Source organism: Pleurodeles waltl, chromosome 8 (assembly GCF_031143425.1).
Source record: "Pleurodeles waltl isolate 20211129_DDA chromosome 8, aPleWal1.hap1.20221129, whole genome shotgun sequence".
In the NCBI taxonomy this organism is placed as follows: Eukaryota; Metazoa; Chordata; class Amphibia; order Caudata; family Salamandridae; genus Pleurodeles; species Pleurodeles waltl.
The window spans coordinates 1,038,614,543-1,038,758,721 of NC_090447.1; positions in this window are offsets into that span (position 1 = coordinate 1,038,614,543).

The following is a 144,179-nucleotide window of genomic DNA, read 5'->3' on the forward strand; positions in this document are numbered from 1 at the left end:
ACGATCTTAGTAACTGGTAGTGCATGGCCTAGTGAATAGGGCTGCTTCCTGTGTGTTGTGTACGCCAACTGTAGTGGTGTTGCTGGCATTGTCCAAGTGTATCCTCTGTCTCTCCCCCCTTTCTGTTTCGTCACCCTGTCCTTGTGTGCATTAGCATTATCTGGCAGAGGAGCAGAGGCACCGGTGAGAGAGGGAGCTGCATCCGACATGGGCCGGGAGGCCAAATCCACCGATGGTGAGGGCACCAGTGGGATGGAGGGCAAGGGGAGCACCACAACAGGGACAGGAGGGGAGACCACAGACTGCGACTCCTCCTCCGATGGAAGCTCCCTGACGGTGGCGGACACCTCTGTGCCCACCCCAACAACAGGTACAGCCACCAACCCCCTACCAGCACTGCCCTCCTAGCAGCCCCTCAGCCTGTTTCCCGTGCCCCATCACCCAGGAGGGTGGACATCTCCTTCATCCAACGCACCTCAGGCCCTGCCCCAGTAAGCCCTGCTGCCCTCAGTGAGGAGGCTAGTGACCTCCTGAGATCCCTCACTGTTGGGCAGTCAACCATTCTGAATGCCATCCAGGGTGTTGAGAGGCATTTGCAACAAACAAATGCATACCTGGAAGGCATTCACTCTGGTGTGGCGGCCCAACAGAGAGCATTTCAGGCTCTGGCCTCCGCACTGATGGCGGCCCTTGTCCCTGTCTACAGCCTCCCCCCTCCAACTTCCTCTACCCAGTCCCAATTCCCTCAACCCCAGCATATCCCAAGCACACCTTCAGACCAGCATTCACCCAAATCAACACATAGAAGTGTCTCAGGCAAACACAAGTACCACACTTCATCTCACAGGCACTCACACAAGCACCATCTCCATGCAGACACACCAACACCAACTGCCTCCACTGTGTCCCTCTTCTCCTCGTCACCCACCTCCCTCCCAATGGCATCTCCACTCACACCTGCATACACTACATCTTCATCCACTACCTCCATCACCAGCACGCCCATTACAAAACACCCCTCACTGGCCCCACATCTATGCACACGTCTCCTATATCATGTCCCACTGTGTCTGTGACCCCTCCTCCCAAGTAAACAAATGCAAGCACCCACCTACCCAACAGCCATCCACCTCACAACAGCATCCAGCCCATGCACCTGCACCTAAACTCAGCAGACAGACACCTCCTACAACCACTCCCTCTTCCTCCGCTCCCAAACCCTCTCCCTCTTCCCACCGCAGTGTCTCTAAGAAGCTTTTCCTGGGAAACATTCACCTCTTCTCTACCCCACTGCCCCCGTCCTTCCCTCGGGCCAGAGTGGCCAGAACCCAGGCCAGCACCTCAGCCACCATGTCGACCTCTCCTGTGGGTCCTGCAGCTATCAGGGGCTCAAAAGGGGCACCCGTCAGCCCAACCAGTGTACCACCAACCCATGCCAAGGACAAAACCATTGCACCACCTGCCAAGGTGAAGAGGGGGACAGCATCCAGCAAGGGGAAGGAACCATAACCACCCAGCAAGGTCACCTCAAAGACTCCAGCTGCCAGACCCAAGGTTACACCACCATCTGCCAAGGTGAGGAAGGGGCAGAAAACACCAGGCAAGGTGCTTCAGCTGTCTGAGGCTGCAGGTGAAGGCCTGGTGGCTACCAGCACAACTGCCAGTACCGCCACCTGCACCGCAGCCAGCACTTCCAGCAGCTCCGCCACTTGCACCGCCGCAAGCACCGCCACCTGCACCGCCACCTGCACCGCCGCATGCACCACCACTGTCAGCAGCAGCAGCCCCAGTGGGCAGCAGTCCAAAGCTGCAGGAGAAGTGATGGAGCCTCCTACCACCACCTGCAGCACCGCCACCTGTACCACGGCCAGCACAGCCATCTGCACCACCGCTAGCACCGCCGCAAGCACCACCACCTACACCGGTGCCAGTAGCACCACTACCAGCAGCAGCAGCCCCAGTGGGCAGCCGTCCAAGGCTACAGGAGAAGGGCTGGAGCCTCCCACCACCACTGGCAGCACCCCCACCAGGGTTGTAATGAGGGCAATGGTAATTATGCTGCATTGAAAGCAAATGGCGTAACATTTTGGGCTTGTTTACAGTTTGATGCTATTAAGTAAAAAAGCATCAGCCAATAATAGATCTATCAATTTAAAATTTAGGGTTGTGCAATGCCACTGAGGTGACAAGCTACCTAAAACAATATTGATTAAGGAAAAATGGATGCTTACTTTAAAAATCTTTCATTTTGAGTCCAGACTACTTTCTAAAATTGCTTTTTAGGAGTGCATTCAAATAATGTGTTTTAAATCAGCATTTGGGCACGAACCAGACCAACAAGAAGAGGTTGTATTTGGAGAACAAAAGTTTAGAGTCACAGGGGTAAATAATAGATGATAGGAGACAAAGTATAGGGTATGGGTAGTATTTTTGGCTCATCCAGTTTTGTGACTTTTAAGCCATATCTTGCACCATACGGTAATAGACCGACATTGCATTAAATCTTTTTCCCAGGCTAGCTCAGTCTTTGTTCTGATGATGTCCATAGACATTTGTAGAGATTTGTAAATAACAGTTGCAGATGGAGGTTTGTCTAATATTGGAAAAACTAAACTTGAATTGGGAGGTGGGCAGGAAATATTTGGCAGTGTGAGACTATATTGATTGAGAGAGGTTTGTATGGTGTTCTAAAAATGAATGGCAGACAGAATTTAGTTTGAAGATTAGGAAAGGATGACAGTCGGTCATCAAAATGAAGTTGTGATATCCAGCACAAACCTTTGGCTCACCAAGTCTTCCAATATTTTGGACGATTGTTAATTTGTAGTAACTTATTATGCCAAATGGATTGTTGTTGATAGGTAGTAACTGAAGGATAGGTCGATGGTAGAAGGGGAGTCAAAAGGTTACAGGAGTGGCAAGTATTTTGAGTTCTTCTTTAAGTAATATTTGCTATGAAAGCAAGAATTTCCAAAAAAAGGGGAAATAAGAGATCTCTCTAATTGTAGCCATACAAGAATGGTGTGAGGGAAGTTCAGAGGAGACCCCTTGGGCAGCATACTTCAAAATTAATGCATAGTGAATTTTTTTTTAATCTGAAAACTTAAGACCTCAATTAGATGTGTCCATTTTAAATCTTTCTGGTGTGGGGTTGCCCACTTGCTGATGCCCAGATGGTCACAACCAGTGGCCGACACTAGGGAGGATGTTAAAAAATCTGCGCCAGAGTATTTTATTTTATTTAAAAAACTCCTGGGAGACACAGAAGAGCTTCCGTGTCTCCCCCCACTCTCCCACCGCCCCTTTGTGACACACTTGTTTTCCCCACCAGAGTAGGAAGCAGCAGGTAAGGCCGCTTCCTGCTCCGGTGGGAAAAACAGGCCCAAACAGGCCTCCCCACCATTTGGGAAGGCCTTGTTTGAAAGGGGAGATTATCCACTTTCAAACAAGGCTTTCTTGAAATTATTTCCTGCACAGCTGCAATTGTGGGCCAGGAAACCCCACTAGACACCAGGGAATTCACTTGGGAGGGGGTGGGGGTCCTTTATGGCCTCCAGAGAAACCATACAGCTATTAAAACAAATATAGATCTATGTATTTATATAGGTCTATATATATATATATATATATATATATATATAGATAGATAGGTATGTATATTGATCACTTTTGTCAATGCATGTGTGGTTTCTGTGGGGGCTGTGATCGGCCACAAGGAAAACCACACCCAGATATAAAAGTGATCTATTTAGGGAATCCGAGGAGGAGGTCATGGGAGTGGGAGCAGCAATAATGATTGTTGGTCTGGGCACCAGAAGCGCTAAAGACTGTGATGATTGGTATGTGACAAGGTGAAGTACTAGTGTGTCTTTTATGCTTTTCAGAGTGTCTTGAGAGAATGTGCTGACTGAGTAAAAAACCAAAGGTAAGGTGATTGACCTTTACTGTTGCACGCATCTCACATATACCCAACAGCAATTTTGTGACTATCTACGAAGGCTAGTGTTTTAGAGCAACAGTTAAGCCAGTAGCAGAGATGGTGTCTTGTTGGATAAATGCTGCTCAAGCCCTAACTTTGGGTTATAGAGTCCAGCTCTGATGTAGGATGAGAGGCTAAGACAGCAGATGCTGAGAGAGCATCTGAGGGATAGGACAATGGCGCACACTCTAGGAGTGAATTTTGTCTACTTTTCAGAAATGTTTAGCTGTCCGGGATCCAGCATTGGTTTCACACCCATTTCTGTCACTAACTTGATGGAGGCTAAAAGTACAAAAAATAGTAAAATATGGGTTTCTCCCAGTAAAATGCCAAAATTGTGTTGAAAAATGTGATTTTCTGATTCATGTCTGCCTGTTCCTCCAAGCTGGGAAGTTCCGCAAAACCGCAAAGCCTCTGTTGATGCCAAAAAAAACACATGCATTCTTCTGCAGCCCTTTTCCCATTGTTTTGAAAAGGAAACTACATTTTATCTTTATTTTGGTTCATTTCTTGGTCTCCTCCAATAGAACCCACAAACTCTGGGTACTTTTAGAATCCCAGGGATGTTGGAGAAAAGGATGCAAATTTGATGAGGATAGCTTATGTGGACAAAAATTTAAGAAGTCCTAAGCGTGAACTACCCCAAACAGCCCAAAAAGGGCTCAGCACGGGGTGGAGGAAGGCCCAGCAGCTAAGGGGTTAAAGAGGACAAAGGCATATGAGGAGAACTTAGACTTAGACCCCTAAGAACTTAGATGAGAGAGAGACTATTTTGTTTAAAAAAAGTACTCAGGGACATGAACAGGAATAATGGCAAGAGCATGTAAAATCAAGGGAGTGAGCATCATCTTAAAGGAATCAACTCTGCCCCACCAATAGAAAAAATAGTTGATGCCAGCATGCAATATTATTGTTTAATGTTTTGGTAATATAATCACAATTCAATTTTAGAGTTTCTTTAATTGTCTGTGAAAACCAAAATCCAAAGTATGTAACTTCAGAGGGTTGCATTGCTGAACCTGTGTGTTGGAATAATTGTTTGTTACACAAAACATTTAAAGGCACTACTTCACATTTCTCATGATTAAGTCAAAAACTTGATAAGTGAGAACACTTGTTGAAGAAAAGAAGGAAGGGAAGTTGTAGGGTTGACGCAATACAGAAGAATGTTATCAGCATAAACTGACATTTTAATTTGGTGAGATCCAATTTAGAAACCTGAAATACTGGCATCTTGTTGGATTTTGGTTAGAAAGTATTCAGTAAAATAATAAACAAAATAGGTTATAGAGGACAACCTTGGCGTCCCCCCCTGAACAAAGGAAAATAGTCTGAAAGCATGTCATTAACATAAGTTGCAGCATTAGGACCTGTATATAGTAAGGAAATAAGGAGATCATTTTGGGGAGGGGGACGCCAATCCATTGTAATGCTTGGCCATAAAATCCCAGTCAGTCCTATCAAAAGCCTTTTCTGCATCCAAAGCAATAGCAGCAATAGGATGACTTAATGTGGAGAGCCTTGCTTATGACATTGAAAAAGGCTCAAGAATTATCAGATGCTAATCAACCCTTAACAAAGCCGGATTGTTCAGTGTCTATTTTGTCAGGTAGAATTGGGTCAACGTGTAATGCCAAAATATTTGCAACGGAGATAGGACTATAGTTCTTGCACAAGCAAAGATCTTTATTGTCTTTTGGAATTAGGGAGATATTGGCCTCTTGGAATGAGTCTTGAGAGGCAATCTTAGCAATAAATGAATGAAATAAAAGTTAAAGATTAGGAAGGGGGAGTTTCGCAAAATGGCTATAGAATTCAATAGTAAAACCATCTGTCCAGGAATTTCCCGTCTATGCAATGTAGAGATTGCATGAGTAATTTCTGAAAATGAGATATCTGCTTCCAAAGCATCAGAATCAATATGATGGGAGGGAGGAGAAGCAATAGTTTGAAAATATTTGAGCAGGTCTGACTGCAATGGTTGTGCTTGAATAGACTATAAATTGTGTAAAAGGGAACAGATTCATTTAAAATGTATTTGTCCTTAAAGAGAGTAGTCCCTGTACTACTTCACAATAATTCTATTTTAGTTCAATCCCTTCTGATTTTTAAATGGTTAGCCAGCACTTTTCCCATTTTATTATGACACCCATGTTAATGATCATTGCTCATCAGCAGCATTTGTATAGGTATAACCTAACTTTTTGATTTTGTCAAGTAATTGGTTGGATTGGCTTTCCATTGATTTTTTCTTTTGCGAGAAAACATTTATTATAAAAAAATAATCTTGCCATTGCTTTAAAAGAATCTCAAACATTGCAAAAAAAGAGTCAGGTGTAGTGTTAATGACAACAAATTGTGAAGACTTAGGGCCTGATTACAACTTTGGCGGAGGGGGTTGATCCGTCCCAAATGTGACGGATGTCCCGCCCGCCATATTACGAGTCCATTATATCCAATGGAACTCGTAATACGGTGGGCGGGATATCCGTCAAATTTTGGCCAGATTAACCTCCTCCGCCAAAGTTGTAATCTGGCCCTTAGTAAGAAAAAGATAGTCTATACAGTATTGTTTATGCTGTGGATGATGTGGAGCTAATTAAAAAGTGTATTCACTAAGATCCGGATGGCATAACCTCTAAATATCAGCTAATGATTTACACTGTATGGTGGAATTGGGAGTACATTTTAATAAGAACAAATTTGATTGCACAATGTCTATCTAGAATGGCGGCATGAATTTGACTGTAATCACCACCAAATATAGCGTAGTCATCATCACATAAAAGCAGTTTAGCAGTAATTTTGGTCCAAACATTATTGTCAACAGAGACTGGACTGTATACATTAAAAATAGTTAAAGGTATGTTATCAACAAGATGTTTAACAGCGACCAATCATCCTTCGTATCTGTATCATAAGGAAAAAGGCAATACAGAATTAAAATACGGATAAAACAAGACAAAAAGTAACAGAAAAGGATGAAAGAAAAGCTATTACTTCATGAATATTGGAAAGAAAACAGGCATGGAAAATAAGGTCATATTTTAAGTGATCTTTGAAGTGTCCATATCCTCTGCTTCATGTTGCTGCTGGTTCTTTGTAAGTGGTCATTTTTCCTTTGTATATCACTTTAAATAGACAAGGATGGACTAGGCCAAATCTAGCATTCATAGCTCTTAGTTGAGGATGCATATCTAGCAATTGATTCTGATGAATTAGTGGTGGCTTCAACTACATGCCAAGAGTAAAAACACTCTGTGACCTTTCCAGTAAATTTGTTTTTTGGTTTTGACTGCTTTCATAATGTATAGCAAATAAGTGTAGTACAAAAAGAATACATTTACTCCTCATGGCTCTGTTGATACTCTAGGACAAAGTCAGTGCACCCTTTGTATGTTGAGTGGGGTAGTAGGAGGTATATCAAGAAGTTTTGGCAGAAGAGTTTGAAAGTAGTCAGTCGGATTGGAGTCTTCAATGTTTTCAGGATGTCCATATAGGTGGAGGTTATTTATGCAATTTTGATTTTCAAGATCTTCAGCGTGTCTTTTAAGAAGAGTTATTTCTTATTCCAAATGAGAAATACATGAATTGCAATCTGAAGAATTTCTGTTTTTGGATCCATCTCTAAAACTTGGGACTCAAAAAGGGACCATCTATCATCCAGATGTTATAGTGTAGTACCTGTTTCTTCCATGAAGGCTTTTAATCAGCAGATTTCATCAGGAATCACATCAATATGAGTTGGTATGGATTTTACTAGAGATGGGAGATCCTTTTTTGGTATTTTTATTGGATCCCAGAGGTGTTTTACCTTATAATGGAGTTTTTGGAATGGTACCTGAATGTGTCACGGTTTCGGGCGGATCTGATCAGGACTTTGGTTGGGATACCCCTTGAGGTCACCGAATATCCTAAAGAGGTAGTGTGCTGGGGCAGAAGAGCAGCTAAAGGCATAAACGGAAAGGACAACTATAGACAGGCACAGGAAACAGGAAAGTAAAAGCAGTGCAACCCTTATGTGAACAAATAGGAAATGCATTACTAACTGACAAACATGCTGCAGATGTACACAGAGTAGGGCGCAGAACCTCCCACAGTGACAGGGAATGTCAATGCCTCTGTGCAGTTTGCTCTTACAGATAGTCCCCATATAAAGGAGGCAGCAGAGGTGATTCTGTCTCTGGACCCTAGAGCACAAACAAGGATAGTACTTACATACACAAGACAAGCTCTTGTGGGTCCAGCTGGAAACACAGTGGCGATTCCTGGAACAACAGCAATAGCACACTGTCACGGTTAGGCACGAAAGACAATGTATAACACTAGACAAGGAGGGGGGCTGGAATTGCCTCCTGGAGACCAGGAGCCAAACCCAGTACAAAGGATGACACTTATACACTGGTGAAGACTGATAGAACACTTACCAGACACAAATACCCAAGAAGAAATGGAAACAGAAGGGGACAAAATAAGAGGCAGAGGCAGGAACTGGGAACAGGCTCAGGCTGAAGCAAAGGCAGGACGAGGACTGGAAAACAGGGCACAAACTTCTGGCTGGAAAAACAGAGACAGGACTGGGAAACAGAGAGCAGGCTCTACCGGGAACAAGCGAGGACAGGGCTGGAATACAGGGAGTAGGAATAAGCAGTAAACAAGACTGAGAAACAGAGAGCAGGTTCAGGCTGAAACAAGGCAGGACCAGGGCAGAGAAACAGGGAGCAGCTCTGGAAGAAACAAACAGGTACAAGGCTAAGAGATAGGGAACAGAATCTGGCTGGAACAATCAGGAGCAGGGCAGAGAAACAGGACACAGGTTCAAGCTGGAACAGGACAGGAATAAGACTGGAACACCATCCAATAAAGGGTCTGTAACACAAAGGAATTGAACTGCAATGTACGACCAAGGATCTTGAGGAAATGGGTCCTTATAAGCAGTTCCAATCTGCAGAAAACCTCATGTGGAATCACATGACTGGGCTGCACAGGAGAGGTCTCAGTTTCAGACACTCGAAATTCCTGGAGGAGACGATCCGGTGAAAAGGAGAAACTGGTCTTCTCCCATGGAAAACAATGGGAAACAAAATCCAGGCTTTTCGGACTACCAGGCTGTGAATTATGGGATTTGCAGTCCCAGGAAGCAAATGTAATACTACAAAAGTATACCATGGCAAAAAGAGAAACAAACGGGAGTCAGCAAGGGACTCTAGATTAGTGTTCAAGGTGATTTCCAGGCTTCTGACAGTCCCCTTACAGTGCCCCATAGAAATGGGACGACAGAGTCGTAACAGAATGAGATTCAGGCTTGTGGGAAATTGCGCCATCCATTTCGTTATAATTAGAGACTGATTCGGATAACGTATTAATGTTTGAGGTATCAGATAGTTTAAGATTTTTTCTTTTCCCCATAATTTGAAAAAGGATGGGAGAAATGCAGGAGATTGCAAGTTCTCAATGAGCATAAGAGGTCCTCTTACTCAGTTGCTTCCCAGTGTGCCTTTTCAAGATCAAACAGGATTTTCTGAAAGTCCCACTTGCAAATTTCCTCACTCACAGTTAGGCCCCGTCCCTGCAGATCAACCTTTAACTCTCTTGAACTGTGAGACAACAGGAGGCCCTTATTAAAGATTGAACCCATTTTGGAAAGGTAACAACACTGGAATAAACAACAAGAGCCCGAAGTGCAAGAAAATGAGGCAGGATTAACAATATACATGACCAATGAGAGAACAGGAGCAAATCAACAACACATAATGGTCTAAGGGCCAGATGTACAAACCATTTTACCAGTCGCAAACTGCCCATTAGGCCATTGGCGACAGGTAAAATGTATTTTGCCATGTACAAAAGGCAAAATATGATTCAATAACTTGTTACCAAATCGCATTTTGCTTTTGTGATTTGGTATTAGGAAGGGCGTGTTTATGGGGTCTCTTCCATAAACATAATAGCAAAGGCATGTATGAATGTTTTGCAACCATGAATGTGGTTGCAAACATTCACAATTACCACCAACTTCAGGTTGATGGTAATCATTTGCAAACAGTAAGAGGTCCACAAGAATGTGAATGTGAATGCAAAATGTTTCCACTGCCTACTCTGAAAAAAATGAAATGAAAAGGTTTCTTTTTTTTTGTAATGCATCCTGCTTTCTTTTAAGGAAAATGGGCTGCATTAGAAGAAAAGACCTACATCATGAATATTATTTGAGGTGGGTCTTTATGACCCCATCAGGAATCACAAACAGTGTTCTTTACACTGTTGTACATATTGTTTTGTGACTCGCAATTTGTGATTTCCAAACGGATCGCAAATTGCAAGTCCCAAAACAAAATGTCAAATATCTGGACCCAAATGCTGAATTTGAAGTGTAAAATGAGTCATAGTGGTATTACGAAAATGCAAGTCCTACACTCACTGCTGATCACCAATGTTGGGGTTTCTGGTTGACTAGTGTTTGCACCTAAGCCAGGAAGGACCCACCACTCTAGTCAGGGCAAGTAGATTACAAACCAAAGATAACCTGTGCTCACCCTCTGATGACATGGCACAGAGCACTTAGGCTTATCCTCAGAGGTCATGTGCAAAGCATGACACTCCCACCAGTGACACAATAAAATACACCACAAAAGAGATTCCACACAATATTATATGTAAACATATAAACAAAGTATAATGTGCTCATCGACCAACATGACAATTCAGTGATACCTTGTCACTAGGCAATTGTCATAAACATAAATATCATGCCTATCATGCATGGACTAACAGAATACTCATATGAGAAGGTAAGAGCCAAGCTAGTATGCATTGTGTATCAACTCAACAGGAATCATAAATATGGCACAGAATAAGCTATTACTGAAGTAGGATTTGAGATTTTGGTCACTAAATGTCCCAGTATGACATAAATCAGAGTTATTGTGCATTGTCCAACATTAGAACCTTGCTCAACTTCCTGTATCAGGCAAGCCACAAAGCAACAGGCATCACATAATGCAAACAAGCAGCAAGGGCGAAAATCCATATGTCCAAGGTCCATGCAAGTAGTGCAAATAGGTCCTTTCAGACACACAATCTCCCCTGTACATTTGCAGGACACCGGGAACCTGATCTTCCTCCTTGAACAGCAAAGATAGGTTCCTGGCACCCTCGTACACACAGTTACCTTCAGGAAGTTCTGTGGAATGTGGGAATGCCTCCCCACCTATTAGGAAAATTAAGAAAATCCATTGATATGGCTGAAAACATATGCATATGTGCAGGAACCTCTGCTCCTTCATTAAACATTTCTAGGTATTCCTGGTAAGCTTCTAGATGCAGGCCAATCCCTATTGGTGGTTGGGATCTGCCGACAAGGCTTCCAACTGTCCAGCGACCAAGTGCGGTACGATTTCAATGGAAGTGGGGGCACACACATGAGAAATATTGCGGGGAGACCCTCCGTGGGCCTCTCCTGCATGCAGACTCGTGGCCAGAGCAGCTGCCCGTGGGCACATGGTACAGCTGCTTGTAGAGATAAGCGGATAGGGACTGGTCCCCGTGGAGGAGTTGCCTCCTGGTGATGGATGACTGGAGGCACTGCACCACCCTTGGTGATGGCTGGATCCCATACACTGTCCCAATCATCAAGTGATGCGCGGGGACACCAAGCCGGCCATCAGGATTCCTGCCAAAATAAAGATACAGCCTCCCACTTCAGCCCTATATTTGTTCTGAGATGCGTCACACTTCCCTAGGATACTGCAGGAAGATCAGTGTCGAGGATGGGGCGCTGACACCCTCTCAATTAAACCAGACCACTTGGGTGGGACCTTCAGGGGTAGCAAACAGCCAGGCAATCAGGGTTTTCTTTTTTTTGGCCTCCAGTACTTACCAAGCACTCAGGCATTCAGAGGTTGGGATAGCATAAAAGAAGTGGAAAGCACTCACCATGCGCTGTTGTACAACAGATTGGTTTGTCACCCTCAGTGCCTCAGCACCCTGTGGGTTCCACTGGTGTGGAGGCTCTGAGGAAGTAGGGTCCATCCTGCAGGCTCCTGGAGAACACTAGGACTGTGGGCCTAAAGGGAAATAGCAATCAATAGGCCAGCACATGAGGTGGGAAGACCATGCAGTGATTTCTCCTGATGAAACAGCAGCCTTTGTCAACCCAGAGACAGGGACCAAGCTGACAACAAAAAGAAAAGCAATACAGGGAATCCCTTATGCCACCAGCGATTGTAGGTAACAGGGAAACCAGAAAAGAGCAGTCCATATGAGTCCTATATGCAGTCCCCCAAAATCTCTAAAAATCATGGGAGTATGAGCCCCAGTACTTATACTCCTGGTGCCCAGCTTCTAGAAAGTAGGATAAATTGCCAGACAGATCTAACCAGTTCCAAGAATTCCCATACTCTGGCTCCAGACCTCAGAAGAGGGTAAACAAGCCCTTTGTGTGAGGGCAGGACACAGCCTATTCAAGTGTAAAGTGTGAACGACGCTCTCACTCTCTCCCAGCCCAGGAAGCCAATCAGTGCATAGATGAATGCAGATGTAACCCTGTCACGCCTAACCCTCCTAGATGGATAGCTGCCTGTGGAGTATGCACAAAAGTGGAGCTTTTACTCTGCCTAAGATGTGGATTGGAGTCAGGCTGCAAAAAACAGAGATATAAGCACAGTGAAATGTCAACTTTCTAAAAGTGGCATTTCTAAAATAGTAATGTAAAATCCACCCACACCAGTAAGCAGGATTTCCCACTACCACTCCAAACATGGGGGCCAGCTGCTTGACCCTTGGTAAACATGTTCTGTCCCTGGGTGTTAGTAGCAATCATTTGTCTTATATCTTCTTTTGTGTGGTTTTCAGGTAGAGTCTCTTTCCAAGTGCTGTCTTCCTAGACCCTGAAGATCTGAGGGCATGGTGGTAAGGTGACAGTCGTATGTGCATCAACCACAGTTCAAAGAATTTCCAAACCTGTCAGCTTTCTTGGAAAATCATAGGGCCATATTTATACTTTTTGAGGCAAAACTGCGCTAACTCAGTTTTGCGTAAAAAAAATTAGCGCCGGCTAATGCCATTCTGAAGCGCCATGCGGGCGCCGTATTTATTCAATGACGTTAGCCGGCGTTAGCCGCCGGCGCTGCCTGGTGTGCGTAAAAAAAATGACGTACACCAGGCAGCGCCGGCGTAGGGGAATATGGAGCTTGGGCGCCAAAAAATGGGGCAAGTCAGGCTGAGGCAAATTTTTCGCCTCAACCCGATTTGCGCCATTTTTTTCGACTCCCAACCCCCATTGAAATGACTCCTGTCTTAGCAAAGACAGGAGTCATGCCCCCTTGCCCAATGGCCATGCCCAGGGGACTTCTGTCCCCTGGGCATTGTCATTGGGCATAGTGGCATGTAGGGGGGCACAAATCAGGCCCCCCTATGCCACAAAAAAAAAAATATTACTACCCTGAACTTACCTTATGTTCCCTGGGATGGGTCCCTCCATCCTTAGGCGTCCTCCTGGGGTGGGCAAGGGTGACAGGGGGAGTCCCTGGGGGCATGTGAGGGCACCTCTGGGCTCCTTCCGAGCCCACAGAACCCTTAACGCCTGCCCTGACCAGGCGCTAAAAAACGACGCAAAAACGGCTGGATGTCATTTTTTTTGACCAGCCCACTCCCGCGCGTGAGTTTTGCCCAGGAGTGTAAATACGGCGCACATGCCTCGGAGTCAATTTTTTAGACGGGAACACCTACCTTGCATATCATTAACGCAAAGTAGGTGTCCACGCTAAAAAATGACGCAAACTCCATGGACTTTGGCGCTAGACGCGTCTAACGCCAAAGTATAAATATGGAGTTAGTTTTGCGTCGGAATTACGTAAAAAAAAACAACGCAATTCCACCGCAAACAGAGTATAAATATGCCCCATAGCCTCCATATGTAGCATTTCTCATCATGTTTTACTTCAGTCATGCCTGAAGTCTTATTACAGCTACAGATTCTTGCCACTCTCCTTTGGAAATGAGGATTCCTCCCCTCTGCCAGTGGTAGAGTTAGTGTTCCCTCCTACTGAGAACTCTGTTTAAATTATTTCAGCTCCTTGCGGCTCTATTGAGATATCTACTTCATCAGAGCTGTGAAGATGTCTTTGAGATGCCAAGTGTTCCTCTCCAAATGGCTAAACCCATCTGATTTGTCACTCTTAAAATTACTTATGTCCTCCTACTGCAGGAGGCCATGCTATTTACTCCCAGGAGGAGCAGTATTACCAGCCAGTTGAAGAAGTCTATTTAGTGTTCTGAGCGGAAGCATATAGCAAACGTGTTCTAAGCAGTGTACTTTTCAAGCAACACAAAACACACTTTTAAAAGATGGTTTTCCATGAAAGGAATTAAAATACTACTTTCACAATTGAAGTAGATTTTTAATATGAGGGGGATAATAACTTTGACTGCTACATCAGCTACCAGGCCAGGATGTAATAAAAAGATTTTTATTCATATCTAGATCGGTACATAGGATATGTAGCTTTACTGAAGTAGTGAGAACAGTTATTTAAAATTATTCACTATAATGTTGCATTTTGCATGCCACAATTTTACATATTAAGCCCTAGCCCTGGTGGCTTACAAGGCAATCTTTGGGACACTTAGCTAATATAGAAAAATATTTTTCCTACATGGCAAAGGCAATTTTTATTGCATTGTGTCACTGCAGGCTTTTATGCTGGAGCACAATGATGCTCTTTGGAGCCATATACTTTGTTTGCATATGTAGGTGGTGTAAATGTATGATGCAGCCCGTATATGTCAATTACCTTTCTTGGCACTAGCACACTTTCTGTCCCATCTACAATAGCTTTACTTGAAATATAAATGAGCCAATTAGGTGAAAGTAATGCACAGTATGTGTTTTTATGGGGTGTATATGTTCTGTGGCATTATTTAATAGTGTCATAGTGCAATGGTCCTAAATGCCAGCAAACTAAACAGGACAAAGTGAAGGGTCATGACAAAAAATGATGTTTTTTCTTATAACATTCATCAGTCTGTTTTGAGGAATTGTTTATCCCTTCAGTCATCATCATCTTTGGATAATTTTCCTGCACATATTTGTTGTACTCTTACCTTGAGCTTCGATATAAAGAACCATTCTAGTTGATCATTTACACTGTGATTCCTTTGAGATGGCATAGGCTGCAACATCTGTGCTTGCATAGACATCCTCACTGTGACAGATAACTAGGAGTTGAGTATTTAAATTGGTATTTATTTTGGTTTCTCATTGAAGGACAAAGGTGAACATTCTGTGAAATGTAAGGGCTCTCTAAATCTTGCATATTTTTCAAGTTCTCTTCACCAACATGTAATAACCATTATAGAGATGACCAGATCATGCATGACATCTCTCTCTCTCTCTCTCTCTCTCTTTCTCTTTCTCTCTGCAAGAATGAATAAGGGACTTATCTCACAGAATCTGTGCACCAAAATACATCTTCCTGTAAAGTATGAGAATGGATAGCAGCTAGACATGAATGTTAATTTCCCATAGAATCATACAAGATATTCTAACAAACCATAGTAATTGTATAGTTGTACTTGGGAGGCATATGGGACTGAAATGCTTCATGATATTGTGAATTCAAATTCAACAACTGATTTGTCTGTACTCTTATTTAATAGTGGAAAGACACAAATTCAATGTTTTTAAATCTATTTAATAAAACATAGTGTTATTGTTAAGAAAAGTAGGCCCATTCGTGTTTTTTTAATTGCACTCAAAAATACCTTATGTGTAACGTCAAACACTGCTGTATTTCTCCTTTTCTGGTATGCTCTGAGGAGCTTCAAATGTGATTTTCATGTATGTATTAATTACACAACATTCAGTTAGCTCAACAGCCCTGCATTGACTGTAACCTTTTAAATTGTGTTGTCTGTTGATGTTGTTCTGGAAGAGGTTGGATTTTCAATTGTATACAATTGTAGGCCACTTCCTCTGGCCAAATAGAGGTTTTGATTGTATTTTTTAATGTGCTTTTGTTTTCTGTTGCAGGTCATATTGTACGATTATTCAATAGATGTAGAATAAATGCCATTGACCATGTGTTTTCTTTTTTATTATTCAATAGCTCAATGTACCCTATATATCGAATCACAGTGGCTGTATGGTATAAAGCTAACTGTTTGGGAGATGAGCCAGAGATTTCCCATTGCTCCTGTAGAGGCAGACTTCAAGTCAAGCCTTTCATTGACAAGAACTTAAAACATTTTCTCATGTTCCTTCTCTCCTGCTCATTGCTCTTTGACTCTCATTTGCTTTGTGCTACACTGTATTTGGTTCTTTCCATATAGCGGATTAGGGCTCAGCTTCCACTGTAAACATCAATTTACAGTTCTTTGGCATGCATTTATGAATGTTTTGAATGAAGTGATTTAATATTGACTTTTACCTTTTGCATGGATTTTTAGATTTTAAATAAACTTTTATAGTTCGTGTTTTGAAATCTGTCTGGCCTGAGCTTATCTATGTGGATTTTCCTATGTGTATTAGCTTGGCTTTAAATACATTTGTTTTAAGGGCTCTCATCCTTTGAGACTCACATGTAGCCCTGCAATATCAACAAGCCTCTTTCATGTAAAAATCACCAACAGTTTTGGTAGCAAAGGATGGTTTTGGCAATCCAGGATGATTTCATGAAATTAGATGGCTTAACAAAGTCAATGATTTTAGTGGAATTGTGTAGTTTGAATTTGCATAGCTTCAAGTCCCAGAATTGCTTGGATATATCAGTTCAGTTGAAGCAATTGCTGGAGTTATGTTATACGAGTTGAAATAGTGCTTAGTGTGGGGTGATTTGAAATATAGATTGTTATGTGTTCCGAGTTGAATGATTTTTTGTGGGAAATGTTTTGCAGTGTGGCAATTATATGTGTTGTTAGTAGTTTTGTGTTTAATGTGGCACTTTCTCATCAATTGGGGTGAAGTTGAAATTGGTAATGCATTGTAATATGTTTACTTGATTTTTGAAAAAAATGTCAACTGAAATATTGTGTTTTGATGTTGTTTTTGGTATTTGGATTGAGAGTAATCCAAGATCTTGAGACAGAAATATTTCAGTCGGTTGCCTGCTGAAGGCATGCATCAACACGTCAAAGGATTTCTTTTTCCTAATGATCTAGATGTGTCTGAACTAATAAGGGTTATGTAATTTATTTCTTGGTGCATGGGAAATAGACACACACACTTAGATAGATTGCCACTAGTCAAAGATTTATCTTAGTATAGTTGAAAGCTATGATTGAGTATTTTCTTCCCTGGTTTGTGGTGTGTTTATTTCCATCCCTATACCCTAGGCAGACAAAGAGGGTGATTATGAATTTGGCTGGTGTAAAAGGCTGTGCTCAGGTTGCCGCCAGTGCGACTGCTTTCCCGTGGGCCCCATTACGGGTTTACCACTGGGTCAGCGGGGGACAGCCCACAACATTGACCCCTGTTCATAATTGAACTGGTGGCAATGTTGTGGTGCATAGGGAATGCAGTCAGTAAACAGCATGATGGGGCTGTCCATAGGGGCCCCTGCACTGCCCAGTCCAAGTGCAGGGGCCCGCATGTGCTCCCCTCCATCCCATCTCTGCCAGCATTTAAATGGTGGGCAGAGAGAGGGGTCATACTCCCCAGGGCTGTGCTGCATGCAGTGCTGCCCTGGTGGATTAGGATCGTCAGCACCGCCAGTCCCGCCAGTGGAGGGGAACAGGCCGTGATGGTGGTTCAACCATGGCACAACTGTCATGGTCATAATGTGGCAGTCAGTCTGCCACCATGTTCCTGGTGGTCTAAAGACTGCTAGGGTCAGAATGAGGCCCAAAAGTTGCTTTATTTGGAATTGTAGGGTTGACTTTCAAGTCTCATTTTGAAATTGAATTGACATTGGTTAGTTGCTTGTGTTGCTAAGCCTAACTTAAAAATTCATTCCAATTTGAAAATGTCTACAACTGCTACTTGTAAGGGAGATAAAGTATCACCTGAAAGATCAGTCCCCTATGAAATGCTGCTAAATATGGTTCTCAAACTTGCCACTGCATGGAACTCAAGTACATTTCTTGTTAGAAACATTGATAATCAGAGACATGCTAAGAGTGACGTGAAACCACAGCTTGAACCTGCACAGTTTGAGATGTTTAATGTATGGAATCGTGTGACCAATGCGAAGGAGTGTAAGAAAATGTAAAAAGATCAGATTAGAAAATCAGCAAGTAATTGGACAAACTATAAAGGGTGAATGGAAAGCATTCATTGTAGATGGAGAGGGAACGGTTCCTGTGATTGTTGATAAGACAGACAAAAAGAAGATGAAGAATCCATTTATAGTCTTAAGACTGCCAGACTTGTGATGGCTGTTGGACCACTGCACTCCTGGAGGTCCGACCGCCATATTATGACACTGGTGGTTGGACCGGCAGGGTACAGCCGCCACTGCGTGAATATGGGGTGGAGGCAGAGCTGATCATGAGTACTCTTTACAACAACCTTTTCGTGGCAGGGTCCTCCCATGAAACGTCTGGCAGAAAGCCATTTCTGGATGACACAGGTGGGCCCTGCACTGCCCAATCATGGGCATGGGCATGAGCAGTGCAGCCCCCCCTGCTAGTACCCTTGAAATACACACTGTTTGCACTGTGAAAAGTGTGCATTCCGAGGGAGCTGGTATGCCATGGCATCAGCCTTGGCTTCCTTATTTAAACTATTTAAATGTTATTATAATATACTCTAGCAATGGATTGTTGGCTTTATGGAGAAAGGGAGTGGCAATGTAATTAATTACGGATAATTTTAAATTAATGTTGATTGATTTCACGTGTTATTTAATTAAGCACTTGATGATTAATTAGGACACTTTAGTAATTTTCCTAACTGTTGGATTACTTATTTTCTAATTTTATGGTATATTTAAATGTTTATATTTCTGTCATCAATTTATATTTTAGTTGTGGGTTGGTGGTTTTGATGGGAATTAGTTTTGGAAGTTAATTAAAAGGCACATATTTTATATTCATTATTTAAATTATTTTATTTTGTAAGCGTTTTCATTTTTTAAATGTTACAACATATGCATTTTTTATTTTGTTAATAATATTAGCATGTTGTTGCTTTTGTTGAGGGATATGTTAGGAAGTTATTGAAATTATAGTGTTTTCAAAGTTCATTGAGAACCATTTATTTATGTATTTTTTAAACAGTGGGAATACTACATACAATTTTATTTATTATTTAATTATTTAGTGTTTTAATAGTTTCCTTGTCAAATATATCTTTATTTATTGATGTTAAAAGGTTGGTATTTTTTCGTTTCTAAATAATATTTTAAAGAATTGCTGTATTTCTGAGTATCATCTTGGGAATTCCAGACACTGTCAAATAATTTGAGATGTTGTATATTGTCCTGAATAAATATGCATGAAAAGTTTAAGTATAGCAAAACACATGTCTATACATGATATAGTTACTGTTCTTAATGTATGTGCAATAGTCATTGGCTGGAGTTGTGTATGAAGACATATTAGTAGGTAGAATTAGTGATGAAAGAACCTTAGAAGGGTGGATCATTAGTTGTAATTAGTTGGTACACAATCTATCAATTACATAATATGTCATATTTTACTTTGTTATGTAAGTCTTTAATTTCTGAATTCACTCTTCCTCTCAAGTAATAGGATATTTGTTTACTTTTTCACTCCACTCAAAAATACCAGTTATGAGAACTGCTTCTTTGTAAGTCCTCTTTCTTTGTGTGCTTCACTGTAATTACTGACCACTGTCCGAATAGCCATTATCATAAATAAGACCTATTTTGGTTGAAAAACATGATCATGTCAGCATTGGAACCTTGCACTGCTTTGAATTTCTTTGTTCTAAGGGATGTACCTTTGATAGTATGGCCAACCATTTTTTTTTTTTTTTACATTTTTACATTTTCTTACATTTGTTTACACAAAATCAGATCTAGTGAAAAACTAAACAGGGTTTTGCATAAAAACATAATGCTTTTTTCACAGTGGGTTATTGAGGAAAATGTCTTTATTTCCCTGTTCATTTCTGAGTTTGCCTGTATGCTGTATTTTGTACTGGAAGAATATCCTTGCAGTACAAAACCCATGATAGATGAGACACAACTACGTTTGCACCACTGTGAGGCAAAGGCCTGTGTGTGGTACTGGTAGCCTGATTGTCTGCCAAGGATGGGGAGAGAAGACAGTTCCTTATTTCTGTAGATGTGACACATTCCTGCTCTCTCCATGTCACATAATGCAACACAGCAACTTTTGTTGCTGTGCTGAATGCAAAACAGCAATTTTGTTGCTGTGCTGCTTTGCAAGACATTTCAGTAAATGCATTCCTAAAACCTCTCCCTCCAATTCCTAGCTCTCAACATGCTAACTCTCCTCACTAAACACAGTTCTTCATATTTAGGCCCAATGAAATATCTCTAGATCCAGCACTTGATGTGTTAATCTGAACAGATACACCCTGCTCTTCCTTGCTCTAAGAGCATCTGTATTACTTATGGTTCAATGCAAAATGTACACATAGCCCAAATGGCCCATCCTTGTGTTTTACTCTTTCTTATAGTGAACATTAGCTGCTGTTCATTCCCACTGCTCATGATAAAATGTATACAACAGACAGCACTATTTAATAAAACAAGGTACACCATAACATAAACCAAGGTAGGCACTTGTAATTAAATATCGGATATCTCAGTAGGACTCGTATAGCAAGCTCCATACACAATTTTCTTTCTACAATTCCTAACAAGCATTGACAGTCCCAACAGGACCCATTGTGGAACTGCCAATGCCACGGGGGATGCACTACCATCATGCCAGTTGCGTCCCCCCCATGACAATGTTCCCACTGAGATGACTGGTGGGAACATTATATTACGATGCTCCTGCTGGGCTAACGGGCAGGAACAGTGCTATCGTATTGATATTGGCTCCCTTAAGGGAGCTGAGGCCAATGCCTTAGCACAACAGCACCCTTCAAATGAGCACTGTCTGCATAGCAGACAGTGTGCCCTCTGAGGGTGCTGGGCAGGGGTGCCCATCAGTGGCCTCCAGCACTGTTTCTGCCTGCCTTTCTATGGTGGAAAAAGGAGTTGTAATTAGTACAGCGACACTGAGTTCAGCACAGCCTAGGCTGATCACGAGTCTGACTGCTATCAGCCCATCGGGAACCATGGGCCAGATGTAGGAAAGCATTTGCGAGTAGCAAATGGCAAAAATTGCCGTTTGCGACTCGCAAATCGCATTTTCCTATTCAGAAATGCATATTGCGAGTCGGGACCGACTCGCAAAATGCATTTCAGAATCGCAAATAGGAAGGGGTGTTCCCTTCCTATTTGCGAGTCGGAGTGGTATGCAATACCATTTGCGACCGCATATGTGGTCGCAAATGGTGTCGCAGTTACCATCCACTTCAAGTGGATGGTAACCCACTCGCAAATTGGAAGGGGTCCCCAGGGGACCCCTTCCTCTTTGTGAATGGACCCCAAATAATTTTTTCAGGGCAGGTAGTGGTCCAACGGACCACTACCTACCCTTAAAAAATACCGAAACTAAAGGTTTCGGATTTTTTTTTAAGTGCAGCTCGTTTTCCTTTAAGGAAAATGGGCTACACTTAAAAAAAAAAAAAAACTGCTTTATTTAAAAGCAGTCACGAACATGGAGGTCTGCTGACTACAGCAGGCCTCCATGTTTGCGAGTGCCTATAGTCGGTATGGGGCCGCAGTTTGCGACCCACCTCATTAATATTAATGAGGTGGGTCTCTGCGACCCCATACCGACTCGCAGACGGTGTCTGAGACACCGTTCTGCATTGCAAATTGCGACTTGCAATTTGCGAGTCGGAAGGACTCGCAAATTGCAAGTCGCAATTTGCAATTTTCCTACATCTGGCCCCTTGTTCTTTTTGGTGCAGTTGGTCCCCAGGTGGTCAGATTGCCAGGGTTGTAATGTGGTGGTCAGACCGTATGGAGTGTAGTGGTCCGACTGCCAACGCGAGTCTGGAGGTCCTCAGACAGCGCATGAGGCGCTTTGTATGATAATAGAAAGCATTCCAGGTAAATAGCATAGGAATAGATACATATTTGTGTGGAAGCAAGGAAGTGGCATAGGAGAAAAGGTCTGACAACAGTTGCACTGTCAAGCCAGGCTTAAAAATCCATGTAGGTTAATGACTGCCCTCTTCCCATCTGTGCTGCTATCAATAGAAAATGACATACATTATCTATTTATCTAAAACACTTTAGAAGCATTCCAATGTTATACGTCTTCCCCTGAAAGTTCAAACACAGGCAGCTGTATAAATAAGCACAATGATCACAGCTGATTGGAGGGCAAGCACTTTTTTCAGGAAGTACACAACTTCTGCCTAATCACAAGATGTACTCATGGCTCACATAATTGTCTGGGCTGCACTGTCAAGACACACCATAATTAGAGTCATTTAATGCCTCTTTAGGGAACTTCACCACAAGTCTTCAGTGTACCAATTAACTATTTAAAAATTGTACATATTAAAACCTTCACACATCCATCTACATCAGGCATTGATGTCTATCTGGTATCCATACTGAAAGAACAAACCAGTCCAGTGCAACACAATTGTAGTACTCAAAATATAAAACAATGAAAACAAGAGAAGAATGCACACTTCCAATCCTAAGCAGAGGTGTGGAATTTCTATAGTCTGATTCCCAGGACGTATTATTTGGGGTCAAGTACAACATGTTTTCAGGTTTATTTTGTCCTTGGAACAGGTAGACTCAACCCCCTGCAGCACACACCCTTGGCTGCCAGTTTATAGTACCACATTATGGATTAGGGAAAGGCATTGTCTGCAGATAAGGAAGTATTTGTGTACGTATGTTAATACTATCTGAACTTATATTTACAATTCATTAATGAAAAGCCTTATTTATTAGGGTGAGTGCTGTAGGGAAATAGAGTAAGCTCAGACTGCCCTGCTCACAGTGGTCCTAGTTTAAAAATGAGTACAAACATTTGCAAAGTTTAAGAATATGAAGCTACATATAATGCTCCCAGAATACTCTCTGATTAGAGTCAAATATTTACAGAAGCTTGAGAGCAAGATTGAGGAATCTTTGCTTTCAAGTTAAATGTTCACAAAAAATGCAACTAGGAAAAAGGTTTCTTCTAAGGTACCTTAAAATTTTAGGTAAATATTAGGTAGCATCGCCTACTAAGATGTGTTGACGCATTCTAGTATTCCCAAAACTATATTCATAATGGAAATATAGTGCAACCAGTATGAACAAGATTATGAGAAACATGGGATTAAACAATCATTGTCAAAGCCAATTGGTCTAACAATGATTGTCAGCCTTTTGGTTTTGTCAATACATGTCTTGTTTTGACACATTTTCTGTAAAACTTTATTGATGTGGGAGCTGCCAGGCCATCATCATGAGAATAAACATTGATGAAAAACAATAATAATTTCTGGTCTTGAAGAGCACACATTGCCACAATAGTCTTTAGCACTGAAAAAAACTGCTTAATGTACTGATTTGCTCTTGAGAGAGAGCAGAATGCTGTCACTTACATTGAAGCTAGTCTATAAATTGAGAGTATGAGGGAGAGAGAATTTTGATTTAAAACATCTTGGTTGACTTAAGACCTGATTAGGGGATCAGTTTTTAAAGTCACAAAAGTGCACCCCTGGTATATGCCCTTGCATTGGTGCAGATGTACTGCTTTAATGAATTCACAATAATTTACAGAAAATATGAACTGCTTTTTAGCACAAGCAAATATGCATGCATGGATTTGCTCATGCAAAAAGTTCACTCTCCTACAACCTATTATTTTCACAAAATATGGTCAAAATTTCAGTTCTGCCCTTTGCAGAAGTACATTTGCAACCATTCTCAGTATGGGGAAAGATTAGACAGGAGCTTGTGAAACCCCCTAATACAGGCAGGGTAGTAGGTTTGTACAGACTCCGTACTACATTCCAACCCTCAAACTACTGCCTAAAGTAACCTTTAGCCCCAGTATGTAGATCTGGGGGAAGGTGGCAAAATGTAAGAATTGCTAGAATTCAAACTCTGTCAGATTTTTTTTACAGGACAAGTAGATTCATGAAGCAACGTGTCCCATGGACAAGTAGATATTTTATTAAATTCCACACCCTTCCTAAGTAATGATTGTAGCTACACAACAATGACATGCTTTAAAATGGATCCATAACAACCATTTCTTAGACTATTACACTATACGATTGTTGTATTATGCAGGCTGGCCTTTAAAAAGTCAGGTGTATGTTTTTAACAGACTGCCTTCTTATCAATGTGTATGACACAACATCCAGGCACTCAGTGTGCCAACATGCAGTGTCATACTCCTTGCCTTAGGTGTCACTTACTCATGAACTTTCACTGAAAAGATTCTCCTGAAACAAAATAATAATACATTAATCAGGACATCTTACTCGTTAGAAGGTTACACCTAACTCTAGGGTAAGGTACGAACTTGGTCTGCAAATTGGGTTAATTGTCATAAAAGGTGGACATTCTCCCCCTAGCGATAGTAAACCTTTTTTGACCTTTAGTCCAAAGGGGGCTTTTAGAGCTCCGATAAAGAAGCTGTGAAAGAATGCTTCTAGGCAAGTAGGGACAAAATAGTTGCAAAATCAATGGAAACTGCCATGAAAGAATATACCTTTTTTATAGTTTATTTATTAAATGCTGAAAAGATGATGCAGGGCTCTATCTCTTATTGGATAATGACGGTCCACAGGTATGCGAAGCCTGCAAATGCTGTAATTCATTGGGGCACTAATTAGAGCCAAAAATGCCTGCAGTATGGATTTACACTCTTGACAACTGGACAGCTCTGTGTTAAGAATCCTAAAACTGAAATGTTTTAAGCTTTTTGTTCTTTATATTAAATCTCATATGCAAGATGAAGTGAGAGCCTTCTAACAAAGTAATGCTAGGTTTGTCATTCTTTATAAAGCACATGAAGGTTTTTTACTTGAATTACTGTGTTCTCCTGAAATCAATGTAAAGCATTCCATTTTTTTCTGCATTGACTCATAGTGTATATTTGCACCATATTTAAGTCTACAGTGTTCATTTAATGAACTTAAATAAAATGAATACATATTTTTAATAAATATATTGATGAATGCCAAGCTCACTATCACATGCATTGTAGGTTGTGCTAAACCTGCTTTTCAATGCAATGTGCCCCATGGTTTTCTGACAATACCACGCAGAACACAGCCCAATAAAAAAGACACAGACATATCATCCATAGTATTGAAAGTCCAATAAATGGTGATGCAGAATTTAGGGGGTGAAAGAGGAGAACTAAATTCAATGACAATACAGTGACAGGTCTGTAGTTTAAGATGCTGGGAAACAATCACTTTATGCCTGATTATGCAAAAAAAAGGAAATTGGGTAAAGTGATATTCAAAAATGTAAATTCTTTATATGTGATTAAGATTCTAAGAACTTAATTATTTCTGGCATGGGATGAAAAGTTCTGTTTTCGAAAAAGTTATGTTTGTTTCTCCTGAGCTTTCATGCTTTGAAGCCCCAGCAGTTGACTTTTCTCCTCAGACAGTAAAAGACCACTTAGACCAAAAGCTCACCAACCAAACGGCATGTGTTTCATCAAATTGAAAACATATACTATTTCCGAAGCCCATATTAGAAATTGTGCATGAAATTCAATGTACTAATAATGCACCCATAATTTATGATACCACAAGTTATGGGGATTGGCCAGTGCACCATCAGCACACCATAACAAATTTACATGTGTAGAATGGAGATCTACTGACTCAGTTTTTGTGAATGGATTTCTGTAATTTTTCCTACATTTCCTGCTCATTCCATTGATATATTACTCCAGCGGGCGTATAATACAAAGTACCCTGGGGAAGCAGCGAGAATTAGCACTTTGGTATTATAGAAGGGGCCGCAGATGCTAGAGTGCCCCTGTGAGCACTATCATAAGAGGTCTTTCCTCATTTACATGGGGGAGTGACCTCACACAAATGAGGGAATCTCGTTGCCTCTGTACCTATGCGGTATTGTAGATCTGGGTACAAAGGCAAAGAAGCTATCAGGAGTTGAACTCACTGTGCGCCACTAAAAGGTGGTGCACTGTCAATGTGGCCCCTGATGGCAGCCCTCTGAAGTGGGTGAAAGGGGGTCCTATGGACCACCTGAGACATCCCCTTGCAGGCCAGTACAGTCACTCAATACACCCATCTGTAATGGGATCTCCTGCCTCTCTAAAGTGCAGGCGGGTTTCCGCCTCCACAATGAAATACAGAGTGGCTGCCTCAAAGCTACTCTGAGTTTCACTTGAATGCGCTGCCCCAGGGCAGGCTGAATTCAAGGCTGCCCTGGGGACAGCACATTCATGCCAAAATGACATGTTCTCCTTGTTTTCAAAGGTGTCCCCAGTGCAAACAAGGAAAATGCACCACATTGTATAATATCAGTCAATCAATCAATCATTTCTAGCGTGCGCTACTCACCCTCTAGGGTCTCAAAGCGCTGATGGGGGGGGACAGGGAAATTGCTGCTGCTCAAACAGCCAGGTCTTGAGGCATTTCCTGAAGGTCAGCAGGTCCTGGGTCTGTCATAAGTGGATGGGGAGGGAGTTCCAGGTCTTGGTGGCGAGGTGGGAGAAGGATCTGCCGTCGGTTGTCGTTTGGTGGATGCTAGGGACAGTGGCAAGGGCAAGGTTGGTGGAGCGGAGTTAAAGGTTGGGAGTGTGGAAGGTGAGTCGCTCGTTGAGGTAAGCAGGGCCAGCATTGTGGAGTGCTTTCTGAGCATGGATGAGGAGTTCAAAGGTGATCCTCTTGTTGATGGGGAACCAGTGTAGATCTCTTAAGTGGGCTGAGATATGGTTGTGGCGTGGGATATTGAGGATGAGGTGTGCGGAGCCATTCTGTGTATGTTGCAGTTTTTGTCTGGAGCTTGGCCGTGGTTCCCACGTAGAGATGGTTGCTGTAGTCCAGTCTGCTGCTGAGAGCGTGGGTGACTGTCCTTCTGCTTTCAGTGGGGATCCATCTGAAGATCTTGTGGAGCATGCAGAGGGTGTAGAAGAAGGAAGATGAGACTGTGTTGACTTGCTGGGCAATGGTGAGCCGTAAGTCTAGGATGAAACCTACGTTAAGTGCGTGGTTGGTGGGCGTCGGTGCGGTTCATGTGTGGCCGGCCACCAGGAGTCATCCCAAGTGGAGCGGTTGGAGTCGAGGATGAGGATCTCCGTCTTGTCTGAGTTCAGCTTTAGGCGGCTCCTCTCCATCCAGTTGGCGATGGCCTTTATTCCGTTGTGGAGGTTGGTTTTGGCGGTGGCGGGGTCCTTGGTGAGTGAGAGGATCAGCTGGGTGTCGTCGGCATAGGAGATGATGTTGAGGTTGTGGGCTCGGACGATGTTGGGCAGCGGTGCCATGTAGTTGTTAAAAAGGGTTGGGCTGAGTGAGGAATCTTGGGAAACACCGCAGATGGTCTTAGTGGCTTCTGAAAGTAAGGGAGGGAAGCAGAATTTCTGGGTTCTGCCGGAGATGAAGGATGTGATCCAGTACAAGGCTTTGTGGCGGATCCCTGCGTCGTGGAGGTGAGTGCGAAGGGTGTGGTGACAGACGGTATCAAATGCAGCCGTTGTTGTCTTCCAGGAATGGGTCAGTTGGCCGTTGGCGATCTTCTCTATGACCTTCGCTGGGAAGGGGAGAAGGGAGATGGGCCGGTAGTTCTTGAGATCTCTTGAGGGTCCACTTTGGGTTTCTTTAGCAGGGCGTTGACTTCGGCGTGCTTCCAACTCTCCGGGAAGGCGGCGGACTCCAAAGAGCTGTTGCCGATCATACGGAGGGAGGCGATGATGGGGCTTGGTTTGTTGAAGACATGGTGGGGGCAGGGCGCAGAGGGTGATCCGGAGTGGATGGTGCTCATGATTTTGACGATGTCCTCGTGGTTGATGTGGGTTCAGGACAGCAGAAGGTTGGTGTGGCTGGGTGTGTTCGGGTTTGTGGTAGCTGCAGTGGTCGTGGGGGTCGAGGTGTTGAAGCTGTTGTGGATGTCCTTGATCTTGCAGTGGAAGAAGGTGGAGAAGGAGTCGCAGAGGTCTTGCGAAGGAGGTGGGTTGATGGAGCAGGACTTGGGTTGGTGAGTTCCTTGACAATGTTGAAGAGCTCTTTGCTGTTTGCGCGTTGTTGTCGATGCAATCCTTGTAGAAGGATCTCTTGGTGGTCCGGAAGAGCTGACGGTGCTTGCGGATGGCTATCTTGCGGGCGGTGTGGTTGCTCTCTGTTTGTTCGTGGTGCCACTTCTTGATTTTTCGGCACCCTCGCTTGAAGGCCTGAAGGTCGGCAATGAACCAGATGGCCTTAGTGCTCGTGCGGTTGTTGGAGGGTTTCATGATTGGGGCGAGGGTGTTGGCGCAGTCGTCTATCAAATGTCTGAGGTTGAGGGCAGCTGTGTTGGGGTCGGTGGTGATGGGTGGCGGGGCACGGGCAAAGGTGGGATCAGCTGGTCTTCAGTGATCTTGTTCCAGCTGCGGCGGCGGATCTGTTGTGGGTGGTGGTGTGTGGCGGGTTTCTGGAAGGTGAAGTGGACGCATTGGTGGTCGGTCCATTGGAGTTCAGTGGTATGGCTGAAGGTGATGTGGCTGCTGGCAGAGAAGAGTGGGTCGAGCGTGTGGCCAGCAGAGTGGGAAGGTGTCATGACAACAGTTGTTTGAGACCGAGGTTGGCGATCAGGGCGGTGGAGTTGCTGTTGTTGGCATTCTCGAGGTGAAAATTCAGCTTGCCGAGAAGGATGTAGTCTGTAGAGGCAGGGGAGTGGGTGCTGATTATGTCAGTGATCGAGCCACTGAACTGTGGCTGGGGGCCAGGGAGCCTGTAGAAGAGGGTTCCTCTGAGGGTGGTGTCGGCGTTGATGTGAATCTGGAAATGTGTTTTGGCGGTGTCAAGGGCGTCATCGGTGTTGGTCGAGATTCTGACGGTGTTCTTATGGACTATGGCGATCCCTCCTCCCGGTCTGTTGGTGCAGTCTCTGTGGGTGATCTTATAGCCTTCCGGGATGGCTATGGCGATGTCAGGTTCTGAGGAGGGGTTCATCCAAGTTTCGGTGAGGAAGGCGACGTCCGGGGAAGATGAAGTGAGTAGGTTCCAGAGTTCGGCGGCGTGCTTGTGGACCGAGCGGGTGGTGAAGAGGATGCAGCTCAGGTGGTTGTGTTTGGTTCTGGTGTGATGTTTGGCAGCTTGGGGTAGGTGAAGGTGCAGTGCCAGCAGGAGAAGGGGCCGTGGATGACCTTCAGGGTGGCTTGGAAGCAGGTGGCAGAGCGGCCTGTGTAAAGGGCATGGAGGTCGTTGGCAGGGTTCTTGAACTTCATTAAAGTGCTCCACAGTATAGGGGTGCCAATTGTTGAAACTGTGGGGGTCTTGCAGTCCTCATACTACAGATGATTTTACTTAGAAGCAGTTACTAATTTTTAGCGCTGGGCTCTCAGGTTAGGGAGGCAGAACAGGATGGTCCATAGCTTAATTAAGGGATGTACTCTGGCTATTCACTGAGAACTCAGCAATTTAACAAGCACGTTTCAACAATCAGTGTCCAGTCAATGTTTTTATTTATCTGGTAAAAAGAAAATGTATTCTATTACATACTCTACTAAATTTACAAACATTTATAGTATAGGACGTGAAAATGCTTCAGGTTTTTTTAAGCCTTCATTTATACATTTGCACATTAACATATGCTTCACAAACATATGAACATAGGAACTGTGACCTCATCTATTTTTTTCTGCAAGTATAACGGCACAGCTATCTTTGTCCCACCCATTTCTGGGTATTTACCCCTATGTTGCCCTGAAGTGTTTCATTTACATACTCTCATTGTTGTCATTCAAAACGAAAAGCTATCCTTTCATTTATCCATGGATGTACAGTGGTATTTCCCTCAAGTCCCAGCAGATTCAACCACTTGTGGCCGGTGTGATCTCAGGGCTCTAAAGAAACCCCCTTGAGTGTGCCAGTCATCAACCCCATCAACCATTCCCACCTCTTCAAATATTGTCAGCATGTCTCCCCCATCCTCTAAATCATCAATAACTTTCTCATCCTTGTGGAATAGCTTAATATATGCCTTGTTAGTTAACTCTTATTCAACAGTATCTTTTACCCTTTGCTGACCTCTGGTCCCCTAATCCCAGGTCATCCTATGACAACTTGCTGTATCACCAGAAGGAGCACAAGCTGAAGAATTTATATTTACTTTTCCTATTTTTATGGGTGACTTACCATATCCAGTAAGCATTGCGCATGCGCGGTTTGAGACACATTCCATTTGTTCTCTGGATCTGCTCAATCACCCTCTGCCAGTATGTCGAGACCTAACTGCAGTGCCATGCCAAATGCAGCAACTGATGTCACCTGTCCACAGCTAGGGCATGGCGCAGAGTGGTCTATGTATATCCTTTGCAGTTTAATCAGTGTGAGGTATCTACAATGTACACAGGTGAAATGTAGCTTTTTAAATATAGCATTTTTAGAGACATATTTAATCAATTTTCAGATTTTCTAGTCTCTGTCTGTAAGTTGTCCCCTCAGTTCCTTCCCCATGACAGGGAAGCCTCTGTCTTTCAGGCCTATCCATCTTGAGAGGCTTGGGCATCCATGACACCAAGTGTACCCCCCTCATACAGTAGAGTCCAATTTAGGATGTCCGATCATGGGGGTGACTCTGAAAATTCCTTCCAAATTTCCTTGGTGGTTTGAGCAATCTTGGCATACTGTAGAAATTGGCCCTAAGCTACCGAAAATATGTCCTGTGCTTTCTGATATATAATACAGTGTTCACAGAGGTAAAGATCCCCAGGACCCCACACCCACCCGCCCTCCAGTGTGTGACTGACATATTTAGGCTAGTGCCCCTAAGTGACTTCGAAGCTTATAGGTCCTGATCGCTGAAATAAGGAAGCCACCCAGTAACCCTAGTGAATACTTGATCCCAGATACGGGTAGTGTAGCATTCCAGGTAGATCAATTATTTCCCTAAGTTCGTACCACTTATTAATAGTTCCAACAGAAGTCTATCTCTGTATATCCCTCAGAGCAACCTTTCTCGATGTCTCGCAGTTGCCATTTTGCAACATATTGAACATGTGCTGCATAATGATACACCTTTGTATCCAGTAGCTCCAGTCCCCAATTATCCTGATCAAACTTTGTGGTGTCCAAGGCCACTCAACTTCTCTTTCCTGCCCATACCAGTGATACAAGTAGTTTATTTAGGCACTTGAATGAGGCATTAGGTAAACGGCAGAGCTAGTTTTGTATCACATACACACACCTAGAAAGGAACACCAACCTGCCAATAATATATAGAAGTCTGGTCCAGAAATGGATAGATGCGTGCAAGCCATCCATCATCTTCTAAATATCATAGGTATACTATTATCGGATGTTACAGCTAACATTATGCCAAGGAATCTGAATTTGTCAATCTCCCAGTGCAGGCCCAGGTCTGGCAGGCCATCAACTGAGACCTTCCCCAGTGTACCAAATAGGAACATTGTAGTCTTGTTTCTGTTTGCCCCTTGGTCTGACACTGCACCAAATCCCTCCACATATGTTATCAGGTCTGGTATTGCCTCCCTCAGCTACATTTATATCAAGAACACATGGAAAGTGTGTCCCACTCAAATTCCCCAGGTAGCCCAGTACCCTCCAAAGACTAATCATCAGAAATTCTTGTGCCACCACAAACAAAAGTGGTGACAGCCTTGGAGATCACTCTGTCACTCCTCACTCCAGCCCTGCAGTTTGCATACAGTGGTTTGATCCCAGCATAGAAAGTACATCCACCAAGCGATAGCACCACCACCCACATGAACCACAATCCTTCTACTTTACAGAGGACCTTGATGTCAGAATAGAATATAGTCAAAGGCCGATATGATATAACATCTAGTGGTTATCTCCCTGGCTTGGGCATTATGCACATAAGGTTATCCTTTGTTGTGGGAAGCAGCTCCCCAATACGTGTAACTCGTCAAAGAACTCTTCTAATTTTTCCATTAGGATAGGATTCAATGCTTCATAAAATACTACTGGTAATCCATCAGTTCCCTGTCCTTTATTAGGGGACATGCCCTAATGGCTTCCCACACCTCCTCCAGAGTAAAGTTTACCTCCAATTCTTCCCGGAGGGCCTCCAGTACAATCGGGAGCTCAACTCAGCCAAATAGGAAGCTATTTCCTTCAGATAAGCCTGACCTTCATTTCAATATACTTCCCAGAAGTAATTTCTGAAGGTGCAGTTAGTGGCCACCTGTGTAGTGGTGCACTGCAGTATCATGACCGGTGCCACCATTCTGCCAGCTTTTCCACAGTGGTGTAAACTGCCATGGAAAGGCTTGCAGATGGGGACTCATACTCCAGAGGGCAGCACAGCTTGCAGCCTTGTCCTTGCGGATTACAACCAGTGGGACCGCCAGGCTACATGCTGACTGCAGCCTGGCGGTGTCGGTGGTTGGACCACGCCAGCTCAGCCTGGGTCAGAATGGGGCGGATCGGACTGCCACTACCCTGGCAGTCTGACAACCACCCCGAGTCTGGCAGTCTCAAGACAGCCAGACTCGGAATGACCCCCTCAGTGTCTAACAGTACCCCAATGGCAACCACCATATAGAAGGCTCCACCTTATCGCAGCCCCAGTCAAAACCCACTGCCAGCAGTGAGTGGTCTGATAAATATCTCATGAGATAATGTGCCCCCTGAATCTATGCCAGAAGCCTCCCATCACCAGTAGCCACACCAACCTCCAACAGGTGTGGTGTGATGCAGAGTAACATGGGTATTCCTCGCCTAGTGGGTGGGGTTCTCTTCATAAATCTACACTGCCTGTGTTGGCATCAACTGTTGCTACTCAGATGGCATGTGGTTTTGTGCTTTGTTTCACAGAATATCTATTAAGAGCTCAATCCAACACACAATTTAAGTCTTCCGTCCATATTATCAGGATATCAAGATGATCAGTCATAAGATTCTGCAGCCTAAGAAAATACTCTCCATTTGCCAGTGTGTCCTCCATACATTTTGGTAATTGGTCTCTAGATCCTTCCCCTGCAGATGTTGATCCTCTTTCCACTGCCAGCATTCCAACTCCCAGGACAGTTGTCTTCCTTTTTGCTCAAACCTTCCTAGTGTAGTTCAGATATATGGCAATCTTGTGATTGTCATGGTGTACGGTTCTGGCTAGTCTAGATACCTTAAGGATAGTACGAAAGCCCCTATAATTGAAAATCCTGTCTATTAGTGCTCTGGGAAGGATCCCAGTGGTTGTCTCACCATCAGTGCCCTGTGTGCTATATTCACAACAAACATCTCTGACAGGCCCAGCACCATCATCTTAGACATCTAGGCCCTCATTACAACCCTGGCGGTAAATGCCGCTTACCGCTGTGCAGAAGACCGCCAACGTACTGCTGCTGCCGCGGAATTCCGCTACTGCTATTAAGACCCACAGCTCGGGAACCGCCATAATCCAGACACCCACAAAAGTCTGCCACACCAAAGGTCAGTGATAAACTGGCGATAACAAAACCAACATCGTCCTGCCAACAGGAATACGCCCACACTATCATGACCCACGAATCCACGCACCGGTCTTTCAACCGCGGTATTCCATTGGTGGTACATGCCGCCGGGCTCAAAATATACACACATTTACAAAACACAACCACATTGGACAATTCAAAATACACACACCTGACACACATACGCACACCACACCAACACACCCAATCCAATGTAAAACACACACCCACATCACCCACAAACCCTTACTACCAGAATTCTGAAACCACGCCAGAGAGAGACACCACCATAAACAACACCAGCATCCACAGACACACAACACCATCACTTACACAACATCCATGTACCTCAAAAAACACACAACAACACATCCCCTCACACATCACAACACACACCATCTCACACATCACCCACACCACATCATGGCACCTCAAAGACACCCCATGTTCTCTGAGGAGGAGCTCAGGGTCATTGTGGAGGAAATCGTCCGGGTAGAGCCACAGCTATTCGGATCACAGGTGCAGCACACCTCCATTGCAAGGAAGATGGAGCTATGGTGCAGAATTGTCGACAGGGTCAACGCAGTGGGACAGCACCCCAGAACACGGGATGACATCAGGAAGAGGTGGAACGAGCTACGGGGGAAGGTGCGTTCCGTGTTCTCCAGACACCAGATTGCTGTGCAAAGGACTGGCGGTGGGCCCCCACCTCCTCCCCCACAACTAACAACCTGGGAGGAGCAGGTCTTGGCAATACTGCATCCTGAGGGACTCGCAGGAGTAGCAGGAGGACTGGACTCTGGTAAGTCAAAGCTTTACTATTATATCCCCCACCTTACCTGCATGCCATCACATACTCCCACCCTCACCCTCACCCCATCACTCCAGCACCTCACATATGTCCCACTATCACAACCCACCCACCCATCCCAATACCAAGCCCCGCATGCAACACCAAAGCATGGACACCCATCACCAAAGCATGTCCACTACAGATACCCACACAGACCCCAAACCAAATATCACACAAGGACCAAAACAAGAATGCAAGCACTGGAGTACACGGTCACTCACCCATTGCACACAATGGCACACACAGATGCAATAATCATGCCTTTACACCCCTGCAGGACCCCATCCCAACGTCACTGGACAGGAGGTAACAGACATATCCAGTCCCCCCACAGAAGAGACCCACAGTGATGACAGCAGCTCTGCACAACTGGATCAAGATAACAAGCCCGGCCCATCAGGGACCTCAGGACAGTCGGTTCCCCTGACACTGTCACAAGCCACCACAGAGCCTCCCCCCTCAGGAAACACCAGCACAGCACCCACCCAGCGGGCCCATCCCTCTGTCCCCAGGACACGTCAATCAGCAGTGTGTCCACCACTACAGGGAACCCAGGCAAACCCACCAACCCAAGAAAATCAGGGACCTGGGGGCAGTGGCAGTGGGCGCATGGTTCAGATGACAGAGGCTCAAGACAACAGGGAAACTGGGAGGATTGCTCTGCGACAGGGGGAGGACAGGCCCAGGGAACCCACTCTCCACGAGGCCCTCTCCAACATCATGGGAGCTTACCATAATTCCCAGGAGACGATGGCAATGGTACTGGCCAAGTTTCAGGAGACCCAGCCGCTGCAGGAGGAACAGTATTTGGGCTTCAGGAAGGAACTGAAATCCATCAATAACACCCTGGGCACCATTGTAGGGGTGCTGCAAGACCTTGTCAACACCAGGAGGGACACAGTGACACAACAAGGGGCCCCTGACACCAGCCTAGACGATGAACACCCCTCCACCTCTGCCGGCGCTAGTGGACAGGCGGCACCGCCACAAGAACACAACACCAGCACCCCACCCTCTGCAGATGGAGAACCACCCCACAAACGGTCCCTGAGATCCAGAAACAAGACAGAGAACATTGCCAAGACCCCCGCCAGGAAATTAGACCCCCCTGAATGTCACCCTTCTGTTCCACTTCGTCACCCTGCCAATCCATAAACTGCCATTGCTCCACTTCCTATGCCCCTTTGGACAATGCGCTTGTGAAACAAATAGACTGGACTCTGCCATGGACATTCCTCCACCATCAACCCTGCCCATTTTACAACCCCCTCCACTTATTTGCACAGAAATAAACACACTTCAATCACAAAACAATCTGGAGTCAGTCTGTGCTTTCACAAACGTGTAATTGCAATAACCATGGAATATAGCAATATCAATTTACTTGTTCACATACCGATGTCACACAACTGTAGGGCTGGAGGAAATATAGCAGATGGCACAAAGTGGGATCCACATCTGTGAAATGGAAAGGCAAAGTGACAAATCAGGGTCCATACAATAAGTGAAAATGACAGACTTATGCTATCTACAACAATAGTGTGAGATGTGGGAGGCAGTGACATCTTCTCACCTGTGTCTCACTGGAAGTATTGCATGATTATGTTGTTTCTGTTGTCGATATCCCCTTCTTCTGCCTCCTCTTCTTCACTGTCCACAGGCTCCACAGCAGCCAGAAGACCACCAGCTGGCCCATCCACCTGCAGAAAAGGCACCTGGAGTCGCAAAGCCAGGTTGTGCAGCACACAGCAGGCCACGATGATCTGGCACACCTTCTCTGGTGAGTAGTAGAGAGAACCACCTGTCATATGGAGGCACCGGAATCTGGCCTTCAGGAGGCCAAAGGTGCGTTCAATCACCCTCTTAGTTCGCCCATGTGCCTCATTGTAGCGTTCCTCTGCCCTTGTCCTGGGATTTCTCACTGGGGTCATTAGCCATGACAGGTTGGGGTAACCAGAGTCACTTGCAAATATGGAGGAACAACTGTTAGACACACACTAACCCGTAGGGACAACCCCATAGCCAGACAACTATTCACACTGTATAGGGTCCTTGTCCTCACCTATTAGCCGCACACGGTGCCTCTGGAGTTGCCCCATCACATAAGGGATGCTGCTATTCCCCAAAATGTAAGTGTCATGCACTGAGCCAGGAAATTTGGCATTCACATGGGAGATGTACTAGTCGGCCAAACACACCATCTGCACATTCATAGAATGGTAGCTCTTCCGGTTTCTGTACACCTGTTCACTCCTGCAGGGGGTACCAAGGCCACATGTGTCCCATCAATTGCACCTATGATGTTGGGGATATGTCCCAGGGCATAGAAGTCACTTTTCACTGTGGGCAAATCCTCCACCTGAGGGAACACTCTGTAGCTGCGCATGTGTTTCAGCAGGGCAGACAACACTCTGGACAACACGTTAGAGAACATTGGCTGGGACATCCCTGATGCAATGGCCACTGTTGTTTGAAATGAACCACTTGCCAGGAAATGGAGTACTGACAGGACCTGTACTAGAGGGGGGATTCCTGTGGGATGGCAGAGAGCTGACATCAGGTCTGGCTCCAACTGGGCACACAGTTCATGGGTTTTTGCATGATCAAGTCTGTAGGTGACTATTATGTGTTTCTCTTCCATTGTCGACAGGTCCACCAGCGGTCTGAACACCAGAGGATGCTGTCATCTCATCACCTGCCCCAGCAGATGTGCCCTATGGACGAGAACAGCGAGCAGAGAGTCAGCCAACACTGAGGTATCACAAAATGTCATTTGCACACATTTATTAATTTGCAATGTGCCTGTTACTTTGTATATTCAAGGCCTACATTGGTGTGACGCAGTTAATATTAATGCCATGTGGCCCCCTGAAATGGCGGCTGCCTGACCTGTAAGGTGGGACAAGGGGATATGAAGTAACTACCCTGGCGTTGTATACCGTTGCGGTAGGCGGTCGAAGTCCGCAGCACAAGGCATTGGTTAACATTGGACCCTATGGGTCCGGGGAGCCAATGACAATGTCCGCCGGCGGTGACAGTACGCACCGCCGCAGACGTGACCACCATTTTCTGTCTGTTCACTCACTTGACACCTGACCTTCAACAGGAGAGGACCTACACTGTAGGTGCTGCTGTGACCTCAGTCTGGAAGTAACGATGGCTCATGTGTCTGGGGAAAGGGCCCCTGAGGGTCCATGCCTTCACTTCGGAGGAGCTGGAGAAACTAGTGGATGGAGTCCTCCTCCTGTACACACAACTGTACGGTCATCCAGACAGACAGGTGAGTACACTGTGAGCATGCTGCATGTGCAATGCCTGTTTGGAGTGGTGTGGATGGAAGATAAATGGGGGGGGACTGAGGCCTGCATATGTGGATGGTGAGTGTATGTGCTTCAGGTCAAGGGTGGGAACATGGGCCAATGAGTATGATGGTCCGGAAGGGTAATGATTTTCCTTTTCCCCTGTACTATTCCTCTAGGTCAGCGCCCACCAGAAGGTAGGCTATTTGGCATGCCATCACCAAGGACGCCCGGACCCTGGGGGTCCACCACAGACGGAGCACCCACTGCCGTAAAAGATGGGAGGGCCTGCGCCACTGGAGCAAGAAGACGGCAGAGGCCCAGATGGGGATGGCCTCCCGATGTGGGAGGGGTGTCCGTCACACCATAACCCCCTGATGTTCTGGATCCTGGCGGTGGCGTATCTGAAGTTAGATGGGCGCATGAGGGCATCACAGCAGCCACAAGGGGGTGAGTACACTCTCATTCAGCTGACTCTGTGCGCATTACGAGGTGTCTGGGTGGGGGAGGTGTGCAGTGGGTTCCCCTAGGCCAGGACGAGCTTGGTAGGCAAGGTCCCTTGTGAGGCAGGCTCAGTGGCTCCCTAACCCTACTAGTGGTTAGTGCCATCTACACCTAGTCAGGCTCCTGTGACTTCCAGGTGTGCAGAAATCGGGCTTAGGCCTTGTACCCCATGGACATGTGATTAATCTAGGAACTATAAGTGCATGGCGTAGTGCAGAGGGCTGCTGTGTCTGTTGTGTCCACCAACAGTAGTGGTGTTGCATGCACTGAACATGTCTTTCTCCTGTCTTCCCCCCCCACTTTTTGTGGTCTCCCTGTTCTTGTGTGTAATAGCATCATCAGGCGGAGGAGCATTGGCACCAGAGCAGGAGGGAGCTGCATCCCACTTGGCCCTGGAGGGCGAAACAACGGAGTCTGAAGGAGGGTGAGGGGAGCTCCACGGCGGGGACAGGAGCAGACAGCAGTGATAGCGACTCCTCCTCTGATGGGAGCTCCATTGCACTGGCGGGCCCCTCTGTGCCCCCCGCATCAACAGGTACAGCCACCACCCCCCTACCAGCACTGCCCTCCCAGCAGCCTCTCAGCATGTGTCCCGTGCCCGCTTACTCAGGAGGGTGGGCATCTCCTTCGCCCCAGGCACCTCAGGCCCTGCCCCAGTCAGGCCTGCTGCCCTCAGTGAGGAGGCTATTGACCTCCTGAGATCCCCCACTGTTGGGCAGTCTACCATTCTGAATGCCATCCAGGGTGTTGAGAGGCATTTGCAACAAACAACTGCATACCGGGAGGGCATTCATTCTGGCCAGGCAGCCCAACAGAGAGCATTTCAGGCTCTGGCCTCAGCACTGATGGGAGCCATTGTCCCTGTGTCCAGCATCCCCCTCCAACTTCCTTCACTCAGACCCAATCCCCTGTACCTCAGCCTATCTCAAGCACACTATCAGACCAGCATGCACACACATCAACACACAAGAGTGGCTCAGGCAAACATAAGCACTACACATCCCACAGGCACTCACACAAGCATCATACCCATGCACACATACCAACATCCACTGCCTCCACTGTGTCCCCCTCCTCCATGTCTCCCCCCTCCCAGTCTTATCTCCACTCACACCTGCATGCACTACATCCTCAGCCACTTCCTCCATCACCAGCACCAGCACGCCCATCACTACACACCGCTCACGTGCACTCACCACTCCGACTACCATTCACACATCCCCAGTGTCCTCTCCCAGTGTGTCTGTGAGCCCTCCTCCCAAAGTACACAAACACAGGCACACACCCACCCAACAGCCATCCACCTCACAAAAGCCTTCAGCCCATGCACCTTCACCCAAATTCAGCAGACGTACACCTCCTACAACCACTACCTCTACCTCCACTCCCAAACCTCCTCCATCTACCTGCCACAGTGTGTCTAAAAACTTTTCTTGGCTAACATTGACCTCTTCCCTACACCTCCCCCCCGTCCTTCCCCTAGGGCCAGGCTTTCCAGGTCCCAGCCCAGCACCTCAGCCACCACATCCCCAGGCACAGTGGTGCCAGCAACTGCGGGGTCATGGAGTGCAACAACCATCAGGGCTGCCAGTGTGCCACGGAGCGAGGGCAAGGACATTCCGCCACCTGCCAAGGTGAAAAAAGGTGCCCACATCCTGGAGGGAGAAGCCGAAAACACCTGCCACCAAGGGGTCAGGGAAAACGAAAGGGGATAGTGGCAAGACAGCTGTGCCACCATCAAAGGTGGGGAAGGGCCAAAAACTGAAGGGCAGGTCAGGAGAGGGCATGGTGGCACCGACTGAGGGACCAGTGTCACACCTTCTGTCCATGTCGACGCCAACCTGTATGGCAGAGAACACCTGCACCACCACCTGCACCGCCACAGACCCCGACGCCAGCACTGCTGCCACAGACCCCGCAGCCAGCACCACTGCCACAGACACCGCCGCCAGCACCACCGCCACAGACCCCGCAGCCAGCACTGCCGCCACAGACCCCGCAACCAGCACCGCCGCCACAGACCCTGTAGCCAGCACTGCCGCCACAGACCCCACAGCCAGCACCGCCGCGACTGACACCGCCACAAGCACTGCCACAACTGACACCGCCGCAAGCACCGCCAGCGGCCCAGCGACATCCTCAGAAGTCGCACCACCGCAGACATGGCTACCATCCCCAGTGGTCAGTCGTCCGAGGCTGGTGGTGAGTTCCAGGACCCTGGGCAGCTACCATAAAGCATCACTTCACTGTCATCACAGTTGTCACCTTCATGTGGAATGCGAAGCCGCAGCAGTGTGGGGTATGTCTCTGCCTCTATGGTGTATCATGCTACCTGTACCTCGGGAATCTCATGGCACACACACCCAGGAGATTGTATTGTTCCGGCCACACTGCACATGGAGCACTCTGGCACCAGGCCCCCTCCAGAACCAGTGGAGTATCACATCCACTACCTCAGTCCTTGGCAGGATGAAGCACTCTGGACACCAAGCCCCCTCCAGAACCAGTGGAGTATCTCGTCCACTACCTCAGTCCTTGGCAGGATGAAGCACTCTGGGCACCAAGCCCCCTCCAGAACCAGTGGAGTATCACATCCACTACCTCAGTCCTTGGCAGGATGAAGCACTCTGGGCACCAATCCCACTCCAGAACCAGTGGAGTATCACATCCACTACCTCAGTCCTTGGCAGGATGAAGCACTCTGGGCACCAAGCCCCCTCTCATCCACTACCTCAGTCCTTGGCAGGATGAAACACTCTGGGCACAAAGCCCCCTCCAGAACCAGTGGAAACTGCTATCCACTTGAGAGACTGTGGCTTTGCACTCCCCAGGATAAAGCAGTGGGCAAACCACCCACTGAAAAGACTTGAGAGACTGTGGCATTGCACTCCCCAGGATAAAGCAGTGGGCAAACCACCCACTGAAAAGACTTGAGAGACTGTGGCATTGCGCTCCCCAGGATAAAGCAGTGGGCAAACAACTCACTGAAAAGACTTGAGAGACTGTGGCTTTGCACTCCCCAGGATAAAGCAGTGGGCAAACCACCCACTCAAAAGACTTGAGAGACTGTGGCATTGTACTTCCCAGGATAAAGCAGTGGGCAAACCACCCACTTAAAAATCCTGAGAGACTGTGGCATTGCACTCCCCAGGATAAAGCAGTGGGCAAACCACCCACTGAAAAGACTTGAGAGACTGTGGCTTAGCAATCCCCAGGGTAAAGCAAGGGGCATGGAGCCCCCTTGTGGAGCAGTGGTGTCATGCGTTCATCAGGCTGAGGTGCCCCCCCTCCACCTTCCCCTGAGGTGCCTGTATATTTTCTATATGATGCCCCTCCAGTGTTCTCTCCGTTTGGAGTCAGGTATCATGTGTGGGCCTCGCCCATCCATTTTGGGCCCAGTGGTCCATGGACAATGCTTGGTGCACTATCCGGACTTGTGTAGTTGGTGTACATAATTGTATATATTGGATTTTGACTTTTGACTAATGGATTTTTATTGATTACAATCGTTGCAATAATTTCCTTTTGTCCTTGCATTCTTCCAGGAGGGCGGGGGGTATATATGTAATGTTGCAGCATGTACTTGTGTGTATGGTGTTGTGGGTGAGGGTAGGGGTGGGGGTGTTGCGTGTTGCATGTGTATGTCACTCTCTTTTCCCTCCCCCTCCCCTGTATTGTAGGTGCAGTACTCACCATGGTCATCGCCACCATCTTTGGAGCTTCTGATAGAGGAGCATGAAGACCATCGCCGGCGGTATCTGCAATTCGGGCTCCATGGCGTCCTGGTTTCTCGTGGGACGTGGAGAGAGTTTTCCCTTCTGTGTACTGTTTCCGCCATATTTTTATTCGCGTTGGTTCCACCCCAGAAAAGGTGGCGGATAGGCGTGTTGTGATAGGGTGGGTGGTACATTGTCTCCCGCCTGTCTTTTGCCGGTGTCCGCTGCGCTGTTTGTTTGTACCGCCGTGGCGGTCAGAGTGTTAAAATGGCTGTCTATGTTGGCGGTTTCCACCACGGTCGTAATCCCATTTCTTTTTCGACGGCCTGTTGGCGGTATTACCGCCGCTTTAACACCGACCGCCAGGGTTGTAATGAGGGCCCTAGTCTTTTATAGTTTTTACCTTAAGTTCTATTATACCTATCAATTGCTCCACTACCTTTACTAAATTAGACACCTTATGTATGTATGTGTGAAGTAAGATGACCTCAATGGAAACTGAGTCAATCTTGCCCTCTAACACTGTCCTGGAGCCATGTATGGCTGCCAGCAATTCCACCCTTGTATGTTCATCTGAAGGGTCCCCTGAGGTGTCCCTTGCCTCAGTGCTCTCCCAGCGTGCAGCTTGCTAGCCTCTACCCCGAATGTAACCTGTGATCTTGTTGGCCTGGGTCACATGGGCCGTGTTATCCTTCCCCATGGCCCGGAGTCTAGTCAACCACTTGTCCCTTCCACTAAGCCCTGGCTAGTGCCAGCCCCCAAAGAGTGAGCCAACAGCCTCAGATCTGCAGGCACACCCCAATAATGGCCAGAATGTGATTCCTTCATGTCCACCAATGGTCCACATCAGTCTCAGCGGGCCGCTGACATACTTTACTTGGATTCCAGGTGGCTGTGGGACCTCTCTTACCCTCCCCTGTGGGGGTCTGTTCATCACCTCTTTCAGTGATGCAGTTCTGTTCAAGGAGACCCCACCACCTCAGTTCAATTGCCTATAGTGGCTCTCACTGTGCCTGGCCATGTATCCTCCCAATTCTTCTGGGGTCCTGCTATGATGTAGGCCCAAAACTCAGCAAGGATAAAGCTCCACTGTGGGGCTAACACCAATTGCAACAGGTGTGGGTCAGCAGGAAGGATCTTCCATGTCCCAGGCTTTGATGCTATTAATTGTGTTTGACCAATGACTTTGTGTTTCACCACTGTGCATATTAGTTGCTCAATGTTCACCAGTAGCACATTACATGTTTTGTTCAGTTTAGCTGCCTATTGGGTTTGAGATGGCGTAAGCCATTAAATTCTGTATTCAGGTCAGCTGCCTATTGGCTTTGACATGGCATTAGACATTACATTCTGTATTCAGTTTAGCTGCCTATTGGTTTTGATATGGCATTAGACATTACATTCTGTATTCAGTTTAGATGCCCATTGGCTTTGACATAACATTAGACATGACATTTGATATTTAGGTTAGCTGCCTATTGGTTTAACGTGGAGTTGAACATTGCAGTTGAGACATTGCAGATGAGCTGTGTTTTTCCAAGCTGTGTTTTTCCACAAGATAGACCAAGCTGTGTTCTTCACACCTGACTATAGCTGATAAGAGAGAGTACATTTGGTGTTTTCCTTTCTGCTCAGCCTTGGGAAGAGGAGGGGTCTAGTCTCCAAAGGCTTGCATAGTTTTCCAGAGTCTGAGAGGAGGGGGCACGTTTTTGGAACCATGACTCTGGACTACAGCAGGGTTCGATTGAATCTGCTTGACTTCAGACAGGAACAGAGACGTCAGTTGCCTGTCTCCAGTTTGGGTAGAAAATCTCTTTCTTGCAGTTGAACGGAGTCATCTACTTGAAGCCCCAGAAAGATGAAGCTGAATATAGGCCCTACAGCCTTGCCCTACGGTGATGAATTTTTGACAAGTTATGCTATAATATAATCACATGTATTTGCTGTGGACATTGCAACTGAGAAGTACTTTGATATTTTTTTTTTCATTGCTGTGACTACTTTTGAACGTGTGCTGCCAATCTACTAATTTAGGCTCTAAGGAACCTCGTGGTGAAATAATAATAATAATAATAAATGTCTTCTTTAAACTCAGAAGTGCATTCCAGAGAGGTTCTGTAAGCTTGGTTATGAGATAAGAGCAGGAAAGCAGAACACAGGCCCGGATGCTATGTTCCCACCTGTTATTATGTCCCTCAATGGCTTTCAGGAATGTCTGGCCTCACTTCTCTGGCCGGGGGCCCTCTGCAGCAGCAACCCAATTTGCTGTGGCTGCTACCTCCTCTGTAGTCCACTCAGAAAGCTCCAGAAGGCCACCAAAGGAAAACCACCATGACTGCAGTCTCACCGTAACCCAAGTAGTCTGGCATTTCATCTCTAGTGCAACTCCCTTGCCCCTTGACCATTTCTCCTTAGCTCATGCATCCCCAATGAAGGAGCCCTATGGAAGATGGCTGCCATCATATGCCTCAGGTCCCTACCTCTACTGCAGCACAAGAGCACAACTGGGGGGGCAGCACAATCCATCCCCTCCTCCCTCCAATAAGCAGGCTCCCTGCCATCAGGCCACAATGTAGTCTGATCCAACCACTAAATAGGAGACCGCCAAGGTCCCTGGTGAAGCAAGTCACATAGGACCCTTGGCACCTCCACTCCAAGCAACAGCAACTCTGGCCACCAACTTCTCCCTCTTTCCTCCCTGAGCTACAGTGGTGATGGTCTCTCTATTATGAGTGGTGTCTGCAGCATTTTCAGAGGATTATGCAACATTTTACTTTAGGGTGACAGAGCTTGCTAGAAGTTAACACACTTAGCCATCTTGCTTAGCCAAACACCCATAATTGCCTAGGTTTCCCTCCTCTGACTGCCCCCCAAACAACAAGGTGTGCACACTAAAGACAGGTTTCACATGTCTGCATGTATAATAAATTAGTTGTCTAGAAGATGTTGAATTGGAGGATGAAAGATAGCACCTGTAAGGACAAATAAAAATTGAAGAGCTGTTTTCATCAACCTCCTGAGACCAAAAGACCTTCTGCAGTACACAGCAGGGGTTGGCAAAAGGGCGTCTCATTCCTTCAGGCCATGAATCTAATGCATCAGGATCAACTAGCTACAGCAGCCCACAGCAGAAGTCATGTGCATCAGAGGTATTTTCAATGTGGAAATACTAGGACCCTAAGACATTTTGCAGTACCCAAGGAGAGTTAAGGATAGGAAAATCCCAATCAGGAATTACAAATCACATCATAAAAACATTTTTTTAATTTCACTTTTTGTGCAGGATCTCCCATTGCAACGTTGCCACATGTGTCTGTAGTCGTGATAGGCTCTGAGTGTCCAAATATGCTATTTCTGTTTTGATTTTTCCCAACACAGTGGTCAGTGCTGGGTAATGGTGGCTGTAGCAGAATTTTTTTCAGTGAATCTGCTGATTTGCAACTCTGCAATGGAAGATGTAATGAAAAACTCCCAAGTCTAAAGGACTGCATTTTTTTTTAATAGATTTGCAAATCTCCTATGAACTGTGATGTATAAAAAGATGATCCAGCTATCTCTAAAATTTAAGGCTATATTATGGCCTGGCTAGCCTTAAGTGCGATTTATGAAGCCGTGCAAGAACATCTTGCGAGGCCCTGTGAGGGTTCATAAATCTCAAGGTAACGCTGCACAAATCATTACATCACTCGGTGCTATGGGAGGCTTTCCATGCATTGGTGTTCCTACGCAAATTCCAAGGATTTTGATGCATTCCCAGATTTACAGGAAATTGTAAACCTGGGAGTGCAGCATAAAGATACACCTTGTTTTTTTCATTTTTCTTTGTGTGCTGCATTCTGTTATCATCCTTTGTACGTGCTCTACAACACCTGACATTCACTACAACATATTTCAATGTAGATCATGTCCTCTAATGGCTGCAGCAGTATGTTGTCCATTTTTTGGCCAGCCAATCAAGGTAGGGTCCTCTGTGGTCCCCTTGAGCCTACCTTAACCATGTCCCTTTGTCCTTTAGTGGATGAAATAACATATTGCACATACTGTGATCCTACAGTCAGGATCAACTGCCCCCCTTTAAATTGGCCAATAGGAGCATTTATGAACACCAAGGCCCATGTTTAAGAAAAGTTAACGCCACCTTACACCTTTTGTTATGCAAAATCAATGCTAACCTAGTACTATATTTATATTTTTATCGATAGACCTGTCTTCCGACAAAATTTCACAGTTAGCATCATTGTTTGGTGCACCACCCCACCTTGCTTTGTTTAGCGACAATGATATGCAAGGCAGGTGTTCTCTTTAAAAAAATTACGCTAGCCATCCAGTGCCATATTTACTGCCCGACGCAAAAACGACACACATTAAGGAACCACTCCCAAAAAATGATGCAAAGTCCGGTGAGCCTCAAGTTTTAACTCCTGGTCGGACCAGGCATTAAAATGCGGCCCACACACTACTACTTACGGAAAACACACAGAAGGAGCATTGGCAACCCCCTGGACAAAATCAAACTGTTAATGCTCCAACTTGGCACATGCCGTAGATGATATCAAGAACAACAACAGGTCCCACCAGCACCACAGCAGCAACCCCAAATACTACCACAGCAGCCACAAAGGCAATTCAGAAGGTGGGATAGGATATTTCGAGAGGGCACAACCATCTTTGCGCTCATGGAGCAAGGTGTCATCAGAACCTACCGCCTGAAGTGAGAGTCCATTGTATGCCTCTTGCACCACATTGTGGGGGTCATTCTGACCCTGGCGGTAAAAGGCTCTTACCGCCGGTCAGAAGACCGCCATCATCCCGCCGCGGCCGCGGTAAACCGCCACGGTCATTCTGACCCACAACTGCCAAACCGCCAAAAACCCGACATACACTGAAGCCCGCCTCATCAGCGGTCAGCAATAAACTGGAGATGACCAAACCTCCACCGTCACGCCAACACAAACACGCCCATGCCATTACAACCCACGAATCCACGCGGCGGTCTTTCAACCGCGGTATTCCATTGGCGTACACACCGCTGCGCTCAAAATACACACACCTTTACAAAACACAGCCACATTGGACAATTCGAAATACACACACCTGATACACATACACACACCACACCCACACACCCATCACCATATAAAACACACACCCACATCACCCACAAACCCCCACAAATCGAAATTCAGAGACAAGGCGCAATACACAGAGAGAGAGCACAGGGAACGCAAACCACAACACACACAGGAACCCAGCATCATCACCCACACCACATCTACGCACAAAACACCACACACCACCACACTCATCACCACAAACACCACCCCACACCTCATCCACACCACCCCATGGCACCCCAAAGACACCCCAGGTTCACGGACCAAGAACTCAGGGTCATGGTGGAGGAAATAATCAGGGTAGAGACCCAGCTCTTCGGCACACAGGTGCAGCACACCACAATAGCCAGGAAGGCGGAGCTATGGCAAAGGATCGTCGACAGGGTCAACGCTGTGGGACAGCATCCCAGAAATCGGGAATACATCCGAAAGCGCTGGAACGACCTACGGGGAAGGTGCGGTCGATGGTGTCAAGATACAATATCGCTGTGCAGAAGACTGGCGGCGGACCCCCACCCACTCCACCTAAATTCACAGCATGGGAGCAAGAGGTCTTGAACATCCTGCATCCTGAGGGCCTCGCTGGAGTAGGCGGAGGAATGGACTCTGGTAAGTCTAATCTCAACTACTTCACCCCCCCAACCACCAGCATGCCAACCCACACCCCCACCCTCACCCCTAACCCCCCAGCACACATACTGCCTGTTAATGTCTCACCAGCACAACCCACCCAACCCAACCCAAACCCCTGAATGCCAACACAAACCATGGACACCCATCACCTAAGCATGACCACTGCACATACCCATCCCCCCCCACAAACCACCCTCACAACTCCTCCCACATGGGACTGCCAGCACTGGGGGACAAGGGCACCCACAAATCGCACGCCACTGCACACACAAAATCAATAACCATATTCTTTTACCCCTGCAGGGCCCGAACTCCAACACACCAGCCAGGAGGGTCCAGATTTGCCCATCCCACCCCCAGAACAGGCCCCCAGTGATGACAGCAGCTCTGTTGACCTAGAACTTGATGAGCAGCCCGGACCATCGGGGACCTCTGGACAGTTGGTTACCCTCAGTCAGCCCCAGGCCACAGCAGACCTACCCCCCTCAGGAAACACCAGCACAGCACCCACCCAGCTGGCCCATGCTTCTGTCTCCAGGACAGGTCAAGCAGCGGTGTGTCTACCAGTACAGGGCACCCAGGGTAACCCACAACCCCAACAACAACAGGGACCTGGGGGCACTGGTAGTGGGCACACCGTCCAGGGGACAGAGGCCCAGGAACAAAGAGGAACTGGGAGGGCTGCTGTGCGACAGAGGGAGGACAGGCCTAGGGAACCCACTGTCCAAGAGGCCCTCACCACCATCATGGGAGCGTACCACCACTCCCAAGAGACGATGGCGACGGTCCTGGCCAGGTTCCAGGAGATCCAGGCCATGCAGGAGGGCCAGTACATGGGGTTCCGGGAAGAACTGCGCAGCATCAGTTCCGCAATGGGTACAATCGTGGTGGCACTCAACCAGATTGTCACCACATTGCGGGACCATGTGGCCCCCCAAAGGGCCCCTGCCACTAGCATGGAGGAAGAACAGCCCACCACCTCCGCCGGCGCTAGTGGTCAGGAGGCCCCGACACAACAGCAACGGCCCTCCCGGACCCCACCCCCTGCAGAACAAGAACCACCCCGCAAGAAAGGCCTGAGATCGAGGAAGAAGACAGAGTAGGATGTCAAGACCCCCGCCATGCACGGAAACCCCCGGATGTCATCCCACTGTCCCACTTGTTTACCCTGTCCAACCTTGAACTGCCCCTGCTCCACCTTCCACAGGCATATGGACAATGGACCTGTAGGAACGACAGTCTGGACACTGCCATGGACATGCCTCCACCATCACCCTGGTGAACTATACACCTATTTTAAAACTTCAATAAACACAATTATTGCACATTAACCAACTGGATTCTGCTATCTATTTATTTAAACCAAATGTATTCGATATAACCAACAAAACATTTCTAGTTACATTGTGATGACAACATACCAGTGTCACACAGCGGTAGTCCATGGGGAAAAAAACCAGAGGGCACTCCGTGGGGATCAGATCACTGAAATAGGAAGTGATATACACAACTAAGTTACCATACATTGGGGTGAAAGGTCAGACAGTAGAGAGCCACTACAGTTACAGATATAATACAATGCAGGAGTAGATTTTTACCTGTGTGTCACTGGAAATACTGCAGTATCACTCTGTACCTGTTGCCTGTGCCGTCCTCTTCGTCTTCCTCCTCTTCACTCTCCGCAGGCTCCACAGCGGCCACAACACCACCATCTGGACCATCCTCCTGCAGGAAAGGCACCTGGCGTCGCAAAGCCAGGTTGTGAAGCATGCAGCAGGCCACGATGATATGACACACCTTCCTTGGTGAGTACATTAGGGATCCACCAGTCATATGCAGGCACCTAAACCTGGCCTTCAGGAGGCCGAAGGTCCGCTCAATCACCCTCCTAGTCCGCCCATGGGCCTCATTGTACCGTTCCTCTGCCCTGGTCCTGGGATTCGTCACTGGGGTCAATAGCCAAGGCAGGTTTGGGTAACCAGAGTCACCAATTAACCACACACGGTGTCTCTGTAGCAGTTCCATCACATAAGGGATGCTGCTATTTCGCATGATGTACGCGTCATGCACTGACCCTGGGAACTTGGCATTTAAATGGGAGAAGTACTGGTCAGCCAAACAGACCACCTGGACATTCATCAAATGATAATTTTTACGGTTCCTGTACACCTGCTCATCGTCTTTTGGGGGAACCAAAGCCACATGGGTACCATCAATGGCACCAATGATATTGGGAATGTGTCCAAGGGCATAGAAATCACCCTTCACTGTAGGCAAGTCACCCACCTCAGGGAAAATGATGTAGCTCCGCATGTATTTCATCAGGGCAGACAACACTCTGGACAACACCTTTGAAAAGATAGGCTGAGACATCCCAGATGAAATGGCCACGGTAGTTTGAAATGATCCACTTGCCAAAAAATGCAGTACTGACAGCACCTGCACTAGAGGCGGAATCCCTGTGGGTTGGCGGATGGGTGACATCAGGTCTGGCTCCAGCTGGGCACACAGTTCCTCTATAGTGGCACGGTTGAGTCTGTAGGTGAGTATGACGTGTCTTTCTTCCATTGTCGACAGGTCCACCGGCGGTCTGTACACGGGAAGATTCCTCCGTCTCCTCGCAAGTCCCAGCGGACGATGCCTAGGAAGGACAACATGGAGCACAGAGTCAAGCAACCCACAGGTAAGTGCCCACAGCATGCACAGTACACGAATCTCTTGGGATTGAATGGCTAGTATGATTGTCGGTGCAAGGCCTAGCCATGTGTGACGCAGTAGGAATGAAGCCATGTGGGCCCTTGAAATGGCTGCTGCCTGACCTGTGAAGTGTGACAATGTGAAGTGAGGTCATTGCGCAAGCGTGGCACACCGTGGCGGTAGGCGGTCGCAGTCCGCGGCGCAAAGCCGCATTGGACAACATTGAACCCTATGGGTTTCAGGAGCCAATGGCGGTGAGCGCCGGCGGTCGCGGTACGCACCGCCGCGGCACGCACCGCCGCAGCAAGCACCGCCGCGGCAAGCACCGCCGCGGCCGTAACCGCCATTTTCTCTCGGCTTGATCACACGAGACCTGAGCATCCACAGGAGAGGACCTATACTGCAAGTGCTGCTGTGACCTCAGTCTGGAATTGACAATGGCTGCTGCGACTGGGGAAAGGGCCCCGCCTTCAGTTCCGAGGAGTTGGAGAAGCTCGTGGACGGGGTCCTCCCCCAGTATGCGCTACTCTACGGGCCTCCAGACCAACAGGTGAGTACAGGGGGGCAATGCATAGTGCCCAATGCCTGGGCTGAGTGGGGAGGATGTACGATGGAGGGGAGGGCAGCGAATGACGAATGCATGGCACAACAGATGAGAGCATGTGCCACATGGCAAGGTGGGAGGGGGGGGCCACTCACATCGAGCATGCAGAAAAGTGATGATGTTTCTCTTCCCCCCCCTGTACATGTCACATAGGTCAGCGCCCATCAGAAGATTGACATTTGGCGTGCCATCGCCAAGGACGTCCGGCCCTGGGGGTCCACACCAGAAAGGGCACCCACTGCGCAAGAGGTGGGAGGACATCCGCCGCGGGAGCAGGAAGACCGCGGAGGCTCTGCTGGGGATGGCCTCCCAACCTAGGAGGGGTGCCAGTCGTACCTTGACCCCCCTGATGTCCCGGATCCTGGCGGTGGCCTACCCCGATTTAGATGGGCGCTTGAGGACATCACAGCAGACACAAGGGGGTGAGTACCAGCACATTCAGCTATTTTGCGCGCAGTGGAGGTGCCTGGGTGAGGGAGGAGGGCTGTGGGTATCCCTAGGCCAAGGCGATTTCTGTAGGATAGGCCCGTCCGTGAAGTATGGTCCTGTGCCCCCGCCCCCCCAACTCTGTAGGGTGCCTAGTAACGCGATTCATGGACCAGTGTATTCTGTGTGGGCAGTTGTCGCCCATAGGCTTGTAGGGCATGTCCCAGTGAATGAGTAGTGTACCCCAAGTGCGCAGCGTAGTGCAGGGGGCTTCTGTGTCTGTCCTCTCCGCCAACGGTGTCCCCAATGCATGCACTCAACTTGTCTTTATGTTTTCCACCCCCCCCATTTTCTTTGTTTTACTGTGAATGTGTGCATTAGCATCATCAGGCGGAGGAGAAGTGGCATCGGCGCAAGAGGGAGCTGCATCTCACATGGCCCCAGAGGACCATGCAACGGACTCCGACATGACCAGTGAGACGGAGGGCGAGGGGGGCTCCACCACGGGGACCCGTGGAGACGGCAGCGACACCGACACGTCCTCGGAAGGGAGCTCCCTTGCGGTGGCGGCAACATCCGTGCCCACCGATCCTACAGGTACGGCCGCCACCCAGCGCACCAGCTCCGCCCTCCCAGCAGCCCCTCGGCCTTTGGCCCGTGCCCGCAAGGCCAGGAAGCCGGCCATCTCCTTCGCCCCAGGCACCTCAGGCCCTGCCCCAGTCATCCCTGCTGCCCTCAGTGAGGAGGTCATTGACCTCCTGAGTACCATCATTGTTGGGCAGTCTACCCTTTTGAATGCCATCCAGGGTGTGGAGAGGGAGGTGCATCAAAGCAATGCATACCTGGAGGGCCTTCATTCGGGTCAGGCTGCCCATCAACGATCGTTCAACGCTCTGGCCTCAGCACTGACGGCAGCCATTGTCCCTGTCTCCAGCCTCCCTCTTCTGACTCCCTCCACCCAGTCCCACTCCCCTGTTCCTCTGCCTATCCCATCCACACCTACAGACCAGCCTGCACACACCTCAACACCCAAGGGCAGCTCATCCAGACATAAGCACCACAGGACACACAAGCATTCACCCAAGCAACATCCAGATGCAGACATGCCAACAGCCACTACCTCCTCTTTGTCCCCCACCTCCTCGTCTCCCTCCTCCCTCCCTGTGACGTCTCCACACACACCTGCAAGCACACCACCATCAGCCATTGCACCCATCACCAGCACACCCTCCACACCAGTCTGCACACGTGCAGTCACCACCCCCACTGCCATGTACACGTCCCCTGTGTCCTCTCCCAGTGTGTCTGTCACCCCCGCTTCCCAACCACACAAACGCAGGCAGGCACCCAAACAACAGCCATCCACCTCACGTCAGCCTCCTGCCCAAGCACCTGCACCCAAAAACGGCACACTTGACTCTCCTACAACCACATCCTCATCCTCCACTCCCATACCCACTCCAGCCACCCTTCCCATGGCTCCAAAGAAAATTTTCCTCTCTAAAGTGGACCTCTTTTCCTCACCTGACCCACCCCCTCCATCCCGTAAGAGTTCCACAAATACCTCAGCCACCACCAGCCCAGCAACTCCAAAGAACGTCGTGCCTGGTTTTTGGAGTCCGCCCTTTCCTTGGGCTGGGACATCGTCCAGCAGCAAAGGCACAGCCAGCCCCCCCCCTGGGAAGAGGACCAAAAAACTGAAGGGCAGGCGCGACAGGCCTCATACACCTGCCCCCAAGGAAGGTAGCCTTGCACCGTCACCAGCCACATCGGGTAAGGGAGCCAAAGGCCACGGACAGTCTGCCAAGGAGGGCAAGGGCAGCAAGGAGCAAAAGGCAGGGAGCAGCTGACCTGGCCATGAGGGCCCCACCAGCCCCATTCCGGGGTATCGAAGGAGAGCCAGGGCCCCAGGACTCCATCACAGGAGGGCCCCGCAACGGAAAGGTCCGATGCAGATTGAGCGGCAAGTATTGGCCAGGTGTGGTTCACTGGAAACACAAGACAGGCACCGCTGAACAGGGCCCCGCCGTGAGGAGCACCGCTGAACAGGGCCCTGCCGTGAGAAGCACTGCTGAACAGGGCCCCGCCGTGAGGAGCACCGCTGAGCAGGGCCCTTCCTGTCAAGCACCGCTCCGCTGGGCCCTTCCTGTCAAGCACCACTCCACTGGGCACCGCCGTCTCTGAACTGCTCCGCTGGGCCCTTCCTGTCAAACACCGCTCCGCTGGGCCCTTCATCTCAAGCACCGCTCCGCTGGGTCCTTCATCTCAAGCACCGCTCCGCTGGGCCCTTCCTGTCAAGCACCGCTCCCCTGGGCCCTTCATCTCAAGCACCGCTCCGCTGGGCCCTTCCTGTCAAGCACCGCTCCGCTGGGCACCGCCTTCTCTGAACTGCTCCGCTGGGCCCTTCCTGTCAAGCACCGCTCCGCTGGGCACCGCCGTCTGTGAACTGCTCCGCCGGGCCCTTCCTGTCAAGCACCGCTCCGCTGGGCCCTTCATCTCAAGCATCGCTCCGCTGGGCCCTTCCTGTCAAGCACCGCTGGCCCATTGGCAGTCCCGGTTCTGTGTCGGGCAGGCCTTCACGACGCACTCTGCCCACCATGCCTCCTCCATGACCAGTGGTCTCTGTTATCCACCTGATGGACTGTGGCTTTGCACTCCCCAGGATGTAACAGTGGGCAATCCACCCACTGTAGAGACTTGTGAGACTGTGGCTTTGCACTCCCCAGGATGCCACAGTGTGCAATCCACCCGCCTGTGTCGGCGGTTCTCGCCAGGGTCAGAATTAATATTTTTAGGCCGCCAGCCTGTTGGCGGGTTGGCCGCCGCTTTAAAACTTTAACACTGACCGCCAGGGTCAGAATGACCCCCTGTGTCAGACATCACAGCAAGGGTGGAAACTCTAACAACTATTCCACCCATGCCCAAACTCCTGGCTGTCCTCCATATGCTGGTATCAGTACCATTCCAGAAACAGGTGCACAAGTGGGTGGTATCTCCCAGCCATCCTTCTCGACCTTCCTACCAAAGGTTCTGGATGCAATCATCTGCCTCCCACTTCACCACATCTGCTTCCCCAACACCAAGCAACTGCAGCAGGAGACCAAGCAAGGTTTCTACCAAAGTGCTGGGTTCCCACATGTTCTGGGTGCAATGGACTGCACCCATGTCCAACTTGTGCCACCTGCTACAACAGAACACCTCTACAGGAAACCCAAAACACACCCATTCTATAAATGTGCAGGTCATTGTGGACCACCGTGGGCTCTTCACAAACATCATAGCTAAATATCCTGGCAACGTCCATGATGCCTTCATATTCTGGTAATCCACCATCAATGAGCGGTTCCAGGATGGGCAATCTGTCAATGGACTACTTGTAGGTAAGCCACCATACCAATCGTTACACATACAACAAACCAACCTTGTAGGCCAAACAATACATACACCACACTAAACACACATGGAAAGGGGAGCACAGAAGTATAGAAAACAAAACATGCCACAAGCCACACTAAACCGCATTCATTGCACATCACACACACATACATCCATATGTACATAATACAGCCACAACCTGACTGGCACACCACGTAAAGGAGAGGTGGAGCTATGTCCTCTTTTCATAGAAACGCTGAGCCCAAACCACTACAAGTGTCCACTGGTTGACAACTAAATACAGATCCTACACACATAACACCTAACAATGAATAGCTCAGCTATGTGAATGGCATTGGCCATGTCAATGTAAAGGAAGTCACATATAGGCACAGCCCTGCATTTGTAATGGTCTTGAAGCCTCTGGCGGAACCAACATCAAATGCCATTTGTTAGAAATGGGGTCTTTGGTTGGCAGTAAGGTTACCCCCCGTCTAAGCAAGGACCCTCACTCTATTCAGGGTAAGTCACACACAATCCAAATTATCCTGTGCCCACAATCTGGTAGCTTGGCACTGAGCAGTCAGGCTTAACTTAGAAGGCAATGTGTAAAGTATTTGTGCAATAAATCATACAATAACACCATATAGCACCACAGAAATACATTGCACAGAGTTTAGAAAAATATATAATATTTATCCGGATAAATGCAGGTCAAAACGATTAAAGATGCAATAGGTAAAGGTTGACATATCACTGAAAAGTGATATAAAGGGGGTCATTCTGACCCCGGCGGTCCTTGACCGCCGGGGCCAGGGTCGGCGGGAGCACCGCCAACAGGCTGGCGGTGCCCCGCAGGGCATTCTGACCGCGGCGGTTCGGCCGCGGTCAGAACAGGAAAACCGGCGGTCTCCCGCCGGTTTTCCGCTGCCCTGCTGAATCCTCCATGGCGGCGCAGCTTGCTGCGCCGCCATGGGGATTCAGACACCCCATACCGACATCCTGTTCCTGGCGGTTCGCCCGCCAGGAACTGGATGGCGGTATGGGGTGTCGTGGGGCCCCTGGGGGCCCCTGCAGTGCCCATGCCAATGGCATGGGCACTGCAGGGGCCCCCGTAAGAGGGCCCCACAAAGTATTTCAGTGTCTGCTCAGCAGACACTGAAATACTCGACGGGTGCAACTGCACCCGTCGCACCTTCCTACTCCGCCGGCTCCATTCGGAGCCGGCTTCCTCGTGGGAAGGGGGTTTCCCGCTGGGCTGGTGGGCGGCCTTCTGGCGGTCGCCCGCCCGCCCAGCGGGAGACACAGAATAACCGCAGCAGTCTCCTGACCGCGGTGCGGTATTCTGGAGGGGGGAACTCTGGCGGGCGGCCTCCGCCGCCCGCCAGAGTTAGAATGACCCCCAAAGTGTCTTAAGTCTTTTAAAAGCAAACAAAGTCTCTTTCAAGCACAAAGTACCTGATTTGCTTGAAAAATCTCTGCAAAGAACTGCAGAGGAGGAGATGCATGGAAACAAAGGGGTGTGCATCGATTTCTCTGGTCGCTCACGGCGATGCGTCATTTACTTTTCACACAAGGACGGCTGTGCTTCGATTTCTGGTGCTCGGTCGTGGATCCTCTACAGGTTGCAGGGTTTTCAGACTCCCCGGGGATGCTGCCTGGATTTTCTGTGCTGGCAGGATGAAGTCACAGAAGCTGCGTTGATCTGGTGGGTGTTGCATCTAATTTTCTCCCACACAGCAGGCGCTGCATCGATTCTTCTCTGAAAGTCAGGCTGCGTCATTCCAGGTCGGCTATGCGTCGATCCAGTGGAACGTGTGTTGAATTTCCAGTCGCTCAGCTGATTCTGCTTCGATCTTCTCGTTGCGAAGTCGTGCTGCGTCAGACCGGTTCAGCATGCAGTGAAATTTTCACTGCGGTGCAGGCTGTGCGTCGAATTTTGCCACACAAGGAGTCCTTCTTGGGGAGATGAAGTGTTTTTGGTCTTGAGACTTCAGGAAACAGGAGGCAAGCTCTATCCAAACCCTTGGAGAGCACTACTTCATCTCAGCCAGAGAGCAGCAAGGCAGCTGGGCAACAGCAAGGCAGCAGTCCTTCACAAAAAGCAGTCAGGTGAGTCCTTTGGGAAGCAGGCAGTTCTTGGCAGGATACAGGTTCTGGTTACAAGTTTCTTCTCCAGGAATTGTCTGTGAGGTAGAGTGTATCCCCCAAGAAGTGTCTGAAGTCTATGGTTTTGGGTCTTCTTCTTATACCCATTTTGGCCTTTGAAGTAGGCTTACCTCAAAGGAAAAGTCTACATTTTTTGTGAAATCCTGCCTTGCCCAGGCAAGGCTTCTGACACACACCAGGGGGTTGGAGTTTGCATTGTGTGAGGGCAGGCACAGCCCTTTCAGGTGCGAGTGACCACTCCTCCCCTCCCTCCTAGCACAGATGGCTCTTCAGAATATGCAGGCTACACCCCAGCCCCATTTGTGTAACTGTCTGGAGAGAGGTGCAAAACAGCCTAACTGTCAAACTAACCCAGACAGGGAATCCACAAAAAGGCAGAGGCACAAAAATGGTTTAAGCAAGAAAATGTCCACTTTCTAAAAGTGGCATTTTCAAACACACAATCTCAAAACCAACTTTACTAAACATTATGTTTTTAAATTGTGAGTTCAGAGGTCCCAAACTCCACATGTCTATCTGCTCCCAAAGGGAACCTACGCTTTAATCATGTTAAAAGGCAGCCCCCAGGTTAATCTATGAGAGAAATAGGCCTTGCAACATTGAAAACTGAATTTAGCAGTATTTCACTGTCAGGACATATATAACACATTAGTGTATGTCCCACCTAAGCCATACCCTGCACCCTGCCCATGGGGCTACTAGGGCCTACTTTAGGGGTGTCTTATATGCAGGAAAAGGGAAGGGTTAGGCCTGGCAAGTGGATACACTTGCCAAGTCAAATTTACAGTTTAAAACTGCATACACAGACATGACAGTGACAGGTCTGAGACATGATTACAGGGCTACTTATGTGGGTGGCAAAATCAGTGCTGCAGGCCCACTAGTAGCATTTGATTTACATGCCCTGGCACCTCTAGTGCACTTTATTAGGGACTTACTAGTAAATCAAATATGCCAATTACGCAGAGAGCATATGCACTTATTAGCAGTGGTAAAGTGCTCAGAGTTCAAAAGCCAATAAAAACAGGTCAGGAAAAATAGGAGGAAGGAGGAAAAAAGTTTGGGGATGGCCCTGCAGAAAGGCCAGGTCCAACACCATCCAAGTGTCATCACCAACTACATATCACCTAAACATACCAGATGTACAGATTGTGTGCACCTCCACCTGTCTGATGCATTGTACTGCACATGGTGGAATACCATGAAACACCAAGGAGGTGGTAGATTACACTAACATTAGGGCACGGTTTCAAATATGAACAAACAACACATATTTTGCATGGTCAAACTGTCAGTCCAGATTTAAATTAACAATCACCAGGTCCCTGAGCCACAACCCATGATAGTAATGTCCACCACCACACACCAAGGCAACCATTCACCAAAATAGGAACACACACAATACTAGAAGCAAGTTACCAGTCCACCTAAAACGGACCCCAAATATACATTACCGACACATGTTATCTCATTCCTTTGCAGCCAACCAAGGTTATGGCATCCAGCCATGGTTGATGACTCCTTTTGGCAACCCGACAATGGTGGAAGAGATGGCATACAATGAAGGGCACAGAAGGACATGAAATGAGGTGGAGAGGACATTTGGGCTCCTGAAGTCAAGGTTCAGGTGCTGAGCCCTGACAGGAGGAAGCCTGTGGCATGCAACACCCCTGGTATGCAGGATGATCCTTCTATGGGCAGTCTTGCATAACATATGTATTTAGACTAATGTCCCCTGTGATGAATGGGTAGATGTTCCCAATAAGGAATAGGATGACAATGGTACATCACAGGTGGAGGAGGAAACAGCAAAACACTCCTACTGGAGTTTGCTGGAAACAGCAAATTGTCAGCACATTCACACCAAGACAGTGTACAACTAATAACAACTTGTAAATATCCCCATTAAATCACTTTGCACCAGATTGACCATGGTGTACTCATTCTCTACTACATACCATTGAAATGTTGCTCATACCTCAAAGGTAGGAAAATAAATAAACAGTGACAAAGATTGTTGGAACATAAGTTGTGATGTTAGAGAGCCTAGCACATGCATGCCACACATCAGCATCATATAACTCACGCTCATGTGGCTCTTGAAGGCCTAGATCCATGCACCAGAAAAACAAAGTGGGCTTAGGTAGGCATAGTGCAAAATCCTACTCCTTTCTCCACATCATGGCTACTCCAGGCAAGATGTATGCAAAGCGGGTTTACATATAGTAAGGGCTGTTTCCAAATGGTGTAACTGAAAATAAGGGACAAAACTGTGTCACATCTCAGGTGGGTAGCTGTAATGCCAGCATTGACCACATGTGACAAGGGGTAACACCATTGGTATCAATGTACCTACATGGACTGTTCAGGGTTAGGGACAAAAGTTTGACCCTAACCCTGCACCATATATCAGTGGTGTTCTGTACCATGAGCGAACTTGGCCACAACCCTACCACATTGTGTACTGTACCTCAAATATAACACACACATGATGGCTGTGGAATGCACCAAGGGTCGCTAGACAAGTGAAGCAGCAATGGGTGCTGTTCCACTCTCCACACATATGCTCTATAGCCAGGAATGATCAATAACTCACAAAAATGCATCGCCACATGAATGTGCAGGTGGAACACAGGCAGAGTCTTTAGCACTTTCTAAGTACATTCTAACACACATATCACACAATTGTGCTGTCTTGACATATGCCTGCAGTTGATCTGGAAATACATGTGACTACTGATGTACTGGTGTATGGCCTATCTAGGAAAGGGTTTGCAATTGCCTGCAATGGTTGATATGTGTCAGCAAAGTAACCCAGTGTAGTATGTAAGATACCATCACACAACACATATAAAAATACACCTCTCATTGACACGCACATGCCTGACCAAGAGTAAGTGACCTACTGGGACCAATACCCTAAAATGTCAAGGTCTCCCACATGCCAATCCAGTTTGGGATGGTCATGTGAGTGTAGCAATGCCCAAACAAGTCACAGAACCATCCCAAATGATGGGGGTGATTCTAAGTCTGGCGGGCGGCGGAGGCCGCCCGCCAGACTTCCCACTCCAAAATACCGCTCCGCGGTCGGAAGACCGCTGAGGGTATTCTGGGTTTTGCACTGGGCTGGCGGGCGACCGCCAAAAGGCCGCCCGCCAGCCCAGTGCAAAACTACCTTCCCACGAGGACGCCAGCTCCGAATGGAGCCGGCGGAGTGGGAAGGTGCGACGGGTGCAGTGGCACCCGTCGCGAATTTCACTGTCTCAATGCAGACAGTGAAATTCTTTGTGGGGCCCTCTTACGGGGGCCCCTGCAGTGCCCATGCCATTGGCATGGGCACTGCAGGGGCCCCCAGGGGCCCCACGACAACCTATACCGCCATCCTGTTCCTGGCGGGCGAACCGGCGGTATGGGCTGTCAGAATCCCCATGGCGGCGCAGCGAGCTGCGCCGCCATGGAGGATTCAAATGGGCAGTGGAAAACCGGCGGGAGACCGCCGGTTTTCCTGTTCTGACCGCGGCCGAACCGCCGCGGTCAGAATGCCCTGCGGGGCACCACCAGCCTGTTGGCGGTGCTCCCGCCGACCCTGGCCCCGGCAGTCAAGGACCGCCGGGGTCAGAATGACCCCCTTTATATCACTTTTCAGTGATATGTCAACCTTTACCTATTGCATCTTTAATCGTTTTGACCTGCATTTATCCGGATAAATATTATATATTTTTCTAAACTCTGTGCAATGTATTTCTGTGGTGCTATATGGTGTTATTGTATGATTTATTGCACAAATACTTTACACATTGCCTTCTAAGTTAAGCCTGACTGCTCAGTGCCAAGCTACCAGATTGTGGGCACAGGATAATTTGGATTGTGTGTGACTTACCCTGAATACAGTGAGGGTCCTTGCTTAGACGGGGGTAACCTTACTGCCAACCAAAGACCCCATTTCTAACAAATGGCATTTGATGTTGGTTCCGCCAGAGGCTTCAAGACCATTACAAATGCAGGGCTGTGCCTATATGTGACTTCCTTTACATTGACATGGCCAATGCCATTCACATAGCTGAGCTATTCATTGTTAGGTGTTATGTGTGTAGGATCTGTATTTAGTTGTCAACCAGTGGACACTTGTAGTGGTTTGGGCTCAGCGTTTCTATGAAAAGAGGACATAGCTCAACCCATACCGCCATCCTGTTCCTGGCGGGCGAACCGCCAGGAACAGGATGGCGGTATGGGCTGTCAGAATCCCCATGGCGGCGCAGCAAGCTGCGCCGCCATGGAGGATTCAAATGGGCAGCGGAAAACCGGCGGGAGACCGCCGGTTTTCCACTTCTGACCGCGGTCAAACCGCCGCGGTCAGAATGCCCAGCGGGGCACCGCCAGCCTGTTGGCGGTGCCCCCGTCATTTTAGCCCTGGCGGTCTTGGACCGCCAGGGTTAGAATGACCCCCTATATGTGTAAAGAAGGAGATCGATATGTTGCATGTGGCATTCAAAAAGTCATGGCTGAGATTATTTCACACAATAACAAGATACAATCATGGTGACAGTGACATAGGTTGTGGAATGTAGATGTGTGTGCATGCTCATGTAAACCAAAGGATGTGGAATAATAGCTGAGAGACTCCCTCAGACACTTGGAGATGCAACATGGGGAGGTCACTTTGACACTATACAGGTGCTGTGGCTGGTGTAATGTTATATGTGTGTGGAAGTTATGCAATCAAGCAAAGCCTATAAATGGGAGGGAAACTATCATGTAACCAGTAGTAGAAGATGTATACATCTTCAAATCACACAAGTCACCTGTAGCATCTTGTCCATGTATGTCAGGACAATGTTTCAGTGGAAGATGTGTAACAAAATGTAAGCAGCCTAACGAATGCCAGCAATGTAGGACCCAATCAATTCCAAACAAGATATGCTGTTAATGTTGGAAAAGGTACACACATAGTCCAGAATTAACCGAGCAACACAATAATGTGATCACCCGACAAATGTTCACAGAGGATGTCTAAGTCAGTGCATAACCCATTCAGGCAATGCAATAACAACAGTGATGTAGCTGCCCATCGCATACTCTTCTGACAGAAGACAGTGATAGATGACATCAACAGTCCCCTGTGTCTGAAAACATAAACATGTTACTCTAGAGATACATGCCCTAACAAAGCTGCATATGGAAAATATTGACAATGTATAACTATTTGTGTCAGACCATGCCAAATGATGAGACATGTACTACATTTACAAGCAGCCAGTCCACTGCACATGATAGGCCAAGCTTGACATCAAGTACCCCAAAGGAAATGGAAAAACTGTGGCCATGGGATCACATGTGTGCAGGTGTCTGTCTGCATGGGATTGTTCATTGCACTGCTGAAGAGCTATTATGATAATGATAGATCCCCGCCTAACACCCCCTAATTCCCATGCTGAGGCTTCATTGACTCTTGATACAGATGCATGTGCACAGTGGACTGAACTGGGTGTAGCACTTTCAAGCTGCGTCAAAACATCCAACTATTGGTTTATGTGCGCACACAAAGTTCCTAAGGAGTAATGATGACTAGGATGCCATCATTGCCAGACTGCAGCCCTGCTACACAGTTGTATGCCATTTTATGTAGAAGTCATAGCAAACATGCTGTGGTTGATTGTATGTACCTACTTTGTGCCTTGCACATGTATGTCTGATTTCTCAGCACCCATGTACCACTTCCATGGTAAACGCCTAGTATTGTGTATTGGAGTATGCACAAAAGTCTACTTTCCACTAATGAAAATGGATTTGTATCACATGATCACACATAGACTTTAATGACCTTTAGATGTGTTCACGTATACAGAAACATAGATGGCACTGATTGACTACGCAGCCATTAAACAGTGTCTGACATATGTCCATGCAGGAAGATAGATTTGTGCAGTTTAATTTCCCATTAACACACAACTTTGGCATTCTTTACATGTATTACACTACACATGTCTTTCCACAAACACGTCACATACCAACCTTCATTGACACATGTGTGCACGGAGAACCATATGTTACACATGTAGCATGGCATCATGAACCCTGAAACATGCAACACACCACAGTGTGGACACACATGCAGTCACATTGCCATAGGTCATGTGAAATCGACCCAGCCGTAGTTCACAGCATCTTCTGAGTAAGATTTGCCAAGTGGATCACATGCATGAACATGTATTTGACACAGCCGATCATATCTAATGTGTTGTTATCAAACGTACATTTGGAAATCAGACATGACAATGTGGTAGACCCACGATTATGTGTTACATCACATTTGTACACTCCCAGTACACATGTGGTAATGTATGTGGAAAAAGTCTACAAAACACTTGCACATATGCAAACAGTATCAGTCATCACATGCATCACACACACATACAAACATATGGTAACACATTCCAGGGTTACTGTTACAATATGAATGCACATGCACACACACAAGGCCATACCATACTAATTACATATATGCATAGTCCCTGGGACGTGGTACGTGAATCTGGGTGCAATGTCAGCCTTTCCAAAAAAATCCCTGCATTCCTGTTATGCATGAAAAAAATTACGCAAACGGCAATAGTCTATACTATGCAATTATCAAAAATTACACCTGGACCCTGCGCGTCAGTCGCAAGTCGACAGGCCTTGTCAGCCTTCATGCGAAGGAATACCATGTATGGCCATCATGTGTCAACAATTTTAATGCAAATTCTCTATACTTAGCTAATCAACAACATGATGCATGGCCCCTGCCCATCAATTGCAAGTCGACAGGCCTTGTCAGCCTTCAAGAGAAAAAAAAATGCATGACTTTAATGTGTAAATAAAACAGACGCAAATCAGAAAACGTGACACACATGCCCAGGAAGTAATGAAAAGGGAGTTCCTTGCTACTACATGGTACAGTGATTTCACTTTTACTTTACAGTCTTTTTTTCTGTGATTGTGAGAGGGTGTGTGGAGCTGATGCTGGTTTAGGAGTCGCAGTTTTTGAGAGTGTTGGGCTGTGTCCTGTTTCTGTCCTGTGCTTTTTGTCATTTTGTAGTATTTTCATCCTGTCATTGTTATTGTATTGTGTGGTGTTTGTCTTGGGGTAGCGTAGTCTGTTTGGGTATTTGGGGTTAGGTGGAGTAGTTTTGTATTTTTTGGCGGGACTATTACAATTGCAGTGAAGGGAAACTGCAAAATGTCTTCAAAACATCTGGGAAAGGGAGAGCACATAGGAGAGTGGAGATGAACTGGAAGGGTTCATCTGGCTGGCTAAACATTACCTTGCCATTATATTCATTTTGGGTGGTCAGGTCATCCAAGGCTACTCAACAGGGGCACGGAAGCTGTGGTGAGGCAAGGTGCTCCACTACCTATCCCAGATATTTGGAGTTGTGCACACTGACCACCAGATCAAACACCGTTAGGCAGACCTCATTGCCTGAGAGCAAGATCTACTGGATCACCTGGGGATTCAGATTGGTGGACCAGTTGGTAAGTACTACATTTGCATTGCAACATCCTCAAAAAGGTGAATGTGAATATAAAGTGCAGATAGAACAAATCTTTGGAGCACGGTCATACCAAGCAATACATTCCCGGTGCTACTTCCTTTTCTCAATAAGCATTGTCAGTCTTTTGTTCTATCTGCACTTTATATTCACATTAACCTTTTTTCTTAGTAAATATGTCAATCCTAGGGTGCAGAATCCTCCTTTTTTCTCTTCATTTATTTTTTCTCTTCAAAATTTTTTTCTGTTCACTTGCTTTTCAATTCCTGATTTAATTAATAGTTGTTATGGCTATAGTAGCTAATTACTCAAAGCATGTTCCCTTGCTCATTTTCTTTTTCCTTGACACCCTCATCCTGATCAATATGTCACTGAGGTGGATTTACCTGGGATTTGGTCATCGACTTACTCACGTCTTTCCTTTCTTTTCTCCCCATCATGGGGATAAGGATTTGACTTTCATTTTACTCATTTTTTCATGTGATTTTCTTATAGCTCATATGATCTGAATTTATGATTACTCATTATTATTGCAGCCTTGAAAAAGGCCTGGGTTACTCGACCAAATAAAAGGGGCGAAACATGTGTCGACTATTCTTCACTATACATTGATTGCTATGTTTGAGTTCTCATCTTTAAACTTTAAGACTTTTGAAGTGGAATGCCTTGATAGCCAAGTCTTTTGATATTAATAAAAGGAATCCACTTGTAAATAACGTTGGAATTACTTCATCTGTGACTCTCAGTTGATGGAATTTGGATTACATTGATTTTCGGAGTGGGCTACACTACTTTTTGGAAACCCCTAACTTTTTGCCTGCCTCCCTCCACTTGTTAGATACTGCTTTTGCTGGTTTCAAGACTGCATACTTTACCACTGCTAACCAGTGCTAAAGTGCATATGTTCTCTCCCTTTAAACATGATAACATTGGATCATACCCAATTCGATTATTTAATGTACTCATAAGTCCCTAGTAAAGTGCAACATGTGTTCCCAGGGCATGTAGATTAAATGCCACTAGTGGGCCTGCAGCACTGATTGTGCCACCCACTTAAGGAGCTTCTTTACCTTGTCTCAGGCCTGCCATTGTAAGGCCTGTGTGTGCAGTTTCACTGCCAATTCGACTTGGCATTTAAAAGTACTTGCCAAGCCTAAAACACCCCTTTTTCTACATATAAGTCACCCCTAAGGTATGCCCTAGGTGACCCATAGGGCAGAGTGCTTTGTAGGCAAAAGGCAGGCCATTTACCTATGTAATTTACATGTTGTGGTAGTATAAAACTCCTAAATTAATTTTTTACAATGCTGTGAGGCCTGCTCCCTTCATAGGCTCACATTGGGGCTACCCTCATATACTGTTTGAGTGGTAGCTGCTGTCTGAGAGGAGTAGGAAGGTCATATTTAGTATGGCCATAATGGTGCTACAAAATCCTGCTGACTGGTGAAGTTGGATTTAATATTACTATTTTAGAAATGTCAGTTTTAGAAAGTGAGCATTTCTCTGCACTTAAATCCTTCTGTGCCTTACACTCCATGTCTGGATGGGTTCAGTTGACAGCTTCCTTATGCATTCACTAAAACACACCCCAAACACAGGATACTCAGCCTCACTTGCATACGTCTCCATTTTGAATGGGTCTTCCTGTGCTGGGAGGATGGAGGGCCTGACACATGCATATCAAAGGACAGTAGCATGCCCTCACACAAAGGACTGACACACACCCTACTGGGACCCTGGCAGACAGGATTGAACTGAAAGGGGACCTTGTGCACTTCTAAGCCACTCTTTGAAGTCTCCCCCACTTCAAAGGCACATTTGGGTATTTAAATAGGGCCTCTGCCCCTACCAAGTCAGACACTGCCTGGAGATGAGAACCTGAACCAGAACTTGCATCCTACCAAGAAGAACTGCCTGGCTACCCAAAGGATTCACCTGACTGCTTTCTATGAAGGACTACTGCCTTTCTGTTGCCCACTGCCTTGCTGCTCTCTGGCTGTGGTGAGAAATGCTCTCCAGAGCTTGTCTCCTGTTCCCTGAAGTCTCAGGAACAAAAATACTTCATCTCTAGAAGAAGGACTTCTTGAATGATGAAAATCGCCGCACAGCCTGCCAGAAACGACAGACTGCACGCCGAACCGGAAAACACAACTGACTTCGCAACGCGAAGATCATTGCAGCGCCAGCGTAGCGACCAGAAATTCGATGCCTGGCCCACTGGATTGAAGCACAGCTGAGCCAGAACGACAGAGTCCGACTTCCAGAGAGGAATCGACGGAGCACCTGGTGTGTGGTAGACATTTCCACGCAACGTCCACCGGATCAACGCAGCCCCTGTGGCTTCTTCCTCTCAGTGCCTGAAATCCACGCATCGTCCCCGGGACGCCCGAAGACCCAACAACCCACATAGGATCCATGACAAAACACCAAAAATCGAAGCACAGCCGTCCCTGCGTGAAAGTTAAACAACGCAAAAATCAACACTCAAACCCTTGTTTTCCACGCATCTCCTCTTCTGAAGTTCTTTGTAGAGATTTTGAATGCGAACCATGTACTTTGTGCTTGAAAGATACAATTATTGCTTTTTAAAGATTAAAGACACTTTAAATCACTTTTACGGTGATATCTCGAAATATACTTATTGCATTTGAATTGTTTTGACAGATGAGTATGAAATATTTTTCTGAACACTGTGTGGTGTACTTTTGTGTTATTGCATGATTTATTGCACAAATACTTCACACATTACCTTCTAAGTTAAGCCTGATTGCTCAATGCCAAGCTACCAGAGGGTGGGCACAGGATAATTTGGATTGTGTGTGTCTTACCCTGACTAGATTGAGGGTCCTTGCTTGGACATGGGGTAACCTGACTGCCAACCAAAGACCCCATTTATAACAACTATGAACTGGTGAAGTTGCAGGGTCTTTATACTCAGCATCCTTCGAGCCTGACGTCACCCATTATGAAAAACTTACCACAATGGTAAAGGTATGATATACAATAGTCTGAAACACAAGACAGATGATCAGAATTAAGGTAATTTAAATCTAAATTCTCAAGTAATACATTTCTTAAGAGTTTTCATTTTTTATTAGTAAGTAAACAATATAAAAAGAAATGTACATCACATTGATTGTGTGCAGGATATATGGAGACAATTGTAATCTTAAAATGAACATTGCATCGTCTTATCTGATCATCTGTCTTCTGCTCTAGAAAAACGATGGGGTAGATTCATCAAAAATGGTGCTGCACCTAGTGCAGCACCACTTTTCTTGCTCCCCTGAGCGGCACACCATGTTGGTAGTCAGGGGTACGAGCAACATAATTTTTTATGCTAGTTCAGCACTTTCCAGGATTAGTGTAAAAAATGTTGAGGCTAATCCTGCAAAGCACCCAGAGGCTCATTGAAAACAATGGGAGCCTCCCTTTAATGCCTGCTATTAGCAGGCATTAAATATGGAGATAAAATGATGCAAAGAAATGTCTTAGATTTCTTTGTGCCATTTTTTCATCCACCATAGTGTCGGAATGCCCTCCTTTCATACATCAGGCCTGGCGCAGACAAAATGTGGTGCAAGGGGTTACAAAGTGGTGCAATGCAAGCATTCCACCACTTTGTAAATATGGTGCAGCATTTCTGGCCTTCCAACGCCACATTCGCATTAAAAAAAATTACACTAAGCTGGGATTGGAATGGTGCTAGGCCAACTTTAATCTGTGCTTATATATCATTTTGTGTGGCTTTGTTCATGGAAATCTCCCATAAACACACATTTTTGCAGCAGGAGTGCTGTCTGTTGTCGCACACTTTGTCATCCAGCACTGACACCGGCAAATCGTAATCAGCATGCCATCCCTACAGAAGTGCAGGCGCTCTCTGCACTCCATTTCGTGGCCACTGGCTCATTTCGAATGACAGTGGGCATGGATGCAGGTTTTTCAGAGCAAATATTTAGCATAATACTGTCAAGATTCATGACTGCATTTGTGCAACACCTACAGTCCTATATGAAATTTCCCCAAAGTGCTGACCTCCCAGCCATCAAGTCGGACTTCTATGCCTTTTCCAACATACCCCTTGTGATACGTGCTATCGATGGCACCCTCATAGCTATCATCCGCCCAAGAGTCAGTGAACAGGTGTACAGAAACAGGAAGAACTTTCATTCCATGAACATTCAATTGACGTGTACTGCAGACCAGTACATCTCACATGTGAATGCCATCTTCCCTGGTTCAGTCCATGATTCCTTTGTGCTGAGGAACAGTAGTGTGCCACACAAGATGGAACAACTACAAGGGGACAGAGGGTGGATCATAGGTAGGTGTTTCTGACACTTATTGCCTCATAGCAGACAGCAAGGCTGTCTGCCTCTGAGGGTTGTCAATAAAAGTCCTGTTTTGCACCTTTTTCTGGGTGATTCTGGCTATCCCAACTTGCGTTGGCTCCTGACACCAGTGAGGAATCCTAGAACAGATGCAGAGAGAAATTACAATGAGGCCCATGGACATACTAGGAGGGTGATAGAGCGCACTATAGGTTTCATGAAGGCTAGATTTTGTTGCCTATATATCTCTGGTGATTCCCTGGCCTATGGGCCTGAAAAGGTGTGCAGCATAGTGGTGGCACAATGTGGCTGTGAGAAATTCAATCCACCTCTTGGAGGAGGAGGGTGCTGTACATCCAGACCAGCTTCCTCAGAGATGGGATGAGAGTGATGGTGATGATGAGGAGGGGGAAGATGTAAATACCAGGACACAACTGATACAAATCTACTTCCAGTAACTTTGTGGGACAATTGGATGAGATTGCTGTCTGTGCATCATACTGTCAGTGTGCCTTGTTATCTAGGTAGGTGTTGGGTCAATACTCATTGCCACTATGACCAGGTCTGCATAGGACAGATTACAATATAGTCTAAAAGTTCAACACGTCTGTAGGCACAACAACATGTAAGGCGTGTGGTGCATTTCCTGCTTCTCAGATACCAATAAAAGAGTTATCATACAGTTGCAGCCATACTTTACTTTGTTTAAACTTTACAGCAGGGGACATTGTAACAGGTGAAAAGGTGTTTTATTTGGTGCAGGGATTAAATTGTGCAGGTTACAGTGATGGGAGTGGGCTACTGGTGGTTGTCCAATATGGCAACATGGTCACAGCATTGTTGGCAGTGGTGGTAGTTCCATCTATGCTTACAAGAGTTTGTAATATTTTTAACACTGTTTGGTGGTTGAGTCAGTTGGACACTTGGAGGACAGTTTTTGGCAGAGTCACTTCTTTGTGGGGGCCTTGTTCTTGGCAGGTGTTCCTGTGCCATATCTGGGCCTGAGGGTCTGTTTGTACGCCTGGTGTTGGCCGGTGCAGGTTGAGATGGATGTCCCCTGTGTGTCCTGAGAAGGTGGTACATGTGGCGTTGCGGCTGATGCTGTTCTTGTCCGGTCTGTATCCTGGCCTGTAGTAGGGGCTTCCTGTTCTGTGTGGGTCTCAGGCTGTGTTGGGACAAGCTGTAGCAGTGCACCTGCCATGCTGGCCATTGTGTCATTGTGCAGTTTCCACTGCTCCATGGCCTCTTGGTGGTCTGCTAGCTGCATCCTCCGACTCTGCTCCAGGACACAATGTTTTTGTCACATTGTATTTAAATATGATATTGTTGTACTATTCTCTGGAAATCAGATAGGTGTTTCTAAGATTCCAAGCAGATATTTAAGATGTGTTTCCTACTGTTGTGTGTTTGTAGTATATTTCTATTTGTGGGAGTGTTTTGGGGGTTATACAACTTGTAAGTTAGTTGAGGATCTTTTATAATCAAAAACTTTATTGGAACAAGCAGCAGTTCTGCTTGCTGTCCCACACACCATTTTGAGTTTCGGTCAGCAGGTGAACTCAGAGACATTTATCCATGAGCAGATGTGCTTTAGGAAGCAGCTAAGTTTTATGTGGCTGGCCATATGTGTTGCCTGCAGAGCAGTGAACAGTAGACTGCCCATATGGGGCTAAGATGTTTAAAAAAAATTAGCCCTCTTACTCAGATGTGAAGACCATCAGTGAGTCCCATCATAAAGTTATGCATGTACAGCTAAGTAATGTAGTCCCTTGGGTACTTTAATCCTGGGTGGATGGCGTGCCAAAGGATTTAGCCAGTTCAGATATTGTGGCACGGTATCTTGCCTATTACTACCTGCAGACCTGGTTTGCCTACTTATTTTCTATGCTGCAAGTTCTCTCATTTGACTCAGATATGGTGCATGGAAGAGTATTTCAGGTAGAGTGGAAGCATAGATACAAAATGAATTGAGAGGTGACTCTATCTTCCTAATCTCTGAATAGCACCATAGCCACAGTATTGGCAGGCGACTAACATCTTCTCCTGCCAGAGGTTGAGTAGATGCCATATTCTTGGAGGTAAAACAGGCATTTTTATTTAAAAATAGTGCTCTGGAGAAAGACTTACATAAATGTAACTCAATAATTGTAGGGAATACTATTTTTGTTGATTCTTGATTAATGCCAACAAAGTATAACTTGTATCAAATTAGCCTGCCGTTATTTATTAATGGTGTAAGTAATGAAGCCTGATGGTAACTTTTGAAAGCTTTTGCACTCTATGGGATTAAAAATAAACATTGATAAAATGGAATTTGTGGTTTTAAATCCAGGCCACTCCACTAGACTAAATCCTAAGCTCACAGGTGTCCCCTTAGAGCATGTGCATGTTTTTGACTATCTTGGGCTGAGCCTTACTTTAAACTTGTAAAATGCAGGTTGAAACTAATGCAACACACAGTGGCACTGTGAAGAGTACGACAAAGCTCCACTATTCTCCAAATTACTCCTGCTATCCAAATTTATAAACTACAGGCATTGGGAGCTGCCCTTTATGGGGCTGAGTTCTGGGGGTATGAGGATTTGTCAAAATTGCTAGTTACTGAGATTTATTTCCTATGCCGGCTATTTGGGCTCTCTATTAGCACACCTTTACTTTAGGCCTATCCTTTATTGCAGGCAAATGTGGGCTTCACCCGAGCTACACTCTTATCTAGAGGGTCATAAAGAAGTGTTAGTCATCCTTAGTTCTGGAAGTATCCCTTGGATTATATTTGTCAAAGGCAATTTATTAAAGGTAGGATGTGGTAACATACATACTAAACCAGTGGCTGTAACTGTAATTGGCAAGATATTGCTAAAAAGGATGTACTGGCAGAATAAAATTAGTCATACTCTAGAACTCACTTCTTATGGCCGTTTGACTAACTCCTTTCTCCAGATGAAAATGGTTCACAGCCTGACAGAATTATTAGGTGAAATTGAGCTCGTTCTAGCCAAAAAACTGTATTTGCAGTTTAGATATAGTTCATTGGTGATCGTGCCCTTTACTCACTTGTGTGGGTGAGCTAAGTGCCTTTGACATAGAGGCCAAAAGCGTGTAGGGATTTAGGGGACCCCAAAGAATGTTCTTAAGTGCAGTTTGTTTTAAAAACATGTCTTTATGTTGGCTCTGCTTTGGGCACCCACACAAGTGAGGTATCATTTTTATAGGGAGACCATGGGGAAAATGGGTGGTAGGAAATTTGTGCAGATGCTGTGATCTCACAGAGAAGTGTGAGAAAAATGTAATTTATTTAGCAAAATTTGAGGTTTGCAGGGGATTCTGAGTACGCAAACGCCAGGTGATCCAAGCAAGGCACACCTCTCTGGACTCCCTCCGGTGTCCAGTTTTAAAAAATGTACGGGTTTGGTAGGTTTCCCCAGATGGCCATCGAGCCTCTGACCAAAACCCAGGTGCCCCCTTGCAAAAACAGTTTTTTTTATTGATAGACATTTTTGATGTGTTTATGTTCGGTTTTGGGCCCTTCTCTTTGAGGGCCACTTGGCCCACCCCCACAAGTGAGGTAGCATTTTTATTGGGAGACTTGTGGGAATGATGGATGAAGGAAAGTTTATGGTTCCTCTAAGATTCCAGGACTTTGCATCACAGAAATCTGAGGGAAAAGAGTATTTAAACAAATTTTGAGGGTTGCATAGGATTCTGGGTGACAGCACCTACTGAGAGCCCCACAAGTCACTTCATCCTGGACTCCCCTAGTTGTCTAGTTGTCAAAAATTTACAGGGTTGATAGGTTTCCCTAAGTGGCTGGTAAGCTAGAGCCCAAAATCCACAGCAAGGCACTTTGCAAAAATTTTTGTAAGTTTTCAATAGAAAAATGTGACATGTCCACATTGTATTTTGGGGATTTTCCTGTTCTGGGCACTAGTTCTAACCACACAAGTGATGTAGCATTTTTATCAGGACACTTGGGCAAATGCTGGGTGGAAGGAAGTTTGTGGCTCCTCTCAGATTGCAGAACTTTGCATCACCAAAATGTGAGGAAAATGTGTTTTTTAGACAAGTTTTGAGGTTTGCAAAGGATTTTGGGTGAGTGAACCTGGTCAGAGCCCAACAAGCTACCCCATCCTGGATTCCCGGCGAATTTTACAAATGTATAGGTTTGCTAGGTTTCCCAAAGTGCCAGCTGAGCTAGGACCCAAAATCCACAGCTAGGCACTTTGCAAATAAAATGCACTGGTTTTCAGTGGAAAAATGTGATGTGTCCACTTTGTGCTTTGGGGTGTTTCCTGTCGCGGGTGCTAAGCCTACCCAAACAAGTGAGGTAGCATTTTCATTAGTAGGCTTAGGGAGATGCTGGGTGGAAGGAAGTTTGTGGCTACCTTCAGATTGCAGAACTTTTCATCACCAAAAGTGACGGAAGGGTGTTTTTTAGAATAGTTTAGAGGTTTGCAAAGGATTCTGGTCGAGAGAACCTGGTGAGAGCACCACAAGTCGCCCCATTCCGGATTTCCCTTGTTGTTTAGTTTCCAAAAATGTACATGCTTGCTAGGTTTCCTAGGTGTCAGCTGAGCTAGAGCCCAAATTACACGGCTAGGAACTTTGCTAAAAACACATCAGTTTTCTGTGGAAAAATGTGATGTGTCCAAATTACGTTGAGGAGCATTTCCTTTCCCAGGAACAAGGCCCACCCACAGAAGTGAAGTACCTATTTTATTGGGGGAATGCTTGGGAAAGTTCATGGCTCCCCTCAGATTGTAGAACTGAAATGTGAAGAAAATGTGTTTTTAGATGAATTTTGGGGTTTGTAAAATATTCTGGGTGTCAGAGCCTGAAGGGAAGCCCCATAAATCACCCCACCCTGGATTCCCATAGGTGTCTAGTTTTCATACATGTTTGTTAGGTTTCCCACAATGCTGGCTGAGCTAGAGCCTAAAATCCACAGCTAAGCAGTTGAATAGTTGAATATGTCATTTTCAGTGGAAAAATGTGATGTGTTCACTTTGCATTTTGTGCGTTTCCTGTTGTCGTCACTAGGCCTACCCACACAAGTGAAGTAGCATTTCTATTGAGAGACTTGGAGGAATGCAGGGTGGAAGGAAGTTTGTAAATCTTTGCATCACTTCAATGTGGTGAAAATGTGTTTTTAGACGGAATGTGAGGTTTGCAAAGAATTCTGGGTGACAGAACCCAAACAAGTCACCCCACCCTGGATTTCCCTATCTGTTTTAAATAGTGTACAGGTTTGCTAGGTTTCCCTAGGTGCCAGCTGAGCTAGAGCCCAAAATCCACAGCTTGGCACTTTGCTAAAAATGCATCAGTTTTCAGTGGAAAAATGTGATGTGTGCACGTTGTGTTTTGGGGCATTTCCTGTTACGGGCACTAGGCCTACACACACAAGTGTGGTGCCTTTTTTATCAGGAGACTTAGGGGAGTACTGTGTGAAAGGAGGTGTGTGGCTTCCTTCCAATTTTAGAAGTCTGCATCACCAAAATGTGAGAAAAATCTGTTTTTAGACACATTTTGAGGTTGACAGAACCTGGTGATCGACCCACTGGTCACCCCATTCTGGATAACTCTTTGTATCTAGTTTTCAAAAAAGTACAGGTTTGCTAGGTTTCTGCTAAGCTAGAGGGCATGATCCACAGCTAGGCACTTTGTGTTTCCTTTTACAGGCCCTAGGCCTACCCTCACAAGTGAGGTACCTTTTTTATAAGGAGACTAAGGGGAACTCAGAATACTAGAACATGCGTTATTACCAATAGTCTTTCTCTGCATTTGTGCCTTCCAATTGTAAGACAGAGTATAAGGAAGAAATCATTTTGAGAAATGTCCTATAATTCACATTCTCAGAAATGTGCAAATAACCATTGCTTCTAAACTCCAAATCTTATGCCCATTTTGGAACACATAGGTTTCCTTGACACCTATTTTCCACTTTTTACATTTTACTAAATGAATTGTTATGCACCCATTACACAATGAAAACGCATTGCAAGGCCCAGTTCACTTATTGGCTCTGGGTACCTTGGGTTCTTTGTGAACCCACAAGCCCTATATATCCCCACAACCAGAAGTGTTCAGCGGACATAATGGTGTATTCTTTTGAAACTCTGCCATAGGTGGAAAAAGTTTGGGATGAAAATATAGACAGAAATGACTGTTCTTTTTAACTGATATTTATCACTTTTTATTTCTAGTGTTACTTTCTATAGGAAAACAATGAACAATCTAAACAAATCACCCCTTGCTGAATTCAGAATTGTGTATACTTTTTGTAAATGTATACCTTTCTAGGATCCACCATTGATGTCAGACCCATCTCTGTCACTAACTGAAAGAAGGTTGAAAGCACAAAAAGTAGGAAAAATAGAGTATGTCCCAGTAAAATGGCAAAACTATATTAAAAAATGTGGTTTTCTGATTCTAGTCTGCCTGTTCTTGGACGCTGGGAGGATGGCAATTTTAGCTCTGAAAACCCTTTTTTGAAACCATTTGCAGGGGGAAAAAACAGATTTTATTTTTCTGTTGCACTTTTTTCAATTTTTTCAAAAAAATCCATAATTTCAGCTGTTTGTTGGCTAATTTCTTGGCCCCCACCTGGGGAATCCACAAACCCTGGGTACCTCTATAATCCCCAGGATGTTGGGAAAAAAAGGACGTTATTTTGGCATGGATAGCTCATATGGACAAAAAGTTATGAGGGCCTAAGTGCAAACTACCCCAAAGAGCTAAAAAAAAGTCAGCACAGAAGGGGGAAAAAACTTAGCAGAAAAGTGGCTAACATATGTTTTGTATCTCACCCACCCAAAAAATGCACTATTGGATATATTGATTAACAGAGTACGTTTTAATCCCTTGCCTCTATTGCTGTTTACCAGCATGGAAAAGGATACATTTCAGCCTATTTCAAGACTGCCAACCATTTTTTGGCAGGATCACATGACCCACGGAACATCGGAAATCCCATTTCTAGTATTGATTCCTTGTGGCTCCATGGGAACTTTTCATGGTATTGGATGGCAGTTATTGATGGAAAGGTTTCATTGCATTGACAGTGCCCGGGGGTGAGGAGCAGATGAGAAACATCCTAATGCTACCTACGAGCGACAAGAACTTCTATAGGCTTTACTAATGCCAGTACGTGGAAACACTTTAAGAGAAAAGCTAAAAATAATAGTCTTTTTGTCACTTTTTGTCACTTTTTTAGAACAGTACTACATGCATTTTGGTAATCTTAGATGTGTGAGTTGGTCACTTTTTAACCTTATGAGGTGCCAATGGGGGGTTCTCCTTCCATGGCTAACTTTGAGGCTTTGTTTGTCTTGGTAATCATCTTGGAAAACAGGAGTTTTGAAACTAAAGGTCTGGTTTAGATTTTGCCGGATTGGTTTGTCCATCACAACATGACAGATATCCTGTCCACTGAAATCTAAATCCCATAGGCTATAATGAGATTTTTTATTTTGGGGGATAGGATATCTGTTACAGTTGTGAGAAACTACTATTAGTTCCAGTCACCGAGGGTATAGCATGATTGAAGTAGCCTTGGAATAATGACAACACACATGATTGCATTTGAATGCTGTGGTTCAGACACATGAGTTTAACCCCTGGTGACAATGCAGAGACAGCATATGGAAAGTCACACCCCTTGGTTGTTGCACACTTAAAAAGCTTTATACAGCTGGGTGTTCATGGTAACTGATTTGGACATATGTTAAATTTAATTATCAAATATGATGTTCAATTATTAGGTCTTTCTGGCTTTCTTAAGTCCTGAAGAGGCCCAGAAGCATAAGGGGCCAAACCTGTCAACAGTCTGTGTTTGGAGGAGTCATCAAAGTTGCAACCTTACAACTCACTTAGTGAACATAAAAGCAACTGATCGCGCAACAAGGAAAGGGGATTTAAAACATAACCTATTATATTGAAAACGATGTTGTTAAGGTAATTTTCAGTTTTGTGTTTATGTCAGTGGTGTGTCTAACTTGTATTTAGCACAGATACCGAGAGAAACAGATTTCACTATCCATGACACCAACTGAGTAAAATAAACTTTTGTGACCTACTTTGTGTTCTACCCAGTGACTAATTCAGGTTTTCACTGTGGGTAACTTTGTACACAATTTATCACTGGTACATATCTTTATAATTTTAGAGCCTCCATGTGCAAAAGGGCAGACGTGCAATGCAGTGCAGCAATAGTGGCATCAGCATCACCACAATTCCCTTTGCATTTTCCCCTCAAAGGGTAGATATTATATAGACCTGGAGATAAAGGAGCATGTTTAGGCATATCCATGAGCCTAAATGTGGGGAAGAGACCAGAAGAAAATGTTGGCAGCATTGTAAGTTGCAATGTATGCCCTTCCTATACTCTTCTTCAGACTTCAAGAGAAAGATGACCAGGTTGAGGGCAACATTTAGGGAATATAAACTAAGAATCATGGCTTCCAGGTATTCAGTCATGAATGCAGATTTAGGGATTTTGCCTAAATATAAAGCAAGCAAGCTAGAATTTGGTAGTCTGGGCAACATATGTGTGGGGGGACTAACCCCTAAAAGTAAGGTCACATAGTTTACCACGGTAGAAAATGGGTTATCTTTTAAGGTCCAGAAAGGTAGAGGATGAAATAAGGACAAGAGCTCCTTTAGAGCTTATACTCAGAAAAGCCAGTTTTGGTTACTCACAGGAGTTTGAAACATCTTACACAGAATTACTGGTTACCTGTGGAGAGAAGTTCAAGTACACGTGTAAAGCGTGGAGTAAAGAATGACAAGATCATTTTACCATTTCCATGGTGTAAGTAGTTTACAACTGATATTTCATATTCAAAGTTCTGACAAAGTTGAAATCAGTGCCTCTCATAGTTAATGTGTGTGTTATAGAGGAAGCTGAAATCTATGAAGAATGTGGTGTTCATGTGTTGGATGATTGAGATGGAGATGAGGTAAGACATTTCATCCATGAAGCCTTTTTCTGTGTTTTGAGGCCCTATGTTAGTTGGTAGAATGTGACTGTCCTGATTGTGAAGACAGGAAGTAGCCATGTGAGGAGTGAGCATTGTTTCTGTGTTGTTGGTTTGCTTGGAATGCAGAGTGAGGAGGTTCTGTAGATAGCAACAAGTCCCCAATATTTTGTTTGTCATGCTTGCTTAATGCATGAGCATGTGGTGTGAATTATTTCTTTATGAGAAGTAAAGATGTCTGCACTATTGGGAACATGAAGATTTGTGGCTTGTTCATTGATATGGATAAAGTGGATGGTGTTCCCAATTTATGGAGTTTGTGGTATGGTCAGTGGGAAGAAGGTGAGGTTTCACATTCCTACTGTGCATGCATTCTATGTGGTGTTTGGGTCTAGGTGCAAGTGTGGTGATAGAGAGCATTGACTGCCATATCTAGTTAATGGTTTTTGTAGTGACAGGAGTTTTGGCCCATCACCCTTACTGGGCTCGATACACTGAGGTTACTGGAAGTGGAGTCTAGTGAGTATTGATAAGTTAGAAATGTAGTGGTTCCCACAGTTTGTTGTGGCACAAATTGTTTTGTGCTGCATTGGTAGAAGGTGACGTACACTGACTGCTTTGTTACAGAACAGTTGTGCCTGCTGGAGCAGAGTATTTACAGATTTATAATCCTGTATCTACCAGTGAAATATTGATTGGCTGCTAGTACTATTTTAAATAAGAATATTGCTAACAAAAATATTAAGGCCTAAAACAGTTTCCAAAAATAATGCTTATTGAGTGTACATTTTTTATTATTAACTCCAGTGATATTTAGGGCACAAAATTGTCAGGTGATATTTATGCCATGATTTGTGGTGCCATCTCAAGGAGGCACAAGCAAAAGGGTGCCATGCACAAGAAGCTTCAAGAAAGATTCACTCTTGATACTCATTTTTTCCCCAAGTGGGGCTACACAATCCTTCACAATTGTCAAGTGACTCGCAGCCTAAATGTATCATTGGCTTTTTTCATCCCTGGATCTGCTTACATCTTCTCAATCCTGTATATGCCAGATCCTGACTTCAACCAGCAGCAGTGAGATGTTGTGGGAAGCTGTTCTTCAACTGGTTGGCTTTAAATACTCTACATTCCAGTATGTGCTTTTCTTACTATGACTTTTGGGAGGCACACATTTCATTGGGTGAGTTGAGTATCTGTCCCTCAAACTTATAAGGATTTCCTTGGGTTGGTTTAATGCTGTTGTGTGAAGCACTTGAGAACCAGTTTCTGTCTTGATAACTTTTCTCATTGGCACAGAGTCATCAAGACTCTGGACCGCCACAAGGTGATGTGAAATAGTGCAACGTCTTGAAAGAGTACTTACTTTCTAGCTCAAAACCTTTTTTTACACTGCAAAAGTGCCTTTTTAGTGCAAAAAAAACTTAATGTTTTAAAAGGGCTTATGATATTTAAAGATGCAAGTGTGTGTGTGTGTGTGTGTGTGTGTGTGGCACTACGTAGCCTGTTTGTGTATCATCAAAGGGGAAGAGAGCATCAGCAGGCCTCCTTTGGGAAATGTTGCTTTACATGACAGTCTCTTGTGTAAAACTACATAGACTTTGATTGCTGCACTGCCTTCACTAAAAGTTACTAAATCTTCCCCTTGGTCTTTTGTATTATTATTGTAAGTTTGCTTTGTAAGAAAGTAGACACCATTTTCTAATATGCTTGTAGGAAGAGTAAGGGATAGGGTGCCCACCACACTCTTTTCAAGATTGCATGCAATGTCTACTTTGTTAAATGCTTTTTAGCAGTATTTTTTGTGTTATGCCTTTTGATTTTAACTGCTCCCATACTGACATCTTTGTAGTAACATTTTTCACTTGTTTTTCTGTTTACTGAAACTTGGCCTACTGAGCCAAATGCTTCAAGATATGGGTCAATTTGACACTATCTGTAAATGTTTATCCACAAATAAACAAACATGTTGCTTTGTCAAAACATTTATTTACTGTTCTTATTTGCAATGTGTGCCCTACCTAAAATGGATTTTCAGCACAAAGATACAGCTACACAACCTAGTGCCATATTATTATGCCAGTTCTTTGGTAAAGATTTACAAAGGCTTTGCTCTAGCACTAGCTTAAAGCAACACAGCACATGCTATTTGCTATGAAGTACAGAGGCATTTTCAACTTTAAAGATGAACTTTTGACCATGCAGAAACTGCCCTGTTTTACTATGCTTCTCTTTGCATCAAGCTGGAGTTGCTGGGGTGTTACTATGGAGGATCAACACAAACACTCATTGATATTGATGCAAAATCAAGTCTACTAAGATATCCCAACCAGCCATTGCAAAGCTCTAATTGCCTACTTAATGCAGGCAAAAACAATGACAAATATCTTTATTTCTCAAAAAAACAAGGGATTGCATGAACCTTCTGAGCTTGGAAACTTATAAACATTTGTACATGAAAGCTATTATCCAATGCATTTCTTATGCTAGACAACACACACTTACTTCTGCACCATGGTCTGAGTCTGTGAGTTGTGCAAGGAAACTGGTTTGTGCATCAGTGAAGAGTATGCCTCCAACAGCAGGCTAGTCATTGTAGGTAGGAATGGTGCTGTAGTGTGTTGCCTCCCTTGCACAACGAGGCACAGGAAATGTTAATGCTGTGTTGCATGAAAAATAGCAAATCTGGCAAATTCCTATGTTATATGGCTCCCCGTGCAAAATACATCAACAGAATTGGCTTAATTGACACATTCTGAGTATATATGCTGTGTAATCAATGAAAAAATCATTTTTTTCCTTGCTCTTGGTGCTCAGCATTCTTCTCAGATGTTATGGCCCGTATTTATACTCCGTTTGCGCCGAATTAGCGTCGTTTTTTTCGACGCAAATTCGGCGCAAAACTAACGCCATATTTATACTTTGGCGTTAGACGCATCTAGCGCCAAAGTATGGGCAAATAGCGTCATTTTTTTGCGTGAACGCCTTCCTTGCGTTAATGAGATGCAAGGAAGGCGTTCCCGTCTAAAAAAATGACGGCGACGCAAATGCGTCGTATTTATACTCCCGGGCAAAAATCACGCCCGGGAGTTGGCGGGTCAAAAAACCCCGCATTTGCGCCACTTTTTAACGCCTGGGTCAGGGTAGGCGTTAAGGGGCCTGTGGGCTCAAAATGAGTCCACAGGTGCCCTCCCCTGCCCCCAGGGACCCCCCCTGCCACCCCTGCCCACCCCAGGAGGACACCCATGGAAGGAGGGACCCACCCCAGGGACATTCAGGTAAGTTCAGGTAAGTATAATTTTTTATATTTTTTAATTTTTTTGGGTGGCATAGGGGGGCCTTATTTGTGCCCCCCTACATGCCACTATGCCCAATGACCATGCCCAGGGGACATAAGTCCCCTGGGCATGGCCATTGGTCAAGGGGGCATGACTCCTGTCTTTACTAAGACAGGAGCCATTTAAATGGCGTCTGGGCGTCGAAAAAAATGGCGCAAATCGGGTTGAGGCGATTTTTTTGCCTCAACCTGACTTGCCCCATTTTAAGACGCCCTAACGCCATTTTCCCCCTACGCCGGCGCTGCCTGGTCTACGTGGTTTTTTTCCACGCACACCAGGCAGCGCCGGTCTGCTAGCGCCGGCTAACGCCATTCCATAAATACGGCGCCCGCATGGCGCTTCAGAATGGCGTTAGACGGCGCTACATTTTTTGACGCAAAACTGCGTTAGCGCAGTTTAGCGTCAAAAAGTATAAATATGGGCCTATATTTCTCCAATTTAAGCTGCTTTCTAGCCAAGTCTATTACATCAAATGAATTACACATAACATGATTAAAAAAAAGAAATACTGGCGGCAAGTGAAAAGTGGCAACTAATTAATGTAGCTTAAAACAAGGTCAATAAATCTTTTCACCCAGCATGAAGGGATGGAGAAATAGTTCAATCAGGATCCCTGCAAACAACACAATTCAAATTGACAGTATGGCCCATGTGGCCACATATGGAAAACCCCAGTCTGAAATACAGTTAAGGGTTTTTATTACAAGCTCAGGTTCAAAGTTATGTTGACAGTTCTCAAAACAAAGTTATAAAGATATATAATCACCATACGTTGACCAAGGCAACACAAAAGATTCTAAATAAAATCAAAAGAACTAAAGATTCAACAATGAAACTACAAAACAGCAACAAGATCATCTGATGAGTAGAAAACAAATGCTGTTCAGTTCTTTTAAGTATTAACACAATTTTAAAGTAATTTAAGCTTAGCTAGCAAGGGCAAGGGGAAACCCTACAGATTAGTAGGTCAAAAGTTAACATACTGAGCTAGAACACGTGGACAAAAGTAAAAAGAAAATAATTATTTGGAAAAACAACATCTGAGGTAAAAGGTGACTAACCGAAGTTGACAAGTAGTAAGTAAAAGGGAAGGTGTCAGCATTTCAGAATCTTGGTCAGGAGTTTACTTCTTGGGTTTAACAGAAAAATGTCTAAGTCTCAGCAAAGCATTGTAGCATGAAGGGTAAGTGTAGTGAGGTCTATACCTTTCAGAGTCCAAAGGAAGCCAAGCAAAGAATGCACTGAAGAAGGGCGAGGGGCAGAATGCTGCTAATCCAGATGGGAAATGGGAAATTAAAGTCCACAGTGCAAGATGATTTGATCATCCATCACTCCACATGACCTGGAAGAAGTAATTGCCCAATGAAATTTCATCATGCAACATGGATCAACAAAATAGAGGAAGATTCCTGTTGGAAAGTGGATTATTAGTAAGGGTAGGTTGGTACCTACACTTAGTAACAGGCCAAAATCCCAAACTAGGTCCAGTCAAGGTCTCAACAAACTAATCCTTGTGTAACCCTTGGTAGCTTGGCTTTACTTAGGAGACATGTGTATAAAGCATTTAATATCAACAAAGCAGCAAATAAGTAAAACACAATAAAAATCCAACACTAGTTTACGGAATAGGAAATATGTTTATCTTTAAAATAATACCAAAACACCAAAAATCTAAAGTAGGGTACTGGAGGTATGAATTTGTAAAGATTAAATGCCAAAATCTGCTTTCTAGTGCCTAAACCCAAAGAACACAAACAAGGATATCCGGTCCCACTTGACCGGCGCAAAGCCAAACGTTAAGGCCACCTTGATTGAGCCCAAGTCGGATAGGCTGAATGGTATAACAGGCTCAAAATGTTACTTAATCTCTTTTTTAGAACATTTTCTCTCATTGTCAAAGTAGGTTCCTCTTCAGCCCAGCTTGCGATGCAACATTGTTGGCTTGGCTGAGCACAAGGTTCCGGTCAACTCCTGGAAGTCTCATATAGGGGGAAAAGCTCCAGGGTTTCAGCGGGACAAACCTGAAATTCAGGCCAGGTCGCAGTTCATTGTCACCGGATTGACTCTCACCATGTTAGCAAGAATGACTTAACCTTTTTCCCCACAGGCAGGAAACAGGGCCTTGTAGGCCTCACTTAGGCAAAGTAAAGTGAATTAAAATGGTGCATTCATTTATGCAAAATTAAGGCACATATAAGATTCAAAATTATGAATTCATCATTAATAAGCTTTGTCAGCCTTCATGTTACAATAGATTTAAATTGAAATATTTCTGTTAATACAGTGCTTTAACTATTGTGCAGAAGTGCAATCTTCGACTTTTGCATATAACCTTTAAAATATTTCTGTTAAGAAACCTATTTTTAGTGCAGACTATTCATTAATATCATAAAGCATCACATGGTATTGAGTTAATTGATTATACATGAAGCTTACGGGCTTTAATGCATCATTCTAAATTACTACCTTACAGTGAATGCACATTAATATAGACTTTCAGTGCACCCTTTACAACTAATCAATTGATGTTTCAATTAACAAAATGCAAATATTGTCACCTATGGATGATTACTGTGATGGCAAAGGTAACAATAACATTTCTGCTACATCAATAAATATTGCAATATACCTTTTGTTAACAAATTGAGACACTGTACATTTTTGCAACTTGTTTCATCATTCAGAAACCATGTTCTGGTTGCCAGAGCCTACCACTTACTGAAGTGGTAATGTCCCTGAACAGAACATCTAGGAGCTGGGACTTATGCTGGGATTTCTGTACGCATGACAACTTAATTAAGTGGTTCTTTAGAAATATCATACGTATTTTTTGCTGTTTTTCATTCAGGTCAAAATTATTTTGACAAATGTATTTAGGAAAATGTATTTGTAATTAAAATTTTAGCAAAAACCTGCTGGCTGAGATCCTTGGAAAAAGTGTTTAGATCACATATTTTAGATCTCCTCTCTACAGAAAATAAGGAAGAGGGACACAGAAAAGAAAAAAAGTATTAATGTTGAAAAATAATATGCGTTGCAACGTTAGACACATCCAGTTTATTTTCAGGTTTCGGCTAATAACAATGATATGTTCTTTTCTACATTCATACTTACACAAGAGAAGGGACCCCTTCCAGACCTGGAACAAATGGATGAATGGGAAAAAGGACATATTAAACCAGCCTTATTTCTAAGCACCAATTATCAGAACCATATTTAATTTCCACACATATGTGTTTCAGGATGGTTTATTCCTACTTTTAAATTTAAGATTTTTAGTATTGCCAATCTTACTGACGCGCTTTGCAGAGTTTCTCACAGCTGTCAGCCCAACAAGCAGCTGAGTCTACAAGGCACATCATTATAGATATCAATCACTATACCAACTGTCCTGTGGACATATTTAACTACCTAAACATTTTTATCTTAGAGAAGGTGGAGATGTCCTTCTTCTATTTCCATAGCGATTTTTATCTTACATGCCACAAATTCACAGTTGCTTTCCACACTTAATAAACAAATAACCCTTCATCTCCTTCACCCAGGCACTTCCCCCATGCATTTAATTTTGTTAAACAAGCTTCCTCTAAAACTATTTTTCTCCAGATGAGGTTTGAATCCTGGTCAAAAGCAATGTTAATGCAAATAGTTAACCACTCCACCAAACAGTGTATGGACTGTGTGAAGTGGTAGAATGCATTGTAATCAGAGACACACTGATAAAGTCCTTGTTTTATTTCCATGGCAAATTTTTTCGTGCATGCCACAGATTCACACTTAATAAACAAATAACTCTTCCTCTCTTTCACCCTGGCACTAGCCCATGTATTTATTTTTTAGATACAAACTTGCTCTCACCCTATCCACCAAATTAAGGGATTTCTGTCAGTGCAAACCTTGCTCCCCTTTCCACATGCCACAGCATCTCACAAATTCCTAACATGCACTGCTGTGACTAAATATGCCACAAACCATCAAGCCAGTGCCAGGGGGTGATTAATAATGAAACATCTTTCATTTGGCTAACATAAAAAAAAAAAAGAAAAACAACCTCAAAAACAATTTTTCTCCAGGTGAGGTTTGAGCCCTGGTCAAAAGGGATGATAGCCCAAACAGATAACCACTAGACCAAGGACTGGAATGGCTGCATATGCTGGCAAAATATATTGTAATCAGAGAGACAGTGAGGAAGTCCTTCTTTTTTTTCCAAGGTGATTTTAAGGTTGCATGTCACAAATTCCCTGTTGCTTTTCACACTTAATAAACAAATAACCCTTCCTCTCTTTCGCCCTGGCACTGGCCCCATGCATTTATTTGTAATAAACAAGCTTCCTATATCTCTCATTCTTCAAATTAAGGTTTCGTTTTCATTGTAAAGCTTGTTCCCCCTTCAACATGTCACAGCATGCCAGAAATTTCTAGCATGCACTGCCATGACTAAATATGCCACTAATCATCCTGATAGTGTCAGGGGGTGATTTAGGCTAACATTTAAAAAAAAAAAATGAAAAACAACTTCAAAAATGATTTTTCTCCAGGTGAGGTTTGAGCCCTGGTCAAAAGCAACAATAACACAAACAGCTAACCTCTAGATCAAGCTGTGTAACAAAGTTCTTGACTCGCAAAATGACTGGTGATCAAGGAGACAGTGATGGTGTCCTTCTTTTATTTCCATGGCGATTTTTAGGTTACATGCCACAAATTCACAATTGCTTTTCACACTTAATAAAAAAATGTGCTCTGTCCTACCTTTCTGTTAACTGCTCTTGAAATCTGCCTAGCGACAAGTTATATTTAGCATCTCTTACTTTCGCACATGCTCAGTAAGGTCTGCAGCTGTTAGTCCTTGGAAACTGTTAGCTCCTCCTACCTGTCGACTGTGCATTTTCCACATGACCTTACATGTATACAAGTCTTGTTTCCATAACTGTACCATCTCCTTTTAGCCCCTGCGTGGGTATAAAAGGATCATGCTCTCTCAGTTCAGTGTGCTACTTCAGACATTACCCTAGGGTGCTGTTTGAACTGTAGTACCACCTCATGAGGATAATAAACTTGTGTCTTTTATTCCAGTTTCTATGCCAACTTCTTCCTACATGGTCTGAGGACTTTGTGCAGAGAAAGGTGAACCCCTTGCACTAGTAGGCCTTGCTGAGGCTTACTTCAACACTGGCAATGGCCCCAGACATGTATTTTTATTATACAAGCTTACTCTATCTCTCCTCTCACAAATTAAGGGATTTCTTTCATTTTAAACCTTGCTCACCCTTCCACATGCCACAGCATGTCACAAATTTCTAGTATGCACTGCCATGACTAAATAGGCCACAAACCATACAGACAGTGCCAGGGGGTGAATTACAATGGGACCTACTTCATTTGGCTAACATTTAAAAGAAATAATGAAAAACAACTTCAAAAAAGATTTTTCTCTAGGTGAGTTTTGAATGCTGGTAAAAAGCAGCGATAACCCAGACAGCTAACCACTAGACCAAGCACTATAATACTAACTTAAACTGGCAAAATGCCTTGTAATCAGAGAGACAGTGATGAAGTCCTTCTTTTATTTGCATGGCATTTTTTAGGTTACATGCTACAAATTCACAGTTGCTTTTCACACTTATTAAACAAGTAACCCTTTCTCTCTTTCAACCTGTCACTGCCCCCTGCATTTATTGTTTACTACAAGCTTCCTCTATCTCTCATTCCACAAATTAAGGGATTTCTTTCATTGTACACCTTACAGCCCCTTCCGCATGCCACTGCATGTCACAAATTTCTAGCATGCACTGCAGTGACTAAATAGGCCACACATTGCCCAAACAGTGCCAGGAGGTGATTTTCAAAGGAGCCTATTTCATTTGACTAGCATTTAAAAAAAATAAAAACAACATCAAAAATTATTTTTCTCCAGGTGATGTTTGAACCCTGGTCAAAAATAATGCTAATCAAAGCAGCTAACATCTAGACAAAGCACTGTAATGACAACTTAAGTAGGCAAAATTCCTTGTAATCAGAGAGACAGTGATGACGTCTTTCTTTGATTTGCAATGGCGATTTTAAGGTTACATGCCACAAATTCTCAGTTGCTTTTCACAGTTAAAAAACATATAACCCTTCCTCTCTTTCACCCTATCACTGGCCCCATTTATTTTTCTTGATTATACAAGCTTACTCTATCTCTCATTTCACAAATTAAGGAATCTCATGCCTTAAAACAACCACCTTTCCTCTCTTTTACACTGTGCCTCAAGCCCTCACATTTTCAGTTTTGCAATTTACATCTCAAGACTTAGCCGCAAATAGCTATTCATGTTTCTCTGTGTGTGCTATAGAACTTGATGGGTAAATGTTTCAAATTATGTAAGAAAAGCACATTAGAAATAATCCACAGGTCAGTCTAGAACCCAAAACAACAACCAGATAGTTTTGTGGTTCCTGTACCGGGCCTAAAGGATCTTGCATCCAATAAAGCAGCAGCAGTCCCTTTTCTATCTCAAATAGCATGGTGATCAATTTTTAGTATTTCCTCTAATGCCATGTGACACCCATGCTTAACTTCTATTATTCTGGGGGGCTGTTTTTCATCAACAATCCACTTCAATCAATTCCAACATTGGGGCTTGGCACTTGTTGTGTATCAAAAGTTTTACCATTCATCCTGGCAGAATCCTGGCAGAACTGCTGACAGAAACAAGATTCTGAGAGTGCCAGTGCACATTTTGCCATTAAGACAAGGTAAGCAGAAGCATGAGCCTAAGTCCATAAGTCCTAAGACTTACTATCCAATACCTTCCAAATGTATTTTCTATGTAACATGTTAATGCACTAAATGTGATCCCATCAGTGACAATTTGTAAAAGAAAAACTACAATGTGCTGATCTATGATTACATTAAGGTGGTGGCATCGGGTGAGGCATATAGCCACCCTTTTTGTGGGCAAAGGGATAAACAATGAAATTTGAATTTGACCCAGAGTGAAGGGTGAAATATAAGAAAGAAAGAGCAAGACATGAAACAGTGAGAAAGAGAGAAAGCATATAGAAAAAGACCTGCAAGAGTTAGATAAAGGAGCATGAAGTGTATGGTGGTGTATGAAACAGACATGTCAGAAAAAAAAAATAGAATTTTGAAAAGCTTTGGCATGCCAGTTATTAAGTTAGAATGCTTACACTTGCATACCCAGAAGATAAGGCAGCAGTACTCAGTCAGAGTAATTAAGTAGGACTACTGAACACAATTGGCATGTACTTCAGCTGCATGAAGGGTGATACGTGGTAATGTACAGAAAGGCCTAAGAATGGTGTAATGATAACAATAGGAGCAATGTTTAATTTGTGAAATACTGAGTACCGGTGCCCACAGCTCTTCTCAGATGATTGTAGCCGGTACACTTAAAAGTTGGTGAGAATACCAAGGTTGGTTGTCTTAAAAATTGTGATGCCTCTTTGTTCTAGTGCCCATTTATCTCACCCTTGCCTCTCATGCTTTCCTCCTTTGTGATGTTGTTCCAGCTTTTTCACCACTATCTATGTGCATTGTTTGTTTTTACCTCTGTCAGGGACACACACATGCAACACCCCCACCCCCCAACCCGACCCTCACCCACTACAACACACACACCAATGCATTTCCAAACAGCACAGTAACAACCCACAACCCCCCAGAAGAATGCAAAGACAAAAGGAAATCAGTTCAAACATTGTAATGTATCAAAATACAGTAACCAAATATATACAGATACTTATAAAAATTCTAAAAATCATACATCACAATTAGTACTGCAGGTATGCACATATCAATGTTCGTGGACCACTGGGCCCACAATGCATGGGCGAGGCCCACACTAGATACCTGTCCACAAACGGAGAGAACACTGCAGGGGCATCAGATAGAAATACAATAGGCACCTCAGGGGGAAGGGACGGAGGGGCACCTCAGCTGGATTACAGCACCACGCCAGATCCACGACGGGGCTCCATGCCCATTGATGTATCCTGGGGAGTGCAAAGCCACAGTATCTCAAGTCTCTCCAGTGGGTGGTTTGCCCACTGATCAATCCTGGGGAGTGCAAAGCCACAGTCTCTCAAGTCTCTACAGTGGGTGGGTTGCCCACTGTACCATCCTGGGGAGTGCAAAGCCACAGTCTCTCAAGTCTCTACAGTGGGTGGGTTGCCCACTGTACCATCCTGGGGAGTGCAAAGCCACAGTTGCTCAAGTCACTACAGTGGGTGGGTTGCCCAATGTACCATCTTGGGGAGTGCAAAGCCACAGTCTCTCAAGTCTCTCCGGTGGGTGGTTTGCCCACTGATCAATCCTGGGGAGTGCAAAGCCACAGTCTCTCAAGTCTCTCCAGTGGGTGGTTTGCCCACTGATCAATCCTGGGGAGTGCAAAGCCACAGTCTCTCAAGTCTCTACAGTGGGTGGGTTTGCCCACTGCTTTATCCTGGGGAGTCAAAGCCACAGTCTCTCAAGTGGATGCAGGTCTCCACTGGTTCTGGAGGGGGCTTGGTTCCCAGAGTGCTTCATCCTGTGAAGGACAGACAGAGTGGATGCAGGTCTCCACTGGTTCTGGAGGGAGAATGGTGCCCAGAGTGCATCACGCTCCCCGTGACGGTCCCAGTTCCGTCACTGTCCCAGCTGCACATGGGCTAACGATGCTTGATTTGGCGGTCTTTGCCCTGTTCAGCGGTCTTCACCATGGCGGTCTTTGCCCTGTTCAGCAGTGCTTGACTTTGCTGTCTCTGACCTGTTCAGCGGTCTTCACCATGGCGGTCTTTGCCCTGTTCAGCGGTGCTTGACTTTGCTGTCTCTGAACTGTTCAGTGGTGCTTTGCCATGGCGGTCTTTGCCCTGTTCAGCGGTGCTTTGCCCTGTTCAGCGGTATTCACCAGGGCGGTCTTTGCCCTGTTCAGCTGTGCTTGACTTTGCTGTCTCTGACCTGTTCAGCAGTGCTTGACTTTGCTGTTTCTGACCTGTTCAGCTGTGCTTTGCCATGGCGGTCATTGCCCTGTTCAGCAGTGCTTTGCCCTGTTCAGCGGTCTTCACCACAGCGGTCTTTGCCCTGTTCACCGCTGCTTGACTTTGCTGTCTCTGACCTGTTCAGCGGTGCTTGACTTTGCTGTCTCTGACCTGTTCAGCGGTGCTTTGCCATGGCGTTCTTTGCCCTGTTCAGCGGCGCTTTGCCCTGTTCAGCAGTCTTCACCATGGCGGTCTGTGCCCTGTTCAGCGGTGATTGACTTTGCTGTCTCTGACCTGTGCAGCAGTGTGTGGCATGACGGTCCCTCAGTGCCCAGCGGGGCTGTGGATGCCGGGGCCCTCCAGGGCACTGACGCTGGCGGTGGGCTCCGGACCAGTGACGATACTGCTGCCCTCCAAGCCACTGACTCTGGCAGTGGTCTCCTGACCAGTGACGATACTGCTGCCCTCCAGGGCACTGACTCTGGCGGTGGGCTCCGGACCAGTGACGATACTGCTGCCCTCCACGGCACTGACTCTGGCCTCCGGACCAGTGACGATACTGCTGCCCTCCAGGGCACTGACTCTGGCGGTGGTCTCCGGACCACTGACGATACTGCTGGCGGTGGCGTCCCGGCCGGCAGGGAGGATGGCGGCCTTCTCCGCCGTGCTGCTCTTACCAGACTTTGGAGACTTCTTCTGCCCCTTTACCACCTTGGGAGGAGTCACAGCTGACTCGGCACTCCCCCCGGGACCCTTGTGAGCTGTTATTCCGGCAGGAGTCTTCACCCTCTCCCGTCGGGCACTTTCCAACTTAAGGTGCTTTACAGGGGGTGGACTGGCAGTGCTTTGGCTCCGTGTCACACTGGCTGTCCTGGTGGCCGGTGCACTCCACAGACCTTTAACACGCACCACTGGTACCAGACTTTTTTTGGCTGAGGTGCTATTACGGGACCTATGAATTGGAGGGTTGGGGGTGGTGGGAAAGAGGTCAACGTTGCTGAGGAAGAGTTTCTGACGAACACTGGGATGGGTAGCTGGAGGGGGTCTGGGAGTGGAGGAAGAGGAGGTGGTTGTAGGAGGTGTAACTTTAGGTGATTTGGGTGCAGGTGCAGGTACTGGAGGCTGCTGTGAGGTGGATGGATGTTGGGTGTGTGGGTGCCCGCGTTTGTGTACTTTGGGAGGGGGCGTCACAGACACACTGGGAGTGGACACAGGGGACTTGTAAATGGTAGTGGAGGTGGTGAGTGCAGGTGAGCGGGGTGTGGTGCTGGGTGTTCTGGTGCGAGTCCTAGTGCCTGTAGATGTAGTGCATGCAGGTGAGAGTGTAGACGACACTGGGAGGGAGGAGGGAGATGACAAGGAGGGGTACACAGTGGAGGCAGTGGATGCTGGTGTGTCTGTATGTGGGTGATGCTTGTGTGAGTGCCTGTGGGATGTGTGGTGCCTATGTTTTCCTGAGCTACTTTTGTGTGTTGAGGTGTGTGCATGCTTGTCTGATGGTGTGGTTGGGATAGGCTGGGGTACAGGGGATTGGGTCTGGGTGGAGGAAGATGGAGGGGGGAGGCTAGACACAGGGACAATGGCTGCCATCAGTGCTGAGGCCAGAGATTGCAGGGTTCGATGATGGGCAGCCTGACCAGAATTAATGCCCTTCAGGAATGCATTAGTGTGTTGCAACTCCCTTTCTACACCCTGGATGGCATTCACAATGGTAGACTACCCAACAGTGAGTGACCTGAGGAGGTCAATGCCCCCCTCACTGAGGGCAGCAGGGGTGACAGGGGCAGGGGCTGAGGTGCCTGGGGTGAAGGTGATGCCCACCCTCCTGGGTGAGCGGGCACGGAGCGAAGGCTGAGGGGCTGCTGGGAGGGCGGTGCTGGTAGGGGGGGTGGCGGCTGTACCTGTAGAAGTGGGGGGCACAGATGGTGCCACCACCACAAGGGAGCTCCCATCGGCGGACGAGTCCGTGACGCTTTTTGGTGATCCGGTGACCGACGTGAAGCTCCCCTCGCCCTCCGTCCCACTGGTGTATTCAGAGTCTGTGGTGTGGCCCTCCATGGCCAAGTGGTATGCAGCTCCCTCGTGCTCCGGTGCCACTGTACCTCCGCCTGATGATGATGATGCACAAAAGAACAGGGAGAACACAAAAAGGGTTGGGGAAACAGAAGAAAGACAGGTTGAGTGCATGGCTTACCGCTACCGTTGGCTGACAATACAGACACAGCAGCCCCCTGCACTACGCTGTGCTTTTGGCCTCTACAGATGCAATTCCAGGGATATGGCCTACATGGCTATGATTGTCATCTGTCCACATAGATGACACAGGGGCATGAATAGCTGTACTTGGTACTCTACAGAGGTGGGGTGGGGGGGTCACAGGCCCATGCCTTACGAAGGGGCCTAGCCTATGTTACTCGCCCTGGCCTAGGGAAACCCACAGCCCTCCTCCCCCACCCAGACCCTCCAGTGTGCGCAAAGTCCGCTGAATGAGAGTGTACTCACCCCCTTGTGTCTGCTGTGATGCCCTCAAGCGCCCATCCAACTCAGGGTAGGCCACCGCCAGGATCCGGAACATCAGGGGGGTCATGGTGCGATGGGCACCCCTCCCACGTTGGGAGGCCATCCCCAGCTGAGCCTCCACCGTCTTCTTGCTCCAGCGGCGAATGTCCTCCCATCTTTTACGGCAGTGGGTGCCCCGTCTCTGGTGGACCCCCAGGGTCCTGACGTCCTTGGCGATGGCACGCCAAGGGCCATATTTATACTTTTTGACGCAAAACTGCGCTAACGCAGTTTTGCGTCAAAATAATTGCGCCGTCTAACGCCATTTTGAAGCGCCATGCGGGCGTCAAATTTATACTTTGACGTACGGCGGCGCAACCAACAGGTGGGAGTCATTATTTCGTGACGCACACAGCGTCGGTCTGTCGTAAAGGAAACCAACGTAAATGCGACGCACATCACTGTGGGTCGATTTACGACAGCGCAATCGTGAAAACGCCGTTTTTTTTCACGCTATTGCGTTTCATTTTTGCGCGAAAACTGCCCTTTCAGCAGAGGAGAGCCAAAATGGATCCTAGATGCCCCAACAGACCCCAGGAGGATGAGAGCAGACCAGGAACCAGCCAGGAGGATCCATACAGGAACCAGGACATTTAAAAAAAAAAAAGAAAGTGTTGCTTCAGTGCAGAGGAGCAGGAAATCCTGGTGAAAGAGGTGACGGAACACCAGCACCAACTTTTCATCTCCTCAAAATTGCCACTCAGTAGGAGAGAGGCCATCTGGAAACAAATTGTGGACAAGATTAACAGTGTGGCTGAAGAACGCCGGACAGTCACCGAGTGTAAGAAACGTTGGCATGACTGCAAACGTAGGACCAAAGAGAAAATGGCCAGGAACAGGAAGGCAGCAATGCAGACTGGAGGGGGGAGTCCAGCACAACAGGAGGCCCTGGACCACATGGAGGAGATGGTCGCAGCCGTCATCCCGGAGGAGATCGTCACAGGGATTCAAGGACTGGACAGCGCAGACTACCACGACACAACGCACATGCAGGGTAAGTCGCATGGGGAATTCAAATGCAATAATGGGGACTGTAAGCAGCGGGGGGATACCTACTACACAATGCATGTAACTTAGCACATATATGAAGTGGCATAGGGAAAGGGGCACGGCAGGGGGGCATGCCCAGTACTGACCAAAGCTGGGGCACGACAAAATACAGCAACAACAACAGTCCCACGGGGACATCCTGTAATTACAACGAGAGCCAAGGGAAAGCAGTGACAGGTGGGAAGGACACTACCTCAAATCCACATCCAGGCACTTGTATTGCAAAATCTATTCTACATCAACTGTAATGCAGTAGCAAATACAACAACTGCAATGTAACTGCCACAACAGTTGACAATAACACCTCTCATCTCTGTGCAGCTATAGTACCAAATGGCAGGAACCCCACCCCGGAACATACATACCTAAATTAGGGGGTGAGGATGACATCTGCAACTACTCCTAGAAATAAGACAAAGGTACCAGTACACTCAAATGCCGAATGTCCATAACTGACACATACATAAGCCTAAGTAAACAGCAATAGGAGCCACACAGCACTAACGACACACACATGCTGCATACGTCAGGGTCCCTCACGTGCCTGGCTAACAAGGCTACATCACTAATGTCATACTGCTCAGACAACAACATTGAGGAGGGGACACAGGCAACTGGTCACTGAAACACATCTGCACAGTCTGACAAACAAATAGGACATTCATACGATAAACAGGCCAATCCAGTAAGACACACATGATACCCCATCATATTCAAACATCAACAATGTTTACATCCATACCACATCCTAACATTGACATGCATAGGTAATGCCACGTAACGTGTACAGATCATGCAATGTGAATAAAAAGTGTATGGGGCAGGGCCTGAGAGGCAAGTGTGCCGGCAGGGCAGTCACAACACCCACAGTCAGTCAAAGTGTATTGTGGCAAGTGTAACGTATACTTTGCGCATTAGCCTCAGGCTGGAGGCCTTTGTGCATCTTACCCTGAATGTACTTATACTCATTTGCTCACATCTAAGAGCCTCAGAGCACTTTGCACTAAATGAATCTCATTGCCCTTCCTATCAGTTAATGTATCAAATAGTCAGTAGTAAGGTGTTGTCAATTAGTCAAATCACACTGTTTTGCCTACTTCTGCACTAGAGTTTGCCAGAACATATTCACTCTGTGCCCCAGTCAAGGATACTGTCTGGTACGTTGCTGATAGATGTGGTAGGGGTTAAGGTTTGGCATTCCTGCGTAGGGAAACTTTGTCATCACCATGACATATGTCTTTTAAATTAACTTCCTCGTCCCAAGACACGCATGGGGGAGTTTCCAAACAGAAAATCACAACTAGATGCTGCCTGCCTTGCTGCTGATGCACAACCAGATCCCAGCCCATTCCTCTGATATGAGGGATGATGTCTCCCCTGTGATTCAGACAGGCAAGCTCCAAACTTAACATGCTGTGCTATACATTGAACAAGCAGAGGGAGAGTAGAAACTGTTAGGCACCATGATAGCTGTGTACTAATGTATTACTCTCCTGCGGACTATTTCAATTCTAACAGTGTGTATTGTTTGGGTTATTGGGGCTCACACCTAAATTTCTACAACTCAGTTGTACAATGAAACTTCATATTAAACAAATACTGTCTTTGTCATTTGTGTATGGGAACATACCGGAAAAGATAGAATTGTGTAGGATCAGAGTGACCACCACTTCCCTGAGAAGTTCCAAAGATGGCATGCGCTCGAATGTCTAAACATTCCTTTGATGTGGGAGACCAGAGGCACTGCTAGTCTGTCTGAGCTAAATTGAATATCTGGGTGACAGAGTTATTTACAAGTGGGTCAAACTTAGTCCCCCACACCATTAGCTATCCTGCTGCCTAGAATGCCAAGAATCACGTGTAGGATAATGAGAGCCCACCCAACAAAATGTCCCTCCATAACAATAGTGAAACACCGAGGGAGGAGTAGGACAAAAACACGCCTATTCCTAAATAATTACAAAGCAACACCTAGAGGCGACCTGGCAGACATGTCTGATAGCTCCATATCATACATGTGACACACAGGTGGGCCATAGGCCTACAACAATGCCCTATGACGGACAGAAGATACCAAGACAAACACAGAGTACAAAGTTAAGGCATCCAAAGGCTTGTATCTTAGTGCAAAATTGTCACAACACAGACACACTAATTGTACCCTGTTTCATTGCAGAGGAACACGGATCTCCTGCCGATATGCCTGTCCATGAGTTCCCTGATGACATGGATGACGAGACCATCAACCTCCCACAAGAGACCATTGACATGGTCCTTGAAAGCCTCCAAACCCCACAGTCACAAGGAGGAGCACAGAAGAAGCAGCCACCACAGTAGAACCACCCGCCACCCCAATTGTAAGACCTGCCAGCTCCAACACAGCTGAGGACTCTGACGACACTGGCACCAGCTTCGAAAGAACAGTCGTTGGGGTCCAGCGGGAGCTGGCCAAGGAGGTGCGGTGGGGATGCAAACTATGGCAGCCAGCCTTGAGGGGGTGTGTTCGTGCATGTTGTCAACTGCTGATCAGGCAGCTGCAATGCAAGCCAGAACATCGCTCTTGGAGGAACTTTTAAAAACACAGAAGGAAATCTGCACAGCTGTCATCCAGTTGACACAACAACTCCAACTGCAAGCCAGTCAACGTGTGCACGAATGCAACATAGAACCCCTCAGGGCCGACCTGGCTGCCTACCATCGGGATGTGGCTGCCATTCTGAAAAACCAGCAGGCCCTCCTTGCTGCAGTACTGCCCTTCATTACTCGACAGGGATCAGCCCCCGGGATGTCTGCCTTCATGTCTTCTAACACTGAGGTGTGTGTTGCCCCTTCACAACCAACAACAACAAGGATACACCAGGCAACACACACATCAGAAGAAGAAGACATGGAACAGATAACATTCACACGCAAGAGTACCCGGAAGCCCTAGTCCCTGCACCATGGCCTACTCTGACCAAGGTCCTACGTTTTGACACATGCCAGTCTCACTACAACTACCCTCAATGACTGTTCGGCAATCCACTGTATGACTTGTCCCCATTGGCAGTGAATGTTTCTCTCCTACTATTTGGCAATTCCTGTTCCTCTGCACTGTCTCTGACATCACCCCAGCATGTCAGGAGCATCATCCACACCCCGTCTGTAGGATCACCATGTAAGAATGCACCAGAACGGACTCAGCTAACATTGTGAATGGACATTTTGCGCTACACCACCTAAAAATAAATATCACTTGCACACCTATTGTGTCTCTGTGTTATTTCACACTTCAACTGTGCAGTACATAACTCCAAAGTGGGTGTGTGGCAACCATGTCGATTCTCTATACTACTGTCCTGATTTCATGTATACTGAAACATCTGTGCAGTGGCCAGGATTGCATCATAGCTTTACTCTACTGAGGAAAATAACTGATGAAGGGACTAAGCACACACAATCATGCTGTGTTGGACAGAATGATACACCATCTATAGCTATTCTAGACAACTAATGGTGGCTGAGAAATGTAGGCACCATGCAATACTAAAATTAGAAATTATGCTGTAAAATGAAAGGAATGATAAACAAATTACACTGCATCAATCACCCTTACGGCGTATACTTCCATGAAGGAAAGTCATGCTGAATCAGTACACACATGATGTAGGTCAGCAATGACAGCAACAAGACAAGAGTGTGAACAAATCCTCATCTACAAAGATCTCCCTGAACTTCACACTGCTGTCCGACCTATCTATTTACCTACAATAACAAGTCTGGAAGCACTCTTTGTGAAGTAGGATACATACCAACCCCAAACCTTGATGATCAATGCACACTACCAATGGTGGCTCTCCCACATGGTGGATACTTACCAAGTTAGCACACGGGTAGCTGGCATGTTAAACCTTAATAGCCTGGGGATAGCGAGCATAGGACACAAATGTCATACTAAAACTTTCTGCTACACTGATGTCAAGGCCATGAAAAGGTAGCACCTAACGCATCATGTAAAGGGTTAACAATTTTTTTAATTCAAAGTAGTAATAAAAGAGGCAACTAAGGGAAAGGTAAACCTACAGTAATCTAACCTGACTACTACTAACCCACAACTGTCCCTAACTAACCTAAGCTAAACTTACTCTATACATGTAACGAAACAATATAAACATCAACCCCCCACCCACCATTATGAGACAAGACACATGCAGAACAACACTTACTAACCTACACACATACTATACTATCCTAAACAAACATATATTTTTGTGAATTTTTTTTTTTTCTTTTTTTTTTTTTTTAAACAGGAATCCCAACATTGCCCCCCACCCACCCACACAAAAATATAAGATAGAAAGAATAAGGACCCCCCACCCTCTTACCTAACACTAACTAAGCTAATTTCCTATACTTATCCTATAACTAACCCCCCAAACCCAACTAACAGTATGAAATAGGAAAGAGGTGAGAGGGGAGGGGTAAAAGTTCAGGATGGCAAAATGACTACAGATTTGCCCTCTGTAGTGTGCGCCGGATGGAGCGCACCTTCTTCTTGACCTCATTCATGTCCTCCGTCAGGTTGTCAACCTTTCGAATCAACCTGTCCAATTTTCGGGACAATGCCTGGAAGGCCGCAGGGTCGATAGGAGGGTCTGTGCAGGTTTGCGTGCCGGTGGAGGTGGATGTTGTTGCTGGAGTTGTGTGGCCACGGGACAGCCCTGCTCCCACCACACGGCTGGGTCCAGGTCTGGAGGAAGATGCTTGGTCCGTTGCTGGGTCCACTTGGGCAGACCTGGTGGATGTAGTGGCAGTGGTTGTTGGTGGCACCGTTGGGGGAGCCTGTGGTGTGGCATACCACGCCCGGAGGCCCGATCCGAATGATATCTGCGGGCCATCCTCCGATACCCACACTGCACCTGCAGGATGTGCCTGTACCTCATCGCACGGCGCTCGAAATTGTTGCGATCTGCGGCACTCAGGTTTGCAGCTGTGAAGAGAAAAGGGAAATATTGAGCATTGAATTTACAGTGGGTTGAATACCACAATGGGTCATTTGTCCATTACTAGAAATGTATTGGTTGCAGCAATTGTTACAACATAGTTCACGGAAAGGCTCAGAGGAAGTACATGTGAATCATGCATACATAAGGGCATATCACACATAGCATATCCATGTCTCTACATGATGGATGACATCACCCTAAACTACTCATCCAAATCATACCTAAGGCATTAGACATTATGGCACCAGCTCTTCCGCATACTGACTTCACTACATATGTCATTCTATGTGATAACAATCACACTCCTCACTCAATGGCATTTGGAATTAGTTGTGTGCTAAGATTGAACCCCTGGCCCAGAATCATATGTCCACACTAGGGGCCAGATGTAGGAATTTTAAAAAATCAACTAGCAATTTGCAAGGCAGAACGGTGTCTCTGACACCGTCTGCGAGTCGCTATGGGGTCCCTAAAACCCACCTCATGAACATCAATGATGTGGGTTCCAAGTTGCCCCACCTTAGCAACTACGGGCACTCACGGGGATGGAGGCCTGCTGGGAACAGCAGAACTCCATAGACGTGACTGCTTTTAAATAAAGCAAGTTATTTTTCCCCAAGTGTAGGCCGTTTACCTGAAAGGAAAATGAGCTGCAATTAGTTAAAAATCACAACAATTCAACTTGGAAATTTTCACGGTAATTATTGGTCCCTTAGACCACTGGCTGTTTTGCGCAGGATTATTTTGGTCCACTCACAAAGGTGAAGTTTTACAATGATGACCCCTTCCAGTCAGCAAGTTGGTTACCATCCACTTCAAGTGGATGATAACAGCTACTCACTTTGCAACCACGTACTCGGTTGCAAATGGGATTGCCTACCACTGTGAGTTGCAAGTAGGTCTGGTAAACCCCTTTATTATTTGCATTTAGAAAAGCATTTTGCTAATATGTACATGACCACCAAATACATTTTGGAATAGGAAACAGACGTTTGCAACTCACAAACAGAAATTTATGCCATTTGCAACGTGTAGACATTTTGCTACATCTGGCCCTAGGTACTAACTGAAGTCACAAAAGGTGTTAAGTACATGTAACATACTGGTTGCTACAGTCCTAGGTACCCTGTTTCACAGTAACATCCCAGTCTTTGTGGGTGGTGTGGGAGGAACAACCAACAATCCCATGTTCAATGCACACCCAGGAGTGTACAGAAAGTTCAACAAGTATGTGCCTTCACACACAACACCTATGAAGGGCTAGCAACACGTTGTAGTCAGCCCAACCTTGTCACATCCCAGGTCCACACATGTCAAAATGATATGACTTAGCCCAACATAACATACTATTAGTGAGGCATGTTTTACAACACACACAGAGGAGGTAGAACACCCATTCACATGATTCAACAGAACACCTAGGCCATTGCACTCAAGTCACACACACTTCGAGTTCACCTTGTGGAAGTAAATGCCCCCGGAAGATCCGACCTACAGTGTACACAGTCCATCCTCAACTAGGAAGAAGCACTTGTCATCAAAGCCATGTGCCTAAGCTATCTGGGAGACTGTCAGTCTGATATGCAGACTCAGTTAATGGCAAGTCCCTGACCAAGTCTAACATTGACCAGTGTATTCCAAATGAGTCATACCATTCCCAATTGCCGCCCTAATTGAATGACCTACAGCCCCTCAATCTGAGAGATGACTAGGTATTGCTTTACAGAAACATTATTCCTATTTGATATCACACTAAAACAACAAAGCCAATGAACGGCCAGCACATCAAATCATGAATTCTCTTGAACACACAGTAATCCATCATGCTTCATTACCAAACAATGAAAATAGCACTCAGGCGACACTCACTGTAGGTATCGGGGTCGTCAAAATGGGCCACTTCTCCCACGGTGTACAGGGCTTGTCCACCTGTAAAGCATGAAAGGAAGAATATACTCAGACTGGGTGAACTGACAAATAATTTCTGTTACAATGACACTGTGTGAATATGACATGGTAATGATACACTTTCACACATGCTCATCCTGCATGGATGACTTTGTATTCAACATTATCATTGGATGAGTCTCCTGCTCCAGTGACACACCCTACTACACTCATGCAGTGGCCAGGACAGTCATGTGTCGTCCAAGTTAATCCTCCATTAGAATGCCCCAACAATAATGTTATCCATACATCTCAGCATGTGCATCCCAGAGAGACATTCCAAAACTGGTTCCATGAGGACTGCATGACCACTCATAATCAAACAGGCTATGTGGACAGGTTCAACACACAGCAACCAGACACACATGTAACATATGTGTGGACAACATGACTAACTTCATGTGACGTGAAGGCAACACACATGTATAACATCATCATGTGTTTCCAATTTTCTGTCTAGTTATGGCGTCTACATATGTAGGTATGTTGTTTCTACATGACGTACTCACTGGCCATTATGACCAGTAGAGTACAAATAGAGCAGTTCACGTGTTGCTTTTCTGACACAAATGCAACACTACATTACATGCAGCTACAGGCATCTGGTATGTGTTGCAAAAATGAGCCATCGGACTGGTAGCATAGGTCTTCATACACATTCTGCAACAAATACACATTAGGACACATATGTATATCTTTGTAGCGCAGCATTTGCATCATTTTGAGACGCAGAGAGGGGGCTACTTAGCAAAATACAAATAGATGTTGGATTTTACTGCTGTTATTGCGTGTACATGTGTTGCAAAAATGGGGATTTATGTGTATAACCATGGGCCTAGGTTTCCCTAGCATTACACACAGTCAGCTACTTATTTTGCAGATTGGCTAACAATCATCACATGTTCACACACAGATTTCTATTATTCCCATGTAATTGATTTGTACTCACCAACATGGCCACCAATCCGGAGTCCCAGGTGGTCCAGCAGGTCCTGTTCCCTGGTGATCAGATCTGCCCAGCGGTGCTTGAGTTGATGGACATTTCGCAGACTCCCGTAGACCCGGACCAGGTGATGGCGCACCTTCTCCCACCGGATTTTCCTCGCCTCCGTGTGATACCCCTGTATCACACGGCCCCCAGCCTCCAGCATCAGTGGGAGGAAATGGCTTACTAGCCATATGAACCCCCCCAATTCGTCTTCACCCATCCTGGACAGGCGAGGCCTACCTTACATATTGAGAGGTCTAAAAATGGACAAATGAAATATGAAAGTAAAAGTGGGAAATGGGGAAAGGTAGAGGTGTGAAAGAAAAAGAAGAAGGAGAAAAATAGCCCATCTAAACCCCCAAACTATGCTACCCACAACAGACTCCCACAGAAAATACAAACTATCACAGGTATAGACAAACAAGACTAAACAGACTGAGACAATATTATACAACAATAATAGATTGACACTAAGACAAAATACAAGGCACACAGGACACTAAAGCAGTAAAACACAGGACAACACCTTTCACACAACCACACAGTCTAGATAAATCTGAGACTGCAAAGTGAAAGTGAAAGTTAACTCCCAGTACAGATTTGGTAAACAGGATATCCTATTACATCACTTCCTGCATAAAATGGCCGCCGTTTTTATTTTCCCGTTATGCGTCATATTTTCACGCATACACAGTTGTGCGTCATTTTTTTTTACGCATTACAGTGCACATGATGCGGAGTGAAAAAATATGATATGAATATTAATAATTTTTTATGTACATGAGATGACCAACATATTGTCCATGTAGCGTCAATTTTACCACGCATACATCATGGGCGTCAATTTTTTTACACGTACAGTAGTGCACATGATGCGGAGTGAAAAAATATGATATGAATATTAATAATTTTTTATGTACATGAGATGACCAACATATTGTCCATGTAGCGTCAATTTTACCACGCATACATCATGGGCGTCAATTTTTTTACACGTACAGTAGTGCACATGATGCGGAGTGAAAAAATATGATATGAATATTAATAATTTTTTATGTACATGAGATGACCAACATATTGTCCATGTAGCGTCAATTTTACCACGCATACATCATGGGCGTCAATTTTTTTACACGTACAGTAGTGCACATGATGCAGAGTGAAAAAATATGATATGAATATTAATAATTTTTTATGTACATGAGATGACCAACATATTGTCCATGTAGCGTCAATTTTACCACACATACATCATGGGCGTCAATTTTTTTACATGTACAGTAGTGCACATGATGCAGAGTCAAAAATATTGTGGATGTAAAATATACTTTGAAGGCGAAATATTAAGACACTTTTGGATACATTTGTATTTGACTCTGCATTGTGTGCACTCATGTACGTGAACAAATTATCACGCCCATGGTGTATGCGTAGAATATGGAGCAAATTTATCCTTATGTCTTCTTGTTTTTACCTTTGGAAAGGTGATTTGTCATGGTCAAACGGTGCGATGTGATACACATTTGTGTTTGGATATGACACATGTCCGTTGTTTTATGTATAGAAGGCATTTACACTGTAATGTTTGGGATACGTTAACTAATGTATTGTCCATATTTGACGACATATTTGGTGTAATTGCTGATGGCTATTTTGAAATGATGGATGGGATACCATTATGTATTCCGTCTCCAAAATGTGTCCACATTTATGATGGTGATGCTTTTATCTGTAGTCCTAACAGGGAGTGGAAGAGTCACTTACAGTTTTTATGGGGCTAACCATGTCCCATTATGATTTTGTGTTTCAGATTTGTGTTGGACTTATGACATGGAGGCCACACATGTGCCTTATGCATGTGTTTAGTTCACAAGTACATGATTCTTGTATGTTTTGGGGGCGGTAGAGGTGGACTTAGGCCCCCAGCACCCTAGGATTTGACCATCCAGAATAGCTACTGTATCCATGGAGTATATTTATTATATCATGGCAAACCTGCAGCAGCAGGCTAATGTAAGGCCATATGGTATGAATGACTGTTGACCATTCATTCATCTCATTAGCCCATTTGACGTTTGCAGTAATGATGAATTGGAGCTAACTTGCATACCATTTTCCTATGACTATGTTTGCAAGACTCTCAGCGTTCCCGATGTGATAATGAGAATAATTTTTTGGTTGTCTGTGTCCCTTTCTGCATAAACTGGTTTAGTGTCATGTTACAATCTTCCTGCTAAGTTCAAACTGGGACACAACTGTGATGATCTACTTTCAAATATTAGGTTGATTGTATGACATATGTGTACATGTGTGTGGGAATGTGGATCCTGAGTTAGTGGCAGCTGATGTTGTACCAATTGTGTATTGCTCATATCACACACTTGAGAGAAGCCATTGATGACATGGTCACGTACACATGGATGGTCCCATCCTGTCTCTGAACACGTGTGATGTGACTTTCAAATGATCTCCAATTTTGGGCTGGATGAGAGACTGTTTCAGTTGTTTGGATCCGGCATCTGTAATTGTCACATTTGTACTCTTGTTGGGCTCTGTGTATGGTAATGTATCATGTCACATCCTACCCTCTGTGCATACATTTGTGATGTTTATTTTTGGTGTGATGAATGTTATAGCATTCTTGCTCAATGAGACGACATTCATCTTGAGCAATTTCAAACTAAAGGTGGTCTGAAATGAATAGGCCAAAGCATGATGTGGTGTTTGTTATCTGTGTTTATTTACTAGTGTGGAATACAAGTGATTATAATAACTTAAGTAAAAAAATTGTTGACAATCTGTTGGCGCCTACGCACTCCTGCTGCCGTGTTAGGTTGTTCCCCCTCCTGTTGCATGCCAGCATCCTCCTCATCATCATCCTCAGGCATGTCTGGGTCCGGTTCAAGGAGGGGAATGTTCCTTTTCACACAAATATTGTGTAATATGGCACAAGTGAGTATGATCTTACAGACCATCTCTGGGGAATAGAGTAGGCTACCGCCAGTGATGTCAAGGCAGCGGAACCTTGACTTTAGGATCCCAAAGGTCCGCTCCACAATGCTGCGTGTCCTCTTATGGGCGTCATTGTATGCCCGCTCAGCAGCAGTATTTGGGTTCCCATATGGTGTCATTATCCAAGGCTGGATGCCATACCCCTGATCAGCTGAAAGAGAAACACAGAATGGTATCAATTAGATGTAGGAGGCACTGTTGTACGTATCTTTGATGGCAGTAGTTGTGTTGTGTTGTCTGTGACTATTTTGTGTACTAATGTGACAACCTATGGTTGTTGGTGAAAACTTTGGCATTGTTTTTTTTCCTTGGCTGAGCAAATGTTTGTTGGCTAACTGTTTGTCAGCAGGATGTATTGGTTTCTCAAGTACAGTGTGCCCTCCCTTGCATTGTGACTTGTGACACAGGTGTCCATGTGTCCTCACTGGGGGTGTGATGATAGTTCCATGCAGAGTTGAAACATGAAAGTGTATTAGAAACGTTCATATGAACATACCCAGGCCATCCCATCCCTTAAAACGTATGCATTGTATTACTGTACAGGTTATTGTGAGCCTTCAAATGTGCAAGGTGACATTTAGGCAACCACAGTCATTAATGTCTTCACACTAAGCTGTAGAGTAAATTCCAATGTGTGAGAGGTTCAATGGTGACTTGTGAAACATGGCTAGTGATGTGAGTACCTCAGTGTGTTCCTGTCTAGGTGTTGCTATTGTGGTGTATGGGTTGTTTATCCTAGAGGGTTTCTGTGCAGTGAGTATATAAGTAGATTTTTGTCCTTACCAACAAGTAGTCCATTGCCATACCGTCCATCCTGGAAGTGTTGGTTGATGGTGCAGTGACGGAAGATGAATGCGTCATGTACACTCCCAGGATATTTAGCCACAATGTTGCTGATCAGTCCTTGGTGATCGACTATGGCCTGCACATTGATGGAATGTGTGTGCTTCCTGTTGCGGTAGAGGTGTTCACTCGCAGCAGGTGGCACAAGGCGTACGTGTGTGCAGTCGATTGCACCAAGGACGTGCGGGAAGCCACTGATGGCGTAGAACCCCTGTTTGGTTTCCTGCTGCTTCTGCAGTGTGTTAGGGAAGCAGATGTGGCGGGGTGTCAGTCCAATGATGGCATCCAGTACTTTAGGCAGGAATGCAGAGAAAGATGGTTGTGATATTCCACCAACCAGGGCACCAGTTGTCTGAAAGGAGCCACTTGCCAGCATGTGAAGTACGGCAAGCAGCTTTGTTTCTGTTGGGATAGTGCGTGGTGTCACTAAAGTGGGGGCCAATTGCTCTTCAATATTTGTCAGCAGCTGCTGAATGGCCTGCCAGTTCAACCGGTACCTCTGGATGATGTCTCGTTCCCTGAGGCCATGCAGGGTTGTTCTTGGGCGGAATATCCTCTCCTGCCTTCTGCGCTGTCTTTGGGGTCCCTGCTGTTGTTGTTGTAGCTGCTGTTGTTGCTGCAGGGCTCTGCGTCTACGTGCACGCTGAAGAAAAAGCACCTCCATGTCTCTCTGTTGCTGCTCTGCTGCTCTGCTGCTCTGTTGTTTGTTCTGTGTGTTCTGATTAAGTACAGGTGTGTTTGCACCATTTTAACGCCTGCCCTGACCCAGGCGTTAAAATTTCACGATATTCGTGCTTTGCGTGATTTTTTGGCGCCGCCTGCCGCGCGGGAGTGATTTTTGCCCGGAAGCATAAATACAACGCACCGCTGTGTGCGTCGGTTTTTGGACGGGAACGCCTACCCTGCATGTCATTAACGCAGGGCGGGGTGCCGCTTCCAAAAACTAGCGCACATAGCGCCATTTTCCTTGTGCGCCGGAACGGGCATCAGGGTTTAAATATGGGGCAACGTTTGCGCTGAAAGTGCGTCAAAAATTTTGACGCACATTCGGCGCAAACGGAGTATAAATATGCCCCCAAATGTCCTTCTTCTGGTGGGCGCTGACCTACATGACATGTACAGGGGAAGAAGAGAAGTCATTACCAACTGCACCGTCAAAGTGAGTGGCCCCCATCCCTACCCTTGCCATGTGGCACATGCATTCACACTCCTTCATGGTCACAGAACTCAGCCCCCTTCCTACTGATATCCAGCCCTCTCCACCCACATAGCCCATACAACGTGCTCCCTGTGTACTTACCTGTTGGTCTGGAGGACCGTAGAGTAGCGTGAACTGGGGGAGGACCCCGTCCACGAGCATCTCCAACTCCTGAGCAGTGAAGGCAGGGACCCTTTCCCCAGACGCAGCAGCCATTGTCTCTTCCAGACCGAGGTCACAGCAGCACTTGCAATGTAGGTCCTCACCTGTCGAAGATCAGGTATTGAGTGATTGAACAGATAGAAAATGGCGGTCACGTCCGCGGCGGTGACTTCCGCGGTTGGTGCGTATCATCACCGCCGGCGCACTTCATCATTGGCTCCTGGGACCCATAGGGTCCAATGTTAACCAATGCAGCATTGCGCCGCGGTCTACAACCGCCTACCGAGACGGTGTGCAACGCCAGCGCAGTTACCTCACATCCCATTGTCCCAGTTTAGAGGTCAGGCAGCCACCATTTCAGGGGCCCACATGGCTTCATTTACTACTGCGTCACACATACCTAGGCCTACACTCAACACACATACAGGAAGAGTTTTGTATTTGGTGTCGTGTTCTGTGTAGCTGTGGGTACATACCTGACAATTTGTTGACTCTGTGGTCGCTGTTGTTCTTCTTAGGCACCGTCAGCTGGGACATTTGAGGAGATGGCGGAATCCTCCGGTGTACCGACCGCTGGTGGACCTGTTAACAATGGAGGAGCGACATTTGATCATCACCTACAGGTTTGACTGTGCCATAATCCAGGAACTGTGTACCCAGTTGGAGCCAGACCTGATCTCACCAATCCGCCATTCCACAGGAATACCCCCTGAAGTGCAGGTGCTATCAGTGCTTCATTTCCTTGCAAGTGGTTCCTTTCAAACAACAGTGGCCATGGCATCAGGGATGTCCCAGCCTATATTTTCCAACGTGTTGTCCAGAGTGTTGTATGCCCTGCTGAAACACATGAGGAGCTACATAGTTTTCCCTCAGGTGGAGGATTTGGCTACAGTTAAAGGTGACTTCTATGCCCTGGGACATATCCCCAACATCATAGGTGCTATTGATGGCACCCATGTAGCTCTGGTCCCCCCGCACAGGAGTGAACAGGTGTACAGGAACCGGAAGAGTTATCATTCGATGAATTTACAGATGGTATGTTTGGCAGACCAGTACATCTCGCAGGTAAATTCTATGTTCCCTGGCTCTGTGCATGACGCCTACATCCTGCAGAATAGCAGCATCCCGTATGTGATGGGTCAACTCCAGAGGCACCGTGTGTGGCTATTAGGGGACTCTGGTTACCCTAACCTGTCATGGCTACTAACCCCAGTGAGGAATCCCAGGACCAGGGCAGAGGAACGCTACAATGAGGCCCATGGGCGGACTAGGAGGGTGATCAAACGCACCTTCGGCATCCTGAAGGCCAGGTTCAGGTGCCTCCATATGACAAGTGGTTCCCTATTCTACTCACCAAAGAAGGTGTGCCAGATCATCATTGCCTGCTCGATGCTTCACAATCTTGCTTTGTGACGCCAGGTGCCTTTTCTGCAGGAGGATGGTCCAGATGACGGTGTTTTGGCAGGTGTGGAGCCTGTGGACAGTGATGAGGAGGAAGCTGAGGAAGAAGACATAGACAACAGGGAGTCAGTCATACAGCAATATTTCCAGTGACACACAGGTGAGATTTTTTTTTTTTACTATTACATTCACTTTCACACTTCTACCTCTATCCTGTCTGTCAATTAGAAGCAGTAATTGGTAACTGAGTTGTACATTTCCATTACGGTTTCACAGGTGTGGTTGATAATGTGTGTCATCTGCTTGCATCCTTCATGGACTTGTGATGTGTGACATATGTATGTTGGCATTACATTTGAAAAAGCATTTTGTCACTGTGATAGCTAATACACATTTTCAAAATCACAGACTGACTCCAGATTGTTTTGTGCTTCAAGGGTGTTAATTGAAGTGCTAATTATTGGAAGGGTGGCAAAATGGTGATGGGTGATGGTGGAGGAATGTCCATGGCTGAGTCCAGTCTATTAGTCTCACAGGTGCACTGCCCATATGGGCATAGGAAGTGGAGCTGGGGCAGTTCCAATCTGGACAGGGTAACAAAGTGGGACAGTGGGATGACAATCAGGGTGGTCTCATTTCCTGGCGGGGGTCTTGCCATCTTGCTCTGTCCTGTTCCTGGATCTCAGGGACCGCTTGCGGGGTGGTTGTCCTTCTGCAGGTGGTGGGGTGCTGGTGTGGTGGTCCTGTGGTGGGGCGTCCTGTCCACTAGCGCCGGCGGAGGTGGTGGGCAGTTCATCGTCCAGGCTAGTGTCATGGGCCCCTTGGAGTGCCACGGTGTCCCTCATGGTCTTTTGTATGTCCTTCAGCACCCCTACGATGGTGCCCAGGGCGGAGCTGATGGTTCTGAGTTCCTCCCTGAACCCCAAATACTGTTCGTCCTGCATGCGCTGGGTCTCATGAAACTTGGCCAGGACCGTGGCCATCGTCTCCTGCGAGTGGTGGTCGGCTCCCATGATGGAGGAGAGGGCCTTGTGGAGAGTGGGTTCCCTTGGCCTGTCCGCCCCCTGTCACACAGCAGCCCGCCCAGTTCCCCTGTGTTCCTGTGCCTCCGTCCCCTGGACTGTGTGCCCACTACCACTGCCCCCAGGTCCCTGTTGTTGTTGGGGTGGTGGGTCATCCTGGGTTCCCTGTAGTGGTGGACACACAGCTGATTGACGTGTCCTGGGGACGGAGGTATGGGCCCGCTGGGTGGGTGCTGTGCTGGTGTTACCAGAGGGTGGAAGGTCAGTGTTGGGCTGTGCCTGTGCAAGGGGAACCGACTGCCCTGAGGCCCACGATGGCCCGGGCTGGTCATCTGGATCCAGTTGGCCAGAGCTGCTGTCATCACTGTGGGCCTCTTCTGTGGGTGGAGTGGAGACGTCTGAACCCTCCTGTGTGGTGACGTTACGTAGTGGTCCTGCAGTGGTATAAGAGCATTATTATTGCATGTGTGTGTGTCATGGTGTGCAATGGGTGGGTGTGCGTGTACCCCAGTGCAAGCATTCCTGTGTGGGGGCTTGTGTGATGATGGTTGGGGGGGTGTTATGGGTATGTGCAGTGAGCATGCTTTAGTGATGGGTGTCCATGCTTAGTTGTGTCATGCAGGGCTTGGTGTTGGGATGTGTGGTTTGTGTTGTTAGTACATTAGTGAGGAGTTGGAGTGATAGGGGAGGGGGTGAGGGTGGGGGTGTGTGATAGCATGCAGGTAGGGTGGGGGATATGATAGTTAAGATTTGACTTACCAGTGTCCATTCCTCCACCGACTCCTCCGAGGCCCTCTGGATGCATTATGGTCAAGACCTGCTCCTCCCATGTTGTTAGTTGTTGGGGAGGAAGTGGGGGTCTGCCGCCAGTCCGCTGAATCGCGATGTTGTGCCTGGAGACCACTGAACGCACCTTCCCCCGTAGGTCATTCCACCTCTTCCTGATGTCCTCCCGATTTCTTGGATGCTGTCCCACAGCATTGACCCTGTCGACGATTCTTCGCCATAGCTCCATCTTCCTGGCTATGGAGGTGTGCTGCACCTGTGATCCAAATAGCTGTGGCTCTACCCGTACGATTTCCTCCACCATGACCCTGAGCTCCTCCTCGGAAAACCTAGGGTGTCATTGGCGTGCCATGGGGTGATGTAGGTGATGTGTGGGGTGGTGTATGTGTTGATGAGTGTGGTGATGTGTGGTGGTGTGGGGTGTTTTGAGCGTGGATGTTGTATGGGTGATGGTGTTGTGTGCCTCTGTGTGGTGGGGTTGTCTATTGCTGTGGTCTCTGTCTGTCGCCTTCGTCTATAGTTTTTGGTCATAGGGGTTTGTGGGTGATGTGGGTGTGTGTTTTATATTGTGTTGGATGTGTGGGAGTGTTGTTTGTATGTGCCTCAGGTGTGTTTATTTTGAATTGTCCAATGTGGCAGTGTTTTGGAGATGTGTGTGTATTTTGAGCGCGGCAGTGTGTACCGCCAATGGAATACCGCGGTTAAAAGACCGCTGCATGGATTTGTGGGTCGTGATAGCGTGGGCGTGTTTCTGTTGGCGTGACGGTGGAGGAATTGTTTTCGCCAGTTTATCACTGACCTTAGGTGTGGCGGACTTGTGTGGGTGTCTGAATTTCGGCAGATTCCGTGCTGTGTGTCATAATAGCTGTCGCGGAATTCCGCGGGCACGGCGGTGTATTGGCGGTCTTCTGCACGGCGGTAAGCGGCTTTTACCGCCAATGTTGTAATGACCCCCACAGTGACTAAGGGCATTATATTAATTGTATAAAGATGCATTTATTAATATTAAAGGAACATCCACAAATCATGAGGAGGTATATATATTAGTTTTGCAACAAAAAATTGTGTTTGTCTACTTGAGAGTCCGTCAGATTTTGATATTTAAAAAATCTTTGCTTTTGTTATGGGAACTTGTGTCTTCGTCATGACACCATCACGTCAGATGAACATGACATATTGCTATGAAGACATATATATATATATAGATATATATATATATGGATATCTATCTATCTATCTATCTATATATATATATTTATATTTATATTTATATATACATATAAAATATATTTTTATATATATATATATATACATATATATGTGTGTGTATATATATATATATATATATGTGTATATATATATATATATATATATATATACACACACACACATAGATCACACAACACAACTCTTCTACTTTGAAAAAAGAAGTCTTGGACACTCGTAGATGCTGTAGCCTTGATCACGTTTTGGGGCACCGGACATTGTCTTCCTTTTAACTTCACCACACAGTTTGAAATCAAGCTAGAGTATCAGAAAATGGACATAAGAATTCCCATCCTTTTACACTGATCGTAAAACGGTTGCCATCTTGAAATGTTATACGAATACTTGTAAAATGCATGCCATTTTGTATCATCCAATTTAAATACTGTAGCACCAACTGTTACACCAAGTTCTATCATTAATGTACAGTCTCTTATTAGTAATTCAATTCCAGAATTCATCATCTTATTCAACTGTCAATATTAGTTTCAAAAAGGCATTGCAGTGGATCCCAGTTTGTTTTAATGGGATACAGGAGTTGGCTTAGCCTTTGGCTTGCAGATTCGTACCCCAGTCACCTAGTGAGTTTTACCCTACTTAGCTTGCTCTGTTTTAGCACATTTATTTAATTAAATCTTTTTAAGATGGCTGCCTTGTTTTTAGTTAGGCCCACGTTTTATTTTTGCGTTATCAGTGCCACCACGCTAAGACACAAATATCAAGGGACAAAGATGAACAAACTGTAGGTGTCCACATTAGGTACTTTCCTGTTTATATAAATTACCGTCCCAAGCATGTCTTGTTATCTATTGTTTGGGAACAGACCTGAGTCAGAGGTCCAAGCAGATCTGTATAAATACTCCTCACTTAAACAGATAGTCAGAGGTATTCCGACCAGATGCCATCTCTGCTATCGATGTTGCACATTGCCTTGACACTGACCCAGTCTTCCTGTTGCTACAGAGTCTGAGCTAGAGACCTCATTCCAAGGTAACAAGGGTTGGGGGCTCTTCTCATGGACATGGCATTGTCAGATTAGGTTTAACATATCTAGCTCTTGTTTAGGTTAGAGATTAGGCACATGACATCAGGGTACTAGGACATATTTTATATCTCATCTTACTTCATGTCATTGCAAGATGTTGGGGGTCTTTGTATTGATGACTCTTGTCTTTACCATTCTGTTTCTTGCACGGTTCATTATCCTAATCATTGCAGCCCATGCAACTTATCACAGATTGCAGTTTTGCTAAATAAAACCTATTGAAACTTCACTGCATCTTCTTCATTGCCTGTGTTTGATTGAGACGTGGTGTTCATGCGAGAAAGGGGTAATCTCTGTTTAACCACAACACTCCCTGAGATGTCACACTCTTGAGTCAATGTGTAAAGGCTGTCACAAATCACCTTTTACTTTTGGGTTTTCGGTGAGGTGTTGCTTGTGAGCCGGGAGGGTTGGGACAACATTTGCGACATGTTGTAGTACTGGCATAGTCACCTACAAGCATAAGTACTGTCATCCTTAAGCCCGCCGTCACCACCAACGATGGTGTATAGGCACTAATTTACATATACCCCGACTATCACTGTCTCACATACAACAGGTACCCTAAGTACCATTATACAGAGACATCAATAGTCTTGGCGAAGATCCTCCTCAGCTGAACAGGGAACACCTAATTAGGCTGTAGGTTGTTCGAGCTCAAACTCATTAAAGGACTTTCCTCCCCGTTTGGTGTTCGATTTCTTATACCCATTTTACAATATGGCTGATGTCATAGACATTCCTGCGAATGCTAGACAAGCATTACCACTACACCTAGTAGTGCATGCCTTAACAGATGAGGGCAGGGATGTCACATTCATAGTAGAAGCTAGTGAAGCTTATCAAACAGAAACATTCTACTCTTGGGTCACCTTTCCTGAGGAAGACCAAAGATAATTTACATTCCACACATACAGAATTGCAAGTGTACTTCAACGGTACCAAGCATACCAGTATCTTGAGATTCAGATTACTTATCAAGAACATCAGAACTGGTTTAATGGAGCCCTACAACATGTAAAACAACCCGTGAGATTAGGTCCCTTAGGTAATGATGGACCAACGTGGCCTATGTTTGCCACATACACACCTCACCCAGGTATACAAATTATGCAGGCAGCAGACCTGCAAAACTTATATCTTGAACTAGTAGCACTTTACAGACGACTAGTTCAGTTTGTAATGCAAACTCTGAACACTACACCAGTGCATCCAGCAACACCAACACCTGCTGGATACCAATTGGCTACTGATATTAATTCACAAACAGTATATACGATCATGGGTATGGTACCCACAGAACGAGAGAAAATACCATTCTAAATAGCCCTGAAAACAAATTAGCGGGAAGCTGTGTTTCCCCATAATGGACCATAGGACAAACATGGAATTCTCACAATGTGCCAGCCCTTTGAGATGGCTCCCTCGGTGGATGACTGTGCCACATGGGGTACAGTCTTCCCTGCAATTTATACTACCACACATGGTACCCCGACACTTGCCAATTTACCGGAAGTGTGAAAACAAATACAGAATGAGCACGGGGCTGCACCAGCCCTGGATTTGGGGATGAAATTAATGTTGAACTTCGACTCAGTCTTCTAAATCATACTCAGTAATATCAAAGGGGAAATGGTAGCACCGGCTATATGCCAGCACCTCCGAGAGATTCCACATTTGGACCGGAAGAAAGAGCTACCGAAAATTATCTCCGACACCTATGCAAGTATAGGACGGGATAGTTTTGGAGCCAAACCGAAGATGCTTGAAATACAGAGTACTACCCGTAAGGAAGGTACTAAAAATGCACAGGAGGGCTCTAAGAAGCTCTAGGATAAGCAAAAACAGTTGAAAGGTAGACAAAACCAGAGAGCTGGTTCTCCACATCCAGAGAACTCAGAAAGGAGATATACTCTCAGAAATAGAGAATATATAAAAGCTCCTGACATACTGTTTCACGCCTATCTAGTTCCTTTCAGGACGCACAGTTTAGAGAAAGAGAGGAACTTCCTGATCGACGTCCTGAATACGTGAAACAGAAGAAAGACTCACCACAGTCTTCAGACAAAATAGAAGAAAAGTCCCCACAACAAAAGACAGTTTAAAAAGAAAAAGGTGGCCTTACTGTCAAATAAAAATGCCAGTACACTTAAGAACATTGCTGAAGAACAAAACGTGGGCAGTGACACTGTTAGACAGTGCAGCAGAGGTCACGATATGGCGCCAGGGTCTGAAAGATCATCTGGATGAGACCGCAACTAGCGATTTTGTTGCATTTGAGACTGCGGATGGCCACTTTCCCTCACCCGACAGGCTTTATGATTTAAATACTCAAATTGAGGGAGACATGGAGCACACCATTGGTGTGATATTCTGGGCTGAACTTAGTTGTGATATCCTGCTGGCCAAAAGGGACAGGCCACCCAAGTATGTCCGTAAGCTCCCACATGGGGAAGATGTCATTTTGCCTTATTTCTCTGATCTTGGCCCGGGGGCGGTAAAACAAGCCTACACTGTCAATTGGGCTTTGCCACAGGCACCTGCTTTGTACAGCAATCATGTAGGTAGGGAAAAGGACTCTCCTTGTCATGTTATACCTATCAGGTCTACACCACAACCTCAGCCACGTTATCCTGTTAAACACAAAGCAAAATCTCCAGTGAGGGAGATCCTCACTCAGCTTGAGTACCAGGGAGTAATTGAGCTCTGTATCTCTGCAATGAATAACCACTTATTTCCTGTTGCAAAACCAGACCATTCCTACAGAATAGTCTTAGATTACAGACACTTAAACAGTCATACACGTACATGCGCTATACAAAATTCACATAGCACAGCACTAATTAATAACATAGTGCGCAAAATATACAAAACAACATTGGATATTTCCAATGGTTTTTTTCTGCCAGAGCTTAACACATGAAAGTCAGGACCTGAGTGCATTCTCATTTGGCTCACAAAAACACTTTTGCTGTTTACCCCAAGGCTATAAGACAAGACCAGGGCTGTGCTCAGCCTGCTTAACATCAATATTAAATGATATTGATCCTGAGGTATTGTCATACTTGGATGAGATCTGCAAGCGCACCTGCTCTTAGTAAGTAAACTTACAAAGGGACGCATATAGGCTGATGAACATTTTGGATCACATGAAGTATCCTAGCTATGTAGTAATCGAGGAACATCAATTATCAATGTAATCAATCAACACTCACTACGGGAATCATTAAGCATGAGACAATATATCAGCATTACACGAATAACCACAACTCAATTATACGTTTTATCAATTTTTATTTCCCTTTTAGTTACAATGCTAGGTCATCAGGTTAGATCAAACTTTATTCAATCAACTCCAAATTGATTTGTTAATGACCACCAATAACATATTCTAATCAGAACTAAGAAAACATATGCCCGAATGCTTCAGCATAAGCCAACAAAGATGAATATAACAGCATTAATGGCATATTTCAGCAATCAGTCCGTCAATCATTTGTCACTGTCAGAGTCATCAGCATTCACCCCTCGCATCTTCCGCATCTGAAGTTTTAGCCCCTTGTCATGACATTTTATTAGAGTTTTTCAGTCCGCCCCTCTAATTCCTAATTGGTCAATCAGTCCTCCATAGGTGACATTACCAATACTTTTTATTCTACATATCTATGTGTTCTAGAACTTTGTCTTTCTCAGTTCATGGATTGGTCCACTGTATGATGTACTCATCATCTGGCTCTCCAGGTATCGAAAATGTTGCATGTTCCTCTTCAGACAGTGCCTCTATTGTTCAAGTCCTGGGAAAGTACATTTTGCCTATTCCACACATAATTGTATCAAATTGACTTCATCATCTCTTGTCCGTTGGTACATTGCAGAAAATTCTAGCTAAGCACACAGTTCAAGGTTGGTTCATAGGCACTAGCAACTTCTACAGCATGCATTTAATTCTGCTTTTGCATGAAGTCTGGCAAGTAGGCCACAACTTCGGCTAAGTTACCTTCCATGATATAATGCAAAACATAGTTTAAACATCTCATTATGACACATTACTACATCATTATTACACATTTTCATTATTTCATGCATTTTTAGTTCTTTTAGTACAAGTTTGTATAAGTGGTTGACATACCCTGTGGGCACATTTTAAAACATGCACATTAATTTTCTCTACAATTAATTTCTCTATGAACTTTTAAAAATCATAACATATACGCATTTTTTAAAAATTTCGAATTAGCATATCTGCATCAACAGTCCCTGATCTGATGACTAAATGTGTCATCACACCTTTCTTTCCCCATCATTTCACAGTTCTGTTTCAGCTCTATTTTGTCTCCTTCTCAAATCTTCCCTATAAGTTATTTCCCTGTTTCGTTCATCCCTCCTCTGATCATTTTTAGATATTTTCAATGTTATCGTTTGACATAATTTACATGTACCCCATAATCCTAATATTTAAGCAATCACAATTAATATTCCTTGTATGAGATTTAATATTACCCTATTCCAAATTTGACTAAGCAAATTTCCCACTGAGGAAAATCATTTTGAAACTTTCTCATAAACACCTGGTTCATTCAATTCCTTCAAATACTTACTTGAGCTAGTCACATTAGTGAGTAAGTCTCTTATCTCCTGATCATTGTTCGGAATATACAAACAACAATGCCTAACATTAATCTTCTTACAGACTTCGCCTTCTTTCTCTAAAGGAATGTCTAAAGCAAGCCTATTTTAAAGCGTCATAGCTCTATCCGCGGCTAATTCAGTATTTATCAGGAGTATTGCCCCTGGAGAATTTGTCAGCATGTTATCCACAATAGTAGACAACTTTCATATCTTGATCAAATTCAGAATGACTCCCACTGAAGGAATCACTGCACCAAAGATATCTCCCACAATTGCAGAAGAGGTCTCCCTCCTCTGTTGCTTGTGATGTAATTCAGTCAATTTCAGAAACTTCTTTAAATCATCTATCTGGTAAATTTTAGGGAAAACTATCCCCAAGTATCATGTCCCATACCATCCTCTTGGAAGACGGTAATAAGCAGTAAGGGTCATATTTATACTCTGCTGGCGCCGGATTTGCATCATTTTTTTACGCAAATTTGGCGCAAAACTAACACCATATTTATACTTTGCCGCTAGGCCCCGCTAACATCTAAATATCTCGGAGTGTGCCATTTTCTGGATGCGTGAAACCGCCTTGCGTTAATCACATGTAAGGTAGGCGTTCCCGTCCAAAAAATTACTTAAACACCTGTGCACCATATTTATCCAACTGCGCAAAAATCCCACACGGCTGGTAGGCGGAGTTGTAAAATGGTGCACATCTCGATCTGGGTCTGGGCAGGCATTAAAATGGGGCAAACACACCAGTACTTAAGGAAAAACCACAGAAGCAACATCAGAGCTCCAAAATGAAGACATGGAGGTGCTATTCATCCAGCATGCACGAAGAAGCAGAGCATAGGAGCAACAGCAGCAGCTTACACCACACCAACAGGGACCCCAAAGGCAACGCCGAAGGCAGGAGAGGATATTCCAGACCAGGACACCCCTTCAGGGCCTCAGGGAACATGACATCACCCAGAGGTGCAGACTAAACTGGCAAGCCATGCCGCAACTGCTGCACCACATTGAGCCACAGTTGACACCCAGCTTGCAGATGCCCCCACATCACTCCACCAGAGACCAATAGCTGTCCTCCACATGTTGGCAAGTGGCTCTTTTCAAACCACTGGTGCCATGGTTGCCAGGATCTCACAGCCCTCATTCTCTGCCTTCCTACCCAAGGTACTGGATACCATCATCTCCCTCACACCCTGCCATGTCAGCTTCCCCAACACACAGCAGAAGCAGCAGGAGACCAAACAGGGCTTCTATCAAATCAATGGCTTCCCATACGTGCTTGGTGCCATTGACTGCACACATATACGGATTGTGCCACCTGCCGCAACAGAGCATCTATACCGCAACAGGAAGCACACACATTCCATCAATGTGCAGTCCATTGTGGATCACCGGGGATTGATCACCAACTTCGCTGCAAAGTATCATGGGAGTGTACATGATTCATTCATCTTCCGCCACTGCACCATCAATCAACACTTCCAGGGTGGATGATATGGCAATGGCCTACTTCTAGGCAAGTGCAGAAACCTAGTTATATACACACTGCACAGCAACCCTGTAGCACACACAACACATACACCACTACATTGACACGTGGCCAGGAAGACACTGAGGTTGCAAAACTGCTAGTCATGTTTGATATCCTGACCCAATGACATACACACCTATGGACAAATGACAGTTGGAAATAACAACAGATGCCACTCCAGACGGACCAATTCAAAACCACACAGTGACAATGACATGGCCTTAACTGACAGTACAACTTGGAAGATGAATATTTCAATATCACATCAATAACACTCACTCACACAGCCTTCCAAGCAATATGTACTGTGTAACGGGTTTGTAATGTATTTCGCTGCAGGTCAAACACCGTGAGACACATAGCATGATGATGCTGACTCTAATGAAGGTCACATGGAATCATTGAGGCAGTACCAACATCTCACATCACTCCTGGGGTGACATTGCCCGCTACCAGTAAGCAAGTGGACTGTGTAAGAACACATATTGATGTGAAAATATGGCAAAGTGCACACTGCTACACATGTGGATTGAGACAATTACACATATACACAACAGATGTACAGGCACATGCACCTTCTGACACTTAAACCTTCAGCCCCACAACCAAGTTAGCCAGCTTACCTGGAGCAGGTTCAGTAGTGTAGGTACACGTTTGCACATGAGCCAACTCGGTGAGAGCACAAAATATAGGTTTGCATATAACTTGTCACACATGGGATATTTGTGCATTGTCAATTGTGAACACTTCAGTGCTGCCAACTTATGGAGATGTGTTGTACAGTGTCACCTAGCCAAATCAAAGGGCCTCACTGTTTATTTTCACATCCTATTACATATGTTGAATTGGATGGGATGTTCAGCCAATATAGTGCAACCGTGTTTCCACCACAGTGGAATCAATTCTGTGTGTGGAAGTATCATGTCACCTCCAGTGAAGGCACATGGACACATCTTTCATATGACATAATGCATGGGAGAGAAACAATGAGTTGCAAGTTTACAAATATATCGCTGATTTCCGGTCAATCAGCCGAACACCAGTTTTAATAATTAAACAACCCAATGCTGAAAGAACATCCTAAAACCCTAGGATCCCACACAATAACACAAACACAGATGACTCACAGATGACACATGATAATAACTGCCATGCAAAGTGATAATCAAGGTGCAACCAACATCCAAATATTTACACTCATTTTCTCTTTAATCTGATCAGGGTTATGGGATTCAGCCATGGATTAAGACCCCATTTGCCAACCCAAGCACAGCATCAGACCGTGCCTATAATGAGGCACATCGGAGGACACGCACCATAATAGAGAGGACTTTTGGCATCCTGAAGGCCAGATTCCAGTGCCTGTATGTAAGGACAAAACATGTTTGTGGCCTGACGGTCCATACACAGATTCACTTCTGCCACCACCTTTTGTTGGGGCTTGCATGATGACTAGCTGTGACATTAATCAGCACAGAGACACTGATGTTCCCTGTTGGAGTGGGAATTTTAGAGGCCACCCTGAGTACAAATGGTGTGATGAAACCTGCCTGTTTCCTATTACTGATGCAAAATGTTTTTAAGCACACCAAGGTTGCCCTGTCGTCTTCCTTGTTAAAGGTCTGCAGGGCTATAGCTGGACTATCCCCATGTGTGTTGTTAGTTTATCTTTGGCTTTAGGTCAAATCTGCTTTGAAGGATACTCTGTTAATTCGAGGTTTGGCTCCACAGACTCATGACTCGACCTGCACGTAACTGTGACAACATGGAGGCTAATACTGACACAGGGTGCACATGTCCAGACACTTTAACTGGACACCTTTGTTCAATGAACCACTGGAAATATGTGAACACAAGCAGCATGGTCTGCTGGTCCTTCACAACCACAGGAGAAACATAGGTCATTTACATGACTCAAACTGTGGTGTACCATATCTTTTTTGGATTGGAGTTGGGACTCTGTGTCACAAGCACTGTACCTACCCAGCATGTTCAAATGCCTGACTCATTGGTAGTAGACACGTAATTGACCATGAAGTGGTATCCAACATTCCAGTACATGTGATGGCTTACCTTTGTAACATTGCCATTATCAACCGTCCTCCATCTATCCTGTGTATAGTTTGTCATGGGAGATGTTTTGTCCCCAAAGTCAGGGAAGTTCACACAGCATAAGACGCTGTGGGTATGACAAACACAAATCCTGACTGATGTACCTCAATAAATGCCATCTGTTGGTTATCCAAAATTACAACACATGCATACAAGCATATTATGTAAAACACATCTTGTGACGTTCACATAGAGGCACAACAACAATTGAAATAGCAAATTCACAGACATAAACACACAGGCCATGTGTAAATGTTTTAAGTTGCATAGCCTTGCTTTCCTCTATTGATGCACCACCTGCTCAAAATAGGGAATGCAAAATGTAATTTCAAATGTTTGGGTTGCTTGTGTGTCAGTTAAGAGTGCTAATCCGGCATAACAACATAAGTTTATGGTCTGCAGTAGTGTGGTCTGGCACATGTGCCCAAACACTGGAACACACACAGCAGGCCCTAACAGCCTATCTTTGTATAGTTATAGCTTTCATGTATGTAAAAAATGAGAAAAATTACACAAACACAGTCAAAGACAGATATTTTGATGCAAACGTGTCAAAAATGACGTATATGTGTGAAAAAATGCTGCATAGGCGTTAAAAAATGACGCTCACAGCCATTATACATCGATTGGTCCCTAGCGTTAATTCCAACACTGCACCCATTGAAATTGGTTATCCATGAAAAATATATTGATCTTTGCATGTGGGGTAATTTTTAAGCATATGCGTCAATAAATATTGACGCAAAGCCCGTAAGCGTCATAAAATTTCACGCATTGTTAAAAAAACGCACCGCATTTGAGACCGGAAGTGGTGTAATAGGATATCCTGTTTACAGAAATGGTGCAGTGGGTGTACTTTCACTTTCACTTTACAGTCTGTGATTCTTCCAGACTGTGTGGCTGTGTTGAGAGTTGTGTCTGTCCAAATTGTGCTTTTGTCTTCTGTGTGCCATTTCAATTGTCATCTGTTGTTTTTGTAATTATCTCAGTAATTCAGGGTAAGTGTGTTTTTGTCTTTTTTTGGGGGGTCATTCCGACCCCGGTGGGTGGCGGGCGCCGCCGGGCGGAAACCGCCCAAACACCGCCCCGCGGTCAGATGACCGCGGGGGGCATTCCGACTTTCCCGCTGGGCCGGCGGGCGATCTGCAAAAGATCGCCCGCCGGCCCAGCGGGAAAGCCCCAGCAAAGATGAAGCCGGCTCCGAATGGAGCCGGCGGATTTGCTGAGGTGCGACGGGTGCAGTGGCACCCGTCGCGATTTTCAGTGTCTGGCAAGCAGACACTGAAAATCTTGCTGGGGCCCTGTTAGGGGGCCCCTGCACTGCCCATGCCAGTGGCATGGGCAGTGCAGGGGCCCCCAGGGGCCCCACGACACCCGTTCCCGCCTTACACCGCCAGGAACAGGCTGGCGGGAAGGGGGTCGGAATCCCCATGGCAGCGCTGCTTCCTTTGGCCAGGGGAAAACCGGCGGGAAACCACCGGTTTCCCTTTTCTGACCGCGGCTTTACCGCCGCGGTCAGAATTGGCCAGGAAGCACCGCCAGCCTGTTGGCGGTGCTTCCGTGGTCGTTGGCCCTGGCGGTCAATGACCGCCAGGGTCAGAATGACCACCTTTGTATCTATTTTTGTCTTAGTACTGTTGGGAGTGCGTAGGGGGTATTGTTAGTTGGGGTATTGTTGGGCTGTTTGTGGGTTCTTTAAGTTTCATTTTCTTACCTCCTTTCCCTGTATTTCCCTCTTTTCCCTTTCCTATCCATATTATTTTCTGTGATGCTGGGCAGGCCACCTCTGGGGAGAATGGGGAGGAGTTGCTGGGGGCTTTCATTTGGCTGGTGTGCCACTTCCTCCCCCTGATGTTAGAGGCTGGTGGCAGGATGATACAGAGGTATCACACCGAGGCGAGGAAGCTCAGGGGGTCCAAGGTGCTATTCAACCTGAAGAGGATATTCAACAGCTAGCGAAATGATCACCAACTCAAAGATCGCTGGGCTGGCTTTGTGGCCAGAGAGCAAGACCTGCTAGACCACCTGGTTGTGGAGATTGGTGGCCCTGTTGGTGGGTACAAATCAGATTAATGTGTACAGTAAAATGCTCTGTAGGGACAGTAGCAAATTTGGTGACATGCTGCATACAATGTTTGTGGACCTGTGGAATGCAAGTTGAACATACAGTGGCCCTGATTTACACAATATTTGCTATGCATTAACATCATTTGTTGACGAAAAAGCTGCACAAACTTTCAAAACACAACTTGATCTTGTAAATTAGTGGTGCTTTAACGTCGTTAGATGATGATAATGCGGCACAAACAAATGTTTTATTCATGGTCTGTGAGTGTACCAGGAATGAGATTTCTTTCACATGCTAAAGCAAGGAATGAATGTAGTCCCCAATTATTTGGAATACATGTCTGAACTGTATTCATGGCCATAAGTACAAAGATCTTCCTAACCACTGGTAATATCTTAGGCTGATATTTTGACTTGGTTTGTGCAGCATTTAAATGAATCATGGATGCCAAAGCAATGCACACTGTTCCAAGTTTTGTACAGTGAGCAGACATTGAGCACATTTCACCCTTCTATGTGTTACAGGTGGACCAGCCCCCTACACAAATGGAGAAGTGGCTCGATTTGCAGACCCAGACATATCCAGTAAGTGTTGGTATGTTAGTTCTGTGTTGTGTTTGCAGCTGTTGTGTGATTGACTCCTGTGTGTTGGACTCATTGCAAGGTATGATGTGCTGGCACACGATCTAATATGTGACTTGCCAGGCGTTTGACATTTTGTTCCATGTTTGAGTTGGACAATCAGTGGAGGAAAGTCATATTTTGGGATTCTAATGCTGCACTATAGGCATGGGCAGGTAAACAGGGTGATATTTGTTGCTACATTTATGCCAATGATAAATTAGGAGGTGGCCATGTTCATGATTTAGTCAGCAAGTCATACCCTGATTCACACATACCAGTGATGCCAAAGTATTACCTACAGACTTGAGCATTCCTGTGAGCTAATGAACATGTAGCACTGTAAGTTTGACTTCCTAGCAGCATCTGGCTCCACATGTTGTGCTACATTTATGTGGCATCTGAGTAGAATGTCATAGGTGTGCCTGCAGGTCAAGCCCAGAGCACTGCTTGCATCTATGTGCTTGTTTTGGAAAGGTATTAGTGAGATCAAATGATGTTGACAATTGTCCGCAATTAGGAACATAAATGTGGATGTCATTGTCCAATGTTTGAGTCAATCCTATTTGGCAGCCCTCCTTACCTGTGGTGGACTGACTAAACCCATGGACAGCTATCCAAAGCTTCCTGGCTGTCCTTGATGTTTGAAAGTATGAGTTGCATGTCCATCACTCCCTGAGGCACAGGGTTAGGGTTATGAAATATGTGTACCTAGGTGTGAGGATCCCAGTGTAGAAGACAGACATGTTATTCCATTTGTCCTCACCTAGGATACCCCCTCATGATTAGCAAGTACATACCGTCCAGGCAATTCCATTTACAAATCACAGATCTTGTGGGTCTTGATTGTCATCCAGAAAATATTCATTAGTTGGCCTGTCACATGTGGAGTACTTGCAGCATTTGTTATGTGACTAATGGCAGAACAATGATGCACAGATCATTTAATTAGGTACACAGCTTTTTGAGCATTGCTGGGCTGTTAGATAGGAGATGTGTAGGCTGCATTGGCATGTCATTCCTCAGGGACATTCTATGATTTGTACTGTGATTTGGACTGTTTAAGCTTATTTTGAGGTGTTAGAATATCATCAGTAGATGTATCACACAATAATGTCACTAATGTTTGGCTTTCTCCATTTTTACAGCTGCCAATATGAATGGCCATCAGATTAGGGAATTCCAGAGGTGGGCGATGCGTTACCGCCACATACTGGATGTGGAGTCTGGGTGCTGCAATATGGCACAGCGTTATCGGCATGAGAGAGCCACAGGGGTCCGGAGGGCATTTGTCCAAGGGGGGCCATCTTTACCCACAACAGCCACTACCACCAGCACAACCACTCCGACTATAGTCCCACAAAGGATGACAGCCACTTTTGCAGGTCCCTCTACCTTATCAGCTCCAGGCCCACAGACAGCAAATCCTGCACCTCCCCCTCCAAGCATGGCACCAGCACTGCCATCCACTAGTGGCACACAGACAACCCCTGCTGCAGTGATGGACAATGCAGAATTCCAACAAATGAGATTTGACATGCAACGGATGTTGCGCAGGATGGACAGGCTGCAGCAGGAGGTGTCCAGCAAAATAGCAGGAGACTGCTTGGAATAAAGAAGATCCTGCGGAGGGCAAACTTGTGACTTTGTGACCCTCAGCCATGATTCCCTCCCCTCCCTACTCTTTCCTAGTTCTTATATTTAATGGGTTTAGGGGGCTTAGTGTTAGGTTAGAATAGGCTGTTAGTTTAGTTAGTATATGGGGGTTGGGGGTTGAGGGGTTTATATTATTACATGTGTTATTTTTGTGGGTGGCTGAGTGGGTGGGGGGTGATGTTGGGGTTTATGTGTATAAAAAATCAAATAAATACCAAAAAATATATATAAAAAGTACCAAAAATATATATATATTTGTTTAGGATAAGATAGTATGTGTTTAGGTTAGTATATGGTGTCCTACATGTGTCCCATCATATAAGGGGGGTGAGGGTTGAAGTTTAGAGTGTTTAGTTAAATGTGAAAGGTATGTTTAGGGGAGTTAGGGTCAGTTGTGGTTAATGTGTAGTTAGAATGGGTTAGGTTAGTTAAGGTGATTCTCCTAATTTTATTATCCTTTTTTTACTGTTAAATAAATATTTAGGTATTCCTTTACAGTATGTGTCATATGCTTGTGGATCAGAACCTTGGCATGGGTTAACAGTATCAATTTAGTATTTGCATTTGTGTACCATCCTGCATCCGAATCCCATCATTGACATGGTTATTCACAATTCCTAATGTGCAGTCACATTGGCAGCTACACCACAGCTACTTCTCAATGTCTCTGACATCCATTGCACCCACCACTCAAGGTAACCATGGTTCCCAAAGTGTTGTGAAGTTTGGATGTGTGTTTTAAATCTGTCATCGTTTCAGACCTGATTTGGAATCTTGGCCACTGTGGTACTTTTGCCTGCATCCTTATGTTCGTGTGAACCCTGAAAAGCTGAATAATTTTATAATCTTATGTAGTATTGTTTACATAACTCACACCTATAATTTCTTACATTGTACTCCCAGGTTACATAATTTTCCATACACTCGTACACATCCATTCCTGCTGTATGGTATCTGTGTGTGATGAAAGTTTATAGTCAGATGTCACATACATAAAGATTGTCTTGAAGGTAATTTTGAACAAATTGTTTTTCAGCTTAAACATCCTTTGAAGCAGACTTTTTCAGTCCAACACAGCATTATACTGTTTCTTCTCGATTTACTTGAGAAATAAGCCTCAGGAAGCGCAGATGATGATACAATCCAGACCCCTGTGCATAGTTATCAGCCCACACTCTTTCAAGGCAGTTGTATTGACATTCTATGGCCATTGACATACATCACTAATCTCCTACACAGTTGATGTTTCACATTACACAGAGACAAAGTGGTTGTGTAAGTGCTATTTCTTTGAAAGTGCTGTAGTGCAATATTTACATAGTCCAGGATTTTGATTCCATTAGTGTGACACATTCTATTGTGATGCTGCACAAGTGCAATGGGACATGTCATTGGACATGCTAGGGTGAAGTGTCATACAGTGCAGAGGAACATGAATTGCCAATGAGGTAGTGAGAGACAATCACAGAGCGTAGTTTCAAGGTAAACAGTGTGCTGGAGAACAGTGCATGTGGGCAGCTGTTGCACGACTGGCATGTTAACAAGCAGAGGTCCTAGGATATCAGTGCCCATGTGGCATGGACTTATGCTACCGGGTACTCTTATGGGTGAAGGTGATCTGTTCCACGTCTTCGTTTTCTGATGTGTGTGTTGTCTCCTCTGCCCTTGGTGGTGGTGGCTTTGAAGGGGCAACACACACTTCAGTGTTTGAAGATGTGGAGTCAGAAATCCCGGTAGCTGCCAACTGTGGGGCTTTTAAGGGCATTACTGCAGCAATGAGGAGCTACTGGTTCTTAAGTATAGCAGCTACATCACTGTGGTAGGCAGCCATGACTGCCCTGAGGGGGTCATGATTGCATTCGTGCACGCAGGGAAAGGTTTGGGGTGCGAGGTGTTGTGGCTACTCCCTTACTGCAGCAGTGAATTCCTTTACACTTTGTTGTAGTCCTTCCAGGATAGATGTTAGAGCTTGCATGGCTGCTGCCTGTTCTGCAGATGACATCATGCACAAATGCATCCCCTCAAGGCTGGCTGCCATATTTTGCATCCCCACCTGCACCTCCTTGGCCAGCTCCTGCTGTACTCGAACTACAGTCCTCTCAAAGGTGGTACCAGTGCCCTCAGAGTCCTCAGCTGGGTTGGAGCTGGCAGGTCATACAATTTGGGTGGTGGGAATTATCCCCTGTGATGGCTGCTACTTCTGTGCTCCTCCTTGCCACTGAAAGTGGAATCTGGAGAGTTCCAAGGACATCTTGGAGGGCCTGCTGGCTAATGTTTGTCAGCTCGTCATCCATGTCATCAGGGAAGTCCAGGACAGGCATATCCCCAGGAGATCCTTCGACCTCTGCAATGAGATATTGTACAATTAGTGTGTCTGTGTTGTGGCATTTGTAATGTGAGTTTCCTGACTTCCTATTAGTTGCACATTGTGATCTTGTTTCCTATTCATTGTTACTATCATCAACATTAGCATTCTCCCAGGCCTATGCCCCACCTGCATGTCACATGTAGTGTGGGCAGTTTGGGGAAATGTCTGCGTCACATCCTCTAGGTGTAGGTTCTGTCCAAATTGTATGTTGCCACCTTATTGTACAACTCAACACTCCATCTACTTCCATTATCATGGTGTGGCCTTGCACTGGCCGTGGGTGTTCTGATGGCACTTGCACCACACTTAACAATCTGGAACTGACCCAGTCTCTGATAATGCACATCCAAGAATATGTTGATGGGACCTAGCATATACTATGTATAGCATTGGCATGGCACGATACGGGAGCCAGCACTGGTAGTGTGTATTGCTGATGTTGGAGAATGTGTACTACCTTGGATTGCACTGATGGTCCTAGCAGTGTTCCATTTCCTCTTATGACTGTGCGGGTGTGTTTCACTAGCTAGAAACCTATGTTCTCTCCCTTAATGCTGTTGTCTTAGCACTATGACACTTGAGGTGTTGCATGGTGGCATTGTAGCTATTGTAACACACGCACAAGGTAGACCCTGACATGTTCAGCATGGGTTTGACATTACTGCTGTATAACTCATATTGTTAATTACAGTACCTGATGTTTGTAGCGCCTCTAGACATGAGCATTTGACAGGATCTGCTCATTTTTATTAATTACAGGAGATTGATAACTTTGTCATCCTGAACCCTCTATTTTGGGTGTGTTTGATCCATGGCCACGTAACTGCCATTGGCTACTTGACCTGCACACACAGCAGAGGTGGTAGTGGCAACTGTTGTCAATGGGATGTGGCCTGAGACTGAAAATTGAGCGCTAGTTCATGTATCAACAATACCAGCTGTCATGTGACAGCAGGCCAGTTTTATGTTGTGCCCTACCCTCCTGGACTGGCTTTGCCTTTCCAACATCCTTGGCATGGCAGAGTACTCCCATGCAAAGGTTGTTGGTATAGTGTTGTGCTGTGCCCCGGCTTTCCCCTGCACAGCCCATGCACCTGTGCCGTGCCCTTTTGCCCTTTCCACTACCTGGTTATCATGGCTGACATGCATTGTGTAGTAGGTATGTCCCCCCTGCTTGCAGTTAACAATTAGTCATTTTTGTTCCCCATGCCACTTACCCTGCATCTGTGTTGTATCCTGGTAGTCTGCACTATTCTGTCCTTGAATCCCTCTGACAATCTCCTCAGGGATGACTGCTGCCACCATCTCCTCCATGTGGTCCAGGGCCTCCTGCGGCGCTGGACTCCCACCTCCAGTCTGCAGTGCTGCCTTCCTGTTCATTGACATCTTTTCCTTGGTCCTGCGCTTGCAGTCATTCCAGCATTTCTTGCACCCAGTGACTGCTCTCTGTACTTCTGCCACACTGTTGATCTTATCAACAATTTGTTGCCAAGTTGCCTCTCTCCTACCAATTGGCAGTTGTGAGGTGCCAAAAAGTTGATGCTGGTGTTCCATCACCTCTTTCACCAGTGTTTCATGCTCCTATGTACTGAACCAGCACTTCCTTTTCTTCTTCTCCCTCTCCTGGGTCTTGTGTGGGTCCTCCTGGCTGGTTCCTGGTCAGTTGTCATCTTCCTGGGGTCTCTCATGGCTTCTTGAATCCATTTTGGGGCTCCTGTGAACATTTTGCTGTTTTTGAGCCGCTTTTTGACGCTATTGGGGCGAAAAAAAGGTGCGTATCCGGTTTGCGATGTCGTAAACCGGATGAAAGTCATTTTCGCCTTGTTAACGTAATTTTTCTTTACGACGGGGCGCATTGGTTTGAGTAAAAAAAAATAACTCTAACCAGTAGTTTGCGCCGCTGAGCATCAAAGTATATATTTGACGCCTGGGTGGCCCAAGAAATGGCGTTAGCTGGCGTTAAACTTTTTGACGCAAAACTGCATTGGCACAGTTTTGAGTCAAAAAGTATAAATATGGCCCTAAGTCCACAAATATAGTAGATTTCATGAATAGCAGGGTCCTGACCATTCAGCATAAATGTCCACTTACTCTGAAACAAAAACACATGCCTACATTCACTCGTTCCCACAAATAATGTGTCAATACGTGATTTTGGCCTATATATACAAAGCTTCCCTACATGTAGTGCATTTAATGCTAATTTTCCTTGTGTTTTAATAGCGGTGTAAACATGATCATTTTTTTAAGTCCTTTTCTCTAAACCTTTTTCCAGTTTCTCTTTTAATGCTTTTCTCCTATCATCAGTATGCCCTATGAAACTCTTTTCTAAAGGTGTAAACAAGCATGAGAGGTTATTGCGATGCGCATAAGCAGTCCCAAATGTTAGTATTGGCTCAAAGAATCCTCTAACTAGTACTACATCATGTTCTCTAGCTACTTTACTCAGATATCTAATTATGGGAACACACGAAAACACGAAATCATGGTTAGAATAAAAATACTGTATATACTCTTAGTTATAAAATCTTGTTAGTAGCAAAATACAGCTTATTCCATAGGTTAAAGGTAGACCTTGGTACATAACCCCTTCTTCTACTGATGAAGGAATTTGCGTACACACAAGACAATTCATTGCATTCACTGATTTAACATACTCACTCAGCAAGTGATAGAAAACGTTAGAAGAAAGCTCTCCTTGTTGATTAGTATAGTCATGCAAGTACTTCTCATCTAACCTTTCTAAATCTGTTATTGTTGTAGTTTCAGGAGCAGAAGAAAAAGTAGCTCTTTTCAAATCATGAACAGACTTTCGCACAATCATTATTATAAACAGGATTCCACACATAACTGCCAATCCAACACCCATGTATCTACAGCGCATAGGAAATTTATCTTGGTTATTTAGCTCATCCATGATCTGTAAAGAATCAGAAAGCAGAAGTAACTCTTATAGAAAGTGCAGTAAAAATTAAAATTTCTTCTCTCACAGTTCAGTTTCACATCCAGGAACCCTCTTTCTTTGTCAAAATCAATTAGCAGCTTGTGACATCCGGTTTTCAGTGTCAAATCAAGTTATCAATGTCTTTTCCAGTATTTTTAAAACTGTCTCTTTTAGGGCTTTTCAGAATAGCTCAACAATTCAGCTTCCTTGATCACCTTTAGGTTACATCAAAGTACTGACTCGGAACTTCTCTATCAAAACAAAAGGACATAAACTTGTGTTGCCATTCATTGGTAGTTGCATACGCCCATTCAGGACCTGTGTATCGTCAACTTGCTATTCTCTTTCTTTTCAACCTTCAATCACCACTCAATTATCCTTCACTCAATTCTTCTTTTCTTGTAGTATCCACTTATTCCTCTATTGTTTCATTTATGACTAGTTACTTTTTCTTCCCTATCTGCGATTCAGGCCAATTATCTCCTTTTCTTGTTCCTTCTGTTAATATTCTTCTCAAGATTGGACTTTTCTCCTTCTCTCTTTCTATGGTGTTCTCTCTTGATGGACCTAAAACGGGTTCAGGAGGAGTCGGATTACTTTGACTTTGATCCATCTCAACTTTTTCACCCTCTTGACCTAACAGTTGCTCTGTCTGCTTTTCAGCACCGTCTTCTTCTGGGAGAACCTCTGCTGAGCTAGGCTCTCCTGCCATATCTGTCAAGAATGGTTTGTGTGCACCTTCTTGTAATTCTTCACCTTCGTCTCATACAGGGGTAATAGAAACATCTTCCACAAACTCTGGTTCAACTTCAGGCTCTATTGGCTCTTTTTCTGCCTCAGGTGCGGCAACCTGTTTCCCTGTTGTTGGTGCTCTCAACAACACTTCTTCATGATCAGGTGGACATACCACGCTCTTTGTATGACTCACGTGTATCCAGTTCGGGAGTCCCGCACACTTCACAGCTGTCGTAGTTGTTAACACCACCTGGTAAGGACCCCTCCAATGTGGTTCCAAACAGGTCTTGGGAACATGCTTTCTGACAAGGACACAGTCACCGGCTCTCAGGTTGTGTTTGGATCGTGGATGGATGGCAGGGTGGTGGCCTGCACCTGCTCAGAGAAAGAGCGAACCACATCAGCCAGACCCTTGCAGTATTTCAACACCATATCATCTGTTAAATTTACAAGTGCATTGGCTGGTACTGCTGGTAATCTCATTGCTCTGCCCATGAGGATTTCATGGGGCGACAGCCCTGTTTTCCTGGCAGTTGTGTTTCTCATTGACATCAACACCAAAGGCAATGCATCTGGCCATTTCAGATTCGTAGCTGCACACATCTTTGCATTTCTTGATTTCAAGGTACCATTCATCTGTTCCACCAGTCCTGATGGTTCAGGGCGATAGTTAAAATGCAACTTTTGTTCGATGTTTAGTGCTGCACATAAGAGTTTAATCACCTCATTATTGAAGTGAGTTCCCCTATCTGATTCTGAAGAGATCAGAAACCCAAAACGTGATATCATTTCCCTAAGTAACAACTTTTCTACTGTGAGACGTATTTCTTCTTGTAGGGTATTCTTCAATCTAGTGAATAAAAACACACACAATCAACAACACATATTTCAGTCCTCCACACGCAGCCAGCTCAAATTCACCACTGTCCCTTTTCCCACATTTACTTGCTGACAAATTATACAGCAATGACATCCTACCTCTGCTGCCTGCCTGAACTTAGGGTTAAACCAGTCATTTTGAACAATCTAACTATGGCATCCCTCCCAATATGTGCCTGTCCGTGATAGTAACAGGCCATTTGTGACAACAAACTATTGGGCAGGACCATCTGACCTTCCTCAGAAACACAAATTTCATCGGGATGTTGGACACATTTTACCTTAACCCAGAGATGTTTCTCCTCCTTGTCAACATTATTCTGCAATGTTTGTAACTCTTCCAGAGTATCGATCACTTTCAATGCATAACTTGTACATGTACTATCTTCTTCTGACATCGATTCCCACTTGTCTCTGAACGATATACAATTCAATGCGCAAAACCTTTCGACTTGATCTGCATATCCATTTCCCAATGAGATGTAATCCTGTGCCTTTTGATGTGCACTGCATTTTACCACAGTAATTTCTTCAGGTAACTGTATTGCATACAACAACTCCTTTATCTTGCTGTCGTTTCTTACTGGTGTACCAGTAGAGGTCAGGAAACATCTTTGTGACCACAATTGACCAAAATCATGAACAATTCCAAATCCATATTGGCTGTCAGTATAGATTGTTACTCTCAGTATTGCAGAAACATGGCATTCTATGGTAAGAGCTGCCAATTCTGCCATTGTGCAGAATGTACACCTCAAATCCAGGAAGCTTCTAATGTGCCTGTGATTGTGCATGCAGCATATCCTGCTCTTAATGTCCCTGTACCATATCTAAGACATGAGCCATCAACAAAAACAATTTGGTAATTTTCTTCCAATCGAATATCTCTGATATCAAGCCTTGGTTTTGTACACAGTTCAGTTACCTCAAGACAATCATGCTCGATGTCTTCCTCCTTCTCAATTTCAACAGTATCACTTGGAAGTAATGTTGCAGGATTTAACTCTGTACATCTTTTCAATGTTACAATTGGAGCACCTAGTATGCTCGTTTCATACCTCGTCAATCTAGCACCAGTCAAATACTGTGTTTTCGTCCTTGTCAGTAAAATCTCAACAGAATGAGGAACCATTACCATCAAAGGTTATCCCATGACGACTCCCTCACATTGAGAAACACTTTGACCAACTGCGGCAACTGCCCACAAACAGCCTGGTAGAGCTGCTGTGACTAGGTCCAAGTTAGCTAAAAAATAAACATCTCCATGCACCTGTGTCAAAACAGACAAAGAACAAGCATCATGTTCATGACAAAACAATGTGAATGGCTTTGTGTAATCAGGCATTCCCAACGCTGGAGCTCTGCATAAACTCTCTCTCAACTCAGTAAATGCTTTCATCTGATATTCATCTAGCGTAATGGGGTCTGTGACATCCTTGTGTGTTAGCTGCTGCAATGGTTTGGCAATCTCAGCAAAATTTGGAATCCACTGTCGACAATAACCTACCATTCCCAGAAACAGTTTGACATCTCTCTGTGAAGTCGGAGGACTTCTCTGTAGTATCATTGTATTCCTCTCTCTGGAGATTCTCTTTGAACCCCCTTCTCAGCCTGGTGTCCCAAGTATTTAACTGACTTCTGACAGTATTGCAATTTTAAAGGCGACACCTTATGTCAAAATTTTCCCAGATGATTTAACAGGGCAATCCAGTCATACTTACACTTGTCTCTTGTGCTGGAGGAAATCAGCAAGTCATCAATGAACTACATTAGAGTCGATTGGTAGGGTAGTTCAAATGACTCCAAATTATTTTTAAAGATCTGATTGAACAGAGACGGTGACTCCGAATTTCCTTGGGGAAGCCTGCACCAGCTGTAGACTCTGTATAGGAATTTGAAACTAAAAAGAAAATGACTATCCTCAAGAAGAGGCACAGAAAATAACCCTTGTGACAAGTCAACCACTGTGAACCACTCAGCATCACAAGGAATCTGAAACAGTATCACTGCTGGGTCCGGCACTACAGGACAACACGTGACCACCATGTTGTTCACTTTTCACAAGTCCTGCACAATGCACACTTTCCACACGGCTTCTTAAAGCCCATTATCAGTGAATTACATGGACTGCTCAATACTTCTTTAAAAATTCCTTGTTTCAGAAAATCTCCAATTATCTGCGCCACTTTCATCAGAACATCTTGTGCCATGTTATACTGTGGAAGGTGCGAAAACACTACATTAGGCTTCAAAGTGATTTTAATCGGCTCTACTCCCTTGATTAAACCAACTTCTTTACCTGTCAGATCCCACACATTCTCCTGTACTGCTCCCTGCAAGCCTGAATGCAATTATTTCACAGTAAACGTCAGAAAAAACTCAATCAACGGATATTCTTCATTAACATTATCATTTGCAGTTTCAGATGTCTGTTCTTCCTCATCATCACCATTAGTGTGGACCTCTATTCTTGAATTTGAACAACTAATTGAACATCTGGTCTTGCACAACAAATCCCTTCCCAACAGAGATACTGGACTTGAGTCGCAGACTATGAACTTTTGCAGTCCCTGGAAGTTGCCAATCTCAACATGTACTGGATCTGTCATCGGATTTGTCAATTGTCTGTTTGCTACTCCCACAACCTGAACTGTTCTGCCTGAAAGAGGTAAGTCCAGAACTTCTGCACTTCTTAGTGTAGATTGTGTAGCTTCTGTGTCCACTAAGAATGAGACTCTGTGAACCATCACCTTTCCCTCCACAAAAGGTTCTCTCTGATCGACCTCTAAGGACGCCGCAAGCATACATGGCTCTACATCCGAACTAATACTCATCCATTCATCGTTTATTTCATTCTCACTATGTGATGGGAATTGGTGCACTGTGTCATTACTTCTGTCTTGCCTCTGCCCTGTGACCTGCGGAGTAAGCATCATCTGTTGCTGTTCTATCGGGGCTTGAGGTATCTGCATTTGCTGTCTCGGTACAATAGGAACCTCTTGCTGCATTGGTTGTAACTGTGTCAGTTGTGCACACACAATTTGCACCTGCTGCATGGGTTGAAAATTCTGCACTTGATTCTGCACATTCAAATTTAATCCTCCCATTCTAGGGACTTTCACATTTTGAAATGTATTGACATCACCACCTTGCTGAACAACACCATCATCGGACACTCCCCCTTCCAGTGTCCCACGTTTCTGCACCGATGACACAGTAACATCTTTTTCATCCCTTGCACACCATTTTGAACCACTACAGTACTCAAATCTGGACCACGATTCATGTTGACTCCACGACCACTAACTCTCATCTAAGGTTGCAACATATACCTGTTGCTGCAGTATCTGTTGCACTAAGGCTCCCTGCACTCCTGTCTGAGCTGCCTTGATTTGCATCACCATTGCCTTCTCCTTCAGCTTTTTCTGCTTCAGCTCAATCTCATCACTACAGTATTTTGCATGCTGCAACACCTCATCAATCGGCTTTGCTTGCCAACAAATCAAATGTCTTTTTATCAACTGCCCTATTTCTGGTCTCAATCCTTTGACGAACCTGAACACAAACTGCCACTTGTCTTTCGGTTCAATTGCTTCTCTACCACTCTATTCTTTGAACGCTTTCAACAGTCGCTCATAATAGGTATGTATTGACTCTTTTGCCTCCTGCACTTTCCTGTCAATCCTCTGCCAGTCAATATTTTTAGGCGAGGTTCTCGTCTCCAGGAACTCAATCTCCTTGTAGTAATGTTTCATCACTTCAGGTGATGGTGCACCTGTCACTCTATCCCTTTCTGGTTCACTTGTTGGCCAATATACTGATCTCTTACATTCAACCCATAAGTCAGCTAGAACCACTATTTCCAACAAAGTGTTCAAGTCTTCCCACAGACATTTAGAAAGCTTCACAAATCTATCTGTCTGCTGGTACCACTCAACCAGTTTCTCTCTCAGCTTTGAATAATCATTTGTGAATGACAGAATATCACTCCTGTGCCATGGAACATGAACAAACTGCCCTTCTGGATTTTTTCTCATCAGTAAAATTTTTACTGGATCCTTTTCTTTCTGAGCACCTTCAGACCTTTCTTGTGATTCTCGTTTTCCCTTATTCTTCTTCTTTGCCCATTTTCCTTCCCACTTTTCTAATGCTCCCTAAATCTGAGCACTTTGCTATAATTCTTCAAGGTGTGCCTTCATTCTTGCTGACCTCACATGCTCAAAATCCTTTGCCTCAAAACCTAACCTGTAGCTTCATTTCAAATGCTTTGTCTTTTCAATTTCTATGTCATGCTTATCTGCTAAGTCTTCCAATTTCTGGTGTATCTTGCCCACCTCTTCCATAATCCTCTGACACAAATACTTCAGCTCTTCTTCTGTGCAGAATTCTAGCCTGTTCACGCCCATCGTCCCTTCAACTAGCTCGGTTAGTGTTTCGAGGAGTATTCAAACTATCCAACCACTCATTCACTTGCTGTGCTGTCCGTCCCTGCAACAAAATATTACATGCATTTGGCAATAGTACCTGTTGTACCACTGCACCTGGAGTCTGCGTTGTCAGAAGCTTCAAGCTCTACTTGCACTTGGGCCATTTACGGCATCTGGAAGTGCAACAAATGGACTAAGATCAATTAACGGTTTAGATCCATCAAAGGTCTGACCCATAGACAATACCACCTGCACATGATCACTCACTCCCCTCCTCATGAGTCTCTGTGACATTTCACCCCGTTCTCCTGCAATTGTATTCTTTTGCGCAAACAATGGTGCCGCTGGACCAACAGTAATTGGTAGCGATATTCCATCTAATGCTGCTCTGACACTCGCATTTTGTGGAAGGATTACTCCCATATTCTGATTCATTACTGGTGTATGTTACTTTTTCTTCTTATCTCCTGATCCTTTTTCACTCTTGTCATCATCCTCTTTTTCATCTGACTCTTCTTCCTCTGCAATAGCAGGAAACAATCTAACACCCTGTAATGTTGTCATTCTTCACTTCTTCTGTTCCCAATCCCACCTTGCTTCTGTTAAGGATTTTTCTACCTTCCTTATTCTCCTCTGGAACTTCATCTCCTGCTGCTGTCTAGCTACAAGTTCCCAAACAGCTAAAGCCTCAAACTGTGCTAGTGGCTAGTGGTAGTGGCTTCGACTCATATAATGTCATTTGCAACTGATCCAAAATTCTCAGATTAAACATGCCATGCTCTGGAAGTGCTGAAGCTCCCTGTTTCTCTGTCAAATCGCACCACTGCTTTAACCAAAGGCATGGCATGACACCTCGCTCCTCCATCACAATAAATGCCGGAGAATTTTCCATTGGGGTCGGCTCCCCAACTGTCGCCTTAATGTAAGAATCACAGTTCATGGAACTTCTGAACGCTTTGAAAAACTTCATTTTGCTGTCTTTTGTGCATTTAGTTCAATAAGGAAATTATTTTTACTCCCAAGATTCCTTTCACCCACTTACTCAACCAATTGTCTCTTACGGATGGCTGCCAATCCGCTCGTGACTCTTCTCATTAACCAACCTATCCCAGGCAAGCTCACTCTAATGTCACACTCACACACTGCGGCTGACAAAGTGTTGCGGCTTGGCCTCCTAAACTTCGTCTCACATGGAACTAATGCTAAATTATTGCAAGCACTAACCAAAAACCAATAACCAAAACAAACCTGCTGGTTTACTACAGGGAAGGTACACAATCGCTTCAGAGATTACGGATTTTCACTAATGGCCCTTTCGCTCATGTAGCTATTCCTCTTTCTCAGTCTCCCACATTCACAAGCAAAATTCGACCCGCGAATTTCACCATCAACTGATCACTTGGTCTGTCCTGGTGCACATAGGACTCGCCAAATCTCAGTCAAAAATGTATCTTGCTCACTTAACTCACACACCGACTTGTTGACCACGCCCGGTCAACCTACTAAACCAGACAGATTACAGCATATAACCAAGTGTCTCCTACACTTGTCAATATACTCTGGAGTCTTAGACCACACAGGGTCTGTACATCACCAACAACCACATGGACAATTTTTGAGCCCAAAGCCCTATACACATATGAAGTTTGATGACTTCCCTACTCTCATACTGTGGAGTATGTACACTCCTACTAAACCTCAACTGGAGTACGCAAACTCCCTACTTTCCTCACATACAGCACAATTCACCTGCGATTTGCATAAGCCTTTGCAAGCGCAACCATACCACCTTCACACTATCACAAATATGCAGAGAACATACCCATCTTTACTAGCGGGATCCAGGATCTGGGAAAGTCATTTCTGGGCTTAAGGGGACATCATCTTTGCTACACTTGCCATTTCAAAAAAACGAAATTCAAACCTCATAAAATGAACAACTAACTCTAACTTAAACTACCACCATATCCGTCAGTCACCACATAACTAGTTCTCCAAGGAAACAAACCATCAAGCTGCTACCAAAAATTGCAAGCACGCCTGAACCTTAGTAAGTAAACTTACAAGAGGACGAGTATAGGCCGATGAACCTTTTAGATCGTAAGAAGTATCCTAGCTATGTAGTAATTGATGAACATCAATTATCAATGTAATCAATCAACAATCACTACGAGAATCATTAAGCAGGAGACAATATATCAACATTACACAAATAACCACAACTCATTTATACGTTTTATAAATTTTCCTTTCCCTATTAGTTAAAATGCTAGGTCATCAGGTTAGATCAAACTTTATTCAATCAACTCAAAATGAATTCATTAATGACCACAAATAACACATTCTAGTCAGAACATGAGAAAACATATGCTCGAATGCTTCAGCATAAGCCAACAAAGATGAATATAACAGCATTATTAGCAGAGTTCATCAATCAGTCTGTCAATCATTTGTCACTGTCAGAGTCACCCAAAGAATCTTTTACCTACCCAAATTAGCATTTAGCATGTGGGACTTCATGCAAAAACAATTTAGAAAACGTGAATTTGGAAAACATCTAGCTAAGAGAAAAACTATAAAACAGTGCAGGTGGTACCTAGAAAGAAAGGCATAAAAGTTAATCAGTTACATTGACATAGCTACCTATCCACGAAATGGATCAGCAACAAAGTCAGACTTCGTCTACAGGTCATCAATCGATCAGCAACGTATCAGGCTCTCAAGAGCATGAGCCTAATGACAGGATCTTGAACTGCGTCTCTTGATGCCATCAGCGTTCACCCCTCGCATCTCCTTCATCTGAAGTTTTAGCCCCATGTCATGACTTTTTATTAGAGTTTTTCAGTCCAGCCCTCTAATTCCTAATTGTCAATCAGTCCTCCAGAGGTGACATTACCCAATATTTTTTATTCTACATATCTATGAGTTATAGTATTTCGTCTTTCTAAGTTCATGGATTGGTCCACTGTGTGATGTCCTCATCATCCGGCTCTCCAGGTATCGAAAATGTTGCATGTTCCTCTTCAGTCAGTGCCTCTATTGTTCATGTCCTGGGAAAGTACATTCAGCCTATTCCACACAAAATTGTATCAAATTAACTTCATCATCTCCTGTCTGTCGGTACATTGCAGAAAATTCTAGCTAAGCACACAGTTCATTGTTGTTTCATAGGCACTAGCAACTTCTACAGTGTGCGTTTATTAATTCTGCTTCTGCGTGAAGTCTGGCAAGTAGGCCACGACTTCGGCTCAGTTAGCTTCTATGATATAATGCAAAACATAGGTTATACATCTCATTATGACACATTACTACATAATTATTACACATTTTCATTATTTCATGCATTTTTAGTTCTATAAATACAAGTTTGTACAATTGCTGTCATACCCCGTGGGCACATTTTAAAACATGCACATTAATTTTCTCTACAATTAATTTCTCAATGAACTTTTAAAAATCATAACATATCCACATTGTTTAATAATTTCTAATTAGCATATCTGCGTCAACAGATCTATTTTACAGATGACGACCTCACCATTCATCTTGCCAGGGTCTATCGGATCGCTTTCGGCTTTGCAGCCCTTGACTATAAATTTCATTTTTAGAAAAACTAAAATAGCCTTTCTCAGCACATTGTTCCTGGTATATGAGCTTTCAGATGAGGGGAAGAGCCTGGCCCTGCACTTTCTATAGAAATGTGCAGAACTTTATCCACCTAACACTCTCAAGAAACTATAGTCTTTACTTGGTTTCTTAAATTTTGACAGAACTTACATTCCCAACTATGCCAACATATCAAGCCACTCTATGACTTAATACGTCCTGATTTTTCTAGCAGACACTGGACAGTTCAACACACAGGCATCCTTAGGGAATTGCAACAGGACATGCTAAAAGCAGAATACTTGCACACACGAGACAACAAAACAAATTTAGTCATCAGAATAATTGCTGGTGCCACTGGGTTAAATTATGTCACCTTAAATGAAGACGACACAGTGCCCATAGCATATAAATCATATTTACACTCAAATGCAGAACAACGTGTTTCACCTACAGAAAAAACTTTAACTGCAGTCCAGATGGCTGTCACTAAGGAGAGGCTACTTGCCCAAGGGAAATGCATCATTGTCGTTACCCCAGTGCTAGCCTTAGAGACAATCACCAAAGCAAGCGTTCCTAAAGCTAAAGCATTACATCCATGCTGGATTCAGTGGGCAACCTCTCTGACTGCCACCGATGTAGCCTACATCTTTGATCCAAAACTACAGACACAATAATGTTTTCAATACTAACAGGAGTACCCCGCTCCTCTAGATATTTTGCCACTTGACAGATACCATACTGTCATTTACACAGATGGTCTAGCACAACCAGCTGTAGGTATGAAACATCAATATTCAGCCACTTGCGCAGCCATGATTAGAGTGAAGAAGGATGGAGTTTTCTATCCTCACAATACCTACACGCAGACCCCACAGGAACACAGAGCTCAGCTTGCTGAACTCAAAGCCCTTATTCTAGCGCTAGAATTGTTGACTTTAATCTTCTGTGACTCATACTACTGCATCTAGTCCTACAATGATTTCTTCAATCATTGGAAGCTGAACGGGTTTAGAGACTACAAAGGAACTCCATAAAACACAAAACGTTGTGAGGGAGGGTGGATGACCTCAAGGATAAGCTACTATGTGTCCATGTAGTACATACATTGGGCCACCAACGTGTAAGAGTACACATTATCTACAACACTTTGGCTGATGAAGCAGCCAAATCTGCAGTAGCTATGCTTCTGTGGCTGCAGTGACTTATTTTCAGATGAGATTGGATAATGCAATTCTGACTACCATGAAAGCTTTGGCTGAAGGCAAGTCTCTCCCCAAAAACATACCCTATAAAATATTCTTACCACATCAGTGCTCAGAATGTTGCTTTTACAACATTTCCTGGGGTTGGAGATCGAGCAATCCCCAACGAAGACAAGAAATTAGATCAAATAAAAGCTGTGCAGAAGGATGTGGCTTGTGCTCATGCTGTTATCTCAGCCACAGTGACACTCTTACAGAAACGCATCTGGTGGCCAGGCCTATACAAACAGACACAGCAATACGTCCGTTGTTGTGACATGTGCCAGCACATTAATGGCTCAAACATCAGACACCCACAGCAGACATCCCTCTTAGTGTCCAGCAGGCCACTACAATGTGTGCACCTGGACTATTGTGGCCCACTTCAACCTGATGGTGCATACAAATACATCTTATTCGCTGTAGATTCTTGTTCTAGATTCCTGAGGGTATGGCCTCAACGGTCGGCTGATGCTCGAATTGTTATAGAAGACTTGCTGATCTTTATCTGTACATATGCGCTTGCAGCATTCCATTCAGACCAGGGCCCTGCATTTGACTCTAAGGCATTCAGGGACACCATGGGGACGATGGGTGTTGAACTCCATTACTCTGCACCATACCATCTCAAGGGAAATTTGATCGTGGAGAGGCGGAACCGTGATCTAAAGCAGTCTTTAACAGCTAGAGTATTAGGTTCTGGCCGCAGCTGCCTTCAACACCTATATGGGGTCCAGAGAGCATTGAATAATCTGCCAAGATGGTCATTGGGGTGACACACTCCCTATGAGGCTTTCTTTGGGATACCTATGTATGTCCCAGATCTTAATGACACTGGGTGGCAGCAGACACACATTTTGACATAAATTAGCGTTTCACTATTTCACAGGATCTTCAGCAATTTTGTGATGATAAATCATGCACCAGTGCTGCCACCTTAGGAATAAGGGATTTACCAATAACTTCCACTGGGTGGACTCCTTAAGTTGGAATCTGGTTTGTGAGAAGGTCGCTGTGAAGAAGGAATTTGGTCCATGCTACAGAGCAGCAGTCCCTGTCCTGGGAGTACAATGTAAAAGAACTGTCATCTTACCACCGCTGCCTGGTTCCAAAGCAAACAGAGTCATCTCCATTGATGACGTCAAAGTTCACCATGTGGCCAAACCTGCACAGTAGACCCAGAGGTCCCCTGGGTAGTTCTCTGTCCCCTCTCACTATCCAACATAATATACCTCTTCAAAGAAGAAATACCAACTCTACTTCTCACTACATAAGCATGTCCAACGATGCTACAAATACCTTCCCAACCATGGGAAGGGCAGAAAATGAGCCCTTGCTGATTCCAGTTACCACCTCAACTACAACACCTGTCCAAGATTTGGGTGTTTTCTACGCCAACACTACACAGACGAACGAGACTGTTTACTATGAGCCTCCATGAAAAGTGGATCCATTTGCAGAGACTGCCTCTGGGTATTTCATCGACATTGATGACTTTTCTTCAGACTCATCCACTCCAGGAATTGAAAATGTTTCAAATACACGTAAGCTATACCTATGGCTTAAAAATAACTATTTAATTCACCCATGGAACTATCTATGGTTCTGCTTGACATTTTTTGCATTGTTTCTATGGATTGGTTTCGTGACTATCTTCTTTTTGTTCATAAATGGTCATCACCATCCTGAATGTTCCTCTGTTGCACCTGTGGATGAGGTCTTAACTCCATATCTTTCTTCACATAAGGTCCGAAGAGACATGTCCTTATTATGTCCCATGTTATGTGGGGCAACATTCTATTTAATGTGTACGGGCCTACTGAGGTCATTCAAATTCCATATGTATTTGAAATTTCTATAACTGATATAATTACACGTGGTGTTGTATCTGATGATTGGGATGTCCAGACGGTTTATTCTATGTTAACTGAAATGAAGTTATAATTGGAGTGTTTGAAAGTGATTATGTATATAGACATACAATGAATAATGGGGAAAAGTTCTGCTACAATAACTGGGGCCATTACTACCTGCACTGTGCCACTAGACACAGACCACTACTTCACTACACACTGTGGGAACACTGCTCAACACCACCTGTAGGGAGCCCAAAACGTTTTTCAGATAAATGTACTTCTTTTTCTGGGCATGACACAAACAATCCAGAATCATGTGATTTCAAATTACTTCCTTCAAAAATTAGGTTTGCTAACTGACACAAAGCTGATTTATTCAGATCCCTTAGATTCCCGTTTTGCAGTTGAAGGTTATGAATACTGGAGGAACACTGTTGATTTAAAGAGTGTATGGGGAACACAAGATTGGCAAATGCAGGGTAGGGAAGCTTTATTTAAAGCATGCCTGATTCCTGTGCACATGATCTTATTAAATGACACCATTCAACAGACATCCTGTCTGGGGTCAGCAAAAATAAAAGAAATGAATACGCCCAGTATCCCCACACTGAGCAAGTTTAATGTTTGGCAATTCTTCCTGAATGTCACAAGGAAGAGCTAGATGCAAAGGTTCAGGAGGGTACCTATAACTCTTCCCTTTCCAGTCCTGAGTCCATGCGTAAAGGCTGCCACAAATCACCTTTTACTGTTTGGGTTTTTGGTGAGGTGCTGCTTGTGAGCCGGGAGGGCTGGGACGACAGTTGCAACTTGTTGTAGGACAGGCATAGTTGGCTACAAACATTAGTACTTTCATCCTTAATCCAGCAGTCTTGACTAGCGCAAGAGTCAATCTATGACAGCACATTACCCAGAGGTCCATATGTTAAATGAACACAACATGTATACACACTCCAATATTGTAGGTCCATCAATTCAAAAAAGTACAGAACCCAACATGCAAAATATTTTGGTCTAAGATGCGTGATCAAAATTACCCATTACCTTAGCACAACATTATACTGTCACTGGTAGGGTTAATAATATTCAATCAAGCCCAGGTGGGCCTAATT